Consider the following 144,179-nt stretch of genomic DNA (forward strand, 5'->3'; position numbering starts at 1 on the left):
TTAGGTTTTGGGATTGTTAAAAATTGAATTAAACAACTATGAACATATTAATCGGGCGGGAAATTAAATTTGATTTAAAAAAATACCATCGTTATCTTTTGTAATAATAATAATTGTGGAATTAAATAAATGTTATCGCGTATATTTTAACATTTTTATTATAATTTCCTGACGCTTCAAACACTTTGCAGTGTAATAGTCTCAAGTAGTTGCTTAATTAAATTTATTTAGGTATTAATAAAAAACCTTTGAAATTTAAAAAATAAAGTAACAACAGTTACTTTACAGGGCCAACCACAAAAACCCGGCGGGCTGATGAGGCCCGCGGACCGCAGGTTGAGTACAACTGCTCCAGGGGGTGGAACGTATATACAATTTTGAAAATGTTCAGTTAATTGAAATTATATGCCTACTGCTGGACTCCTCCTCTCCTTTTGGCGGAGAAGGTTTGGAGCTTATTCCACCACGCTGCTCCGATGTGGGTTGGTGGAATACACATGTGGCAGAATTTCAGTGAAATTAGAAACAAGCAGGAGATGGATTATAAACGCAAATTAAGCACATGAAATTTCAATGGTGCTGGCCCGGGCTTGAACCTACGATCATCGGTTAAGATTGACGCGTTCTAGCCAATGGGTCATCTCGGCTCAATCATAGACTAAATCAGTAAATATGCCATAATAAGATATTGAGTTGACCATTGAATAATATTTGTTGGATAGAAGGCGGGCCTAGTTAAGTGGTAGCTTTAAGAACCTATTCAATATTCATCCAAATACTAATTCAAATGTAATTTTTAAAGAATGAGTTTGATGGCTATAATACGGTTTATTAATTATAAATAGGTATCGGTTGCTCTATTATAACTAGTTTATGAGAAAATCCAACAGTAGGCCTTAAAAATATATTTAAGTACTATTGTTTTTGTTATTAATTTTTTATATAATTTAAATATTACTAAATTCATAGACAAGAGTAATTCGTTTCTCGATCGACAACACATCGAATCATTGACACTTTGACAGCACGTTAAAACTTGAAATGTCAATGACGTCACACAGGCGACATTCTCATTCTCATTATTTTTATTTCGCAATTTCCAGAATATCCTTATATATTTTTCGTATTTAGATTTAAATAAGTTTTTATTAAAGACAGTGAAATGGACAATCAATACTATTATAAGTTAATGGCCAGTTATCTGTCAAAACGAAACTGTGATGAGTCTTTTATGAGGTATTTTTTTGGCAAAAATGCAACAAAGAAAACGCCCGAAGAGCTGGAACGGGCAGATGAAAGAAAACGTAGGTTACAACGAGAAAGATCTCGAAGATATCGTGCTCTAAAGAACGCAAGGCGACAACATGAAGGCGTCCGAGACAATGCGGACAACGAGCCAGCGCGTAGTAAGTCCCGAGGAGTATCCATTGACGAGGAATTTAGCGACGGTGACGAACCTCCGACGCTTTGTAATTTTACCTACGATGACAAATGGCGGGAACCTGTCTCCTCCGACTGCGCATCCGATGATAATTCGGCGCATAGTGCAGCTGAATTAAAAGAGGCAGCACTCTCAGGAAATATATCCCTTAATTTAAAAGAGTTCCTTAGCTCTCCTAACATGGAGCTAGACTACCCTACAGTGCACAGTCTTATGTTCCACTGGTTACAAACGTAGCACTACTTTTGGCACCATCCATATCAGCCGTGACAAAATTTCGGCCCATATCATTCTTCTTGGATACAATGCAAGTTCTGGCAGTCCCATATTAATAAAAATTAAAAAAATAGTCTTAACTAGATTACTATAAAAATTGAGATCATAGTCGACACATATCGAGGGTTGCTGCTTCTGTACAATAATGTAACACATCAGTTAAGGAAACCGTCCGCCAGTAGTTTAAAGAATATTTTATGTAATTTAATTGTTTAATGTTACAGGCTTTTGTGATTTCTTGTAAAGTATTGAATGCTATTAACATAAAATTCTTTTATATGATAAAATGATTTAGGTCATAGAAACCTGATCAAAAACAAATGAATGGCTAGATATACAGTCACCTCTTAATAACTCAATATTTTATAGTTCATAGTAAATTGGATATATTGTATACCATTGTTGTGTTAAATAGAATATAATATGTATCTTGCCGAGTCACCAGAAAACTTATTTGTTACAAATGATATAATTTACTGAACTTTTAGCACCCAGTGCAAAATAAAAAAATGAAAATATTGCTTATAATATTAATGAGCTCTTGTCACAAAGCTCCATATTTTGAGCTTACTATGTTTTAGAAATTAAGCTCTTCACTCGACACTAGTTGATAATATTCCACTAGACAATAAGTTGTTGTTAAGTTGCCATATCCTAATGTTTAGATACTCAATTATATTACATATTATATATGCATATAGAGAAGCATAGATTATATATACCTATAGTTTGTGATACAATGAATTTACATTTTGTGCGAAATCTACAATATTAGCCATGTTAAGATTTAGTGTTAAGAAGATAAGATAAAGGCAACTTCAACTTCCGGACTGCTTGCATCACTGATGTGCTGCATGCATAACTCGTCTCACTGCCTGTTTAAATTATTAGTACATTCCTTGTTTTTAAACATTGTATTGTTATCATATTCAAAATTAGTTTTTAGCAATGAAATGTATTTCTTTGGAATATATACCAAGTTATTTAAATTAGTTGATATATTATGTGACTATTTTGGAGAGTAAGATTCTGTTGCATTTAATTAATAATACTCAAATACTTTGCTCTCTTACATTGGTGATACTGAAAATACAAGGCTTAAAATGTTTAATTTTATAAATATTATTATAGATATTAGTTCCATTGGCATTTATGAAATACTCTAATAGTAATCAACAACTTTGTAATTATAGTGATGTGTATGAAATGCACGGAATTATGACTGATATTAATATCTTGTGTGAGATTTTATTGGAAGGATATTCATTGTAATAGTACCTTATGATGTTAAATAGTATATATAAATTATAGTTTTTTACCAATAGCTACTTATTCCATATTAAAATTTATCATAAAAACTGCTTAAATTAGAATCATTCTTTGAAATATTTTTATTCCATAAATTATATAATCAATTGCAATTTTTTTTTCCTTCCATTATAATTTGCCTTCAAACGAGAATGTAATAATAGTGTGAGTGCCTGTTTGTAGGTATACATCTGCCATATGAGTTAGGGTAGAATTAGTTATAAGACTTTTAAGTACTGAATAACAATGTAGTTGGCGCTATTAGTTGTAATATAAGATCCTCGATTATTCAGACATTTCTGGTGCTTTATTAAAACCGTAGTAGTGAGTTAGTGAAGTATACTATTTTTCTGGAGCAAATATAGACGACACATACAAGATATGAGTTTGTGACACAAGTTTTTTAGTTTCAGATTCTGCTCTAATCACTAATTGGTTTTTTGTTTCCAGTAACAAGAAATGTATACTACAGTTTTAAGGTATTTATATTTGTGTAACAAAATATATGACAATATTTTAATTTAGTCGATACCATATAAATATTGATAAATTATGCAACATTAATAATAAACATTGGTAATACAGTACGCAAAGAAAGATGATTTTTAACAGAAAATTTATAGCTAGTTTACTGCTTAATTTTGACTCAAAATAACAATTAGTTTTATATTTGTCATTTTTATATTTTTTTGTTAATAAATCGACAATGTTAAATAATCTCGTTTAGATCTGCTCATAGCCAGCGATGCCTTCAATGAATGTCATTGTATTTCGCATACTTATTTAGATATTATGTAGGTAGGTACTGTAAAGTAGTGCCATATTAAAGAGCTTCCTATTTTTAAATAATCTTTTATTGTATATTGCCTTAAACTGCAACCCGACCCAGAATTTACGAATTAAAAAACTATTGTGCAATTCTATTGCCGAACTAAAATATCTGGTAGACAAATTGTCTGTACAAAATGTTTTATACAAATATATTTAAGTATTAAATTATCAATAATATGTCCTTTGTTTCTTATAATTATATAATCTCTAGGTACCTCAATACAAATTATATAAGACATTTATGGACGAATAGGGTTAATCAATATTTACTTTGGAATTTATTGTATACTAGCTTTGCACGGGTAGATAAGAAGAAAAATCTATTTTGGATAGGGTTTGTTTACAATCCGTTCTTAGTGAGCGTCTACGTCGGGGAAGGAGTAACTGTGATAAAAATTCCAAGTGAATTGGGCGCATAGTTTAGATCTCGTGATGAGTGATGTTTCACTTATATATGTAGTCGCTAATATGTTGTTTTGATACTAGGTAACCTTTAATTTTTCAGGTCTATTTAAAGTTTAAAAGCACATTACTTTTAAATTACTAAATATAATCATCATTAAAACCGTGAACACGGACACAGAAATATAATTCTTGCCTTTTTGTTACTATGCTCTAATGATTCATATTATACTGTATAATTATACATATCCGATATAGGCATGCTACTTACTAAAAATGTTGCCGTCGACATTTTTTGAAAACCCGCTTCGTCTATCATCCCACGGAGACTTGTGGTCAATGTTAAATATTCAATGTCACCTACCCACATTGGAAATGTAGTCAATAACGATTTATTTACTTAATCTATTAGCACACATGTGCTTATGCGCCGATGCTCTTCATTTGTATGTTCATAGTACATGTTATAATGAAAAAAATAACGCTAAATTTCTAGTATCGTTTATTAAAAATAAAACTTTACTTAGTTTGTGATGTAAAATAAAAATAATAATAATGATAATAAATAATTTATTAAAATAACAATATTTATACAGTAATACTTGCCTAAATATATTCACAGCCGATAATAATGAAACAGCCACTTAAAACAAATCCAGAATAAACTGATACAAGATTTTGAAATTAGGCTGAATATATAAACAACGAAATTTAACCCAAGTAAAAACAAAGTAGTCACTGCTCGTAGACGTGGAATGTCTTCTCTCGTTTTAAGGTTTGGAGCTTATGCTATTAAGCTGCTCCAGCGCGGGTTGGTGGATTCCCATCTAACAGAATTTCATCCGATACAACGTAGGTTTCCTTATGGAAACCGTAAGGAATACGGTGTTTTCATTTACCGCTGAACACGAGATTTACTAAGACAAATTAGGCACATGAACACTCAGTGAGGCTTGTCAGGTTTGAACTCACAACCATCGGTTAAGAACCGCATGCTCAGATAGAGACTAGATTAGTCTTCAAAGTAGTAGACAAAATTTTTGTACACCTAATGTAACATGTAAATGTTAATACTGTTCATTATTTTATAAACGTTTGTAGAGAAATATCTATATAATATTACGTAATATGAATATTAAACCTACGAAAAACACAATTTCCAAAACGCTGGTGGTATCTAGTTTACTTAGCCTACTTATAATAACCATAACATTAGTTACAACTAAACACATATTTTGATGGCTCAACGATAAACTTTATACGACTTCGAATTCATGAATTATGTCTAATCCGTTCCCAATAGTCTTAATACAAACAAGTTTATACAAACTCGAATGTTTTCGCTAGTTATTTATTTTTAATAAATGTTATAAAGAAAATAAATTATTAACTAAAATTAAATTGCAGTATGCATTATGTACCTTGAAGTGTGATAAAAGTATATAATAAATACAGGGTTTGTAGAGTGACGGCAGTTTATTACCGTTTCAAATGGAATAACTGTCAATATTGTATTTTATAATTAGCTAATTAAAGCAACGTACTCAACTTGGCAGACATTACCACTTGGATATGCGTTCGGTCGAGTGGAAACCCCCACTTGCGGGCATTGAAGCGGTTTCTTATATTTTTTTCTAATTGTAAAAGTACGGAATGCGTGCCGTATGCGGTTCGGCGCGGGTGAGCCTTGGAGCGCAGAGCTCTGAGTCGCGTCGCCGCGGCCGCGAGAGCCCGAAGCGCGTGGGCGCCGTCGACGCCCGCGCCGCGATGACCGTCATCAAGAGTGCCTTACACTTCATACTGTCTCGTTGATTTTTGCTATCATGAAATCTTGTACAATGTATAAAATTACTTATGTGGCTCGAAAGAAAAAGGTAAATATCATGATTAATTAATTATTGCAAATCATCCACAATTCTTTTTTACAATTGCTCCTTCAATGTTGGGTTTTGATTAAGAGTATTCCTAACAGTAGTAGCGAGGGGAAACTTTACACTTCCTGATAACTTATCACATTTTCCATCATAATCATCAGCATTTAATGAATATATCATGGCACCTCTCAATTTGTTTTCTGTGATATATTTTGCTTTTGCTACAACACTATCGGCATTCTCATAAGATACCCATTCTGATTTTTTATGTAAATATGGTACCTTGGCCTCTGTTTCTTCATTTATAACAATATCATGAAATTTGCTCAAAAACATACATATGTCGGGGTAATTAACAAATCCTAAATTTCCAAGTGTACCAAAGCCAGAAGCAGGGCTGCCAACTTTAGCATTATTAGCATTTACTAATGCAAATGAGTGGCCATAAGTAGGTATTCCAACAACAATTTTACTTGGATCCAATCCCTTGTCTTTGTACATTTGTACCGTGTAGTTAATATTGAGTGTAGCCAAATACAGTTGCTCCTCTGGTCTAGCATAAAGTGGGGAATTGAGCCCCGTAAAAGGAGTAAACTTTGTGTAAGTGTGAAAGTCATATGTCATTATGTTTGCATAGTCCACATACATGTTGATTTGATCCACATCATAAGCTACATCAACAATGATCTGAGGAGCGGCCACAGCAACGGTAAGCAAATAGTTTCTTTTCTCTCTAATGTACTCTGTCCTGATTTCCCTTAACAGTTGGGAAAAGTGTTGTCGTTGCCTTTTTCTTAAATTGTTTTGATATCCCTTCACTGCTGGAAATTCCCAATCTAAATCAATCCCATCTAGTGAATGATTTCTCAATATACTTTTAATAGATTTGATAAAAACTTTTCGAGAAGCATGGTTTATAACCATATTAGAAAAACCATCATTATTACCCGCACCTCCTACTGACAACAGAACTTTTAAGTTAGGATTGTATGTTTTCAACTTGACAATATCTGGTAAAACATCTAGTTGGGAATCTTCAAGATAAATTTTGTTGTTTCTTATCTGTGCAAATGCTATATTTATATGTGTGCAGAGGTGAGGGTGAATATTGGATGGTGTTAGCTGAGTAACATTTGTTGGGTTTGGTGTGTTATAGTAACATGAGACTACATTACCCTCATTTTCAAAAATTGAACTACTTCTGTTTTCGATTATCTTCCAAAACGATAACTGTTTGCCTGCCTGGCTGCTTAAAATACAGACTAGTAAAACAGCAAAAGATAATCCCAGTATAAAAATCAGCCAAAGAATAATTTTGTCGCATTTTCCACTTCTTGACCTTCTGACCGTGTTTGGAGTAATGTTTCTCTGAATAGGAACTATACATTTTCCTGTTTTGGCCTTTTTAAAAACCATAACGCAAGCCTGTGTTTGTTATTTCTATTTAACTCTTCATATATTCTTACGCGATTTTGATGGAACAAAAACGAGTGCCTACAATCCTGAGTTTATGTTAATCACTAACACAATATTTAACTCTTCTTTATTAAAATTAACAATTATTTACGCACAGATTATATTAGATTGTGTTATGTAAATATTTACACAAATCACTGTTTATAGGTTTAAGAAAATCTAAACAATAGATCAAACACCAACGTCAAAAGCGAAAAATTAAAGTAAACAAGTACAAGGTCACAACACAACAGTCATTTTATATTCCGTTCCAGTCATAAGTGTATTAGAAATATCAGATCTTAAACATGTTTGGTTTCAATTGTTTTGACAAATTGTTTTAGTCATTTTTAAATAATATAAAAACAAATGTAGTAAAAATTTGTATTTCTTATATAATTCAGTTAATAATGACATATAGTAATAACAGCAAACTGCAGAAGATGAAAATAATAATTACTACATCCAATGAAATAATCATTGGGTGCATTAATTATAATTTTGTTAAATAATGAATATACTTCTTAATTACTTAAATATAGTTTCTTTTGTCTTAGCAAGCTACTTACCATTATTAATAATTGAAAATGTTAATATTTTAAAGTAATATGCACATTTTTAAATCATAGTTATTTTAATTTAATTTTTTATAATTTATTTAGTCTTTCATATGATACAGAACGAATTCTTTAAATGCATATATTATCCACAGACCACAAGCTGTCATTTTGACGTAGATCTTTTTATTTGACAATTACGGTTTCATACTAAATCATGTCGTTTGTAGATTTTTTTTATTAAATTGCAACATGTGATCGCTTGTACGTAAATATTCGATATAATGAGCTTTAAATGGTTTATATCTTAAGAAAAATATTCCGAGATATGGCTAGCGTGTCCATGAATCCCTACGAAGAACAGCTGTATACTGTGTTTAAAACCTTCGACGTAGATAACGAGGAAGCCTTAGACAGATCATCAGTACTTCAGCTTTGTGACACGTTGCAGCTAGAAGACCGTGGCGCAGCCCTCGTCGATACGCTTTTCGAAAGGCAGAGCGACCGCGTCACGTTCGCACAATTCCGCAACGGACTTCTCTCTGTGCTTGGCAGTGAAACTGTATCGCATCCTGAACATTCTAAGAGTAAGGAGTGTAACAGTGTCGTACAGCCCAATGCCTCTTCATCGCCTCATAGCGACGACGACTCTTCGGGTAGAGAAGTAGCGCCTAAATTTATATTCGGTTCTAAGAAGTACGGACGTCGGTCACGACCTCAACGTACAGCTTCTGAAGAATCTCCACGCCATCGTGTCGCATCTGAATCGAGGCTTGATTGTGCAAGATCACGACAACGCATGAGGTGCAAACGTAGTGCCTCTGCGATGGAGAGTCGTGATGACTCTGCAGTTGATGATGATAGTGCAGATTTAGATCACGACCGACGGGTAAATCGCGACCGAGCACTTGCACTTTGCCGAGGGCTTCACATGCATGGGGTTGATCATTGTCTCGTTGACCGTATATTTGAAGCTTCAGCAGCAGAGGAGATAACAGTAGGGGAATTTTTCGATCAACTTAATTCTTCTCTTACTACCTCAATCGCCGCTTCGCTCGACGGAATAACAACAAATGATAATCCAACTTTTAAAACGGATGTAGTTTCAAGTGACACAGTTGTGGAGGCTTGGGAACGTGCTGGAGTTGAGAGACCAAAACGTTTACTTATTGAATTAGGTTTTACAACCAGTGCGCTTCGCCCGTTTGAACTTGAACGAGTTCTAGACGAGGAATTACGGGCATTAGCTACACCTACCGATGCTGCAACCGATGCTCGCTCTCTGCTGCTCCTTGCTGCACATGCACTCACGCGTATGCGTTTGGATTCAGCTTGGAGGCTCCTGGACGTTGCCCGAGCTGAACGTGATAAACTTCGCGATGACCTCGCTGAAGCTAATGGAAGAGCAAGAATGTTAGCTCAAGATGTCGATGAGAATCACGCACGGATAGAAGCTGAACTGAAAGCAAGTCTACGGCAGGTGGAAGCGCGCCACGCTGAGGCTGTCCGAGTTGCGGCTGCTGAAACTGCCGCTGAGAGAGACCGTGCTGCCGCAGCTCATATAGCCCTTGAGGAAGAGGCAAATCGTCGTGCAGAAACAGAAGCAAAGATGCGAGCTGAAATAGCATGCCTTCGTGAACGTATTGATGAAGTTCAGGTATGTAGCAAAACATAAAAAAATGTATATAAAAAAACCACTACAACACCTCTTTATAATTTTTAGACTTTAAATTATATCACAAATATTACTATTTTATCACAAACCTGTATTAATTCATGCAATAATTTTCGTTGTATTTCAATTTTTATTTGAAATGCAATGAAGTTTTAATAAAGGTATTATGTTAAATATATGAAAAATAACTTATTACTTTAATCTGTTTGATTTTTTTACATAAATATATATTAAATAGTCAATACATTTTACTTTTACCCATATAGGAACGTCTGAGAGCAGCCGAGGCGCGTGCAATACAAGCTGAGCGCGAACAGGCCAAGTCACAGGAAGTGGCACGTGAAGCTGAAGAACGGGGGATGAGACTCGTTGAGCGGGAACGTGAAGCCGCCGGCGAACTGAACGCCCGACTGCACGATCTCCGCGCCGAAAACCAACGACTGCGCGACCGCAACGACGAGTTGTGTTCCGCGCTCGAAGCCAGCGCGCGGTGCGCGGCCGTAGACGCGCACATCGCGCCCTCGTGGAGCGACGAGGTGGCCATGAACGTACCGGCTAAATTCGAGGTTTTTATTTTAGAATTTACTTACAATGATTACGTTTAATCAATGATTACGTAATTTTTTTTAATTAATTTCCACCAATTGGCATTTTGCAGGATTGTAATCTTTCGCTACTACCGACTGAAAGTAAATCGATAGATTCCAGAGAGATATTTGCGAAATTTAAAGTTCTATTAAAAACTATTGAGAACCTGCCGACGAACATTCAAGACGGTTGTCCGCTATGTAGATCTGTGAGTGAAACAATTTCAACTATGCAAAGAATTGTGCAGGAACAGAGTGAAGAAATATTAAGGACGTCGTCGAACGTCTGCTGCAAGACCGATGTTGCCTTACAGACTGAGTCCAATGTAAATAATGCCGAAGATATAGAATCACTAAAAAAAGACCTAACAGACATGAAACAAAAATATGAGACCGAAAAGCAGAACTCGTCCACTGTGATAAAGTAATCTATCTTTAAGTTATAGCTTATTTTAAATCAATCAGTATGATTGTCCTGGTGTGTAGATGTCATTTAGCTATCACGAATGTGTATATTTACAGGGAATTGGAATCGAGCTTAGAACAGATGAAAGTAGAGTATGACAAGTGCGAGGATTACTGGACGTGCAAGCTGGAGGACGAGCGCGAGGCGTTCGCCGAGGAGCAGCGCGCCGGCGACGAGCGCCTCGCCGACCTCGTCAGCAAGATCGCTGACTACGAGCGGCAGTTCGCGCCCGTCGCCGCCCACCCACATGCGTTGCCCACCATCGACGAGAAGGGTAGTCTCGAGCTGCAGTTCACTGATCTCGAGGAGGAGTTCGCCAAGTATAGAAAAGAGAAAGAAATTGAAATAACTAACAAGGTATATTTATTGAGTTCAAATGTTGAAAAATAATGTCCAATCTCCTCAAAACTGTCACAAATTTAAAAATAATATTCAATTATTTGTCAAATCCTACTAGGTGGAAGAAATAAAACGATTAAAGGCGAAAATGGAAGAGTTGGAGCGACGACAGCCGCCTGCCGACGGCGCGAGTCGCGGCGAGAGACGCGCGCGCGAGCCGCCGCCCGAGCGCCCGCTCGTCCTGCACTGCGCGGACTCGCACGACCTCGCGGTACGTACAGCTTCCATTTTAACTCTAAGGATTCCAGTAGGCGAGTGATAGATTTTGCTGTCAGTTTTAATACAGTCTTTACTATCATTGACGAATAACCGTGTGTTGAATATACGAAGATTTAATGAAAATGACTGATGTTTCTATGTTTTTGATCATAAATAATAATTTTTGAGAGAATTAATCTACTGATTGATTTCGTCCACGGTGATCATTCTCAAGTTTCTCAAGTCGTAAGTTTGGGCGCAAACACAGGTTCACTCTCATAATCCGATGGGCCTTCAAATTTGACAAGTCGGAAGTGTGTACACTCCCGGGCCTGGGAAAGCTTTTCTGGGCGCGTCTTTGACCGTCGATTAATCGGAAGGAGGGAAAGCCGGTCCAACCCCGGCAGTCCCTCGTAGCCGTGACGTGTGCGCAGTCGTGCGCGCGCTGGCGGGCGGGCGCGGCGGCGGGCGCGCGCGAGTCGGGCGCGCTGCGGGCGCGCGCGGCCCGCGCCGAGCGCGCGGCGCAGCGCCTGCACGCGCGCCTGGCCGCCGCCGACCTGCTCGTCAAGGACCTGTACATCGAGAACTGCCGCCTGGCGCACTTGCCGCGCCTGCCCTGACGGCGCCGCCCGCAGCTCCGCCCGCCGCCGGCGACGGTCGCGCTCCGCCCGCGACGGACGTTCGCCCGGAACGGATCGGAGTTATCTTTTCTGACGACGTCGAGCGGTATCCTCGCCGTCGTTCAGTCGTTCATTTGTTTCATATTTTTATATGTTTGATTTAGCGACGAAATTATGTATCCGTTTTGCGAATTTATGTAAACAAAATTTCTCGACACTACACACGACGTAGGTTAATACTGATGTTATACCCGGTTGCGAATATATTGCAAAAAAAGTAAATGTTCTAAATACGTTTATATAATGTTCAGTATACACACCAATAATATATTCATTATTATCTGTATTCTATTGAACGCGTTTCTGGGGAATACGGGCTGAATCGAGGCAGTGCAGAGATGCAAGTGACTTTATTGTGAATTTACTACACACATACACAATAATTGCCTGCATCCATTCGATTTTATTCTCGATATTCGGGTTCCGGGTAAATATCATGTAGTAAAAGGTAAGTCTAAATTGAATGCGGGTTCGATAGTTGTATACCTGCGTATACAAGTCTGATTGCAGTCTGTTTCAATAGTTGTGCACCTTCACACATTCACACGTAACTCGTCTCGACGCTGAACGCGTTTTCGTAAATCGATATGTAAACAAATAAACATTCGTCGAGTAATATTAACGTAGTTATTAGATCGTAACATTTGTATGAACGATTAGATAAACGCGTACGTTCGGTCCAATATTAAAATGTATTTAGTAAAAGTAAATGTATCACTAAAAAAAAATATTTAATAGTTTTAGGCTCACAGGAAATTCTGACGATGGAATAGTTTCGCAGTCTATAAACGTGTTAACACTATTCATTGAAGCCCTTTGCCTCGAACCAAAGAGACAATAGAAGTGGCATGCCTAAAATTAAAAAAAATTGTATATTGAATTTATATGTGCTTATTATACTTTTGTTACTTGAAATTATAAATAATATATATTTTGTACATTCAAAATACTTTACGTTTCGACAATAGATGCCATTTCTAGTGTTCTCAATGTCGTGAGCATCCAATATGTCGAACAGTATTTTTGTCAACATATTTTGGATATAATCCGTAAACATAATAAGTGCCTTTTATTGATATATAACACATACATATGTACATTAATTAAATATATTGTTAAAGTATATAAGATAAAGTTGTTTGCAAGAAAGAACTGTTGCTCTAAATCGTTATATATTATTTTTTTGTGTGTATTCTAAAGTGAGGGTGAGTCTCGTGTTCCCTTTACACTGTTACATATAAATGTCTAACATAATGAACTGATGCATTATTTTGTGATATCGTACCTGGATTTTTTTTCATATAAAAACAAAAAAAAAACTTAAATCAAATTTACTACTCTTATATAATAATCATTAAAACTAAAATGTTTTAAGTTTGTTTTATTATTGTTATTATGTAGATTCACAAGATACGTTATTATATTGTATAGATATACAAGTACTCTATAGTCTATTCCAACGACAAGAGGAGTAATGACAAATAAACTTTAAAAGCGAATTGATGCGATATGATTGGTCGAGATTTTTAATCTATGATATTCTCTATGGACTCAAGAAAAAATACCGTTTTGAATGTTGTAATTAGAACTATGGAGATTAAATTATAGTGTTGTATTATAAATATTATAAATTAATCAAGAATATGTATTTGTTTAATTTTGTATTGCATAATACAGCAGAGCTTTTAGCAAATCGCATGGAATATGAAAATCTATGGTTTGTTTATCTTTACTCCTATGATTGGTATAGATTGTGTGTACCAATACAGTACTATGGCCTGTAGGATTATCACTAGCGAATTGCTTCCACATAGCCTTCTACTATTTAGCTTTCGTTTACATATCAGTAAGTACTTGTAGCTAGGTAATTGTAAGATTATAGTGCTGAAGATTCGCTGCCCTCAGTGTAATAATACGTTAGAAAAGGATGCAACATATGACGTGCTTTGTTGCTCTAATAATTTAAGAAACGTAATTGAAACGTTAAACGCTCTGAAGAACTATGCGATAACCATACAAAACACCTACTTATAATTTATTATGAAAAAAATATCCGACCAAAATAACCTATTAATAAACGGCGCCCCCTAGCGTCATAACGTCATATTACAGCGGGCATCGAGTCTTTAATACTACAGTAGTAACTTGGTGATAAATAGAAAATTCAGTTGATTGCTCCTATGTTTTAGTTCGAGGTTAATACACGCTCATATTTAATATGTATTTAACGATACCTATGTAACTAGTCGACGGTATGTTATTATAGTGAAGCCCTATTTCTTGTGATGTTTTTTTTTTATTTCTATTACAATTTGTATTTATTAGCCGTAAGAAAATTTGTATAACGTGAATTATCGATTCCAAATGTCTTATTATCTAGGTTCGATTGTGATTTAAAATGTAAAATTGTTTATAAGTATCGAAACAACAAAATCGATTCGAGCTCCGAATAGCAGCTTCGTTATAAACCGATCAATGTTAAATGAAAATATTGTTAAATTCTTCTGAATTGTACGATTCGTTTTTTCTTTAACCCCGAAATAAAGTTCCTTGTATTATTTGAATTGATCTATAGCTAGTTTTTGAATAAATCTAGCTGAATTGTCAATTTTTTTACTCTTACGTAATATAACAATTGTATATTAAATCGGCCTAAGTTGCTACCTATGAAATAGGTACGTCATAGTTTTTAAGTTGAAGTGATCACGTGTTGTGAAGCGTACACTGGATGTACGCTTGTTTATAACTATTATTTGTTAATGAGAAATGGATAGAATCGTCTCGCATTGATGATGTACACGATCGTAATTTACTTAGGAAAAGGGATTTTACTTAATACGTAATAAAATAAAATATATCAATGTCACTTTAGCTAAAGTTTTACCAAATAACTAGTGACGTATTTCTCGAACTTCACCTTTTGTATTGTTGATTTCTAGTGAATCTTATATTAAGATTGGTCCAAATTAATTATTTACGAATTTAATTAATACGGATACAGCCAGCAATATCGTACGTACTAAAAACACAGTAATTACTAACCAAATTCGAGTTGCATTTATATTTATAGCTTTTCGCATATCGCACTTTTCTCATAGCCTAGATCGAAATTCAACTACAGTAATTATTGATAATTTAAGGAAAATATGTATGAATTTGCATATATTAAACATTTTTTTTATTGGTAACGCAATGAGCAAAAAAAAAAAAAAATAGATAAGTGTAAAAAAATAGAGAAGAAATAGGCACTGAACTGTTTTGTCTTTGCCAATTTATATAGACAAAACAAAAAGCTGAAACTTAATTTCTCAATTTCAGTTTAATTTATAACTTTTATTTATGCTCATATATTGTAATGTAGTAATAAGCTTGAAATTTTAATTCTTACGATTTATCCTATAAAAAAAATCGATTACTTTAACGGTTTGGAGTTTGAAATGGTTTGTTTAGTCGTGAGAGTATTTATTATTATTGCTTTTACATACATATGTATATTAATATATACATTTATATGCAGAGATGATTTTATCCATATCTCCAACAAATGTAAGACATTGACCGTCACATAGCTGATAACAATGATATATAACTAATTACTCTGTTAATAAACTATTAAAATATATTAAGAAGAAGGAATTAATTGACTTAAGAACTCTTTATAAATTTCGTTGACTTCACCTTTCGGATGTGATTTATTATTCCGTGGACAATGTTATGTTTGCTCGTAGTTGTGCGGTTTTGTATTTAGCGATTAAGTTAAATTTGGTATTCAAAGTGTATCATTCTATTTAACAAGCCGTGTACGCTAATAGTCAAATACACTCGATTTTCAATTGAAAACATTCCTGGTGGTTTGTTGAAATAATTGATTTTTGAACGTTTTGTACGAGTTTTTTTAGTCTGTCATCGATTAAATTTCTTTCGACAATTCACCCGATGACTTCTGATCGTCTCGGATCTGACGCGTGTGGATAATGTATATCCATCGAATTAATAAAATGTTGATTGATTTATTTGACTGACTTTTATTTTATACCTTATCTGTAGATGTTGATGATGTGCTTAGGGGAATTTACCAGTTCTTGAAAATGGTACCTCTAAGCTTAAAGTAAGGTTTAATAATCTGATTTATTACTGAGCGCTCATTGGTATAATGGCCTTGTGGTAAGAACGCGTGAATCTTAACCGATGATCGTGGGTTCAAACCCGGGCAAGCACCACTGAATTTTCATGTGCTTAATTTGTGTTTATAATTCATCTCGTGCTTAACGGTGAAGGAAAACATCGTGAGGAAACCTGCATGTGTCTAATTTCATTGAAATTCTGCCACATGTGTATTCTACCAACCCGCATTGGAGTACTGTACTGCTCATTGGTCGCCTATTACGTCATGGCTTGTCATCGACCAATGACTATTCAGATTAAAGTCAAATTTGACTTTGATCATTTTAGGAACGAGCTTTAATAAAGAAAAAAAGACTTCACATTAAAACCATTCACTGATAATAATATTTTATTTTTTCAAAATAATAATATATTCTGACTGTACAAACAATATTATTTTACTCCGTTACAGTTAAATTAACAGATACAGTTACACAGTAATAATTATACTTACAATACACAATATTCTACACATAATCACGCCTACCATGTGAAAAAATAAAACATTGAAGCATGTTTAAAATTGTATTAGGGTTGGTAAGAAATAATTATGTGTTAGTATAAAATGTTAATTATTCCTAAACGCAAAATCATATACAAATTAAACAATAAAAGTTTAACAGGAAATAAAGCTAAGTTTTCACATAACGGAGGTATTTTATATATAGTAATTTTGTTATTGATCGGCTGGATGGCCCACTAGACAGTTCATACTATTACAAATAATTTTTAAGTTTAATCTATCTATCTTTACATGCGGTCGAAGTATCTACGAGTGCGCCGCCGAGTGCCGACTATTAGCGCTGATTTTTTGAATTGAACAAGATTTTCTCGCGGCAAAACCCTCGCTTCTCATTTCCGCCGCTGCCCGTCGTCGGGAGTCGGCTTGCCGCCCCCCCTCGCGGTGATAGAATCTTCAAAAGCGCACGCGCTACTGTGAAATAAAACATTTCAGTGCAGCACGGCTCCCTCCCCCCGCGCGCGCTAGAGGTACATGCCGTTGACGAGGTAGTCGGCGTCGAGCGCGAGGCGCGGGTGCGCGCGGCGCCGGCGGCGGGCGGCGCGCGCGCGGCACGCCAGCATGCCGCCCAGCGCCGCCGTCATCAGCGAGCCTGCAGGGCGGGGCGTTACGTAAGGTGATGCGATCGGAGACTGGGCCAATAGGTGCTTCATCTGAATCTCACCGAGTACGAGCAGAAATACTGCAGCCGGAGGGTGCTCGCTGAGGCCGTCGTGCTCGTCGAGCGGCCAGCGCTCGCGCGCCTCGAGCGCTGCGACTGCGGCGTCGTGCGGTACTGCGCCGGCATGTGCGCCCTTGTCGGCCTTACTCGACTCCGGCGGCTGCGATCGTACAAAATTTGTTATTTATGTCATAATTAAAAATGTAACTCTCATTCCAATATGTCGCTTTGCATTCTATACTTAAAAAAATAAGGCTTACATTATCTTTTAAAACCTTTTTCTTGGTGGTATTCTCGGCACTGGGTGGCTTCTTCTCCTCTCTGAGGTCGATACTGTCGTCGACGAGCGGAACGACAGGTGGTCGTGGCGGAGGGGGAGGCTCCGTTTGGAAATCGATGGGCTGGTTTTGGTTTATTAGATCAAAACCTTTTTTGGGGCTGTCGCGAAGGGTCTGCCGCTGGCTTGAATATATCATCGGCATTTCTGGCATCGTCTTCGGAGGCAAGTACACTGGAATCTCCTGAAACAAAAGAATCACGTTGATTCTATTCATATAATACAAGGTGTTACAAATCATCTCAAAATTAGAAGGCGCGGCCTAAAGTGTCTTGCGAGACACATTGGCAACTTTTTAATTTGTGGCTGCCACTGAGAATCTCATGTCAGAAAAAGAAACTAATTCTGACCGGTTCTGGTCGTGGCGGTACAGGCCAGGCACGGCGCGGTTCTGTGTCAGGCCAGTCGAGACGTCCGTATGCACCCCAGCCGCGGTCTCCTTCCATGCCGTCTACACCTACGCAGTACAGGCTAAATTCTATATACACAGCTAAATAGGTATGGAAATTGTATTGAAAGCAGTTTTATGCATTTTTTATTATAAAGTGTCATACGGTCAAAAATGGAAACAGAACGGGACCAGAATTTGAAAAATGCTCACCGGTCTGCGGCGCTTGCCAGGCGCGGCGTGGCCAGGGCGCGTTAGGCGCAGGAGGCTCGAATGCGTTCTCCTGCAGCAGCCCGCCTTTATGGCTGAAAATATGCGACCCTCCCATGCTACTGGCGCTTCCTGTTTTGCCAAATAATATTAATACGGAAGTAAAAATAGACTGCTTATGTAATATTATTCTATTTTATAAGATATTAGAATTAGGTAATGTATTCCAATCCACATGACTTGGTCAAAGTGAAATAATCTCATGTCGTATCTACGTTTTGACACGTATTTACGACTTACCGAGGAGACTAGGACCCCAGGATTTTAGGAAGATGGCGGGTGCTCAGTGGATGCGACTAGCACAGGACCGGGAGAACTGGCGCGCCTGTGAGGAGGCCTATGTCCAGCAGTGGATTAATGTGGGCTGAATATGATGATTCCAATCCAGTTCACATTTTTCTTATATTCCGTTCGTATAGATACGTTTTTCAAATTATTTTCTTGTTCATCGACTGTTGTATAGGTACTATGTATATATAATATTTTCTGCATATATACTTTAACCATACCTGAATTGTACCGGTGTTGTGGTTGCGCCTGCGTGAGACGGTGCGGCCAGATGTCGGGCCCTTCAACCATCGCATCGTTGTTGTTCACCACTGCACTTCTACCGTCTTCAGCGCTGTCTAGTACTTGAACCTATACACAGACACAAGTGGTGAGAATGAGAAAATGATACTTTAATTTTCATGACAAGAGATTATAACTCCTCAGAATTTACTCAATATCATGCGATATTATTGAGCTTCTATGGAGAATTTTATGAAGCTATAATGCCTCTATGAACAGGTTTGCGAATTAAGGCTTCATAAAATTCTGCATAAAAGCTCAATAATATCGCGGAATAATTCGCAAAGTATGAGAGTATTTTATCCGCAAAGAGGCAGTAAAATATATATTTCAATTAACTTCTTAAGAAGAAATGAGTTTCAAACTAAATGATACGCGGGACGTTAAATTGCACTTCGTTTACATTTTTCTAAAAATAACATTCAACTCTTCATTCAATCTAATTAATTTGTTTTTAAGACTTGATGTATTGTTTATTTGATACATCTTTCTTAAACACCGAACGTCATATCATGTCGAGGGCCAAAAGGTTACCATCGGCAGTGCAAAGACAATATCTTGTAAGACAGATGGTGAAAGGAATGTAATTTGACATTAACCTGTGTGAGTGGGAGAGAAGGTACCGGCGGGCGAGTAGCGAGGCTGGCTCGTGGGGGCGGCGGCGCGGGCGGCGCGGCGGGCGCGGGGGAGGCGGGGCAGCCCAGCTCGGGCGCCTCGTCGCTGCCGTCCGCGCACTGCGGGACGCCGTCGCACGCGTTGTACACCGCGATACACTCGCCGCCGCGACGGCATTCGAACTGGTATCGGCTGCAACGCCCTGCTTCACACATCACCATGCCCTAATGAGAATCATTCACTCGTTCATGCCCTCGACTCTTCATCGCTAGTTATTGATTTCTAATGCAAGAGCAAGGAAAATAGGGTTGTGTTTATGGACAGAAGTTTCCTTTCAGCCGAAACTTGGCACAGTATTATATTTTGAAGGTTTTATACAGAGGCTTTTGTATAGTCTCCCAAAAACCCGTTATACGAATGCATCTCTGAGACATACCATGCTAACAATAGATAGATATTTAATAATTAAAGAGATAGTAGTTGTGCACTAACTTATAAAACATAACTTTAGCCATTTCATTGTATATTTTGTTAATTTGCTGAGTACGCGTCCAGACATAGCAGAGGATTGGTGTAAGGCTCTCGAGTCTAGAGTGAGGTCGAAGTACAGAATTAATAAAATAATTGTATATGTTCCTTTACCCGATGTTGTATCATAAGAATTAGGTAATGTTCTGAGAGACCTATCGGTGTCATGAGTGAGCCCGCTGCTCGATCTCTATTAACATTATATATAATTTTGTGTTTGTGAAAAAAGACTATTTCATCATGAAACCGGTATTTATTAAAGTAAAAAAAATTATAACATGATTGTTAATGTAAAAAAAATTTATATAATTCCAGCATTCGTAAATCTCATATTCAGTTTTGTACTAAGCCGGAGCTAAAAAAATTGTGGCTCTTTTAGAAAGTACAAATGTCACATTGTTTACTAAATTCCTAACCCACGCGTTGTAAATGAAGATTGTTCCTATAGATAACTGGAAACTAAAGTGAGAGCATTTATATGAGCTGAACAGCAAGAAATCGATAATAGACAGATAAAGGCACTTGTGATTATTGCATAAAAAATAGAAGACAAAATTTGGTTTTCATTTGAGCGATAGTTTATGATTGTTTGTTTAAAGACAAGGTACACGTTGTAACAGTAACAGTAACAGCCTGTTAATGTCCCACTGCTGGGCTAAGGCCTCCTCTCCCTTTTAAGAAGAAGATTTGGAGCTTATTCCACCACGCTGCTCTAATGCGGGTTGGTAGAATACACACGTGGCATAATTTCAATGAAGGTTTCCTCACGATGTTTTCCTTCACAGTCAAGCATGAGATGAATTATAATCACAAATTAAGCACATGAAAATTCAATGGTGCTTGCCCGGGTTTGAACCCACGATCGTCGGTTAAAATTCACCACTAGGCTATCTCGGCTTATAGTACACGTTGCGTATAATCAAAACTTCACCGTAATTGTTGTCAAGAGTGAGTCAACACAGGTCGAGAGCGGAGTGCACTGACACCGCGAATCGCTCCACTTGACTCATCTCCACCGGTACCTCATCGTGAACTCATTCATTGTACTGCGCTGTTCACGCGGGCACCGATGACTTGTAAACTTGTTCGTTAATTATTACCTCGGTAAGTTCGGTAACAGTTTTGTTGTCGCTTTATAAACTCTTATATTGTTTATTGAACATAAATCTGTACTCATGGTCTAGCGTTAAGTTATATAACAGGAAAGTAGAAGATTTTTCTTTCATAAATTTACTTATTTGGATATCACAAAAAACTACGAATTTACAATTCCTTAAGGTTACGGTTGTCTCGACCCAGAAGTAGCAATAAGAAACGCTAAAGAAACTGCCAATAAAATTCAATCTTCGTTTGTATAATATCCATCAATAACCATTAATTACCTGCCCTGTTCTATCATGTTATGTCTAGGGGTTAGCTTGCATCAGTTTGTAAGTACGAGCCTTGACATATTATTTTTAGGACTATTTCTTTATTCTTGTGGCTACCTTATAAAGCAGATACTGGAATCCTGGCTGAAAAATCAGCTCGGGTCGGCGAATACAACGTTATGTAATTTTTTTGTTACGAAATTTCAGTAGCAGTTCGGAGTTTGAAGTTGGCAGTGACATTTTCGGGCTTCAAATAAAGTCTTTGCTCTGCGTCTGTTTTCTCTTAGGATGTATTGGATTGCCGACCGTCAGACGTGACATATAATATACCAGCCAAGGTATTCCCTCATAATATTAGGTCCTTACATATGAAATTAGCGTTTTGTACGAGAGGTATAAAGTCATTTTTTTTTTTTGTAAAATATATTTTATTAATCAAAGTATGCTCCGTTGTTATCTTTGCACTTTTGCCATCTCATAGGTAGTTCATTGATCTCTTTACTAAAAAAATACCATGGGGGCGAGAATCAATAAACTCTTTGAAGGCGGTTTGGACTGCCGCATCGGAGTTGATTTTTTTTCCTTGTAAGAAGTTGCCCAAATTCTGGAAAAAATCCGGGGAAGGTCCGGGGAGTACGGTGGATGTCGCAGACGTTCCAATTGTAGCTCATCTAACTTAGTGGTTGTTTGTTGTGCAGTGTGTGGTCTTGCGTTGTCGTGAAGCAGTAGTGGCCTTGAGCGATTGAACAATCTCGGTTGTTTAGCAGCTAGTTCTTCTTTCATGGTTTGCAGTTGCTGATAATAGATATCTGTCGTAATCGTTTGGCCAGATTTTAGAAAGCTGTCCACCGGCGCTAGTCCACCAAACACTCACAAGTAACTTTTTAACGTCGAAATCAAAAACGTACCGTGCTCTCTTTTGCGACACCAGCGCCGTACACATCATTAATCCTTCGAGCTGTTTCTGCAGCACTGGTGCCACGGTAGAACTCGTATACGTAAATATACCGATATTTCTTTGTTCAGCAGTGGGACATCTACAGTAACAGTACAGTAACAGCCTGTGGATGTCCCACTGCTGGGCTAAGGCCTTCTCACCCTTTTTCGAGGAGAAGATTTTGGAGCTTATAGTGGGAAGCATTTATTTTTATTAGGTAACAGTAATGTCAATTCACGCGTTCTAACAACTAAGACATCTCGGCTTGTGATCATCTTAACCGATGATCGTGGGTTCAAACCCGGGCAAGCACCACTGAATTTTCATGTGCTTAATTCATCTCGTGCTTGAAGGAAAACATCGTAAGGAAACCTGCATGTGTCTGATTTAATTGCTATTCTGCCACATGTGTATTCTACCAACCCGCATTGGAACAGCGTGGTGGATAAGCACCAAATCTTCCCCTCAAAAGGGAGAGGAGCCCTTAGCGCAGCAGTGAGATATTAACAGGCTGTTACTGTATTGTCAATATGTAATCTGTGAGTGTAATTGTTAAAAATGAGAATAAATTAAATCTAAACAAATCACTCAGTGTACTCCTGTGAAACGTGAAGTATGTTTAAATACAAAGTTGTGGCTTGTGCCTATTGAAGCGATGAGCTAGTATCATAATAAAAGACTTACTCGGTAAAGGCTGTGGTGGGGGCGGCTCTTGGGGCTGTTGTGGAGGCTCTGGGGGCAGGCGTGGTGGTTCTGTACTGCGCGTGGTCTGTGTCGTGCTTGTTGTAGTGGTCGTTGGATGTCTGAAATAGATATATATTAGATAAATAGATATATTAATTTAGATTATACTAATAAGAATAAACTTTGTATTAACAACGCTAGACAGTAAAACAGAATACTAGATAAACGTATACAGTGGCTACAATTCTTAAACCTCAGTGCCTTCAGGTGTACCACAAGTTTCACATCTTAGCCCGATCCTTTTTAAATGTGTTTATTAACGACGTAACTAAATGTTTTTCTTCTTCTAAATATTTCTTATACGCAGATGGCCTAAAAATAATGAAGCCCATCTATAACAATACAGATGTAACTGATTTACAGGAAGATAAAGATAGATTTACCAACTGGTGTAGTATAAATAAATTGTCACTCAATATCAAAAAGTGAGTTGAGTGTCACTACGTCCAGTTTACTCGAAATTAAACACATAAACCAAACAAATATTTCATAGATTCTATCCAGATTGAACAATTAAATAACGTACGCGATCTTGGAATTATACTAGAATCTAAACTACGATATGATGTGCATATCTTGAATAGTGTTTCAAAAGGATTTAAATTGTTAGGATTCGTCTTAAGAAATGCCAAAGATTTTAAGAAGCCGTCCACCAAAATTACATTATTTAACACGCTTGTCCGTCCTATCCTTGAATACAACAGCATAATCTGGAACCCACATTATAATGTATACATTAAAAGATGCTTTCTAGCATCCAAAAACGTTTTCTCTACCACCTGTCATACAATGAATATAACATTAAAAGTATTCCTACGTACTGCGATAGGCTTCAGCACTATAAGATGACCTCCCTAAACTCCAGAAAAAAAATAACTGCTGACACTATGCTGCTTTGCCAAGGATCTGCAGGCTATATAATGCGCTTTCTATATTTTATATAATTGTTTCTTAATACATAATGTTTTGTTTTTTTTTTTGTTTAAAAGTTTTATTTTTAAGTTTAATTATTACTCGTTATTTTTAATTTTAATTTTTGTAGCTATTTTTATATAACACTTAACTCACATTTGCACAATTTCGTCTTAGTTTAACCATTGTTTACCTTTTTTATAGTTCCTAAGTTTTATTGAGTTCCACTGTAACATTTAGCTTATAATTTTTTTAATTTCTGTTTGGTCATTATTTATGTGTTTGTTATGGTCACCTTTAATTGAAGGAGCACACATATTTTAAAATATTATTCCATGATGTAATGTACTCGTAAGTGTGTATCCTTTGTTGGAGATCCTTAATAAATAAATAAATACTTTGACTGTGAAATTATTTTAACATGGCATACTTTAAGGACTTTATTAAGTCATTATTATTTTGATTGACCACGTTGACCGACCACGACCACATTGATTGATTACGTCGTAGCTTAGTTTATATGATAATTTACTGAATTTACCCTTTTTTGAGACAGAATATAATTATTTATAAATTTGCATTATATCGTAATTCCTGAAAGATTATCACCAAGTAAAGTAGTACAACGCGCTTGTATGGCAGTAACTATAGTGTATAAAAGAAACAGCTTGTAGCCATAGCATATCCAAAGACCTCTGACGATATAACCATATATTTGTCTTAGATGTCAGAATTCAGAACTCGTGGAGAAGAAAATGAAACATATAATGACGAGCCGGTTGGCGTGGTTGGTGGATGCTTGCCTTTCACGCCGAAGGTTGTGGGTTCGATTCCCACCCAGGACAGATATTTGTGTGCATGAACATGTCTGTCTGAGTCTGAGTCTGGGTGTAATTATCTATATAAGTATGTATTTACAAAAGAAAAATAGTATATGTAGTATATCAGTTGTCTGGTTTCCATAGTACAAGCTCTGTACAAGCTTAATTTGGGATCAGATGGCCGTGTGTGAAAAATATCCCAGTATATTATTATTATATAAATAGTTATGGCCAAATTTTCACTGTATACCTATTTGTTTGTAATTCTATATAAGAATAAATGTGCTCACGGCTTTGTCCGCATAGAATTTTGAAATACAGCCTTACTGAAATCTTATTATTAAACCAAATATAGCCTGTGTCCCTTCTGGATGAAGTAATTTTCTATTGGCGAATGGATTACTAGAATCGGTTCAGAATTTATCGATTACAAACACAACTATTTCCTCTTAATAATATAAGCATATATATAGATTATATCCATTATAATTGAGAAGAATTAAAAATGAAAAAAGTGTAAACTTCATTTTTTTAAAAATTGTCATATTTTTTATTATTATTTTGCAAAGAAGGAATCAATTATTAGTAGTTGGAAATCTGTTACTTTTTTCTCATGACTTGCATAAGAATACTCTATTCGATGTATGCTACAATGTTTATATTCATTAAAACAAAAAACCTGAGGCTAGCGAGCTCTCGTTCGTGGTGCTCGAGGCGCTCCTGGTCCTGCAATTCAGCCAGGCGGCGACTCAGCGCCAGCACGCCACTGCTGAAGTTGCCATGAGCCGTGAATTTGCAACGGAAGTCCTCTGGCGGTCCACAGTTAAATAGATAGCAACTGCCCGGGCTCTGCGAACCGATAAATAAACGAACTACAACATTTATAATTTTATCCCTCTATATATATTTACCATAATTCACATGTTACCACTTTCAATCGCAATAACCAATACTATATGACACAATATTCTCTTGTACTCGCTTTATGACGCATGATATTTCATGTTATTGTACTTGTACCTGTGTATGACGTGTAAGTATGTCACGAGTAGGTATTCTATCTAAATACTACTACAAACTATTAATATTGCCCTTTTGCGGTACTCAAAAATGTAATTAGATTGGATATTTGTAATAACCTTTTCTTCAAAGACGAACACGTCACAGGCGTCAGTTTCACAGCAGAGCCGCAGGCATTCCCGGCGCGCGCCCACGTCCAACTCGGAGAGGTAACGCGCGCCCATCTCGCGGGACTCCTCTGTGCGGATGATCTTGTCCCGCTGAACATCGAATCGTGCCGCACATGCCGCCGGATCCAGCTCGTGCGCGTCCACCGCCAATGCCGCTGCCGTCAGCAACGTCCACAATACCTCCGCATACATTGCCCGCAGCCACGAATCTCGTTCACTTCACGAAACGCTCGTGTTCGCAAGCGTGATAATGCATCTGAATAACTTGATTTGGAACGTTTTCCTAGAATATAACAGATAACATGTCTGGCACACGACGGGTGCGATCGATATTGGCGCGCATGCGCTGTGCTGAGCTTGCAGTAAAAAGACACTCGACACAAGAACAGACGAGAGAGCGTACTTTTCTGTTTCCATGTAACGGTTGGGTCGAGGGGAATAGGCAACATAATATCAATAACACGCATCTGCAATATGTTACCCAAAGTTCAAATGTTTTAAAGGCTTATTGCCCTCAATTTAATATTGTTAAATTGTTGAGGAGTTGAACTTTTGAACAATTGTAGCCATTAAGAAATTAGTTTATTAGAATTTCGTCATTCTTATAATAAATAATAACAACTAAAACTAACAACTTTTTCTTACTGGATAAAGTTTTTTGTCATAAAATAAGCGTTTCCTCATGATACAAATTTTATTACTAAAAGTTAAAATATTTTTTAACACACTTAGTGCGAAAAGTATCTCTTGAAACGCGCAGGTCGCGAAGCGCGGCGTGTCGGACGCGACGCGCCGGCAGTGTGGCCGCGACGCCGGCCGCAACGCGTATCGCCCGCTCCTCGCTCACCATGTCGCTGTTCTTCAAGTTCCGGAGCGGCGTGAGTACCTTGCACGCGTACTGCTAGCACCTAGCATCTGCACCGTCACTGCTCGCCTCGTGTAGCACGCTGTACACTCCGGCCACTCTATCTCGAAGCCGCTCGCTTTCACGCCCTATTATGTTTCCTCTCTTATCTGCTTACGATGTCCTTCGGATTCTTGTTATTTAATTTATTTGATGAATACAGTTGCTATGTACATATTCATGGTTTCACATATTTGTATATGTTTAAATTTGCGAAATATTGACAAAATTCTAATTTATCGTTAGATTAACTTATCTATCCCTTAATAGAGTTTATATTTGTCTTCACATTTCATTATATCTGTAATAAAAATACCAACCGTAAAAAAAATTAAATAAAAAATCATTTTGCACCATGACGAAATATTTGTATTATTATCAGAAATACTAAATTAGAACATTTTTTATTTAAATCTGCAAACACTAACTTAACGATTAGTACCCAAGTCAGTTTTAGGTATAATAATTTGACCCTACAGGAGTATAGTTAAGAACGTTGTTTAATTGAGTGAGTTAGTGAGAGGTCATTGTATGGAGCGGAGGTCTGAGGCCGACGCGACGGCGGCGACGCCTCAAGCCGCCGCCTCAATGGACCACAAACAAAAGCTTAGCGTCTCACCGCGTCGTCCGCCTCCACTCTTATCATATCATAGTCTTAACTCATTTTTGTTTATATTTTAAACTCGATTTCGTTCGCTTGATTACGTAGCCTTGCTTTTAATTAAAAAAATCCCCGTTACGACAATGATGAACATAATTATTTCGGTAAGATGTAAACAACAACAGGAGTTTTTACTCAAGCTCTTCTCAGGTGCGAATTTTAGAGTGGTAGTTTTTTTTGACAATGAATAAGGGCATCTTATGATTTATTTTTTTGGCTTTGACGACGTACCTACTAAATTACTTTATGTAAATTGGGACTACGTTCGTTACATAATAATTGGATATGTGAAAAAAAAAATTGTGGTTGGCACTTTTGCTGACATAGAAAGCTATTTCTGTGGTAGGAATTCGTAAATGCCCGCCTGGGTAGGTACCATCCACTCATCATATATTCTGCTAGCAAGCAGCAATACTTACTATTGTGTTCCGTTTTAAAGTATCAGTGAGCCAGTGTAACTATAGGCACAAGGGACATAACAGTTATATTCCAAGCCCTCAACGGGCGCATTGGTGATGTGAGAAATGGTTAATATTTCTTATAGCGCTAATGTCTATAGGCGGTGGTGACCACTTGCCAGTCTCAGCTAAACAAAATATTACATTAAATATAAAATATAGAAAAAATATGGATGCGAATATATATATATATACCTAAGTAGATCCGTACTAAACGAGCGTTTTGCGAAATATTTGAAGGTGGCGATCATACCGTTTTTCTTGACATTCTTAACTATAACAAATTATTATATCTCATTTTTATTCATAGAATAGGAAGGCGGACGAGCATATGAGCCACCTGATAGTAAGTGGTCACCAAACGCCCTTAGACACTGGCCTTGTAAGAAATGTCAACCATCGCTTACATCACCAATGCGCCACCAACCTTGGGAACTAAGATGTTATGTCTCTTGTGCCTGTAATTACACTGGCTCACTCACCCTTCAAACCGGAACACAACAATACCAAGTATTGCTGTTTTGCGGTAGAATATCTGATGAGTGGGTGGTACCTACCCAGACGAGCTCGCACAAAGCTCTACCACCAGTATATATTTTATAGAAGACAATTGTGAAGCCTGTAAAAAAATACCGGTAAACACCACACCGTGACAGTTAAATGAAATAAAACGTTATTGGAATTAGTCAAACGTGACTCGTTTAAAACGCATAACGCATAAATATTTGAAAACCTATATTATTATTTTTGTCAATCGATCCATTCCTTATAGAAATAATTAAGGCCATATAAGTTATGAGCCTTGGAAATACCTAAAGCGATAATTCGGTAGTCTAGACCACTTTTGGACTTCGGCATGCTGATAGCCTTCGGCCGGTGACCGACGAGAGTCATATAATAGTAACACGCTTTAATTACCCATCTCTCTAAAGAACTAACTCAGGGATGTTAGGTACCTCACGAAGTGGAGGGTAGTGAAAATTCAGACTGCTATTCTATTAATTAAATATTTTTATCTTTTGAAGGCCATGGCGTATTTTACTACTCGCCTCGTCTGTGCGCTGCCTTAGAAACTGAAACGTTATAATATTTTTTTTTTTATAGAATAGGAAGGTGGACGAGCATATGGGCCACCTGATGGTAAGTGGTCACCAAACGCCCTTAGACATTGGCATTGTAAGGAATGTCAACCATCGCTTATATCCAATGCGCCACCAACCTTGGGAACTAAGATGTTATGTCCCTTGTGCCTGTAATTACACTGGCTCACTCACCCTTCAAACCGGAACACAACAATACCAAGTATTGCTGTTTTGCGGTAGAATATCTGATGAGTGGGTGGTACCTACCCAGACGAGCTCGCACAAAGCTCTACCACCAGTATATATTTTATAGAAGACAATTGTGAAGCCTGTAAAAAAATACCGGTAAACACCACACCGTGACAGTTAAATGAAATAAAACGTTATTGGAATTAGTCAAACGTGACTCGTTTAAAACGCATAACGCATAAATATTTGAAAACCTATATTATTATTTTTGTCAATCGATCCATTCCTTATAGAAATAATTAAGGCCATATAAGTTATGAGCCTTGGAAATACCTAAAGCGATAATTCGGTAGTCTAGACCACTTTTGGACTTCGGCATGCTGATAGCCTTCGGCCGGTGACCGACGAGAGTCATATAATAGTAACACGCTTTAATTACCCATCTCTCTAAAGAACTAACTCAGGGATGTTAGGTACCTCACGAAGTGGAGGGTAGTGAAAATTCAGACTGCTATTCTATTAATTAAATATTTTTATCTTTTGAAGGCCATGGCGTATTTTACTACTCGCCTCGTCTGTGCGCTGCCTTAGAAACTGAAACGTTATAATATTTTTTTTTTTATAGAATAGGAAGGTGGACGAGCATATGGGCCACCTGATGGTAAGTGGTCACCAAACGCCCTTAGACATTGGCATTGTAAGGAATGTCAACCATCGCTTATATCCAATGCGCCACCAACCTTGGGAACTAAGATTTTATGTCCCTTGTGCCTGTAATTACACTAGCTCACTCACCCTTCAAACCGGAACACAACAATATCAAGTATTGCTGTTTCGCGGTAGAATATCTGATGAGTGGGTGGTACCTACCCAGACGAGCTTGCACAAAGCCCTACCACCACTCATCCATAATCACTGTTCAAATTTCGTTACGCTGACCCTATTATTAGACGTAAGGTCAGTACGAATTTTTTTTTCCAAGATATATATTAAATTTGCAAAAAAACTCTATTATGACTATTTATTTGAATTTTCGTTTTGGCTTATTTAATTCTACCTAAACATTTTTTTTTTTATATTTTAGTTTCAAAATCATAGGGACCGCTGGTCGCTTAGCTCGCCAGTGAACAAGACTAAAAGCTGCACTTATACCAACAATTTAAATACATTCTTACGCATTGTACAATAATATTGTTGATCTAGATTTAATTGAATTATTGGGACCATCCGTCGCTTGCAAACTTTTGATAACCTTGTACAATCTCAATTTATCTTAAATGCATGAAATGCATCATATACTTATAAAACGATATAGGTATCAAAAACATTATTCCCCAAGCATCACTAGGTACTAAAAATAAAGGATAGCCTGAAAGTGATAATAATTAACTCAAAACGTTAAGAATTTTTGAAAATTAATTTTATTTCTCAGTTAGACGTTTATCAACAAATTGTCCTAATTTTAAGGAAACGATAGCCTTTGTTGTTGTGTGGCTATGTTCATTGAAAATAATCTTATCAGCTCATTGAATCTCCTTATGTTTTAATTGTATTTAATATTTATGTAAGTATCAAAAAAACATCGTTTATTTATTTAAAACTGAGGATCATTACTGTCTAACATCCATTCGGACATTAACCCCAGTATAGTTCAGCTAAATATGAACTCAGACAACAATCGGATATTTTATGAAGCCTGAAGCGCCATCCTCTAGTCAACCACCACCCGGGCACTCACCTGCGAGCGTGGGGTGCCCGGGCCGGCTGCCGTCCATCGCGCTAGCCCCCGACCCGGCACTAGTGCGCGTTCATGCTGCGCGGATCGCCGCCTACGTCCCGCACTTCGCCGCGTTAACTGTCGTAAACTCGTTGTGCGCCAGTCTTGATCCGCGCGTTGTTCGTTACGTACATATTATAGTGATTATATTGTATCAAGTATGCTAACAGTGTACGGCGGAATTTTGCGAGTTTTGAATTAGTATCCAGAGGAGCGAAGCCGGCCTCTCAAGCGACTATAGTCTTCCCGAGGGACACTAACTTCCGACACGATCTCGGTATGTTTTGATATTTCACTGTCTTATTCTTCTCTTCTGATGATCGCATGACGTAGGTTCACTTAACGGTCCCGTCTTTGCTACCGACCGCTGAATGCGAGAGCTTTGGTTACAAAATACATAATTACCACAATTATTTTACGTTTAATTCAGATCAAATAAAATCTAGCATTAAACTTACACAAACTACAAAAAAGAAAGAATTGTAGATTGCTTATACTTAACAATTTATTATATTTTTTATCACGGGACGTAGGTACAGCTTATCTTATTAACGGTAATTTGACACAGCTAGCCTAATTACTGATATAACACAGCCGGCCGCTTGCGTTTTCTTTAACGAAAATTAATGAAGTAATGATTGATGAGGAGATAAACTTCCGTGGGTATGAAATTCTGATGAATATTATTCGAACGCTAATGATTACCAAGACATCGCGACATATTATTTTTTAGCTTGTTAATCAGCCACTGCTGCAACCTGCAACAGATAAGAACACAGCTTTCATAACTATGTTATTATAAACAAAAAGACATTACGTTACTATTCGAAAATTATTAACGAACATGTCACAAAATAATAAACTAATAGAAATAATGTATGCTAGCTTGGGAACAATTTTTGTATGAAAATTTTAAAAATAAAAATAGTAAATTTAAATTATGTTTAAGCATTGGAAATAATATTATCTAGTGGTTCGATATTAATCTAAACAGACGTAACACAAACTATTTGTTGTTATTTGCAGATCAGTGATTTAGTAAAATTAAAATTATATAAACATTTTAGAAAACTTTATAATTCGAGCGTTGGATATATTTCCATTACCTACACAAGTTAAATTAAATTTGTCGATGGATTGTAAAGATCGTAATGTTGGTATTATGTTTTATTTATCTACACAAACATTCGATTAGATAATCTTTAGGGCATCTTCAAAGCATTTATTATTATTTTGCATTTCAGTGCCTGCTAAGACCAATTTTCATGTATGTTGCGTATTTATAATAATAAATAATAGATTACACAAAATGTGCTCTTAATATTAATTTAGTTTATTTAAATTCATTACTTAATAAATTAAAATTTTATGTTTTTAATTTACAATATTCGCAATATTATCTTAATAAAGTAGAGTAATAACGCATAGCATAGGGCTTCGGCCAACGCGGACGTAGTCACGCGCCACATATAATACCTACATAGAGTCAGAGCCATTCTCATATGATATTGCATAATAATAATTACTGGAATACTTGCAACGATGAACCAGCGAACCAGAGCACAGTGACTTTATTAACTCAACCATCGTTAGGTTTGTTTCATCGAAACTACATTTTTATATTACTTTATTTATGTTTTCAAACGTATATATTTGTTTTTTTATTCTCTTGTAGGAGTGAGTCATGGTATTTGCTTCGTACGCTGCGGTACTAGGAATGATAGAATATTATATCATTCAGAGGAAACATCAACACTTTATTTTATTTTTTTTTCAATATAAAATACTTATAAATATATCGATGAAACGGCCTTACTATTTAGAATTTTGATATAGATGCGTGATGCTGTAGTCGCGTCTCTATTTCGGGATATGACGCGTATCCGTTAATTATATTATAACCAACGCGTTCTAGCGCCGACATATCGCCATTGTGGAGCAGCGAGGTAGGAGTATGGTTGGAGTCGGAGCTGCTGAGGATTACCGTCATCGGTTGGGTTCCATCGTCAGTTACGTGGACGTGAACACTATCTTTGTGACCTTTGTTAACCTCTTGACAAATCTCACGCAGGAAATTCACATTGACTCATTTACCGATACCAGTGAAAGTTTGTCAAACTACCGATCTAAATTATAAAATTATGTTAATATTGCTTGAAAAACTTGACCCAAGCTTGTTTTAATAATCTATTTATTGCATATGCGTGGACTCGTTTAGTCAATATATAAAACGTAAGTTTTTTTTTTTGTTAAAGGTGAAGTTTCATAGTTTACTTTAAGACCCGACTATAGACATAATACTCATATTAGAAAAATCACTCTGTTACAAAATTGTTCGTGCTTTGTGCCAGCGTACCAAGTATAATTACAAGGCTTATCGGTCGGTGGCGTTCCTCTTAAACTATACAGTGTTTTTCCTTTTATTATGCATACCTAATTTATCGTATTAATTATAATATTTAAATGGATGTAATTTTTAAGAATCAACTACGCTTTTGTCGATGACGTTATATTTCGAATCAAGAAAAACCGGTTTTTGGTCCTATTAACGATAAAACTAACGTTACTTAGCCGTTTGATTGTAAGGGAAAGCATATATTTATATGTTTTTATTACTCGGTAGAAAACTACGAAATGCTGTTTAATTTTAAAACAGTATATGAATGTCTTACCCCCCTACTGCGCTCGCCAACACGCCTGCCCAGCGCGGCGAGTATGGGCAAACCCCTCCATTAATGGCAGATGCGCCCAAAAAAAGGCCCCCAGTTACCGGCAAGCCCGCTAGGCCCGACCAAGGTAGCGGTCGCGGTATCGGCAGGGCAGGGGGTGCTAAGAATCACCGGTTCACGGCAGGCTACCGTATAAAACGACTGAAAATGGCAACGTATAATGGACGCTCGATGAGGCTGGACCATCACCTCGCCGAATTAGAAGTAGAGTTAAGTCATATAAACTGGCATATACTGGGGTTATCTGAAGTCCGAAGACAGGGGGAGGACACGATAACTCTAGAGTCCGGTAACTTACTCTACTTCCGCGGAGGTGATAACCTCTCCCAGGGTGGTGTCGGTTTTCTAGTCAAAAAGGATCTCATTAGCAGCATTGTGGAAATCAGTAGTGTGTCGAACCGGGTAGCGTACCTTGTCCTAAAACTTTCCGACAGGTACTCCCTGAAGGCCGTACAGGTATATGCGCCAACTTCGACATACTCTGATGATATGGTCGAAGCGATGTACGAGGACATCGCAAAGGCCCTCAACGACACCTCGAAGGCCCACTACAATGTTGTTATGGGAGACTTTAATGCTAAAGTGGGAGTACAAGATAGCGGTGAATCGAAAGTCGGACCTTACGGCTTGGGCTGCAGAAATCACAGGGGGCAAATGCTGGTAAACTTTCTCGAAGCACAGGGGCTTTTTTTGATGAATTCTTTCTTTCAAAAGAAGCCTCAGAGGAGGTGGACCTGGCGAAGCCCCGATAACGTGACAAGGAACGAGATAGACTTTATCATTTCGAATAAAAGGCACATATTTAGAGATGTTTCAGTGATCAACAGGTTTAATACCGGAAGTGATCACCGCTTGGTTCGAGGCACTCTAAATATCAACTTAAAAGCCGAAAGATCGAGAATGATGAGGTCTACTCTCCGACCTACCATGCTCCAAGCTGCTCAAGGCTCCGAAAAGTTCCAAATGGAACTTCAAAATCAATTCACCGCGTTGGAAACCATAAGCAGCATTGATGAGAGAACCGACACGCTGGTCAAAATACTGCAAAACACATCCCGCAAGTGTTTTCCGCCACAGAGAAGAGACAACGCACCAAAACTCTCTGCTGAGACACTCGAGCTCATGAGAAAACGACGAGAACTACCATCGTTTTTGTCAGATAAGGCCTTAAACCGAACAATAAAAACGCTGACGCGACGCGATCTCCGACGCTCCAATACCCGTGCCATCAAGGCTGCGATTGAGCAAAATCGGGGATCGAAAGTGTTCGCTCGCAAGTTTGGGAGGCCGCGTCTGACAAAACTTAAAACTGAAAATGGTGGGGTCGTTACCTCTAGGCCTGAGATTATCGGAGAAGTAGAGAGGTTTTATGGGCAGTTGTTCTCTTCAAGATCGGATAAACCCGTGGGAATCAGTATTGATGACCAGCGCGCCCCTCTTATGCGCCATTACTCCGAGGAGCTCCCGGTCGTTGACCAAGGAGAGATTAGGGCGGCTCTAGAACAGCTTAAAAACAACAAAGCTCCGGGAGATGACGGAATCACAACAGAGTTGCTTAAGGCAGGCGGGACTCCGGTCCTGAAAGAGCTAGCAAGCCTCTTTAATTCCGTCATCCAACATGGCAAGACCCCGGAAACGTGGAGCGGGAGTGAGGTGGTACTGTTTTTCAAGAAAGGTGATAAAACCCTCTTGAAAAACTACAGACCAATCTCCCTCCTGAGTCACGTGTATAAGCTGTTCTCTAGAGTCGTCACGAACCGTCTCGCCAGACGACTTGACGAGTTCCAGCCCCCAGAGCAAGCCGGCTTTCGATCAGGCTACAGCACCGTGGACCACATCCATACTGTTCGGCAGATTGTGCAGAAGACCGAAGAGTACAATCAGCCGCTGTGTATGGCATATGTGGACTACGAGAAAGCCTTCGACTCCATCGAAACCTGGGCAGTGCTCGACTCATTGCAGAGATGTCATATCGATTGGAGATATATCGAGGTACTGAGATGTCTGTACAACGCCGCTACAATGACTGTCCACATCCAGGACTGTAAGACGAAGGCGATCCAACTGCGCAGAGGGGTGAGACAGGGGGATGTAATATCCCCGAAACTGTTCACCAACGCGTTGGAAGACGTTTTCAAAACGCTGGATTGGACTAGGTATGGAGTCAATGTAAACGGCGAGTACATCTCACACCTTCGATTTGCCGACGATATCGTCATCATAGCAGAGTCGCTGGAACAACTCACCGAAATGCTGCGTAGCCTAGGCGAGTCTTCCCGGCGTGTCGGTCTCGGTATGAACTTGGACAAGACCAAGGTCATGTTCAATAGGCATGTCGTGCCGGGACCGATATACGTCGAGGGGAAACCTCTCGAAGTTGTTAGTGAATATACCTACCTAGGACAGGTAATACAAGTCGGTAGGAACAACTTCGAGAAGGAAGCCGATCGAAGAATTCGCTTGGGATGGGCAGCATTTGGCAACCTTCGTCAAGTCCTCAAGTCGTCTATACCGCAATGTTTGAAGACGAAAGTCTTCAACCAATGCGTCTTACCTGCCATGACATACGGTGCCGAAACGTGGACACTAACTGCGGGACTAGTCCACAAATTCAAAGTCGCTCAGCGTGCTATGGAGCGAGCTATGCTCGGAGTATCTTTGAAGGATAAGATCAGAAATGAGATTATCCGGAAAAGAACCGGAGTCACCGACATAGCTTGCAAAATTAGCAGGCTGAAGTGGCAGTGGGCTGGTCACGTATGTCGTAGGACCGATGGCCGTTGGAGCAGACGAGTCCTAGAGTGGAGACCGCGAATCGGCAAGCGCAGCGTAGGGCGCCCTCCAGCCAGGTGGACCGACGACCTTAAGAAGGTGGCGGGCACCAACTGGATGCGGAAGGCGGAGGACAGGGAGCTTTGGCGCACCTTGGGAGAGGCCTATGTTCAGCAGTGGACAACGATTGGCTGTTGATTGATTGATTGATATGAATGTAAGGTGTTCAGTGCAAGTAGCGAGCACTCATGTGTTGTGGTGGGTTCTAGCGACGCGCTCCGCCGCGCTTTGTACGCTGCGGTACAATTGCACAATGCTTAACATCTTTAAAAAATGCTCCTTCACATTTTACTTAATATAAATGATCGTCTTTATCTTACGTAAAAGAACCATAGAAACCGTCCTTGAACTGTTCCCCGAAGAAGTAAACTCCTGGTACATTAATTAGATGGTGTATTGTACTTGAAATAAATCAAAACAACGATATTCGGTCGTCGAACTACAAAACTTTTAGTTATTTTACGTTACGAAATGGTTAATTTTTGTCGATATACCTACAACTATGACTCTCTGTTTGTGTGTGTGACTGACACTTATGTTTAGACTTGAACGCTTTTATAAATATTGTTATTTTTTAGATTTTTTTGTTGGTGGAATCCTGCCTTCCACGTGTAAACTCCAATCATGGTAGAGATTTTAAAAACGAACATATTTAGTATATCTCAAAAAAATAATAAAGTTTCTTCTTTAAACACAAACGAATCCATATCATAAGATTCGATATTCATCACCGTGCTAAGTCTGTACAAATTATCATTATAATAAATTATCATTACAAGGTGCCGTCGCAGACTCGCGGCGTGGCGGCGCGGTCGATAGTCGCCCGCCGCGCCGCCCGACTCTTGTTCTCTGCTCTGTGGCAGATGGTGATCTCGTGTGCGAATGCTACTCATAAATTATTGTTTACTAACTGAATCCCTCTGATATCAGGTGTAATAAAAACTTTTATTCATACCATATTTCCCGTTTACATTTCTTAGTTATATTGTTTTAATTTAGGTTATGTTCTTAAGATTAACGGCGTCGTTTGGCTATTTCGCTAGCTAGAGCACACAAGCCACCAAAATTTAATATGTCACCCACGCGCTCTCATACATCTCGAATACGCAATCCACGACATTATGTCTAAGCTGATTGTACATATAAACACCGATCGGCAATAATGTATTTTAATATTTTGTTTTTTTTTTTTGTTAATTATTTTATTAGGATTTTAAACTATTATAACTTGATACTTAATATTTTACTAAATTTAAAAGATGTTCCTCACTCTCTCAATAGTTTTTACTAGTAACTCACTCAATAGTTCACTTATGTATAAAACGATTATTTACGATTTGTTCATTTGCAGCGATAGAATACATTCGATCCCGTCAATAATTGTCATAGACTGTAAATATATTTATGGTGCATGACTATTATTGTGTTAAAAAACGATACATTTACGGTATTATATGTAAGAATTCATAAATAAAATAATTAAATACGAATACGCAGTTTATATATGTTTTTAATCACGCATTTTAAAGTTCAACTTTTACGCAATCCGCAACAGTTTCTAGGCAACTGTCAAAATGTGAATAACTGGTTAGACAAGATATAGCAGGGCTGCCAACCTCTTAGAAGCATCCTCCCCTAGCACTATCTCAAATTCCCCTCGTATCCCCCTGACCGATGATTTGAAACAAATACAAAATACATTTATAATATGCTGTTAAAAAAATCAAGCAGCAGTAGTAAACTGGAAATTAACCGTATGAAGGAAACTGAAGATTCAATCCCCAGAGAGAATTTCTTTAAAAAAATTTTCCCCCTGAAAAAGCCTCTAAAAATATTGTACCTGAAAATATCCCATTTCAAATACTAAATTCAAATATTTAATAATAAAAAATAACAAAATACATATAAAGTTTTACTATACTTTCCTTGAAGTTATAAGGACAGATCTTCGAAATTCAGCCAGCCAATTGCTATGAAAATACGTAAAGCTTATTATAAAGTTGACTTATTCTTGGAATTGGCGATTTAGCACCCATAACTGCTTAACGCCTTGGAACATTTGAAAGCGATTTAACAGCAAACTTCGCATACACTTCGTAAGAATGTTTCTTTTAATTATGCACGCTGATAAATAAAATTATTACAAAACAGTCACAAGCGTTTCTACTGATAAAATAAAAATTCAAGTGAGCTGCCCATAATTATCGGTAAGTTTTTAACCAGAACCCACAAGTAAATTAGTTAAAACGATATTCAATCAAATCGAATTATTTTTCTAGTAACATTAATCTTGTTAATTAGGAACATACAAAATATTATTACACAGATCAATACAATAAAAACTATAAAGCGCAATCACACTTAAATCAATTTTTAAGATTATAGATCCCAATATTCTATAGTAATTGCAGCACTCATCTTAGAAGAAATTTCAAAATAATAACAATTAGTTTTATTCATTTATAGTTTTGTGTGTAATTCCGTTATGCTATTACGTCATTTCGTCGTTATCGTTTTGTTTTCATTAGAATAATATGTGAGAATACGCGCTCAACGTTGTACGAGGAATGGGACAGTGATAAAATGGTTGAGACGAAAACTGACAACATTGTAGACATTTGAGTGCCACCTGATTTAAACGCCTCGAGAAAACCAGTACAAACAAAGACAAATTGTATGTATATTTTTAGTATTTTTTTTATAGAATAGGAAGGCGGACGAGCATATGGGCCACCTGATGGTAAGTGGTCACCAACGCCCATAGACATTGGCATTGTAAGAAATGTTATTCCTTCGCTTACATCACCAATGCGCCACCAACCTTGGAAACTAAGATTTTATGTCCCTTGTAAACCGGAACACAACAATACTAAGTACTGCTGTTTTGCGGTAGAATATCTGATGAGTGGGTGGTACCTACCCAGACGAGCTTGCACAAAGCTCTACCACCAGTGAAATTATTTTAGTTGGTTGTTCTTTCATTAATTTATAGTTGGCCGATGTCGACCAAGACGGTTATTCTCAACGTAGACTATCCAACTACGCAGGACATATTGTGCATGAATGCGAAGACTACAATATGCCCTCGCTCGCATAGTCCAACTCGACACTATAGGAGAGAGATCAGTAAGGCGCTGGATGTCGTGTTTTCGGCACGAGAATGTTTTACATTTCTATCTTACGAAATCCTGGTTTATTACTCAGTTGTAAAGTAACTACGTAACTAAATTATGTTTATATTATTTTATTGTCAATATTATGCCGATTGTAAAGTGTCTGTAAATTATTACTAATGTTTGTACATTACCCTTATACATAATTTATTGCAGATATGTTAATTTATCTTATCTTTGTATGTGTAAACTCTATTTCATCGTCATCACTTATTATGTAACTAGAATAATTGAGTTCACACGGCATTATATTGCACGATTTTGCAGTCTTATCGAAAAGTAGTAAGGGCGCATATATTGTGAGCTAGTATCGGCCCTCGTGTGAGGAATGAGATTTTAGATACCCTAAGTCCTTATCTGTAGCCCTGACAACATGTATGCAAAATTTCATAATGATCGATTGAGTAGGTAAGACGTGAAAGACTCATTCATCGTCAGCAACTTCATAAAATTGTAACGTATTCAACTGAATACGGTATATAGTAGACTATGCGTTATTGCGAACTCGCAATACCGCATAGTCTACTCAGATTCTTATTAGATGATTGCTGCATGAAAATTATAGCTAAAGATTGTCCTTAACATAAATAAAATTCACCATATAAACATCCCATCCAGTTGATATATTTGAAATCAAATACAGTAATTAATTTTCAATGGATTGCCGCGTGAACCCTCAGTGTTACACCGCCCGATATATTTTCTGAGTTTTCTCATCTGACATAAATTAACCGATCTGTTGGAAACAACAATCTGCTTTATAAACTTAGCTTAGGACGGCACAGTTCGATATTATCTTCACGTGCTGATTAAGTAAAGTCAATATAAATACTCATGTTAATCATAAAGTAATATATATGTACGAAACACTGACTGACTGAAAACTGACTGACATATCAGATCATTATCATGAATAGCCCGAACTACTGCAGGCAAACATCATGAAAATTTGCATACAGGTTTCTTTGACTCAGTAGGTTGGCACTAAGGAAGGATTTTTGATTAGATTACGTGGATATAACGTCGTGCTTTTAAGTGATTTAAATTCGCAATATAATGTTAAGACCATTTGACGCCAGAGGGCCACCTGATGATAAGTGGTCACAAATGCCCATAGACATTGGCATTGTAAGAAATGTTAACCATCGCTTAAATCGCCAATACGCCACCAACCTTGGGAACTAAGATGTTATGTCCCCCGGAATACAACAATACCAAGTACTGCTGTTTTGCGGTAGAATATCTCATGAGTGGGTGGTACCTTTTTTTTTACAAAATTACAAATTTGTATCAATAACGTACACTTAGTTCCTGCACGAGATCCAACAAGCATTCAATCCACGCACTTTTGTCAAACATACATTCAGAAACAGAGTAATAGGCTTTACTAATAAGATTATTATAACTAATTGAAGCCTGTTTTGTGGCAACTCAAGTATAGACTGCGGAATTTCAGCCCTAAAAACGATTTATTACTTTATTAAGACGGAAGCATGTTATATGGGAAAAACAATAACTACTAAGTTCCTTGGCGATTATTATTAGATTACATTTAGAGCCATCAATAGCTTTGTATTAAACATAATTGGTCATCAACATAATAATGATTGTGTTCAATTTTCTCAACAAAAGCGTCTACAGTTTGTTTATGTTCAAACATATTGTCGACATGTAACTAATACGCAAAACTAAATGTAACACGTGAACGTGACTAGCGCGTTGTTGAGTTCTATATCCAAATAGTTATTTTTAGACACAAGAGGCAATCATGCCTCCCGTGTGAAAGCGATGTTGGCCGTGAGTAAAGAAATATTAAAAAGCATTCAGCTCCATTCGCCGGTGAAACCTTCAAAAGCTTAACACTTAATGTTTAAACATTATCTTCTTGTTGATAGATATAAATGTATATTTGTCTTCTATGCGTTCCTAAACCATCCGTTCGATTGTGATGAAATTTTGATGAATTTTTCTGTGAACAAGATTTTTCTTCGCATAATTGTCCTTCATTAATGACGTTTAATGTAAACTCTACATGCGGGAAGCCAGGACGGATAGGTATTTTTTTTTTTTTTTATAGAATAGGAAGGCGGACGAGCATATGGGCCACCTGATGGTAAGTGGTCACCAACGCTCTTAGACATTAGCATTGTAAGAAATGTCAACCATCGCTTACATATCCAATGCGCCACCAACCTTGGGAACTAAGATTTTATGTCCCTTGTGCCTGTAATTACACTGGCTCACTCACCCTTCAAACCGGAACACAACAATATCAAGTATTGCTGTTTTGCGGTAGAATATCTGATGAGTGGGTGGTACCTACCCAGACGAGCTTGCACAAAGCCCTACCACCAGTAAAGTAGGCATTATATATAAATGGTACTTGGTGGTAAGGCTTTGTGCAAGCCTGTTTAGGTAGGTATATTCTACCGCCAAACAACAATACTTAGGCGTGTTTTGTCTGATTTTAAGGATAAGTGAGCTAATGTAACTACAGCCACAAGAGGCATAACATCATAGTTCCCAAGGTGGCGCAGTGGCGATCTAACGCTTACAACGCCAGTGTCTATGATGGTGGTGCTATCAGGTTGCCCATTTTCTCGTCCGCCTACCTACTTTCTATTAAAAAATTAAAACATCTGTTTGAAATGATAGACTGGTTGACCAATTATCGTAATTGGCAAATATATGTATAATATGTATGTATTTTTTATGGTCAATTATTGTATGCTATCCATTTGTTGTAAATCGCCGCTAGATGGCGTACATCAACTACTTAACAGTTCAATCAATCGCAATTAATATTGTTATATTTATTCAGGCAGGACATGGGACTTTGCTAGGATACTATAGAAACGGTGCATTCCAATATGTTCTCGAAAGTTACATGTTGTTGACATTTACCTACTGTCCACAAATTGCACAATTTATTGTAAACAATACAATAAATTGTGCAATTTGTTTTTTACTATTTTATAAGATGTCTGACGATGTATCTGTTTATTTATTTTTTATGAACAGACTAAAACGAAAATGATAATAATAAAATTTTATGTTTTTTAATTTTAACCAACACAGTCCATATTTAAAACGTTACATTCTATTTATTTTTCAACTACAACCTGGTCGTGTTGTCGCTCGTTGCAGATTTATAATCTGTTATTGATTTAGTATCGGCAGTTGATCTCTATGAACAGACTTAAATATTTTTTTCCTAATAAGAAATTCTCATTAGAGATCTTCTATTTATCACGTGAAGCTCAAAAGGAAGGGGAGTTTAGCGTGTAGGCTATATTGAGATTCTGAGACATATAATATTGAGAGACGGATCCAGGTATGAGGCTAGCCAATACTCAAAGACCGAAGGAATAATATATATTTATTTACGACACGTCACAATTGTTTGAGTACCCTGTACTGACTGATTGATTAATGTATTATAATAATCTAATAATAAATTATTAAATAAGACGGCACTGGAGGTTGTTCAGTCACATCACGAATTATCACAAGAGAGGGGTATACTGAAATATCACGTGTATTTATTTTTTCGTTGAACGTTTGATTTCTAAACAGAAAAGCGGCGCGACCTTGTTATAAGTTACCCCACCACTTATCACCATACTTTAAAAAGTTACTAAAAACATGACGTGAATACCAGCTCAGAATTTGGAAGTTGACAGTTTCATTTCCGTGTCTTAAAGCAAGTCTAGTTGATCCTGCGTCTGGCCTTTTTCCGGTCATATCGGGTTGCGGTCCCACCATGCTATGAAAGTGAAGGGCATAGAGTGCACCTGTGTTTGCACTATAATATCTCAAGGTATTTGTCTAGACTTTGATTAATAGCCGAAAGTTAATAAGGTATATATTATATTCTCATATTACTTTCATTATTTAAATATTCACGTAACTGTACAAACGCAATCGTTTAGATATTTTTGAAAATTATTTTTTAAAAAGAAATATCTCATAATTTTTATATGTATTCTGGTTTGTCCATGTATAAATTATAACCGTGTCATGTATTATCTATTTCTTTGATTAATAGAACGTAGACTCTGTTTTAATCGGTACGATTGAACTTAGGAAAGAAGTTAATGCTTAATCGAAATGTTTGTTTTGAGTACCACAAATTCTTACTACTTTATATTGTCGATGGTCCAGTGATTAGAACACGTGAGGCCCAAGAACCCGATCGAATCGTCCTCGTGCGTAAATACCTAATTTTGTAAAATATAATTTTGCATCTTAAGTATTTGTAATATTAGTCTCGTGCTTGGAGATCAAAGAAAACATCATAATTAAACCAGAAATACCCGATTATTTTGTTTTCCAGCACAAATAAATAACAAGTGGTAGAATAAGCTCCAAAACCTTCTCAAAAGGAGAGGCCTTAGCCCAACCGTGAGTCATTTACAGGCCGATACTTTATATTAATAAACTAAAGTGGCTTGTGGAATGCAATAAATGATTGAGTATTGATTAAATATCTTTTCCAGCCCAATGATTGAGAACTTAAGCGTTTTTTAATTGTTATGATTGATCGAGGTTCAATACGAACATCAATCAATTAAATGAATACCGAACAATCAAAACAATAAAAAAAGGTAAATGAAAATGTCTTATTTTTAATGTGAACACATATATTTCCAATACATTAAAATTCGTACCTACAACGTCTTTGCAAAGTAATAAAAAATGTGTACTTATGAGGTTATTGGCCTACGGCTGAGTTCGGTTCTTAAACTCTGTCTAGTCAAATATTACGACGAAGTTTAGTCACCTTAGGGAAGGCAGAAGTGAGAGAGAAATACCTTTGTTCTGAATAAAGGCACTTGTCACCCTACACTTTGCTTTCATCGTTTTCATCTCACGGCGCCGTTAAGCTTCTCGCTGTTAGCCAATTGTCATATCTTAAGCGTAAGTTAGCAAACTTTGTTACAAAAACTTATAACGCGTAACTCACACGCTCTTTTAAAATTCATTTAAAGTTAATTTGTTAACGGAATCTGTCGACATTGATCTCACATTTCAAACAAGCTTATTACGTTACTGTGATATTATTCTTAAATTTATTTACATAATCCTACTAATATTATATAGATGTGAAGGTTTGTATGTTTATTACTGGACGGATATAGCAAACCCCTCACACGCAAGTGGAAGCTATTATTATATATTCATAATTTTGTTTAATACTTAAGTACAGCTAAATCAGCTTGGATAGGTTTTTGAGTTAGTAGTAGTCCACCGTCAGCAGATACATAAACAAAGAAATATTTTTTATTTTCATTTCTTAGCCATCTTCATCCTCGCCATCATCTCTGATAAATCCTTTATATTAATGATTATTCATTCTTTTGTCTAAATTAGTGTCAAAAGCTTCGTCTCAACCCTGAAATTAATTTCTCTCTTCATTAACAAATCGACAAACATTTCTTCATTCCTTTGGTTATAGCACTAATTTTTTTCCCTGCTAATGCTAATGTCATATTAATTGTGACATTTAACGAAGTATGTTTAACTATCCCCCATATAGTAATTAAAAAAAATAAAATAAACAAAACAGCATGATACTACTAATGCTGCTGACGCATGTAAGAAATCGCAGCACGTGGTAGCTAGCGTAAACTAGTTACTTCCGAATTTATTCATTGTGTGTATTACGCTACTTCAAAAACAAAGACGGCTCCAAGCTGATTTATCTGGTGTTCTGGAGGTTGTCTGGAAGAGATCACTGCTTAACGATAAGATTGTCTTAATGTGCATCTTAAATAATGTTATATTATTTACACTGTAAAATTTATATTTTTGTTATGTACTAATAAATAAAATTATAACTATTTGAAATAAACCATCAAATGTTTTGATGTGTAATTCAGTTTTACATGTTCCAGTAAATATTATTATAGATTCTGTGTGAGAACGGCTAAACGAGGGGCGGCTGTTTCTCGAAGCTGACGTATAAAGCTGCACTCAGCAACGAGCGTGCCCTTTGCCCTTGCCTTCAAGTGCTACTTGTGTTATATCCTCGCTTTACTTCGGCCGTAGTTAAGGCGACATGCTGCGATGCCCTCTTATCACTCACCCGTTTAAAGTAATATTTTATAAGATACAGTCCGAAACAAACTCGCGTTGCGTTACAGATGCAAGTCAACGATTGAAACTTGACAATTCGTCGATATGAGGTCTGAGGCTTGTAGAGACTAATCCCAATGAGTGTTTTGATTGTAGAGTGTAACGGTGGGGGAGGGGCAGAGTGAGTACGGGGTCACGGTTCATAGGAAGCACGCTCGGCTGTGTCCGATAGTTATCTTACATCCACTTTACTAGCGTCCGAGAGGGTTAATGGTTGCTAAGCCTTTGTTTTTCATTACGATAACAATTTGTTCTTCCGCTACTAAGTCAGCTTATTATAGGTATCATATAATATTTATACATATTTGCATTTTTAATCGGAATATGTCATATAGGTTAGGTTAGTAGTATGATGTTTTATAATGTGAAAGAGGCTTACGAAATTTCCACCACAAAAAAAAATATCGAACTAATCATATTCGTTGATTTTATTTTTTAGTAAATGTTAATATTCTATTATATTTTCAACATACAGGAAAGTATTAACTTTATTTATAATGTCAAATTTAATATATGTACTTATTTACATTTATAATTTTTTATATTTATATGTTTTATAGTTATATTAAAAAAATACCTGTATGTTTGTCATTGAGGCCTGTCTATATCAAGGCAAGCGTATCGAGGTAACCGCTATACAATGAGAGTTTTATAACATTACTCTCGGTCAACTACCTAAGATATTGAATAGGGATGAGCTTAATATTGAGTAATTGCTCGGTAATCGGCAGGTACCGAATAATCGTATTCGGTAAAATGTCGAATAGTTCAAATGAAACAGATGAATCAAAGTTTCTCTGATCTGATACAATAATCTAATTATAATTCATCTCGTGCTTGACGGTGTAGAAAACATCGTGAGAAACCTACATAAATGCCTAATTTCAGTGAAATTCTGCTACATGTGTATTCGAGAAACCCACATTGCAGCAGCGTGTTGGATTAAGCTCCAAACCTTCTCCTCAATAAGGAAAGGAGGCCTCAGTCCAGCAGTAAGACATTCACAGACTGTTACTATACTATACTGCTACGTATATACAATACGACCGGGCAGGGTCGTTCAAATAGAAAATGTGTAGAATTGAGATCGCATGTCAAGAGGGGTGTGTAAGGGAGGCGTGGAATCTGAAATTTTGTTAGCTTTAGGCGCGCTCTTGAGTAGGTGCTACTCTGTTCATACACAGTTCACTTAGTCTTATTTAGAGTATTAAAATGATTTCTTCCACTAATAAAAATGAAGTAATAACAGGCTGATGAGTGAAGAATCGTGTGAAGTGCTCAATAAGTTAAAATTACTCAACACCATTTTTACCAGTAAGTGATTTTTTATTAAGTACGTACGATGTTTTACGTAGAATGGTGATCTATTTTTAATTTGTAGTTTGTAGCTAAGAAACAGTATACAAGTAATATAATAAAAATAGTGAAAATAAGCCGCTTTGAGTAAGTTGAATGAAATATTATTATAATAAATGATTGTAAATGACTACAATATATTAGCCGAGATGGCCCAGTGATAAGAACGCGTGAATCTTAACCGATGATCGTGAGTTTCAACCCGGGCAAAATTTGTAATTATAATTCATGTCGTGCTTTACAATGAAGGAAAACATGGTGAGAAAACCTGCATGTGTCTAATTTTACTGAAATTCTGCCACATGTGTATTCCACCAACCCGCATTGGAGCAGCGTGGTGGAATAAGCTCCAAACCTTCTCCACAAAAAGGGAGAGGAGGCCCAGCAGTGGGGCATTCACAGGCTGTTACGGTAAATGACTGGTATTAAATAGTCAGCCATAGAGTTGAAAACGTACTAAACCTTTCCTTCTTGCGTTAATTTTTATCATAGCAAATGAAGATGGTTACATTTTTTAAAACACTTGTACGATACTCATGTTGTTGAGAGCTGGTACGAGCTCAGTAAGTGGTCGTTAGTGTAGGCCGCTACGTAACGTGGAGCCGCTTCCGCCGGGCTTACACCGCTCCCTATTTCATATAAACTTATAATTGTATAGTCCGGGTGTACGCTCGAGAGCTCGTGGTAGCCCGTAGGCTGTATACATGAAAGTAATAACTCGTGTTTATTTTCATTTCCATACTTTCTTAGATTATTTTTATATTTTATCAGCGGATCGAACGATAAGCCTCAGTTTTCTGACAAAAAATAGTTATAGCATATATTTTTTATAATCATTTTCTTTGTGGTAGGGATTTGTGCAAGCCAGTCTGGGAAGGTAACACTCAATCATCAGATATTCCAACGCTAAATAGCAATACATAGTATTGTTGTGTCCCCATGGACACAACAATTTGGCTCATTCACCCATGTGAATGAGCCAATGTCACAGGCACAAGGGACATAACATAAAAGCTCATGGATTAGCTTTTTGTCAGCGAGTCCATCATGAAAATAATGCGTTGAGGTCCTGTTGTTTTTTTTATGTATTTTGTATTTTTTTCTGTATTTTTTTTTGTTGTATTTATGTTAATGAAGAAAGCATAGGTCAATAAAATTATTATTTTTTTACTTTATGTTGACGCGTTACTTTGTGAATGAGTACACTTGTAATCGATGTACATATCAGAAGTTGATTTTTTCTCTTTGGATGTTATATATGCCACCATTTAATATGTATATTGTTAGTGTTTTTATTAAATAAATAAATAAATAAACATCTTACTCTTAGTTCCCGAGATTGGTGGCGCATTAGCGATGTAAGGAACAGTTAATATATCTTACATCGCTAATGTCTATGGGCGCCCACTTACCACCAAATAACCCCATTGCCCGTCCGTATATACATATATGTATGTTTTTATTTTTTTGCAATGGTTGAAAAAAAAGTGTTTTTCTTTTGCCAAGTCTGAGGTGTTTCTTTCCGAACAGGTGGTCCTTTTTTGACACTGAATAACTATTTTATTATGCTTGACTAGCAATGTAATCATGTTAATACATTATTAACATTTTATTGATTCATATAAAGTTAATTGCAATCGGCTAGACAAAGAAATATTGTAATTATGTTCCTTTTATAAAAAAAAATTAATGCAATGAAAACAATAAAATTCTTTAGCTTATATTAATAAAAGTCAACTTATAGTTTTAAAGTATAATGCTGTTTTCCATAAAAGTCCGCTTTATTTACAAATTCAAATTTCTGGCATCCGGCCCCATTCAACATATTTTATATTATCCGACTGCGTTCGGACTATTAAGAATTTACAGATTTCCATACATATTGTTGCATTACAATATATGACAATAATTCTCTATTATTCTAGAACGTAAACTGTCTACAGAATACTAATGTTGAAATGAGGAGCTAACTTAGACATTACATTCAAATATTGACGCATGTGCTGCTAGAATCCGAAATAAAAAAAAGATGTAGAAAAGTAGCTCAATAATTATAACCAATATTATTATTATATATTGTACATAAATATCTTAGCTTGGAAATATTTAAAAAATAGTAGTTTGTTTTAAATTATATTGAAATGGTATGTATTTTATCAGTTTAGAACGCTGTTTATAGAACCATGAAGAATAAATAAATTTGTTATGACATTTGAATAATAAGATAAGAAGATAAGAATCAATACTAATTATAAGTTAGTAATATATTTATAACATTGCAGAGCCGCAACAGCGGCGGCGGCAGCGGCATGGAGTGCGGCGTTGCGGCGGCGACGGGCGCGTTCCCGGCGCGGGCGCATCCCCCGCACCCGCCTCACGCCGCTCACCCGGCGCTCTCGCCCACCGAGCGCTCGCCTGCTAAAGCCGGACTACACGTCAACTTTAGTGATAAGGGCGAGGTACTTTATATTTATCATTTCCTATTATCATTAGTTAAGTAACCCGAGTCACGTACTTACATATTTTTATTTCAACAGGTCGTAAATTCCAAACTTGAGAAAATAGTACATCTTCCTTATATTTAGTTGTATATAGATTTCAGTACATTTATAATTGCGGTACACATACAATTTTATTGACGATTTATATGGGACATACTAAATAAATGACATAACTTAACCATACTTGTCTCAGTAAAATGCAATAATAATTTTATATTCAACCCTATTTTTTTAAAGAGCAAATTTAAACAAATAAAATAATCAGTAAGTTACCAATCAGAAATGATAAAAACAATTAATTATGACATATATAAATAAATAAATAAATATATTTACTGATTGTACATAACGCTCAACCATAACAAACCCATAACATGAATATCATTAATTTTGAAATGTTACAGTTTGTAGCACAAATTGTTCAGAACAATGAAAATATCAATCCTCACAATGAGACACAGATAATTAATTTAATTACAAAACTTGATATTTTTTAAACCATCTCTTTAATGTATAGCTGATGTAAAAAGACTCATTGATACGATTCCGAATAATAAACTTTATATTGTTACATGAGATATTATGTTATAATTATGGTAATCTGTTCCTTTCAGATTGTCTGTCTGGGCTGCTTTCAATTTTTCTCTTGTATTGTACACGTCCTCGTCACATTCACTTCATTTGCCATATATTCTACACCTTAGTTCACCAAACTTCAAACCAGACTTGACAAAAGATGTGATGACACATAATTACAGTTCTATATTTTATAATTTGTGCTCGCAAGTAAACCGTGAGACCTTTCGCCATTTAATCCACTCGAAAGTCTGCTGTATGATGTATAACATCAATTATCACAGGTTAGGACTTAATGCATGCGTAACTAAACTTTCGAAGTGCGCAACAAGAATTTGAACAACAAAATGACTTGTCATCAAAACCCTTACTAATTTAAGCGAGGCGTGTGCTTTCCGAAAACTTAAGGATCTATCATCGAGAATGCTTATTATGATGGTAGAAAGTTTAATTTGTTGATCTGTTTACTCAAGTTTAGAATATATTCTAGCGGTAATATGTACATGTCGTTGTGCTGTATCGTTGCGAAGATTTACAGGAATTGCACAGAAAAATTTAGCGATACATTTGATATAAATGACGTATATAATATACGTATATAATAAGAGTCACTTTGCTTTCATTGAAGTGTACTTTTATTTCCTACGAGTAATTGAAGACGTTATTCTCACTGTAATAAGTGTGCATAATAACTTCCTGCTTCTTTTTGCTTTTAAAAAATATGTTTTCTTTTCATCTCTGCAGCAACCTTAATTAAATAAAGTCATTAAAATTTTCTCATATTTAGGCAGATATGTAGATTTCCTTTTTTATCACTAGTTATTATTATTGGTTCATAATAAATGACTAATGTTATTCTAAATGCAATATTTAAATAGACATTTATATATATAAATAACAGATTATATCATTACCGTTCGAATCATAGAATTCCGGTTCGCATTTAGAATTACGATATTAACGTTTTCTTTAAAGCAACTATTATGCGGAACAGGTACAGTATTATAATGTTTATGAACGAATGAATGAATGTCAGCCTGAGCTAGAATTCAGTATGTTTACCAAAAAATACCTAATAATATATATTTAAAAAAAAGCCGAGATGGCCCAGTGGTTAGAACGCGTGAATCTTAACCGATGATCGTGGGTTCAAACCCGGGCAGGCACCACTGAATATTCATGTGCTTAATTTGTGTTTATAATTCATCTCGTGCTTGACGGTGAAGCTAAACATCGTGAGGAAATTTGTGATTTATGTCGTGCTTTACGGTGAAGGAAAACATCGTGAGGAAACCCTGAATGTGTCTAATTTCATTAAAATTATGCCACATATGTATTCTACCAACCCGCATTGGAGCAGCATGGTGGAATAAGCTCCAAGCCTTCTCCTCAAAAGGGTGAGGAGGCCTTAGCCCAGCAGTGGGATATTCACGGGCTGTTACCATATCTTTAAAAACACGTATGGCGTGTAGAGAATTTCCATATACTATATCAAATTATATGAATAAAACATAAAAAATAAAACACCTGAGAATGTCAAAGGTGTTTTTTTTACAATTAAAATTAATGTTATAATTATTATATATTTTTTGTAATTATATAATATTTTTTCTTTTTTTGAAATTTTTATTTATTGATTCATAGTTTAATCATACTACAATTTATTAGTTTATGTAATATCATACATAGTTAATGTGTAAATTCAGTTAAAATATTATTTTTACAGTTAATATATATTATTTTTATTACACTATTATACACGTTATATTAGTTAGATTTCGTTTTTGTTTTTCGACAATAGAAAAATTCGGTCAAAACACATTATTATATTAAGAAATAAACAACATTAAACTATATGAGTTCATATTTACTAGGACAAGGTAGAGAAAGCTATGCCATGAGTGTTTGATAGTTACGGAAATTGTAAGGTTTATATAATATCATAAATGCCTGATTGTCATAATATCAAAATACAGTCCAAAATCGCCACGGCCAATAGTAATAACTCATAAATATAAGAAGAATAAGATGGAAAAGTACAATAAATGTTTCATAGAACGTGTAAACATTTATATTAAGAACGCGATCGATATTAAATTAAAATCAGGTGACAAATTAAAATCTATATTTAACTCGTTAGCATCAATGATAAATTATTATCTGTAGCAGTCTTTGCAATAAGTCAGTTTCTGTAATAATGTTACTTTTTTTTCAGGTTAAAGAGAGGCGTGAAAAATTCCTAACAGCCAAATATGGGAGCCACCAGATGGCGCTGATCCGCAAACGTCTCGCCGTCGAGATGTGGCTGTATGACGAGCTGCAAAAACTCTATGAAACCCCGGTCAGTGTTTTCAGTGTGTCTCTGACATGACGCGTAAGCCTTTCATTTAAATAGTAGTGGCAGGGAACTAAATAAATAAGGTCCTCCAGACCGATTTCGGTCACAGCGGCCAATCTCAAGAGAGATTAGCCAACTGCGCAGAACATATTATAGTGCACAAGTGTGTGCACAAACCCAGCTGCACTCTCTATTCCCTAACTCTCATAATCGGCATAGATGGGACGGCAATCCGACTCGACCGGAAAGAATTCAAGCGTAGGACCAACTGCTTTACGTGCTTTTCGAGCCACGCGAGTGTAACAAATTACCAACTTCCAGACTCTGGGCTGCTACTGAAAATTTTCGACAGAAAAACCCAATAACTTTTTATTGGCTTGACCTGGAATTTGAACCCAGAACCTCCGGGTCTACGGCCTTATATCTAGCCAACTAGGCAGCCACTAACTACAGGAAACTAACCTACCAGCTAAGGCATAAGAGGAGTCAGCAAACCTAGGAAGTTGGCAACAAACAATCGGCTAACAGTCGGTCATATCCTTTCCACGAAGCGTTTAATACACTACACCGACACAATAAATGGTATAAGGGCAAGCCCATGAAATGTGACGTAATAATAACGACTTACTTTTGTACCTACTCAACTGACAAGGCACTTTTGCTTGCAGGAGACGACGCCAGCTGGGGCCTCGCAGGAGGTAGAGGTGGACATCGACGAACTGCTGGATATGGACAACGATGATCTGCGCCGGCGGCACCTCACGGTAATTAAGTAATCCCCCCTTACATATATAAATGGGCTTGTTGTGCAACTTATTCGAGTCACGACCATAACGTAAAACCATAACCAATAATAGCACGTTACGTTTTATGCATTATATCATTATTAAGAAAGCTGTGGTCCCTACGGTCCCTATGTTGTGTTAAGTTTTCTAACGTATAATATATTTTGTTCTGATCGCTTATTTATCAAATATATATTTGATAAATATGTCTTCCTTTTGAACTCAGTCTTGTACAGCGATACAGCTTAATTAAAAGAGTTTTAATGTAAACGTTAGAGTTTTTAACAATAAAATAATAAACGAATGGGGGTTCTGTGGACCTTTTCTGATTACCTTACTTTGCAATGAATTACTGATAACAAAACAGAATGATCAGTAATTTCTTAAAACTAGTTATAACCGTAACAATTGAGCAAGTAGATATTTAATTTCAGGTAGACTAACACCAAACTTTTTTTATCAATATTAATATCGTTAAAATATTTGTTTTATCTTATAACAATTACAATTATATCAAAATAGGAATTGCTTTTTGTTATTTGATTATCAGTAATTTACATTTATTCTACAAGATTATATGCAGATATCAGTGACGTCATAAACACCTCATTCTTTTTACTTTTTTATCAAATTCACCATAACAGAATTTAAACGTAAAAGCTGAGATGGCCCAGTGGTTAAAACGCGTGAATCTTAACCGATGATCGTGGGTTCAAACCCGGGCAAGCAGCACTGAATTTTCATATGCTTAATTTTGGTTTTGTGTTTATAATTCATCTTGTGCTTGACGGTGAAGGAAAACGTCGTAGGAAACCTTTCACATTTCACTGAAATTCTGCCACATGTGTATTCCACCAACCCGCATTGGAGCAGCGTGGTGGAATAAGCTCCAAACCTTCTCCTCAAAAAAGGAGAGGAGGCCTTAGCCCAGCAGTGGGACAGTCACAGGCTGATACTGTACTGTACTGTACTACTATAATGGTACATTCTTTGATGTCTGACGAATATCGGCGATGTCACATTACAATAAGTAGATATTAGATATTTGTACCTTGTACCAGTTGCCATAAATGAGACCAACATCGGTCACAAGCAAAAATAATACCTAAATTGAAAACAATAAGAGCTAGCCTTCTCTGCGAAAAAACTCGTGTTGTTTATTTTGGTATTTATATAAATGTAATAATTATCTGCTTGTTTATACACACTAAATTGTCTTTGAATAATTTACAGTGTTTTCGCATTCGCTGTTTCTATAGTATCAATAAAACTATAACACAAGTAGTTCAGTCACTACTTCGTTAAAAATTGTATATAATTGCATGTGAAACCGAAAAGGCTTGCTAGCTTGAAAGAGCTTAACTTAGAATTGTCGACAAAGGTTACCCATTAGCTGCACCGCCATCTTGAAAACATCCGGAATTTTTTCTTGATGATTTTCGACCTCAACTGTTTTTTTTTTAAATTAATTTAAACTTTTTACAGACATTATTAGCAGATGCGAAGAAACCACAAAAAGATGTTCATGTAAGTATATTGCCTCTTACAATTAAACATATTTTAAGTAAGTTAAAATAATTAAGTTCAATCAAAATATGAATATTATTAATAGATTAAAAAAAAAATTGTGCTTATCTATGTATGTCTTTTTCATATCAGAATTTTTAAAGTATAATTTTGTTTCAAAAATGAGTCATATATATAATATGCAATAGGTAGACATAGATGGACATTCATTATATCTGGTCAAAGGTAAGTATTATATTAATTTGTATCGATATTGAGATATGAATTTATCCTAGACACACAGAACAAAACACGTTGATCTTAAGATTTGGGTATAGGTCATTGACCCGGTTCGATTAGCGTTACCGATGAATATGCCCAGATCTTGCATCCCCTGTGCCCAGTGTTTGCGAAGTGTAACACAGGCCTGTTCAGCACAACTTCTCTCAACAACTCTCGTCTCGAACCGATTTATTAGGCAGCCAAGGGATCGCAATTTGATTAATTACGTTAAAATATTTAAAAAAAAATAGGAAATGTATATTGCAAAGGTAAGCCGAAAGCTGGTGGTCAATAAAAATATTGTGATAGAATGCATAGAACTGCGATAATTTATTTCTATTATTGTTAATTGTTTAAAAAAAAATAAGTTTTTTTTTAAATAATTAACAATAATAGAATAAATTAAGTTTTTTTTTTAAATTATGTTAATTAACATATACATATTTTATTTTATGTAAACGTACGCGATTAAAAAGGTTTTATTGCAACTTAAATAAGCACAATTTAAATATATCCACGTATTGACCGACTTACTGAATTTCACCCGTTCAAACCTTATCAGGAGAGGATTTCATTGCCCAGCAGTGGTGCTGTGTATAATAAAAAAAATAAGGCCATGAGCTTTTATGTAATACATGTAACTTATATTATAAAGTGACTTTGTTATGCTTTCACGTTTAAATACTCAATAATACATAGGTTATGTAACATCTGACCTCTCCTAACACACAAACGGATGGAATCTAGTTTATTAATAATAATTTATTGTTTTCAGAAATTCATCAACGAGCTCTTAGAAAAGGCTAAAACTCTTTAAGTGTAAGCGGAACCAAATCTCATAAGACGAAGAGGAGACGCGTCGCAGTTGACGGTGTGCAATGTTGTGTTGTGAGCGCCTGAGCCGTGATCGTGTGCTTGTAGCCTTGTACATACCGTAGCGTACGCGCCGCCCCAGCGGTAGCCGCTAGTCGCATTAGCAATAAGAATCGTAGGGTATAATTGATTAGGACGACATCGGTGTCTCGTAACGTATTTGTAATACATTTATGCTTTCACCTAACAAGGATAGACGGAAAATTGTAATGCAAAAAACATATCATCGTTTTATGAAAACCTTGAGGGCTCGCGGACGCGGTGCTTGCAGTCCGACATTCTATCTCTAATACGCAATTTTAAAATTTGTAGATAAAACAATGTTTTAAACCAATCATATTATTGTTTTATTTAGATTTTATTAATAAAAATATCGATGATGTTTCTTGCAATCTCAGAAATTGGCCTAATTCATTTAAAAATATTATTATTAGTAGTGAAATGTTTTATTACATAAATAGTATGTACCTATTGGCATATTCTGCTCATGGTATAAGTTATTACAGAAATTTTTTATAAAACAAAGCTTACCATTTCTTTATAGAACCAATTTTGTTTTGCAAAGGACTCGATGTGATGTTGCATATGTTGGTTTTATTAAATGAGTGATACAGTCACCGAAATATAAATCTTAAGTGTTTATGTAGTTACGTATTATATTTGCTCATAATCTTGATCCTAATAGGTACAAGCAATAAATGTTTTAAGAATTCAGTGAATTAATCCAAAATTAAAATATAATTATTTATAATTTAACCTGGTCTTATACAAAAAATATAATTGTCATTTGAATTTATATTTTCGACGTTTTGCTCTGTTGAAACTGAGCTCGTTAAGTTACTCGATTATTAGACAATATTGCAGTAAGTAACTAAGAAACGTTTTAACTTAATGTATACTCATAAGATTAGTATCGTTTGCGACTTAGAAACTAGTCTGGATATTACTGTCAAGTGATGAGAGACGTTTGTAATAAAGCAATTTATTAAACAAAATGGTTTTATTTCATCACAAGTTATGTTGTTACTATGGTTTAAAAAGTACAGAATAGTGAGAATGGAATACTGGACAGAACACCTCAGTCTAAAATCGCGGGTTTCCACCACCGCCCGGATATTTGCGCTGTAAGAAGTATTAATCATTACATTAATCGCTAATGCGCCACCAACCTCGGGAGCCAAAATTTTTGTACTTTGTGCCTGTACTTATATTGGCTTCAAGCCGGAACACAATACTAAATATTGCTGTTTGATGGTAGACTATCTGATTAAAGGGCGGTACCTATGTCACGGTAGCATGCGCAAGCATCCCGTTAAGACCTCGTTAAGACGGGAAAGGAGTTCTCGAGGGATCGCTGGTTTTTTAGAGGGTATTCCGATGTTCGGGGTGCCCTCGGTGAGCCCCACATACTCACCCACTGTTCCCGTGGGGGAACGCGTTTCCATCGTTAAAAAATAAGATTGTACCTATACAGATTTGCACAAAGCCCTACCACCAAGTAAAACTAATAAGGTGATTTTTGCTTAATTCGTAGCCGTGCGAGATTGCGATGGGTGGCTGGTAATTAATTAAGCTCGACATTACTTAAGTATTCCAATAATTGGAAGATGCATTATACTAAATTAAGGGAAAAAAGAAAAAATGTATTAAAATGATTTTATATTATAAAAAGTATACTAATTAACGTTTTTCTTTTACAACTATTTAGGAAATACAAATAACACCATATTATTCTCATGACACTTTCAGAGGTAATCATTTAAAGCTAATATTTAACAAACAATTTTCAAATCATTCCATATCACATTTAAAGGCGGAGGGACTTGATATTTTTTCTAGCTCGCTTATCGAACGGATCCACTCGGCGGAAACAAATAGGAAGAAATGCATTCAGCCGTCAAGAGTGGTCCATTGTTGTGTCCATAGGCTCCAGCGCAAACAAAGGCGCAGAAAGCACGTCGGCACGCGGGGGAGGCGGTGTAGACAGTGGCTGCAACGAGCGGCGAAGCTCCAAATAGCGGCGCTTGAATGCCAACCCGCATCCGCGAGACCGACGAAACTCCAACACCGAATGTGCTTCGCTATCCTCCTGGCACACACGCAAAGCCCACGCACGCATACGTACTTCGTCCCCGCAGTCAATAGCCAGCTGGAAACAAAGCAAGTGAAATGGATTTAGTGAGCGTTTCCTATTAACATAACTCACGAAGGAGTAACTCATAACTACTATACTGTGGCCACTCACGATGCGTGGATGTATACGGCGCCAAACGTAGCGCTTCTCGTCCAGAAGGTCGGTGAGCGCTTTCAGCGCCGCCGTGTCATCACAGCGCATCCAGACGCGCGTCATGCGCCGCACCAGTCGCTGCAGCAAGCCGGGCTGCGTGCCCTGCGTGCCGTCAGGCGGGGTGGACAGCAGCAAGTCGTCTGTGTGTGCGGGCTGCGAGTAGCTGAGCAGTTCGTCCATATCCGCTGCACTCAGCACAGGCGCGTCTTGGTCCCCCGCACCCGTCTCGGCAGCCATTAGAGGCTGCGAGCTCCATACTCGCTTGGTTCCTTCTGCATTCAATACATATTATTGATTTCGTACCACATTAAGATATTTATTAAGTAGTAATTATAAACAAATAAAATAAGAACAGAACTAGTTAAGCAAATGGGTGATTTATTTTCAATATCTAAATTCCACACACATTCAGTGTTGTACTTACCTTCGCCTATATATAAGCTATTCGAAATTATATATAATGTGTGATTTTAGACTACTGATAATAATGTTTAATACATTTAGTTACAAAAATGCAGTTTGGTGTGATTCAATTATGTTTGCAGGTGTGATAATCTGTGAAGAAACTTCAAATACCTATTCAGGAACAGCTGATAAATGTCTCACTGCTGGAAAAAGGCTTCCTTTCCTGTTAAGGAAAAGGTTTGGAGCTTATTGCACCACACTGCTAGGTTGTTGTAGTATGGTTTACACACTAAATGCGATAAGTTTCAGTTAAAAATAATGTATTTTTAAAATAAAATATATTTCCTAAGAATCCAAAGTATTTTATGATAAATTACAAATATGCATTATGTTTATTTCGTGAAGTACACACATTACACAGGAAAAATTTATTTTCTAAATATACATTTGACAATACAATAAAACTATTAAAAAAAGCAACAAAGTTTGTCGTTGAGAGGAATCATTTTCTTCAGTCGATATTTGCCTCGACGCAGTGCTTTGGTAATCTAGCTTTATGAGCTCACAGACACGTCATTGAGCTAAATCGCCAAAGAACCGAGACGGGCGTCTGAGCGAAAGTCGTCGCGCCGCACGCCCGTGTTGAGGCACGAGGCGTCTCTGAGACCCACTCCACTCAGAGTCACCTAGTACCTGACACGACCGCGCGGACAATCTTCTCTCTTCTGGTAAAAGTTCCTCCTGTCCGACGATCACGAGCGAATCGACTAGAAAGGTAACTTACCGCGGGGCTGCGCGAGGTCGATGTCACTCTGCGTGAGCCAGCGATGCTCGAGCAGCGCCTCGAGCGCAGGGCGCCGTGCGGCGTCGGGTCGCAGCGCGCGCCGCAGGAGCGCCAGAGCACCGGGTCTCAATTTACGCCAGACACCGCCGGGTACCGTCGTGTGTGCTCGCTCTGCCTCCACCCATGCATTCCACATCGCATAACGCGGATCCTCCAAACTAGCTCGCTCCCACGGCAACTCTGTAACAACACGGATGGGTTGAGATTATTTTGCTAATTGAGAAGAGCCGTATGCATCCTCTTCTTGAAAAAAAGCTCAAGGATCACCGACGGTCGGAGCGCGCGCAGGCGTCCGACATCTCGTAGCTGGTGGCGCGACTCGTAACTTCGGTACCATAACTTTAGGGCACGACGAAACTCCTACAGCTAGGATACCAAAGAGACGAGCCGCGCCGTCGGCAACGCGACGTGCGTGTTAGTGTTCTACCTGGACACATGCTGTGAAACAAACACTGAGAGACTGTGAACTACAGCTATAACTGAGTCAGCTTTCTTTTTCGAAACCAGTTTGAAATTGAATAATTAAAAAATTGCAAATATTTCACAGTCACAGAAAAACAATCACAAATAGCAGGCAATAAAAATACAACTATAATAAGGGCACTTAATTAGAACACAAGAAAGAAAGTAAAAATGATTGCTATCGAAAATCGAAAGTATTAATTCATTAGTCATGTGTAGGGCTACTAATCTTCCAATTGTGATCTGACACAGAAATATGCAGTTGAATGAAACTTTTTAAATTTTATTTTGTAAAAATGTTCCCAGCATGTAACTTCGAAGTTACATTTTGAGTTTATATATTATTAATAATATAGAAGTTCGTCTTTACCATTTTGAAAGTCAGAAGCCCTAGTCATGGAGGCATGCAAGAGATACAGCGGTACTGTACACGAGCACGTGCAACTGAAGTTTAGAGCACACGAAGCACTGACCACCGGCGAGCATGGCGAGCAGCACGAGCGCCGCGGCCCACAGGTCGGCGGGCGGCGCGCGGTAGGGTTGCTGCTCGGCGCGCAGCACCTCGGGTGCGGCGTACGGCACCGTGCCGCACACGCGCGCTAGCAGCCGCTCGCGAGACCCATGCCTGCCGAGATACTAACTTTTTTAATGAATATTATATAATGATGTAAATTGAATGTTAAAAACGAATCGAAAACGAAAGCTAGCAGGCTTGATAACATTTTCGTAACTTTTATTCTCTGAATCGAAGAAGACGGTCTAGCAAATGGACTACCTGATAGTAAGTGGTCACCATTTGCCCATAGACAAGTCCTGTAAAAAAAGTAAACCACTTCGTCCATGCGGCGCCGACCACGTGATAGATGATGATGTCCTGTTTGCCTGGAATTACTTTACGCATTTACCATTTAAGCCGGAATACAGGATAAAGTGTTTGGCAGTAGAATAACTGAAAATATTATCACATTTTACGACCATAACGTACCTCACCTGAAGAGAGTTGCCATTCCGAAATCGGATATTTTAAGATTGTCATCGTTATCGAGCAGGAGATTCTCAGGCTTAATATCGCGATGAGCGACTCCTCGCGAGTGCAGATAATGCAGGCCCGCGGCTAGCTGGCGCCAGTAACGACGCGCGTCTTGAGGCGGCATGCCGGCGTCGGGTTCGATGCGATCGAACAACTCGCCGCCCTGCGCGTACTCCAGGAACAAATAGTGCAACTGGTTATGGCGGCGCTCGCCCAGACAGCGCAACACGTGCGGGTGACGCAGCGCGCGGTGCAGCGCCGCCTCGCGCGTGCCTTCTTCCCCAGCGCGCACAGCCTTCAGTGCGACGCATGCGCCCGAACGCGAATGCACCAGCAGTCGAACCCTTTACGACAAATAAGCTTATCGAACACTATTTTCCTTATTGAAATATTTTTATCGTTGTTAGTCACACTAAGTTAACTATATTTCTTTAAATGAGGGCTACACTTGATGGAACAAAAAGAAAGATCTAACTAATCATTATCTAAAATTTAAACAAGATTACTTTGGTATTTTTTATGTATATTACATAAATGACAACTTGAAAATCTAAAGTAATTGCACGATAGTTCTTCAGCATTTTATTTAGTAATGTGTAAAATATTTAAGTTTTATTAATGAAAGTTGTTTAAATTAATATTAGGTATGAGTATTTTTAATTAGAACCTGTACTGAAGTAATTAAATGTTTTACTTTTATGACAGTGATACTCTTTATTGCCCAGACTAGTTGATGCAGCAGTAAATAAGATAATTTAAAGTAGTAATTTGCATTAAACGGTAATAATCTAGAAAAGCAATATTTTTAACTAATTTATAATGTTATTAAGTCAAGTGATTCGAATCTATCATCATCTATCTTATGGATATTAATAAGGTAAAAAAATTAAACAAAAACATTAGTCATAGTACCTCCAAAAATATTAGCATTAAAATATTTAAAAAAAACCATGTTTTTAAATTTAATTGTTCATTTAGTAGCATGCACTTTTTATCTACTCAAACCAAAGAAATATTTCTTTAAGTCTACATGTAGTCCGTGCAATAATAATAATAATAAAAACTAAAATTCGCGTAATGAAATTATATAAATATAAGATGTTCTATAAGAGACTTTGTCACGTCTTAAAGGTTTCATGTTATTATAATGCGCTATTATGCAAAGATATAAGCCGAAAATACAGAGATGTAGTAGAAAAACAAGGTGGCGGCGACGGCGGCGGCGGCGGCGACGGCACTGACCGCGCGGGGTGGATAAACTTTCAAGGATGCGCCGCGCTCGCCGCCGCTAATACAATCGCTTTTTTCATCCGAATTGCACTCTCAATCTAGTTCCGCCTTAGACCGGAGCAATCGACTGCCGCCGGCGACCACCTCAAGCTTTCAATACTGTTTGAACCCATTTATGCACATGCTGGGCTCAAATTCAACTTCATGTCTAATATGTGAATTACCACCAATATGTTTACTTTTTCATCCAAATCAGTAATCATATAAAATATTGTTATGTAATCACTAGCTTTACATTATCAAATTTATAAAAAGTCATCATACCTAATTCAGAATGGTAATGATCAGTGCATCCACAAGTAGTGTGATTAAATAATCTATTAATTTTTAAGGAAGTTTTAATTTAGAATTGAAAATTAAATTTAATTTTGGCAAAACAAACAACATTGCAAATATTTGAATGGTCATAATATTTGATATGCATATTTTTGATTATATTTAGAAGGATCTATTATGTCACAAATCTCTGATTATGTCACAAGATCTGTTTTTTCTTCTTTTTCTGTTGTCTTTCTTATATGTGCAACCCACTCGAGGTATATGTATTCTAATATCTACTACAATTTGAAGAAGTAATTTACCAATAGCAGAACTCAGTTATTATCCATATTAAGTGTTCTACAGCATAAGCAAATTTCATTTGAAAACCAAATGATTATAATTTAACATCATCATCCAAATTAATTTACTTTAAGCGTTAGTATTTTTTAACTTGACAATAAGTGTAATACTTTTATATTGAATAAAGGAATTTGATTTTCATTCTAAAAACAAATAATTTTTCAGATTTGGCATTTCACAAACAAATAATAAACTTATTTATAATGAAAATATGTATATCCCTAATTTATAATTAGTAATAAGCATAAGACATAGCACTACTTGCTTAATACTCAGAATATTTTTCAATCGAATTTAATTTTGAATTTAGGTAAATAAAAATTCAAAATAAACTCAGTAATAAATAAGTTTATTTTGTTCATATGATTTAAAACATACAAATCCATAGATTTATTATGGTTATTAAAACATAAGGTTTTTGTTCGAGTTTTCATTGTTTTATAAAGCTGCTTTGCTAATTGTTAGTTAACCGATTTTATTTTTTACTCCACACTAATGTTGGCCCTAAATCATAGATTGGTATATTGCATAAATCAAGAAATTAGGTGCTTAATAATAATGTAACTTACTCTCCATATGCACCCTCGCCGAGAACTTGCGCGACCAGCCAACCCTCAACGAATTCACCACCGGCAGCCATGGCTCCGCTGAGCCTGTAACATCACGCACTATCAGCACACGAGACATCCAACACGGCGGTGACGCACCAAAAGCCATTCGGCACGACCACGCTGCCCTTCGCCGATATCTATTCTATTTTGTCTAACTAGTGACGAAAATCGTAGCAAGTATGTAGAAATGATTAAGGTGTGATGTTCTCGTCGCATAATAATTAAATGTTGTAGATTGTAATCTTAATTAATCCCCAAAATTATTCTAAATGGCGGAAGGCACGTGGAGTTTAGCGAACAAAGCCTATGCCGAACACAGCCGTCGCCCCGTCGACTACCTCGCCCGATAACGGTAATCGCTTACACCGTAGAAAAATAAAAATATATATTTATTAAAGACAATGAAAACTACTTACTAAATTTCTCAAACAATTTGAAAAGATATATTAAGTAACTAACCTTTTCAACGACTTCTACACCATTTTGCCATTTTTCTTTTTCCTTCCCTCTACAATTCGTTCACCAATCGCCAACCAACCCGACCGCGCCATCGTTTCGTACGAGCTCAATCGGCTTTTTTTCGAATGAAAAGATCAATGGCTACTAACGTTCGGAAATTTCAAATATTTTTAACGTTGATAATAAAAATTATTTAGAAACATATTTTATTAAAGTTTCTTATTCGAAATACTGATTTAAATTAAACGTATACTATCAGTTTTATTACATGTATAATATACATTTTAAGCTATTAATTATAAATAAAAGATAAATTTATCTCAATGTAACAATAAATTACATAATTATATTATATTATTGATTTTAAGATTGAAATTATAAATTTATTAAACGGCAGCTACTCTTTAATTTTTTTGCAAATATTTTAATAATTTATGAGTGTACATACTAAATGTTGCTAACATTTGATAATTTCAAATAATTAACTTGTTTATGAAGTCAATAAATCTTTTGCCCATGTGAGAACTTTGAACCTTTAATAATATTGCAATATTTGCTAAAATTTTACGATTCATAAAAAAGATTATATTTCATCATAATAGCAACATGCATTAGAAATTTTTGAAGTTTTCAAACATAATACTTACGTCATTGCAATTTTATGTGTTTACGTATCTGTATGACAGTTGACCAAGGCGGAATTAAACCACTTTTACATATTAATTCAACTATAATACATTTTTTACCAAAAAATGGTAAAGTATAAAATCGATACATAATTATTTGTAAAAATAATAATTAAACTACTAATCTTTTTTTTATTTGCTTACAGGCTGGATATTCTGAAGATCAACTAGCAGGTGAGTCATGCAAACAATCCTAAGCTTTTGTATTCCAAATAGTACCATAACTTATATTTTATACATTTTAACGGTTAAGAAAAGCTTTATCTCCAAAAGAACAGCGACACAGTGTCGTATGACTCACGTCAATCAACGTTCTCACTAAAAGCGTCGGCTTTTGCAAGCGCCCTAGTTTCCTTATATGGTGTGTATTTTAAAACATTTCTGTTCGACCGAGGCTATTCGGTGCGTTTTACACAGTTTGCTTACTTACTCTCTCCGTGCAACATGTTCATGTACGAGCCTCCTACTAAGCTTAATCTTACTTCAGTGGAAGGTATGAAAAATATAATTTTATTGTAAAACTTAAATTTCTTAAATTTATAGATGTCGTTATATTTTAGAGTTTCAGGAGGCATTTCAACTGTTTGACTCCCGTGGGGATGGCAAAATCCATGTGGCTCAAATAGGAGATGCTCTTCGTGCCCTGGGGCAAAATCCGACTGAGTCTGATGTCAAGAAGTGCACACTGCATCTGAAGCCTGATGAGAGAATATCTTTTGAGGTCTTCTTGCCCATTTACCAAGTATGTAATTTTATTCAATTTATATTATATTCCCTTTTTGTTACATATTGCACTCAAATTTGGAAAATAATCATTATGATAATAAGAGATAAATGACATTGCGACTAATGGTAACTATGTACAATAAAATTTCATATATCTAAGGAAAACAGTTGATATTTGTTATTAAATTCATTGTTCAAATTGCTTGAAATGTTAATATTTTTTTATATTAATATTGTTATTGATATTTTAACATTGTCAAGTATTTTTTTAACAATAATATAGTTTCATATAAACTTGTAATACGATATCTTTAACCAGATGGTGTACATATTTTTAAAATTACTTAACATTTTGTAATCTACTTAATTATTGTTAATTAGTTTTTCAATTACTTAAATTTGTTCTAAATTATTGCTACGGTGCTAATGAATGAAACATTTTGGTCTTACCATTACAATTGATAATACAGGTTAATGTTAATGTTTTTTTGTTAATAGCATTATTAAAGCATTGAAACCTGTCAAATGCAAAACAATTTAATTATAAATTAATAACTAATCGTCCGGTTTTGTATGTATTCTTATCTTAAAAAGAACAATGTATGTTGGATATAATTTTCCATTCTTATAATTATCTGTTCTTAGTGAGCGTCTATGTTGGGGAAGGAGTAACTGTGAAGGAGTAACAAATTTCAAATCCATCGGGCAAAAAGTTTAGGAGATCTCATGAAGAGTGTTTATTTTGCTTATATATATCTATATATATATCTATATATATATATATATATAGATATATATATAGATATATATATCCTTTTGTAGATTAGTAAAACCTGTACACTGGTGGTAGGGCTTTGTGCAAGCTCGTCTGGGTAGGTACCACCCACTCATCAGATATTCTACCGCAAAACAGCAATACTTGATATTGTTGTGTTCCGGTTTGAAGGGTGAGTGAGCCAGTGTAATTACAGGCACAAGGGACATAAAATCTTAGTTCCCAAGGTTGGTGGCGCATTGGATATGTAAGCGATGGTTGACATTTCTTACAATGCCAATGTCTAAGAGCGTTGGTGACTACTTACCATCAGGTGGCCCATATGCTCGTCCGCCTTCCTTTTCTATAAAAAAAAAAAAAACCAAGATTTGTATAATTAAATCAATTTGTGACAGAAAACTCATAAATATACTACTTAATGGTAAATACTGACTGCTAATATATGTCAGTATATTAAAAACAGATAAGCGAAATATAAAAAAAAACTTGATAAGATATTTATGTGTGTAATGATACTGACTCACCCCATTCTAATTGGAAAACTCATACCAAAAAGGAAACCCTGCATGTGTCTATTTTCACCAAAATTCTGCCACATGTGTATTCCACCAACCCGCATTGGAGTAGCTCCAAACCTTCTCAAAAAAGGGAGAGGAGGCCTTAGCCCAGCAGTGGGACATTTACAGGCTGTTACTTGTGCCTGTAGTTACACTGACTCACTCGTCATTCATACTAGACATAACATTACTATGTATTGCCATTTGGAGGTAGAATATCTAAAAAAGTATTGAAAATAAAATTTAAAATAACATTTTTTTTGCAGGCTATTTCCAAGGCTAGGAGTGGTGACACTGCAAATGATTTTATTGAGGGTCTGCGCCATTTTGACAAGGATGGTAACGGTTTCATTTCATCTGCCGAGCTGCGCCACCTATTATCCACTCTTGGAGAGAAGTTGAGTGATGATGAGGTAAATATTTCATACATAATCATATAAGTGATAATTATTTACTTTAACTTTGCTAAATAAATATTGAATTAATATAGATTTTATCAATTAAAAAAATATATAATCACAAGAAAAGATTATTTATTGTAATTTTGCTTAATAGATATACATAGATTAAAAAAAAAAAATTTATTTGATGCTTATGAGTTATTGTATCTAAATTAATTGAATAATATATATATGATATAAACAATAGATTGAAATAATTGTCATTGTAGGTGGAGCAACTGCTGCAAGGACAAGAGGACTCCCAGGGGAACATCAACTATGAAAACTTTGTGCATCTTATAATGCAAGGTTGAGTGTTCTCACTTGGATTGAGCGTTATGTAATGTTTTGCACTTAGTCAGAAAAATTGTTAACAATCACGTATCACTGCTTTGCATTCCAAATTACTTAAATTTTGTTTTTGTGATATGATTTAATAATTATTCATACAATTTTTAATATACCCACCACATTCTTAAAATACTTTATAACTTTTTTTTTTAATTCTCTTGTTTCGTTATAGAATTCTGAGTTATATTTGTACTCAGGAACTTTCGGCTTTTTTTTTATAGAAAGGAAGGCTGACGAGCATATGGGCCACCTGATGGTAAGTGATCACCAAAGCCCATAGACATTGGCATTGTAAGAAATTTTAACCATCGCTTACATCACCAATGCTCCACCAACCTTGGAAACTAAGATGTTATGTCCCTTGTGCCTGTAATTACACTGGCTCACTCACCCTTTACACCGGAACACAACAGTACCAAGTACTGCTGTTATGCGGTAGAATATCTGATGAGTGGGTGGTACCTACCCAGACGAGCTTGCACAAAGCTCTACCACCAGTAAAATGACTCATCAGAAAGTTGGTTAAAAATTAATTAAGAAATTCCATATTCAAAGATATTGCCCAAAGGAAGTTTATATAAATGTGGTAATTATTAAAAGTTGTGTTTTTGTCTGATTGGTCGAACAATTTTAATTTTTGTTACCTCCCTCATCATGAAGTTGACTAAGTGCGAAAATATCTTTTGCTCTTGCATTTTACATATGATAAATAACAAATGTATTAGATATTATGATTATCTTCTGATTTCCTTGTTTTATATTTAAGTGCAAATTCCAAGATTTTAACATATTTTAAGAGATATATAGTAATTTAGTTATGTATGGTAATGTACAAAGACATGATTTAATATAACTGTAATAAAATAATCTTTGTAATGATATGTTTTTTATTTATTGTTTTTTAACGCGCAATCTTCAGTATTTTAAATAAATAATTTAACTAACTATAATTCTACAAAAACAAAATTTTGCAGACATTTAATGATAACACAGGTTTGCGATGAATAAGTTTTTTTATAATAATTGCAGTTCAACCGCATTGGTGTTAAGCTATATGTTGCAAATATTAACTTTACTGTATCACGTCACATTTTTTTGCACTTAAGTTGAACAATTATAGCTATTTTTGCTTGACCAATGAGACAGGATATAATTTTAAAAACCGCGCCAATATAGCTTATCCCTATGTTTCGTCTGTAACAAAGCCAGTACCACATGAACCCGAATTACCCATACCAGTACCTATTAACACTAAGAACTTTAAAATGCTCTTATTTACAAAATTCAGAACAAAGTGATCTTCCAAGTGGTGGTGAAATTTTTAACCCTACAAATGAGCCCCGCCCTTTAAACGAGAACTGAATGATTTAATACGAGACCTTGGGTTGTCAAAAGATGCTGCTGAACGTCTCGGACCTCGTCTAAAAGAAAACAATTTATTAGATGCTCAGACGACATTTACATCAATAGCTGTTGCTCATTTAGTGTCTTAAAGAAACTTACGAATACTTGAAAAGTGTTTTGGGAAAAATAAACCGAATACAAATTGATAATTTGCGGTGACTTGAAAATCATTTACATGCTTCTTGGGCAGCAGCAAGGTTATTTTTCCAAAATACAAAATTCCCTTGTTATATTTGTGAATGGGATAGCAGAGCAAGAAAATTACATTGAGAAAAATCGGACTGGCATATTAGAACAAAATTAGAAGTCGGAGTAAAAAATGTCATTATCTCGAATTTTATAGGCCCCGATAAAGTTCTGCTTCCACCACTTCATATTAAACTTGGTTTGATGAAACAATTTGTGAAAGCATTCCAACAACCACGAGATGGAAATATTTTTAAGTGTATTTGCTCTTGTTTTCCTAGTTTATCTGATGCTAAGATGAAAGAGGGAATACTTACGGGACCTGATATCAGGAAACTAGAATTTGAAAACTTCATGACAGTCTAGAAAATTTTTTTTGGAATGGTTTTAAGAACGAGCCGGTTGGCGTGGTTGGTAGAACACTTGCCTTTCACGCCGAAGGTTGTGGGTTCGATTCCCACTCAGGACAGACATTTGTGAGCATGAACATGTCTGTTTGTCCTGAGTCTGGGTGTAATTATCTATATAGGTATGTATTTACAAAAGAAAAGTAGTACATGTAGTATATCAGTTGTCTGGTTTCCATAGCACAAGCTTTGTACAAGCTTAATTTGGGATCAGATGGCCGTCTGTGAAAAATGTCCCAGGATATTATTATTATTATTATTATAATGTCATTTCCAAGTTTTTAATTAATATAAAAGATCCTGATTATAAAAATATTGTCCAGAATATGTTAAATGCCTTCAAAAACTTAGGCCGTAACATGAGTTTAAAAATTCATTTTTTGAAATCACACATTGATTGTTTCCCTAAAAATCTGGGCGACTACAGCGAGGAACACGGTGAGCGGTTCAACTCGTTCAATCAAGTTCAAATCGTTTCAATCAAGATGTTAAAGATATGGAAAGAAGGTATACAGGTCGTGCCGGCGAGTCCCACATACCCCCCCACCTCATGTGGGGGAAACACATAAATGTGTTTTTCCAGCGAATAAAAAAAAGGTATACAGGTCGTTGTGATGTTACTATGATGGCAGACTATTGTTGGATGTTGTATAGAGATAAAGCAAAATCTCAGAAAAGAAAATCAACAAAATATAGATTTAAAAAAAAAACAACGTTTTTATTGATTATTCTGTTTAAATGTACTATAGTTATTTAATTTAATAGCTATAGACATAATAAAACTTATTAAAAAATTGCATTTTAATGATTTTCATTCATTTTACCAAATGGTTGCTCCATACATTTTTAATCAAAAAATTACATCATCTGAGTCTTATAAATTTAACGTGGCATATATCATATGACTACTGTTTTATATTACTTTTAGAATATTTATAAGAAATAATAACAGTTTTTGAAAAAAACTTTTGGAAAAATTAATTTCGCAGACGTGTGTAATTTATATTATTTTATTTCCACCCATTTATTTGAAATGTCTTCCATCCTTACAAATATAATAGTAGTTATTTTATCTCCAGAGGCGATTGAAAGCAAAAGTATTTTTGAATAAAGTAAAAGATGTATATATTTTACGTAATATAATATTTAAAATATAATTAGATGATTTTATTTGCATAGAGTACTGATTATATGAAAATGGACTAAATTATTTATTTTTACCAATATAATTTCCCATTCGTAATTAAGGAATCAACATTTTCAGTATTTAGGGGGTCGTGAAATGCAATAGTTCAAATTCAGTTCAATGTAATCCAATTTTAATTTAAACGAAACGAGAAACATCTACACATATAATTAATCTGTAACTGATCGCTGTCTGTACATGGAAGATATATGAGGAAAACTATTACCGGGGCCTTTATCAACGCAATAGAACCCAAAACAATGATTGTTAGAATTTTTGTCTGTTTGTTTGTGCACGCTAATCTTCAAAAAGGCTTAACGGATTTGAGTGCGATTTTCACTATTGTATTGAGGCTAAATTCACTTAAAATGTAGTATTTGTTTTATTTCAATCGGTGCATTGCTATGGAGATAAAAATGCTAAGTATAAAATAATTGTTCAGTTGAATTGGCTGAAACTTTAGCTACCTATAGTTTAAAAAATATAATGATAGATTAAGTATAAAGATAATAATAGTCTGTTAAATGATAATGATTGAAAGAATCAAAATAAAGTTAAAAAATGAAAAGTTTCAGAGATTTAGATATTTCTAATGTAAGTTGAGCTCAGATCTATATGATCAATCATATTAGACAGGGTTCAGGTTAAGCTTGACATCGTCGTTTAAAGGTGCCCGCGTGTAGATATATGTCTATCTGTTAAGGTTGACTTAATATGACCTTTTGTATCGTAATCGAACTTGTACTATAATATTGGATTATTTGCAGTCATTTTTATAAACATGTCATTAATTCTTATGAAAGATATCGAGATAAAACCATAGACATTTTTGTACTTTTTTATAGTTTGACATTATTTTGACAAGTAGTTAAGTAAGTTACTTGAAAATACTCATACATAAATAAGTTTATAGGTTAGGTAGGTATTTCGTTTCGTTGCCGCATATATTTTTTTTCATGGTTTTGTTATATTTATACGTAGTTGGTTAGTTTCACAAGTGAAGTAAAGCCTTACAGTAACAGCCTGTTAATGTCCCACTGCTGGGCTAAGGCCTCCTCTCCCTTTTTGAGGAGAAGGTTTAGAGCTTATTCCACCACGCTGCTCAATGCGGGTTGGTAGAATACATATGTGACATAATTTCAATGAAATGAGACACATGCAGGTTTCCTCACGATGTTTTCCTTCACCGTCAGGCACGAGATGAATTATAATCACAAATTAACACATGAAAATTCAGCGGTGCTTGCCCTGGTTTGAACCCAATATCATCGGTTAAGATTCACGCGTTCTAGTCACTAGGCCATCTCGGCCTATCATCAATTCCCTATTATCTGGGCAAAAATGAACCAGTTAGTCGGTTAGATGATAATAAGTACTTATTAAAAAATACGTTTTAGTTTTAAAAGGACACAATACCCTGTGTAGATATCGTTTGCAGTCACAATAAATAAAGCACAGGGAAAGACTTTCAAGTATGTCGGAATAGATATAAGGGAAATGTTTTTCATGGCTAATTTTATGTTGCCTATAATAAATACTAATGTCAAACGAAAATAAAACTAAAAAACTCGGCACAGTTAGTTAGAAAAATAATTAAAAAGAGAAGTTGGTTGCTGGATTTGAAGGCGGACGTCTATGGTCTCCCTGCCGGTAGCGCATCGCTTTGTTCACGCGACAGCCACAGAGGTGCGGAAAACTCATTAGATTACTCGAGCAGTAATCTGCTGAGGTTAAGTCTAATAGGCCGCTCCTAGCTTCGGTCAATTGGGCGCGCGCGACGCTCCCGTTCAGTCGTAAACGTATTGTCCTGCGCGAAGTTCTATACAGTGCAGCGAGCATGGGTGAGCTCTGGCTACGAGCGTGGACTTTGCGGTTCGTAGCGCTGACGACGCTGCTGCATTTTGTGTACGGCTCGCTGCTACCGCTCGAGACGGAGCGCCTACGCGCGAGTGTGGGTGGTTATGCTGTGATGAATTGTCATCTCGATTTTCCATTCGGCAACGAAATACCATATCATCTACAATGGGATAAAGATGTAAGTGGCAAGAGTTATGTGTCATAATATGCTATATCTCAAAAATGGTTAATATTTTTTACATTGCCAATGTCTATGGGCAGTGGTGACCATTTACCATCAGGTTGCCCGACCTATAACATAAAAAAAGTGGCAAGAGCTATCTGTCTAATATGAATGCGCCATAGCAATCGGGTTCGTAGTTTTTGCTTAGATTTGATAATTCTCTTTAGTATGATTTATTTAAAAATATACAAAATGTTTTACTTTACTTTTTCATTTACTTTGTGGTAGTACCTTCATTTTATTGCACGCCAAGCACCATTATCCCTAGTTCTTTTTGAATACGTTTCTTAATGACTAAACTACCGTTCCTGATTAAGAAGTTAAAATTAAAAACGTGTGAAATGATTAGTTCATTAATTTAATTTGATGGACTTTAATAAATGGAGCTACTCTTGCCTGAAAATACTTCGTACAACGATTTTTTTACTCTGTAAACATATAAACGTACTATGTACAACATACGTATAAACAAATAGTACTTTATTCATTTTAATGTTGCATATTTTTATGAAATTCAATGTAACTGTCAACGTAATTGTTAAGAAAATCTTCGGTGCGAACGCATCTTTTTATAGGTTTTTATTTAACTTCAACTATTTGTTTGTCAAATCGGGCACCTGAATTTTAAATTAGGATAGAGCTGAACGTTTGCGAATGGGTACTTTTGATGTTGATAACTATTTATTTGATATAGATTCTAAGTATGGTGGTTTCCAAATGATCGCCATTCATTTTTTTTTTTTTATATTTGTTCTTTTTTTAAACGTTTTATGTACTAATATGTACTCTAATTCTCCTCGTGCGAAGCGGGGACGGGTATATTATTATTATTATTTACTTCAAATGTTAGAGCTCAAATTTTGTCATCATGAAATATGCTTTTTAATTTAAATACATAACGTATGATTAGTTAATAACGTAATAGGATACCTTATGTCGACCATTTAAGTTATTATGTCTTGTAAAGATAATACCAAATATTTTCTATTTTAAGACTTAAAGTCGGAAGCGACTTAAGTGGTGATGCATCTTGTGTAATCATGAGTAAATATGACCATTTTTATTATCGCTATGAAACTAATGATCATGTTGTACGCAGGTGTCACACATTAGATACCCTTAGATCATCGTTCGTAGTAGGTAATACAAGCCAGCAGATTATCCTGTGATTAGCAGCTCGAGTGACACGTCCGATATAAATCTGGACACGGCTAGATTAGATGCTTCTCGTAAAAAATATGCAGTTTTAAAAAATATATATTTATATTACGAATAAATAAAACCATAAATGTATAACTTTTACATAGATTTATTTAAGTATTCTCTTACCTCGCTCTTTTTCATTATATATCGAATTTGTTTTTTAAATTTAGAATATTTAATAATAATTTTATTTAACATGTTAACGTACGAAACATTTTATAAATTGTGCATTTATAATTTATGGCTCAGGTTATGGCCATAGAACTATCCGCACATTCGTAATAGTGTCGGTATGTAGCGCAGGCCGCATCAGACAATCGTTATTGTTATTCACTAGTCATAATGGAGCAGCATAAATAGACGAAGGTCTCTATCTTCGCGACCGCAATGTGGTTATTATTGCAGGTCTCATCTTTCGATAGAATTTTGAAATAATTATAAGGAATAGTATATTATATGAATGACAAATGTTGTCAATTTGTTCTTTTTTGAACAACAATGAATATATGCTTAAACTAAAAAAAATATAAATATTTTTAATAATTAGCGTTGGTGGCTTATAACGCTGTAATGTAATTTATTGCTATGTTCACAACGCCCAGTCAATTACTTTTTAATCGTATTACAATAGATGCCGTGCCTTGCTTTGGGTGACATTTACAGGTGAATTTTATTGTTTATTATTGAGAAGGACGTAGAATTATCATAAATAAATATCTAACACATTTAGAATATACAAAAACCAATGTAGCCTCCGCATATTACTAAAACACAAATAGAAGCAGACGTAGACTGTAATTATAACTACGCAATTAAGCAACCAAGAATGTATACCGTAATGTCTAAACAGAAAAATATATAAAGTAACATTACATTAGAAAAAAAAACATTCTGTCAATGGATTTTGTAGTAACATAAAAATTCTACAATAACTTCTTATTTTCTGTTATTCTTCGAAATACATGTGATCATCGTGGAAATAGTATAGAAATAATAAAAACATCATAATCGATTTACAATTGGCATTATCGTGTAACATTAACATATACATATAGGCGAATTGAGTAAAACAGTTCTATTCTGTTATAACTCACTTCGTATCTTGATACGCAATTTTGATGCGAATATCCTTTGAATGTTATAATTATTAAAGTCAATTTCGCATATCACTAACATTTCACGATCGTGTTTTGCGGTGTTTCGAATTTACCTTTGATAGGTGCTCGCAGACAGACCGAATTGTTCACTGGGTGGTGGTAGGGATTTGTGCAAGCCTATGTAGGCAGGTACCATCCACCCATCACATATTCTATCGCCAAACATTACTTAGTTTTGTTCCAGTTTGAAGGGTGATTGAGCCAGCGTAATTCCTGTAATTATATATTATGTTTTTATATGAATTTCTTTGAATATTTAAATGAATTTCTTTGAATGAAATCAAAAAGAAGAGTTTCAATTAGGAGAAAAATTCAATTAGGCAAAAAATATAAATCTAAGTAGTTTTTATTATAATAAACTACGAACATCATTGTGTTTTTCAAATACCACTAAATAATATTTAAATCAAGGTTTTAGAATACATAAATATATATAAGAGTATGTAACACTTTGTAAATCTTTACAGTCGGGCGAAAGCTTTCCCTCCAATTGGTAACGAACCGAACGAAGATTGAGTTCTTTATATTTTATATAAATATATATATAAAAAGTCCTTGCAAATGAATGGTCAAGAGCGTGCTGCGTGACCACACCCGGTTCCGCTTGCTATTGTCATGTAATACCCATGTTAGTAGGTACATACTGCACGAGATAAAGTATCGGGCGATTTTATAATTTTAAGATTTTAATTAACCTAATAAAATTACTTACGTAATTATCCCACCTGTTAATATAAAAAAGTATATACAAGTACTTACATTACTTATATGTACTTAATTTTAATTCAGTTAAATATGCTGTTAGCATTTGAAATACCATTTCGTTGAATAGTTATAATTTGTATATTTAGTTTTTAAAAATTGGATCTGTGATACATAGAACAGAAAAAAGGTTAACTATATTATTAGTAATTATCGTCACTATATGACTTTCGTCTTTAACAATTCACTAGTTAAGTGTTAATTATGACAGTTATTCGGCATAGTCCCTACTCACACGTAGCATTGTGGCGTTCTGTCTAATCTAATCAAATATTACAAAGCCGAAACCATAAATAATTTACTACTTTTTAATCCAAATTTGTTGGAATGACAATTTCTAGTACAGTTATCAAAACGCATAAAAAAACTTTATTAATTGCGATATTTTTTCCTTGTAATTAATTACTGAGACATGTTGCGCATTGTTTCCGTAGTCTTGTTGAAATTATTAGGTTAGAATCTAAAAAATATCTAAAACCAGAAATCTCTATAAAAATATGTCAGAGACGTAAGAAGTTGTCTTGTTATTGTCGCGTATACAATATAAATTAGTATCTAGGCTATGTTTCGTACAATTTGTATGATTTCCTAACATTAAAAGTGATTTGACATGAACTGACCCAAATTATCATAAGTGTAAAAACATGTTTAAAAGAACACGCGTGTAGGAGTTGATTGTTGATCGCCTAGCCTTAGGAGATGCCGCCTGCATGCGACGCTCATCGCTTCGCATTAGGTGATTACGTAGTTCACGGCTCCCAGGCGACTAGCGCGGGCGGTGCGCGCGGTGCGGGCCGCACGGGCGGCGCGGGCGGTTGTCGGCGGAGAGGTGCGGGCGGGCGCAATTATCTACTTGAGCGCTGCTGACCACAGGTCGAGCTGCTGAGATAGGTACTCGATGAGACCCTCGTCAATCGTCTCTTGCGCAGTTATGCGCCCCACATGACTGCCTCCATTATTTCTGACTTCATTAGCAAGTCTTCTACGTGTTGAGAATGTCGCCAGCGTTATATTGAAATTTCCTTTCGTTGTGGATTTCATCTTCGCTTCTGTTAATTGTAAACTTTACTGGGCATAATGCGTAATGAAGTTACATTATTCACGCTCAATCCGTTTGTATATAATTTGAGTTTAAGGTGAAGATTAGTGTCTTGTTAGGCGAGCGAATGCGCTTGTGGCAGCGGGAAGTGACAGGAAACGAAGTAATTTAAATGACCTACTACTAGGTATAAAGTGAGCAAAGCGACGCTTACCAAATTACATCTTATTAAATAAGCATAAAAATTCCCAGCTGTCCAAGCCAAAACCTCACCTACTTAATAGAGTACCACTTTTACATTGAGTAAATTTTTAATTTTGAATAAGTGCAATAGAGCTTATTCAATTAGTTATTCTTAGAGACGAATTTCTAACTCTTAAAACACTACGCTTGGATTCGCGTGGCGTGCCTTCAGCGCCAGCAACGTTTAGGCGTAGTTTTGTATAAAGATGGTAAACATAGTTATCGATGGATCGATGGATTCAAATACGCAAATTTTTAATCAAAGATTTATTACTAATTATCAACAGTCTTTTTATTCTTCAATCTCATTACTTAATACTCTGGAGATTCGTTCGCTCGTTTTTTTCGTAAATATTTATTTATTTATTAACGATCTCCAACAAAGGATACACACTTACGAGTACATTAATTACATCGTGGAATAATGTCTTACAATACGTGTGCTCCTTCAATTAAAGGCTACCACAAGTGACACAGAAATGTTATATAGTGGTACTCAATAAATAAAAACAGGAAGTACAAGAAAGTTAACAATGATTAAATGAAGACTATGCTGTGCAAATAAGAGTTGAGTTCATATTACAAAACAAAATATAAAATGTATTTAAATAGTAATCAAAAATAAAAATTAAAATAACGAAAATAATAATAAAAAAACATTAAATAGAACTATGTATTGAGAAACAATTTTTTGAGATATTTTTTAAACTTGGATAATTCTGAGGTACATTTATATAAGACAGTGTACTGCAGATCCTTGACAAAGCAGCATAGCAAGTCCAAGATTTGAATTGGATGTAGAAATATAAAAGTGGTTGAAAACGTTTCTACGAGGTAAGCGAGAAGGTACATTAAGATTAATTTGTTGAAGCAAGTCGCTACAATCAAATGTTCCATTCATTATTTTATACAACATAAGCATGTCAGTTATTTTCCACTGGAGCTTAGGGAGATCATCTTATAGTGCTGAAGCCTATGAAAAATTCCAATTATTTGATTCTTTTTGAAACATATTCGAGATTTGCACATCATATCGTAGTTTGGAGTGTAGTATAATTCAAAGATCACGTATGTTTTTAAATTGTTCAATCTGGATAGAATCTATGAAATATTTTTGGCTTGAGTGTTTTATTTCGAGTAAATTGGATGTAGTGACACTTTTTGATATTGAGTTTAATTTTTACATATAATACATATTAGGTAGATAAAACGGTATTGCGCTTGATTACAATAATAACAAGTACAACTTGGTAGGTAGGTAGGCACCACCCACTCATAAGATATCCTGCCGCTAAACAGCAATACTTAGTGTTGTTGTGTTTCGGTTTAAAGGGTGAGTAAGCCAGTGTAACTATAGATACCAGAGACAAGATGTTAATCTTAGTTCCCAAGGTCAGTGGCGCAGTGGCGATGTAGGGAATGGTTAATATTTATTTCATCGCAAATGGGCGGTGATGAAAACTCAACATCAGGTTACTCATTTGCCCCTTCTGTTTACTAAATTCAGGTATATATACAGCAGGTATATTTTGTGTATAATCAAAATCAGGTATACCTGCTGAATATGCTTTTGTAAGCATCTGTACAAAACCCACCGAACGAGAATTGAAACTCTCATGTTGAATACCATATTATTAATTAAAATGTCGTTATTCATGAATACTACACATGATATAATGCGCACCGGTTTTATTTATATACTACAGTGCCCGCGGTTTCACCTGAGTATAACTTAAAAAAATCTCTAAGAGCAGACTTATAATATTTCAGTATATACAACATTTTTATTTAGATACAGTAGTAGATAAATAGGGAAATATATAATTAGAATCATACACATGAGAAAAACATCATTCCCTTATATCTATTATGACACACTTGAATGTCTTTCCCTGTGCTCGACTTATTTTGATTGCAAACGATACTTTCACAGGAAATTGAGTGTTTTTAAAACTAAAACGTAACAAATAATAAGTAATTATTATCAGCTAACCGACTAACTGGTTCATTTTTCGCCCGGAGAATCGGAATTGCGATTCAAAGGGGGAATGCACGTGGTCACGACTTGTACTATTTTTAACAATTTTTAATTTTTATTTGTATATATGTTTAAGGCTTTACTTCAACATGACAATACCATGAAAAAATATATATGCGGCAACGAAACGAAACAGGTAGATACCTAACCTATAAACCTTAACTTGCAAACTTATTTGCAAACCGAAAATAAATACGTATGTATGAGTATTTTCAAACAACTTACTCAATACCCCGTTTTAATAATAAGTTAAAACTATAAAAAGTACTAAAAACTGTCTATGGTCTTATCTCGAGATCTTTCATAAGAATTAATATTTTATAAAAAGAGTTTGCAAGTAATCCATTAATTTAGAACAAATTTGATTACCATACAAAAAGTTTCAACCTTAAAAGATAGCCATATCTTTTATATACGCATGGGCGAGTTAACCGACATATACCAGCATAAGCGTGACCCTATTTAATATGATTGATCATATAGATCTATAGAGTTCAACTTACATTGGAAGAACAGTCATTTTATAGCAATGGTATCGAATAAATGTTCGACGTGATTCTTTAAATCAACATAACTTTATTATTTATAAACCGATTGAAATGAAACCAACTCTAAATTTTAAGCGAAGTTAGCCACAATACATTAGTGAAAACCGCACCCAAATCCGTTAAGACGTTTCTAAGATTAACGTGCACAAACGCAGAAACAAACAGATAAACAGACAAAAATTCTAACAATCATTGTTTTAAGATTTATTGCGTTGATAAGGGCCCCCGGTAATAGTTTTATACAGGATAAATAAAGCTTGTTATGAGGACAAATAAAGCTTGTAAAATATGAGCTTTAAATTTCAAATGAAATAACGTAATCAATTTTGTTGTTAAATTTATTTTGTTGTATTTATAGGTAAAAAATTATTATCAGGACACGTTATACTGTCAGTTTAAATACATATTGAACCAATGGCGATTCTCTGTCTAATACTGATACCTGAACAAATATTTGCCCTTAGGGCGAAACTATCTTCTCTTGGTACAGCGGCGAAGGAGAGCCGCAAGTGGCAGACCGGTGGGGAGGACGAGTGCGGCGCGTGGGCGGGCACGGGCTCGGCGGTGGCTCCGTCAACGTGAGCGCGGTGCGCGAGACCGACGCCGGCCTTTACCATTGCCGCGTCACCTTCCCTAATCGCACTCCACCCGCGCGCAACAATGGGACGTTCTATTACTTAGATGTCGACGGTATGCGATTTTTAATGCCCACATCTTTACGAACTATACACAGTTTAAAAAATAAATATCATTTTTTTACAGGTGGTAATTTAATCGTTACACCGCCAATGAATGTAACGGTTCTCGAAGGAAAGCGTGCTGAGCTTGAATGCCTTCCCAAGAGTCCTGAATGGGTTGTGCAGTGGTATCGTGAGGGAATGCCTATTGAGGCTTTGCCAGAGCTGGCGTTGCGTTCGGAGTTAGCGATTAATGGCAGCTTAATTTTGCGGCATACGATCAGCACCGACCTGGGCGAGTACGAATGTCGTATCAGTGCGCCTGATGGTCAAATGCAGAGTGCTAGTGGATTTTTGGACGTTCAGTGTTAGTTGGTTTATTCAATTGTCTCTAATAAGTACAAATTTGTTTCAATATGTACGTATCATATTCATTCAATAATATTGTTTACAGATAAAGCAAAAATTGTTTACTCACCAAAGGAAAGGTTTCTACCATATGGAAAATCAGCTAGTCTTGACTGCCACTTCAGCGCTAATCCCCCTTTGACGAATCTGCGCTGGGAAAAGGATGGATTTTTATTTGACCCTTACAATGTACTCGACGTTTTTTATAGCAGAAATGGAAGTCTTCTTTTTAATCGCGTGAGTTATATAGATGCATTATTAACTACAAGTATCAAGATTAATTGTTTTTAAAATATAGTGTTTTTCGTCGCACAGGTTGACGAATCTCACGAAGGGCTATATTCGTGTACGCCGTACAACTCATTGGGTTCCGAGGGTTCGTCGGCTGGCGTTCGTGTGCGCGTGCAACGGCCTCCGGCTCTAGCAGCGCGTCCGCAGCCCTTGTATCTCGTAAGACTCGGTGCTACGGTGAATCTGCCTTGCACTGTAGCTACAGAGCCTTATTATGCATTGCCATCCATCCGTTGGGCAAAGGTCTCGATCGTTAAGATATTTTATTGTTGTTAAACGAATAGTTTTGAGCAAAGTTATTATCACGTTTTTATTTATAATATTTCAGAAAGATGGCAGTGAACTACCTGAAGGACGATACTCATTAATGGAAGGAAATCTTACTATTAATGACGTGCAAGAAGAGGATCGTGGTGTGTACATATGTACGGTGAGCAATGAGGCGGACGAGCTCACCGTGGAGACTGAGCTGCTCATTGAGAACGTGCCGCCTCGCGCTCCTTACAATCTCACCGCTCGGGCTTCCTTTGAATCTATTCATCTCTCTTGGGTGCCTGGTTTGTATTACCTTCTGTGTTTTTTTGCAGATGATGTCAATCATCCGATTTATTTATCGCATTTCTGTCTTGGAACATTATATAAAATTAAAATAATTTACAGTAAAATAATTCTTAATATGAAATAAATAAAATTTTAGTCAAATTAACATCCTAATAATTGTATAGGTGGAGCTACAAGGTGGAGCCTGCATCTCTATCCATGTTATTTGTTCCTAACAATTTATATACCTGTGTGTATGGGTACCTTCATGTAAAATTTCATTACCCTTGCTAAAGTGGTTTAGTCATGATGATGTAACAAACGGGCAGTAAATTTAATATAAAATTTCAATTTATTTTATTCAAGTAGGCTCTTATAGTTACAATTATTTTAAAGGCGATAATAATAATTGGCCCAATTATTCTCACAGATTGCCTTTCGAATTTAAAAAGTGACGATTTCAATTAATTGTATTTGGCAAATAAAAAAAAATATTTGTCTTTGCAATAGAAGAGAAGACAAAAAATGTTTTTTTCTATACCAATCGGTACGCGGATTGGCAAATGGGCCGCTCAAGGTAAGTGGTCACCGTCCATAGACATTGAAGCCGTAAGAAATGTTAACCATTCCTTACTAACCAATGAGCCAACCAGTTACCAGCCTTGGTAACTAAGTTCCTCGTACCTGTACTCTCACTCAATTTCAAAAACACACCACGATACTATTTGCGTAATTGTCTTATCGTGTTATATTTTTATATTTGGGGCTTCTTTACTGTCTCAGTTTTTTTGTGACAGTTATCTTCCTCGAAGTGTATAATTAATCTAATTCGTTATTTATTTAAGAAATTTAATTTGCAAAGTCATTTATTATACGCAGGTCACAACGGTGTCGATGTGGAGTATAATGTATGGTACCGCGAGCGTTCAGAAAGCGAGTGGCGAACTATGAAGATCCTGTCCCGCGGCGTCACCGACGCTACGCTGGTGGGGCTGCGATCCGCAACCGATTACGAGCTCCGTGTTCTGTCACAGGACTATATCGGCGACGGGCTTTTTAGCAAGCCGATTTTCGTACGAACGCTAGGTAAAATGAATGGCGTATATTTAGCTAGCCGCTTTAATAGGCGAGTTTCATAATCGTGAAATCATAATTAAAAATGATACATTATCTCTTCATATAGATCCAGAACTACGGGAGGATGAAAGTGAAACCATGTTTGCCGTGGCGGTGACAGAAAGCGCGACGAGTACGGGCGTATTTATTGGAACCAGTGGGGCAGTGGCTGGCGAAGGAGGTCCGGGTGAGCTGGCCGTAAATGTACGTCTCATCGAGGAAGGTGTCCTCGTGCGTTGGAGTCGTGAGCCTAGTGAAAGCGCGCGTTGTACGCTGCGCTGGTACGATGCTGGCGAACCCGTGCATCGTCTCCTCGCCACTGTTAGCACGCTACAGGATTATGTTCTCGGTCAGTTATCTGAATATTTGTAGATATTTGTTCTTTTCTTATCGTAACCACGCACCCATTAATTAATAAATTTACGTTTAAGCAGTCATACTATAATAATAGATAACTAGGGTGATAACATCCATAAGGCTGACTGCTTTTGTGACACTTGTATATTCATTCTGTTTTTTTTTTTAAATATAATGATAGAACCGCTAGTGTCCATTTCAAATAACCGCTTAAATTATTTTATAATCGTTTACAGTAAGCGAAGTGGAGGAAGGTGCCAGCTACTGGGCTCGCGTGCAATGCGCGAATGCGCAGGGCGGTGCTGCCCTGCACGTGCCGGAGTACGCCCGGCTGCGTGGCGTAGCGGTAGGGTCGGCGGCAGCGGCGCTGCTGTTAGCTGCGCTTGCCGCCGCGCTGTGCCTGGCGCGCCGCCGTCTGCGTCCTCACTCACTCGACAAGCGGACGCGCTGACAGTAGCTGCCGGATACTAGTTCGAAAGTTGACTTTTCAGTGTTAGCTTAAGTATGTAATATAATTCTAAGGCGTTTTTTCTATTAGATCTTATTAAACGAAACAAAATAGACTATGACGTACCTTAGTATATATATTTTTTAATTTTAATGATTTATTTACAATTTTTTTTTTGTATTGTTTACATTTTAAATTAGAAACAAAAACATTGTGTATTTCTTTAGGATAATCAGGTCACCGAAATGAAGCAAGTTCTAGATTATACTGCTTAGTGCGCTAATGTAGTATGTGTATGTATGTATCCCTATTTGAGTAAAAAAGAATATAACTAACTGCTTCAACGTTAAAGAAGCTTGCTCGCTATTTTTCTCAGGTGCTGCTTATCCAAAAGCAAGCTTACCATGTATCTGAAATTACCGCAGAAATTACATGTTCATTGTTAGTAAAGTTGGTGCCGATATCAGTAATGTTATCAGTTCGTGCAGCATTACTTCAGGTTTTCCAGTTTGAAACATAAGCCGTCGACTTAGATGAAAAAATGCTTCTGTACTTAAATCGCTGCTTACTTCGAAATTATACATGAGTGTAATAATACAATTCAATTTTCTTTACCTACTTGAAACTCGTGCAGGGATTGATACGGCTGGTACATGTACCAGGCTCACATAGCCTTATTGTGCTAAAGCTTAAGTACTCACTTATCGTCCAGACGATTGTCGTACAGAAGCAAGAAGCTACTGAGGATCAATAGTCCTTTTTTCAGGATCTTACAAATTCTTTAAATAATTTTACAAAAGTCTATTATACCAAGAATGCTTGGGCCGTATCTGCAGTCAACCAGCTTGATAAATATATTTATTCTTTAAAACTTAATTTATATTATTAAGTTATCATATCTATAGCTTAACATGAGCCATGTTAAGCTATAGCAATAATATTATATATTTTGCGGTCCCAATTGTTTTGCTATATAAATAAGTAGATTGGTACTCACTCCCCTATCTACTAATAATAAAATAAAAACATTCTAATTATATTCGATATTATTAATAATTGTCATTTGTGAATATAATTTATACTTAGGTAGATTATATAAATGAAAATAACAGTGTTTCAAATAAATAAAATCTTTAAATAATGTGTGTTATTAAAAAATAAACTTTCTTAAGTAAATACTGTATAATTTATTAACTTGTCATTACGCTAGTACGTAATATATAACAGTTTATATAATTAAAAAATTTGGTTCCGGAACTGTATATTGAGTTTCATTTGTTTTTACTTTGCTATTAGATAAAATGATCAATGCGACTCGCAAGATTTTAGCCGATTTTTAACGTACTTAAGTTTTGATGTGTATACATCTTAGTGCTCAGTACACGGTAGAGGCTAACTGAGATCTCGAGCGTCAGATGACGTCAGGGTAAGATTTCGAGCGTCAGATGACGTCGGCGTAATATTTGTTATTGTAAACACGTTAACGCGTGCGATCGGTACATGAGCTCACATGTATACACATCAATTCTCGTGAGTAACTTGGGACTCAAATAATTTTTTTTATGTTCACCGATAATATCTACAACTTTAAAGATACGTACATAAAGTATTTGTATTTCCTTATCGCTAATATAGTGATGTCTTCCAGATAACCTTTGGGTATAATAATAATAATAATAATAATATCCTGGGACATTTTTCACACACGGCCATCTGATCCCAAATTAAGCTTGTACAAAGCAGTGCTATGGAAACCAGACAACTGATATACTACATATAGTACTTTTCTTTTTGTAAATACATACTTATATAGATAATTACACCCAGACTAAGGACAAACAGACATGTTCATGCACACAAATGTCTGTCCTGGGTGGGAATCGAACCCACAACCTTCGGCGTGAAAGGCAAGTGCTCTACCAACCACGCCAACCGGCTCGTCAAGACTTAAGTTAAAGTTAAGTCAAGTTAAGTTTCGTCAGGTATAAGACTTAAGTTTGAATAAAGCGGTGGGGTGTACAAATATTTATATCAATTATTAGGTTCTTATATATGAAATTGGCGTTTTGTACGGGAGGAATATAAAGTCAATATTTTTTTTGTAAAAAATATTTAATTAATCAAAGTATGCACCGTGTTATCTATGCACTTTTGCCATCTCATAGGTCATTGATCCCTTTACTAAAAAAGCCATGGGGACGAGAATCAATAAACTCTTTGAAGGCGGTTTGGACTGCCGCATCGGAGTTGAGTTTTCCTTGTAAGAAGTTGTCCAAATTCCGGAAAAAATGGTAATCTGTTGGAGCAAGGTCCGGGGACTACGGTGGATGTCGCAGAAATTCTAATTGTAGCTCATCTAACTTAGTGGTTGTTTGTTGTTCAGTGTGTGGTCTTGCATTGTCGTGAAGCAGCAGTGGCCTAGGGCGATTGACCAATGTCGGTTGTTTAGCAGCTAGTTCTTTCTTCATAGTTTGCAGTTGCTGACAAAAGATATCTGTCGTAATCGGCCAGATTTTAGGAAGCTGTAGTGAACGACACCGGTGCTAGTCCACCAAACACTCACAAGTAACTTTTTCTGGGTCAATTTTCGTTTAGGGCAGGATTTGGCTGGCTCCCCGGGGTTCAGCCATTGCGACGAGCGCTTCCGATTATCGTACAGTATCCACTTTTCATCACAAGTAATAATTAGATTTAAAATCCGTTCATTATTGTGTCGGTTGAGCAAAGTAACGCAGCAGTCGACGCTTGTTTTCAAGTTCGATTCACTCAATTCATGAGGTACCCATCGTTCAAGTTTTTTTACTTTCCCGATTTGCTTCAAGTGGATTAATACAGTTTTATCACTTACCCCGAATTCTGTACCTATCTCTGAAGTGCTTTGTGACGGATCCGCTTCCACAATAGTTTAATTCTTTATTTTCCACTTTGTTCTCCGGCCGTCCACGGGGTTGGTTCTAAAGGTCGAAATTTCCAGAAAGAGCTTCGAGCTGTTTCTGCAGCACTGGTGCCACGGTAGAACTCGTAAATATACCGATATTTCATGTTTTCCATTGTGCGGTAATAAGCGACGCTAAAGAAAAAAATAATGAGGAAAAAACAAATGAAACTGTTTTCAAAATTTATATGTACCAGCTAAATGAATTTATAAATTTCAATTTGGAATTCTTAACCAAAGAGGAGATATTTCAGATCAAAGTGGTCAGTACGACAAAACGCTAATTTCATATGTAAGGACCTAATATTAAAAAAACAGTATTATATTGATAAATTATACATACGCTATTTATATTCCCTTGTAGCTTCCCTGGTGGACCCATATAATTTTCTTTTCGTATAAATTATAGTAGTCATGTAAATGTAAAATGAAAGGTTTTTATAGATTTGGAGCAATTTAGTAATCCGATCCGATCAAAATAATTTATTTATTTATTTAATCTAAGAAAGACAATCAGCTACGACATATACAAAAATTATTATCACATTAAAAAAATCATATACCAATCAAGTCTTCACAAATAACTAAAAATCAAAAATACGTATAAAAGTGATTGGGTTTTTCCGTTGAAAAATTCTCAATAGCAGTCTGGGAGTCTGAAAATCGGCAATGTCTCTCTCCGTTCGTGTCGGCCCGTTCGTTGCCGCCGTAGCAGATCATCAGAGCCAGAAAAATGAGGAGTGCATCTGTGTTTGCGCACACAGATGCACTCCTAGTTTTAGCTAACAAACGAAATGCAATGAAGTCGATTGACAATTGTACCGTTTACTTATAACATCACTAGTGAAATTGTTATATCACGGCTTTGAATTGTCAAAGCCGTGATATAACTTACTTGCGATATATCTATACAAATAAAACTGAAGTTAGTATCTTTGATTTCCAAACAAATACCTATTTTTAAGTTAATATGGCTGTTTGCGAGTTACTAAAACAGTTTATTTTTTATTTTTATCTGTCTGTATATCTGTTTCTTTGTTCAGGGTAATCTTCAAAACGTCTAATAATTACAAATGTCAATAACTAAATAAGTCCGTATTTTTAATTTATGTTCTGATTGTTGTATTCTGTTTGTGTAATAATAAAAAAAATTATTTAAATGTCGCATCCGGTCAATCGTACGGACACTCAATGGAACGAAAGGTGCAACAATGCCTGTGAACTTGACTCTGGTGTGGTTCGGCAGAACTTCATAAGCTTTCGACAGAATCGTGATGGTATCGCTCGGGTCCAGGCAAAACACTCTCTGTAAGGCATCGGTCGAGTGAGGTCACGGACCTGTCTTACCGTTCCATAAAGTACTTGTGTGTGATATTAATTGTGAAGTGTAATAAAGTGTGATTATATCAAGTTAAAGTTGATCATTTCACGATAACCCACCCACTGCACGCCCACATGATGTTCGACGATAACGATCGAAGACCTGATGCCCCTCCGACATATATATATACAAATAAAGAAAATGAAAGTGTGATTTTAAAACATATGCCTCTATTTAAGTTTATAAACTTAAATTTTTATTTATATTTGGCTTCTTTTAGATTACCGTTTCTACTATATAATTTTAATATTTTATATATAATGATGCATAATTCAAATATGGATTATATACGTTTAAATATTGAAGAAAGATCGTAAAGCAAATTACTTTCTGGCAAAATTAAAGCTGCGGGTTTGACTAGTGCATACATATAAAAAAATCACAATAATGATGACTTGAAATAAATAGACGCGCTATTTATTCGACCACATATCTTATATAGTTTCTGCAATACGTAACGGTGTGTCGTTCAGTTTGATGTACGAGTACGAGTGACGTACTCGTGTACGTAAGTTAATATTTTAATAAAAAACAAGATAAAATTTTCGCTTCGACTTATCATAACTGATTGCTGGCTCGGTGAGCATTGAGCACCATGTGGCTGTTGGTTATAGTACCAGTTCTACTGATACTTATATCGATAGAACTTTACTATCGATTCGGAAGAACTGGGAGACTTATTAGGAAGATACCTGGACCGAAGCCATGGCCTTTAGTTGGAAATATGCTCAATTACTTTCGAACACCAGGTATGATTTGAAAAGTTATTTTATTAATTGTTTATATGCCTTTGATTTTATTTGATTTGCCTTTTGTGATTATAATTCATCTCGTGCTTTACGGTGAAGGAAAACATCGTGAGGAAACCTGCATGTGTCTAATTTCACTGAAATTCTGCCACATGTGAATTCTACCAACCCGCATTGGAGCAGCGTGGTGGAATAAGCTCCAAACCTTCTCATCAAAAAGAGGAGAGGAGGCCTTTAGCCCAGCAGTGGGACATTCACAGGCTGTTACGGTTACGGTATGCCTTTGATTTGTATTGTTGAATAAATGCTGTGTGAAAAAAATAAACCATATGAAATAAAATATATTTCTATTGATCAAAATGTGTTAAAATTATAAAGTAAGTTAATATGTTATATTTATAGTTAAGTTATATTTTTAATATTAACAATTTACAGCAAGGGAAAAAAATATTCTCAATACTGATCCATCGATACTTAGATTTTTTTTACTTACACAAATGTACATATGTTTGAGAAATACTTATATAAACAAATTTTTGTTCAAAACAACTATTCACCTCTAAATAGAGTTACGATATATACAACGTGATAAAAAAACAGATATTGATATTTTTAGTACTTCATTTATTTAATTATTTTATTAATTCCAACAAAAGTATTAACGAAATGTTAATACTTTTGTTGTAATTAAGTTGTCGTTGTTAATTTTTTGTTTTGTTATATCTCCTATTTTTATTATATATATATTATGTATTTATTTATGTATGTCAGTAGATGGCCCTGCGGTAAGAACGCGTGAATCTTAACCGATGATCGTGGGTTCAAACCCGGGCAAGCACCACTGAATTTTCATGTGCTTAATTTGTGATTATAATTCATCTCGTGCTTTACGGTGAAGGAAAACATCGTGAGGAAACCTGCATGTGTCTAATTTCACTGAAATTCTGCCACATGTGAATTCTACCAACCCGCATTGGAGCAGCGTGGTGGAATAAGCTCCAAACCTTCTCCTCAAAAAGAGGAGAGGAGGCCTTTAGCCCAGCAGTGGGACATTCACAGGCTGTTACGGTTACGGTTATGTATGTATTTATTATAGTATATATATATATATACTTTATATTATATACAATAGTAGTGTAGTATATATATGTATGTATGTATTATGTATGTAGTAGTGTATGTAGTATATAGGTAAACTGGCTTGTACCCTTCCCATTTATAAATATTATGATCCTCTGCTCAAAGGTTGCCTGGAAGAGATCGCTGCTTAGCGATAAGGCCGCCTGTTGCACCTCACCTTTGTTTTGTTTGTTTAAAAATTGTTATTTTTAGTTTTAAGTTTGGGTGCAATAAAGTGTCAATAAACATTTATTTTTATTATTGGCATCCATAGATCTCTCAATAAACACAGCACTTTTAATATTGTATGTATGTGTGTACACACACATACTAAAATATCACAAACATATTTGGTAACGTAAAATTTTTAATTAAAAAAAATTAAATTCTATAATCTGTCCTTGACTATATACGTGACTTATCGATGTACTAGTTTGATAAAAATATTTATTCTTTAAAACTTAATTTTTATTATTAAGTTACCAATACATGAGCCATGTTAAGCTATAGCAATAATATTATATATTTTGCGGTCCCAATTGTTTTGCTATATAAATAAGTAGATTGGTACTCCCCCTATCTACATATAATAAAATAAAAACCTGCTAATTATATAGCTCTTAATATACATATATATAAACACAGCACTTTTAATATTGTTAGTATGTGTATACACACACATACTAACATATCACAAGCATATTAGGTAACGTAAAATTTTTAATTAAAAAAAATTAAATTCTATAATCTGTCCTTGACTATATACGTGACTTATCGATATAATTGATATTATGTATGATATATGTATATGTATGATATAATATGTATTTTAAAATAAGTTAATTGATAACTGTTAGTGCAGGCTTATCTGTATGCACGTTCTATTGTTCTGCCCAACGAAATCAGCTTAAAAAGAGTGAGTACAATTATAGATAGGCAAGATAAAAATGGTCGCAATGTGAATAATGTCAAATGTATTTTATAGTGTTTGTAAACACACAATTATAAACGTCTGTATAAAAGCAAAGATAGTAAATCCACTTAATGGTTTTCTGCCAGATTTTTGTGCCGAACCATTAAGTAAAGTACATACACACTTAGTAGCTGAAATATATATTTAGATCATCATGCAGCAGCAATTGTCTAGTCTTATCAACAAATAACCCATTTAAATCAAACTGCTGTAAACGTTCTAGTTTACCATTAATACTAGAGATAAAAAACGAATTACAAAGTACATACGAGAAATATAATGGACGAGTAAATACCAATAATGCTAGCTTATTAACTTCTGGCAGGAAAACATTTAAGTGGGTTAAGCGGATTTAGTATTTTTTTTATAAAGACGTTAGATTGTGTTTTTTTAAAAGCCTTCCGATAAATAATTATACTTATTATTTTTGTGATTTAAATTAAAGGGCGTGCGAGATAAAGTAATAAAAAAAAATTATAGTCATTAGTCTTTGTAATACAAGTCCCACCAACAACAGCCCCAAACCTTTATTGATTGTCAACTAGCCGCTTGCAAACAAATCCTTGCAATGCCCAAGTCTGTGGCTACTTACCTAATAGCATAAAAATGAATACCATGATTAAGTGTACTTTCCGATCAGATGATTTTGTTTCAAAGTGAACGCTGCGCAAACTATTACCAATACACGAAAATATAATATTGTGACGTCAGTAACCATAAACGAATTAACTTTAGTTTTTTTTTGTTTGTTGTATTACTGCAAGTTGTTTCTTGTTGTTAAGTTTGAAGTGTTTTTCATTAATCCCTCGACTTTTTCATTGACTGACTTGTTGGTCGAGTGGCTTGATGTAAGTTAATGGTTGAGTTATTGGGTTTTTCTGTCAGAATTCTCAGTAGCAGCCCGGAGTCTGGAAGTTGGAAGTGTGTACACTCCCGTGCCTCGGAAAGCACGAAAAAGCCGTTGGTCCTGCGCCTGAACTCTTTCCAGTTGTGTCGGATTGCCGTCCCATCTAATTATTCTCATAATTAGATGGGACGGCAACGGGTTAGGGAATAGAGAGTGCACCTGTGTTTGCGCACACACTTGTGCATATAATGCGTAGTTGGTTAATCTCTCTTTTTTACACTTTAAATTAAACTTCAGTAGTTTAAGAAATAATACGAGCAATTCTTGTATATAATTGTGTAAATGTATTTTGACTCATTTTTTGTATTCAGATAAGGTTTTGCTTTTTAAGATTATCTATGTATATCTACTTTTCTAAAAAAAATACGCAATTTTTCGATAAACGAGAAATGAAAAAATCTTAGTGATATTACGACTATTAAAGTAACTTTATTGTGTTGTTCATAGAAATATATACATATATATTAATATTTATAAATGTTAAAGAATAAGAAGTATTGTTTATGAATTGTCAGCGTCCATAATAAAGGATAATGATGTGGTAAAACAAAACATAAAGTCTCAGATTTCTTTAAATACTAATGTTTTTATTGTTTCAGAGAAACTGTTTATTTATCAGCGCGATATAAATAAACAGTATGGACATATTAATCAGATACATTTCCCATTAAGTATACGCATGGTGAATATAAGCAATCCAGACGATGTTGAGGTAATAAGCTTATTTATTAAATAAAAACGTAATTAATGTACCGAGATTAAAATAAAATTGTGGGTACAAAAAAAAAATGGATTCAAATTCGGTGCGGTAAAGGAAAATATCTTTAGGACCTTCTTGTATCATTGCACGAATATAAAATGCAAATGTTAATCAGAATCAGAATCAGAGGAAATAATTAGCGAGCATTAATATTTAAGGGCATTTAGACAAGGGCAACTATAAACCAATTCAAAATAGTAATACGCTTATTATGTTGTGTTGTAATGTACAACGTCTTAAGGATTTTACGAAAGCAATTTAGTTATATGTACGGCATATAATAGTTTAATTTATTAAACTGTTTAATGTTTTAGCTTTATTGGTGTTAGGGTTTTGTGCAAGCCCTTCTAGGTACCACTAGGCAGCAGTGGGACAATTACATACTCTAATTTACTTATTTTATAGATAATTATGATTATGATTGGATTTTTTAGAAAGTATTGTCTGGATCTGAAAACAATTATAAAGAACATCCATATATTTACCTTATATACTGGCTTCGGGAGGGGCTGTTAGTCAGTAATGGTATGTTATATAAATAATAACTATAAATAACTTACGTTAAAATTAAATAACCAAGGTCACGTGTAATTTCCGAGATTAAATTATATTACATAGAACTTCGAATTTTTAGGCATAAAATGGTTTCAAAGAAGAAAAATGCTAACAAAAGCATTCCATTTTAACATTCTACAAAAGTATTTCGTTACGTTTAAAGAGGAAGCAGAATATTTTCAGAATATTGTGCAGGAAGAGGTTTGGAAGCAAAGAACGGATTTATATCCATTAATGAGTTCTACGACGTTACGTATCATGTGTGGTAAGATTAAATTTAATGTCCATATTTTAGGATAACACAATATTTTTTGAATCTTAAATACTTCTTTATCATCACCTAGCAAGAGCTTAATGAAAGAAGGGTTTTGGTTTAGTAGAGGTATTGTCCCTAGTGATTACTGGCGATCAAGACTTTATTTTATTCATGACCTATGTAAATTAATACTAGTAATTGAATTCAACTTGTAATGTCTACGTAACACAAATGATAGTTTTTCATATTAAGACTTACCAATATGGAGCTTTGCTTCTGGCGGCAAATACAGCTGTCGAGTAACTCATAAGAAGATGCTCCAATAATAACAACATTAGCCGACAAAGCCTGCAACTGAGCTCTAAATCAAATCAAAATATATTTTATTCAAATATCCTTTAATAAGCACTTTTGAATGGTTCTGGATGTAGATTCTACTGAGAAGAACCGGCGAGACACTGTAGTAACTCTTTTTCAACATTTCAAATACAGTTATGTCAATTAAATACAATTAAAATTGTATATATCCTGCCTCAAAGTCAATATATACTGCTCTTCGATTTTTGCAATCTATACAACCTTATGTATAGCAAAGAGTCCACAAGCTATTATACATTATCTTTGTATTAGTATTAGTAGGAATAGTTTTATCTTTAAAGTTATACGTAAATATATAAATGAATCGACTGTGTAAAAATCAATCTAATATTCTTTCGAATTGTGTTTCATGACAAAGTTTTTGTTACTGAATTTATTATTAACGTTTTTAATTCCGAAAAAAATTACAAGAATAAATTATGTTATTACTATTATTTTATTTATTTACGTAGTGTCGCCAAATGTCATACAGTAATAATTACAAATTAAAAGTTTACAAACTATTAAGGTCTAAGTTTTACCCTTAGACCTTAATAGGTCTAAGGGTAAAAGTTGCTATATTTATAGGTAACGACTTGAAAAATGCATCTAAAATGATAATGAAAGAAAATTAATTATTATAACACTTGAACACAACATAATTTCGTATTTAGTTGAAATACGAGTAAATCTTGTATCTATCAAGTTTTATTTGTCTCAAAAAAAAAAACATGGTTACAGTAAAATATATTCATTAATTTTCAGAAACGGCAATGGGGTCGACACATGGAGATATGGAATCGTTAACGAGCAAATATTTAACATCGTTGGCAGACGTCGGTGATTGTTTCACGCGAAGATTAAGTGCACCATGGTTGCATTCAGAGTCTATGTACCAGCTTACTGGCCTTGCAAAAAAACAAAATATTGCTTTAAAATATTTACACGGTTTAACTAATAGTGTTGTAAGAAGTAGAAGAAGCTTTTTGGCTGAAAGTAGCTTCAACCAATTCGATAATGATGCCGAATACGATACTAAAGAGAAGTTAGCAATGTTGGATTTGCTTCTAAAAAATGAAAAGTCTGGTCTCATTGACCACGAGGGCATTAGAGAAGAAGTAGACACATTTATGTTCGCGGTAAGAATTAAATAATATGTAGAGCTATTGTGTGAGAACAAACTTGAACTCAACGTAAAATATGATTATAAATTTTAGAAAGGAGACTTTAATGATTATAACATTTAAAGGATATATGAAACAAAACAGCGTATCACCGCAATAGTCTAGTCACCGAGTAGATTCCGACTTACAAAAGGTCTAGGAGTGATCTCATTTGGTAGAATAGTATAGTTTACTGTTTGGATTCCGAATTGTCGAACGCTGTTTTGGTAAAATTTTATCACAAACTAGTTTATCGTCAATCTACATAAAAAATAGTTATAAAAAATAGCAAGTCGGCTCTCGAAAGATATACGAAGTGATTTACTTAATTTATTATTTATATAAATGAAGATAATATCTTAAATAATATTAAAGGAGCAATTCTGGCATGTTTATAAATTGATTTCGTGTATCTCGGAAATTCCTATAATAATAATAGCTCAAAATTTATATTTAGATAAGTTTTTGCTTTTTGATTTTATTATATAAAAGCATAATATTATTAAGATGACAATAACATACAAAGCGTATAAATTCTGTAACAGATTTTATAAATAGCTTTATATAATAATAAATGTTTTTAGGATTATAAATAAGGATATAAAGCCCTCCAAATCGATTTCGGTCACTCAATAGAGCCAACTGCGCAGGATATATTATAGTGCACAAGTGTGTGCGCAAACACAGATTCACCCTCTATTCCCTAACTCTCATAATCCGATGGGACGACCATCCGACACGACCGGAAAGAGTTCAGGAAAGATCACAATTTTAATTATTATTCGATAATTCAACTTTATTTGTAAATGGGCGTATATTACGAATAAAATATATTTTAATTTCATTAATTGATTCCATAATTAAAATCATGACATGAACTTATGTTGATATTTCACACTAATTTATTTATTTTTATTATTAAGGGTCACGACACAACCGCCACAGCTATGACTTTCATGCTAATGATGTTAGCCAATGAACCAGAAATACAGGTAAGTTAAATATTTAATGGATGTTGAATATATCATGTTAAAATAGAACTGGTTTATACGTCGTGATAATACGTATTTTTTGTAGGATAAAATTTTTGCGGAGATTCGTCAAATTCTAGGTGAATCTGATAGAGCGGTGACAACAGAGGATTTGAACCAAATGAAATATCTAGAATGCTGTATCAAGGAATCGTTGAGGCTGTACCCGAGCGCACCTCTAATCGCTAGACACTTGAGAAAAGAAACAGTATTAGGTAATGGTCGAATACTCTTAAAATCTACAAAGGTATAATACAAAGATAAACCAAAGGAACGGAAAATACCTCTAAGATTGATTATTCGAGAAAAAAATGGATGACTAATAAAATATTTTATTTTAGGGGGATATACAGTACCTGCGAATACCACTTGCTTAATCTTCATATACGATTTGCACCGCCGCGCTGATTTGTACCCGGATCCCGAGCGTTTCATTCCTGAAAGATTTCTTCCGGAGAACAGTGTTAAGAGACATCCGTTTGCCTATATACCCTTCAGCGCTGGACCCCGGAATTGTATAGGTATTTAAAAACGTCCTAAGTGCTGCTAACACAACAATACTGTATTGCTCTCATTGTATGTATTTTGTCTTGTTTATTTAATTATACACTATTAATGTATTATTTATGACAGAGTTATCCGGCAAACGTAGCCTTGTGTCGCTTTGTCAAATCTCTGCAAAGATATTAAGATGAAAGCTAGACAATTTACTACTTTTAATTATTTGACATATTCCTAACAAATACATTATAACAATAGTAAAATGGCAATCCTGTGGGCAAAATTCCATACGAAACCCATCGATGTATTAAATTTAAATCTAAATTATGTAAGTTGTCTATTAATTGATAAATATTATGAGAAATTTTGTATAGTTTTTAGATAAAACATTCAGAAAATAATAATTTCTGCTTTTGTAGTTTTCAGTGCAATTTTTTTCAGACTCGACGACTTTTAATTCTTAACCTGCCTTTACCATCAGTAAATATGTTATATAACAACGAAGATATATATATATCTTCGTTGTTATATAACATAAAGCCGTGAAAAGGAATATTGTTATATATAATTTGATATAACAAATAATATAACTGCCTCGTTGGTCTAGTGGCTTGATATAAGGCCGCAGACCCGGAGTTCAATTCCTAGGTCGGGCCAATAAAAAAGTTATTGGGTTTTTCTGTTAGAAAATTCTCAGTAGCAGCCCGGAGCCTGGAAGTTGGAAGTGTGTACACTCCCGTGCCTCGGAAAGCACGTGAAGCCGTTGGTCCTGCGCCTGAACTCTTTCCGGTCGTGTCGGATTGCCGTCCCTTCGGACTATGAGAGTTAGGGAATAGAGTGCACCTGTGTTTGTGCACACACTTGTGCACTATAATATCTCCTGCGTAGTTGGTTAATCTCACTTGAGATTGGCCGCCGTGGCCGAAATCGGTCTGGAGGACATTATTATTATTATTTATATAATTATCCGTGCAGTGACGGAGAAGAATACATTTCACTGCCCCTCTCTTTCCCATGGGTGTCGTAAGAGGCGACTAAGGAATATCTGAGCGACCATCTGCTCATCTGGTGGTAGGATACTAACATCCGCCTGGCTTGTTACCACCGTAAGCATGGTGAAAAACTCGTGAAGTGGCTTGCAGCCTAGTTTCGAGGTCAGCCAGCGTACAGCCAGTGCCCGAGCGAGTATTGCAGCGATGGGTGTTGGTCCAGTGGAGACGGCTGTTGAACCAATGCCGGGGGAAACTGTATTGACCTGCCGGACAGGGAGACCTGAAGAAACGGCTGTTCCGCGTGCCGCCCGTGGCATAGTACAGGGACCCGAGCGTGCCTAACCAGCTCGCGAGGCTGCCCCACCAAGCCACGCATAATCTCGGGTTGGACCGTCGTGCCGGATGGTGACCGGAAGGTGGGGTCCCGGCGGCCACTTCCGGGGGGGTTCGGAGGCCCTTCCGTCCGGCGGATCAGTATATTTTCCCTTTTGGCACAAAATTTGGGGAAACATGCCTCCATACTTTGCCCACCCCATCGTGGCAATACGTCGCTCGCTTCACGTCTCTTTTCCTTATTTTTCGAAATGGTAGCGCAACTAAGAAATAACGGTCGTTCAGCGGTGCACACCCCCACCATACCCACGCTGTTTGAGGTCGAGTTCTCTAACATCCGAGGACTCCACGCTAACCTCAACGCTGTCCACCACCATCTCGAAACAGCACGGCCAGCAATGTTGTTACTCACGGAGACGCAAATACTCCGCCCTGCCGACAATAGCTACCTTAACTATCCCGGCTACATGCTTGAAGAATCTTTCAAAGCGAAAGCCGGAGTATGCTTGTTCGTCAGGACGGATGTTTGTTGTCACCGATTGCGCTGCTTGGAGGACCCCTCTACGTGTGCCTCTACAGATCCCACAATGGTGACTTGGAGACAAGCCGATTATTTGACCATCTTAGTCGGGTGGCAGATGCTGCGCAAGAGCAGTTTCCTAACGCGGAATTGGTGTTTTTGGGGGGATTTTAATGCTCACCACGAATCATGGTTGAAATCCCTCAAAACTGAACATGCTGGAAGAACTGCTCATGCTTTTGCTCTCACACATGACTTGACCCAACTGGTTGATCAGCCCACCAGGATCCCAGACATTGATGGGCAAGCGCCTTCTCTACTGGATCTTCTGCTGACTTCTCACCCGGTGGAATATCAGGTTGTGATTCAAGCTCTACTTGGTTCTTCGGATCACGGCCTTATATCTACCAAAGTGCCGCAGGCCAAGCTGCCGCCATCAGCGGTATGCAAACGTCGCGTTTGGCACTATAAGTCGGCAGATTGGGACGGTATGCGCGATTACTATGCGTCAGTCCCTTGGAAGAAACGTTGCTTCAGTGGGAATGACCCGACAGCTAGTGCCGCTGCTGTTGCTGATGAGATCATGTTAGGAATGGAATACTACATTCCTAGCTCAGATCTCATCAGTAGGGGTACGCGTAACCGTTGGTTCACTCGTGAATGTGCCCACGCTGTATCATCTAAGCAGGCGGCATATCGCGCGTGGATCAACTGCTGCGTTAGCGGGGCATCTAACATTGACTAACTGAAAGCAAACTACAATAAAAATTCGAAGTCCTGTAGGAAGGCATACACGAGAGCGGATGCACAGCGCATTGTACAGATTGGTCATGACCTTATTTCGCATCCTAGGGGCTCCCGTAGCTTCTGGCGTCTGACCAAGTCTGTGCAAAACAATTTCTGCCAACCTTCGCTGCCACCGCTCAGAAATCCGGACGGATCGCTAGCTCAGTCCGCAGGAGAAAGCCGATCTCCTGGCTAAACTCTTTGCCGACAACTCCGTGATCGATGATTGTAGTGCGCTGCCACCAACAATACCTTCATTTGGCCACACGATGCCTGACATCAAAATCAGGCAACGTGATGTGCGTGCGGAGCTGCAATCACTTGATATACGGAAAGCTAGCGGTCCCGATAGAATACCAGCCATAGTGCTGAAGAAGTGCGCAGCGGAGCTGTCTCCTGTGTTAACCAAGTCCTGTAGGAAGGCATACACGAGAGCGGATGCACAGCGCATTGTACAGATTGGTCATGACCTTATTTCGCATCCTAGGGGCTCCAGTAGCTTCTGGCGTCTGACCAAGTCTGTGCATAACAATTTCTGCCAACCTTCGCTGCCACCGCTCAGAAATCCGGACGGATCGCTAGCTCAGTCCGCAGGAGAAAGCCGATCTCCTGGCTAAACTCTTTGCCGACAACTCCGTGATCGATGATTGTAGTGCGCTGCCACCAACAATACCTTCATGTAGCCACACGATGCCTGACATCAAAATCAGGCAACGTGATGTGCGTGCGGAGCTGCAATCACTTGATATACGGAAAGCTAGCGGTCCCGATGGAATACCAGCCATAGTGCTGAAGAAGTGCGCAGCGGAGCTGTCTCCTGTGTTAACGCGCCTGTTTCAACTTTCTCTCTCTTCGGGATGTGTGCCAGAGGCTTGGAGAAGAGCTAATGTGCAAGCGGTTCCCAAAAAAGGGGATCGGTCTGACCCGGCAAATTATCGACCAATAGCTATCACTATAGTACTTTGTAAGGTGATAGAACGGATTCTAAGCAACCAACTGATCCATTACCTAGAAGATCACTGTCTAATTAACGATCGTCAGTACGGGTTTCGACCAAAACGGTCCACAGGTGATCTTCTAGCGTACGTAACATACCTCTGGGGTGAAGCTATCGACAAGCATGGAGAATCGTTGGCTGTCAGCCTCGATATCTCCAAGGCTTTCGACAGGGTCTGGCACAGAAGTCTTCTCTCCAAGCTACCGGCATATGGTCTGCCTGCTCAGCTATGCACCTGGATTGCTAGCTTCCTACACAAGCGTAGCCTTCGTGTTTTAGTAGATGGTTGCGCTTCACAATTCTATGTAGTGAATGCTGGGGTCCCCCAGGGATCTGTGCTATCTCCTACACTCTTTCTTTTGCATATCAATGATATGCTCTCTCTTGGGAACATACATTGCTATGCAGATGATAGTACAGTGCATGGTGGATACCACAGACGCGCAGTGGCTGGGTGGGCGGAAACTGAGGAGAGGCGGGAGAATATTGTCATTGAACTCGATAGGACGTTAGAGCTAATCGCCAAATGGGGTTCTGATAAAGTTGAGTTTAATGCCAAGAAAACAAAGGTATGCGCTCTAACAGCGAAAAAGTCACCATTTTACCCTCTTCCTTCCCTCTGTGGCACTCCGCTGATGATACAAAGCAAAATCGCCATGCTGGGGATGGACGTTCGCTGCGACCTTAGTCCAAGGGATTACATCGAGGCTATTATAAAAACAGCTTCACGGAAACTCGGAGTTCTGAACAAGGTGCGGCGTTTTTTCACAACAACTGTGCCTGTTATACAACACAGGTACGGTCTTGCGTTGAATATTGCTCGCACCTTTGGGATGGCTCTGCTAAGTACCTACTGGAGGCCTTGGACCGGTTGCAGCGATGTGCAGTACGCATTATTGGCGACGTAAAGATCACAAACACCATTGAACCTTTACAATTGCGTCGCGAGATAGCAGCACTGAGCGCTTTCTATCGACTGTATCACGGCGAGAGCTCTGAGGAATTATTCTCTCTAATTCCTGCTTCCCCCTTCCTTCTTAAATCCACGCGAGCTGGTTCTCGATGTCACCACCTAACTGTGACATCAATTCCATCGCGCACAAAGAAATTTGGCAACTCCTTTCTTTGTCGCACTACCAAAAAAAATTGAATTCCTTACCGGCTCACGTGTTCCCTTCCTCTTACAACCCGGGTTCCTTCAAACGAGGCGTGAAGAGGCATCTTGCGGGTCGGCAAGGCGGTGACGGCTAGTACAGAACATTCTTGCCGACTGTACTGGCCGTCGTCGCGTTTGGACTCTACTACCACTTACCATCAGGTGGAGTAGAGTCATTTGAAATCCCGGCGCATATATAAAAAAAAAACTTGGAAAAAATGAGATGATACATGAAACAGAATAGATATATATTAAAATAAACAAATATCATTTCAGTATGGGCGTTAGCTCAATCAATAATATACTTTTATTATACTTTTAGGCCAGAAGTTTGCTATGATGGAGATGAAGACAGTAATGTGTGCATTACTCAGGAAGTTTCGCCTGGAACCAGTGACCAAACCTTCTGATCTCGTTTTCAAAACTGATCTTGTATTACGCACCACGCATCCGATATACGTTAAATTTTGTGCGAGATAAATTGAAAATATAAAACAAACTAGTTAAAATAAATATCTATTGAAATTTTTTCTGGTACTATATTTTGCTTTGTAAATTATTAAATTAAGAAAAACTAATATAATTCATAGGTCTTTTAACATTTTTCTTACAGCTCTATTTTCTTAAAAACTGCAACTTAATAAATAGATTACTTATTACTTATACGATGGTTTTTAAATGGCGTCTAAACTAAATAAGAATATAGGCAGAAGAGTCGTATTATGCGTTTTAAAAATCATATCTATGACGGTTAAATTTTATTAAAAATGATTGAAATTTAAATTGGTTATTTTCTGTGAATCTCTTACTCCCCGTTTCCCTATCTATATATAAAATTAATACAGTTAAACATAATATCTTCCTAATAAGTAAGGTGTTGACATTTACTGGTGGGCTTTGTGCAAGCTCGTCTAGTTAATTACCACCCACTCATCAGATATTTTACGCAAAACAGCAGTACTTGGTATTGCCCTGTTCCAGTATGAAGGGTGAGTGAGCCATTGTAATTACAGGCACAAGGGACATAACATTTTAGTTCCCAAGGTTGGTAACTAAGATATTATATAAGCGATGGTTAACATTTCTTACAATGCCAATGTCTATGGGCGTTGGTGACCACTTAGCATCAGGTGGCCCATATGCTCGTCCGCCTACCTGTGCAATAAAAACAAGAATAAAAACGAAAAGTGCAGATATAAGTATCTATTATATCATAAAAAGATACGACCAAGTTTTGTTGTCCTCTAAATTTTGTCGCAGTAGGCCCGGGCGTAGTCGGCTTATATATGTATGTATACTGGAAATCCGCCTCTGCATGTACATCGAACTTATAACCATAAGGATAACCCTTATCGTCAATATAAACCTTATTCGGCATTAGACAATGATATTATACAAAAAAAGAAACAGGAACAATTAATTATTGCATTAAAAAAGTTTTGAAAAACAAAAAGTAAAAAAAAAGCTAGCGCCATCTCTTGCCGATCGTTCATACTACATCATCTTCACAGCTTTGTGTCCTTCATTACTTTTCTCAAGATAGCTAGATAATTTTTTATAATAAATTATAGATGGCGTTAAACTATGAAATAATAAGAGGACTTCTAAACTAAAAGTGTTTATATTAGAGGTATTAAATAAATATATACAGACTTACATTAAAAAATATACTGCAATGTGTAGATGAGGGTATGGAGTGACGACAATGCTAGCAGCAATTCTCCAATAAATCGCAATTCTTATATCTGGGGAAAAAATGTATCAGCCTCCCTGACAACGAGGGAGCCTGATGATAAGTGGCCACCTAACTAATATTATAAATCAGTTGGTGGCGCGTTGGCAAAGTGAGGAACTTATCATCAGGCCCATATGGCAGTCTGTATACCTATTTTATATGTGTCTGTTTATAGTTACTCTTGCTTACTCACCCTTCAAACCAGAACACAACAATACTAAGTATTATTGCTTGTATTCTATTTGGCGGTAGAATATGTGGTAAGGTAGGTAGGTACGACCAGTACCTACCCAGGACTTACATAAAGCCCTTCCACCAAGTAAATAATGAGATGTGAAGATCTCATCTCAATTAATTGAATCTTTCATGTTGTATTTCTTTTTGTTCTTAAACCTAGTATACACGGACATTATGTTAATTATTTGTATCCATCTAGAGCTGGGTTTTTATGGCCACAAGGGATATATTTAATTGTCTGGAGGCTGAAGGCAATAATATAGGATGTTTTATATATATATGTTTCATTACTTAATTAGTTGACAATATATGTACCTTCTGCATTTGCAACAGTAACTATTGAGCTTCTTCACGGTAGAATCTACATTTCCAACCGATCGTAGCTTACTATTTAATGTAATCCTGTAATATAACGAAACGAAATTGTTTATACAGCGTATTTGATAATATTTTATTTGATGATTGGGATGTGTAAAGATGTAACTTTTTTATATATTTATTTATATTCATAATTATAAAAGAATATGAGACGAATGGAAAAGAAAATGGAAAAGTTTCCATCGGGTGTGATAACAGTCAAGCGCTAGTCTATATAGTTAAAAAAAAAAATTAAAATGAACTGCCGTTATGTGAATTGGGCCAATGGGACGAGATGGTTTTTTTGTTACACTTTACGTATTAACAACTCAACCGATCATTATGAAATTTTGTATACACGTTGTCAGGTGTACAGGGGACATAGGGTACCTAACACCCTCCCCCACCTATAAGCGGGCGGGTGAAGTAGCGGGCGGAAACTAATAATATATTATGTTAAGTTGACAATTTTAGTTGTTATTTGAATGATTGATGGCTAAAACAAGTTTATTTTGAACGCTCTAACAGTAATGAGTTTGAGGGATTTTTCACTATCGCCCGTAGATAATGGAACCGTGTGAAATATTAACCCGTAATATTATGTTGAAAATATGTATGTATGGGATCTATCTACATTATCAATGCACCACTCAAATGTTACGTTCCTTGTGACTATAAAAACTGGTCACCAGATTTCATTGGTCACAAAAAATTAACATGAGATCTTCGCATCTCATTTTCATTAATTTAGTGGTAAGATTTTGTGCAAGCCCTTCTGGATACGTACCACCCATCAGATATTCTACCGTACAATAGCAATACTTCATATCCAGTGTACTGTACCCAGCTACAGGCACATTAAAACAGGTATAAGACTGCCAAATTGGCCATTTGATGATAAATCCCTCACATCGCCAATGCGCCACTTTTCAATTTTAATATGTTATGTGACCATTTATCACCACGTGGCCCAGAACACAACAATCCATCTGCTCATTCAGTTTTCAATCCGATTCTATCTGTTCTGTGGGCAGCCCCTTTTTTATCACGCAGTTGAAACCTATACAAAGGTACCCGGCTCTTTTGGTTCCTCGGTTATGTGGGATTCTTACCCCCTAATACTACTGCGATGGTCGTCCGGCACGGATCGGAGAGGCTTCGTGCTGTGCTTCACTCGTGGCTCGACGGATCTCTTCTTAGGAGGCGAAGGTAATCTCGCTCCCCGCACTCCTTGTTAGTGCTTACGGCAGTGCGAGGTCTTCACGGCTGCCTTCCTCCTCAGGGCCGTTTGAAATAGAACGTACCGCCCTCCATACCGATTCCCTTGCGGAGCATCACCAAAACGATTACTTACCGGGAGAGGTCGTTTCTGACCTCGCGAACCAGGATTTGCTTGGCCACACGTGTTCTAGCCACTGGGCGATCTTGACTTACCACTGCTGTTTAATCTTCTCCTTTTCTGTTAAGGATAACTATAAAAATTTATTTAAACAACTAGCTAACGCTCGCGGCTTCACCCGCGTGGGAGGAGGTGCATGTGTTTGATATCCTATGTCATTTTCTTTACCCCTGACAACATGTATGTAAATTTCATGATGATTAGTTGATTAGATATGAAGTGAAAGCGTAACAAACAAATTAACAAAATCATATTCTCATTCATAATATTAGTAAGGAATTATATTATTTAATTAAAATTTTAGGTAATAGTCAATATATTTTATGAGTTGGGAAAATGTGAACTCTGACATTTAATATTAAACTAAGAATAGTAAAACACGGTGGAAAGGTATCGGTCGCTGATATAGATGTAGTACATAGGTATAACTGTTTGCTAGAGAAATCGATAAAATCCAGGCACCGATGCAACACCCAATTGTGTGCATCTCGTCCCTCAAACATCCGCTGTCTCTTTTATAAACGAACCTATGGAATAGGACCGTGCGAGGAAGATAGATGTACTCGTAATTTCAATTAACAAGAAAGTAATAGCAATATATCAAGTGCATCGAAATCAAAACGAATTCGAAGTTCTCTCGCTACAATCTCGCTACGATGTAGAAGCGATATGGCATCGTCATCGGTTCCGCCGTTCGGCAGCGTGCCGGTAGTACGAACAAAGAAAACCGCTACGAGATTCCAGAGTGACATCGAGGCTGTATCGTTGAGATATTGGTATTATATCAAGAACAGATTCGTTTTCAGCTGCAAATTACGTTCGAAATTCATTTATCCCTACTTTTGTAACTCATTCGAAAATGAATATTTCGCTGTTAACTGTTTTCAATTATTCGTTTGCACATACACTTAAGCTTCAAAAGAAGTTTTCGTTAAAGAAACAATTTATGCCAAAAAATATGGGTTACTGATTAATTGTTCTGTCACGTATGCCATTGATTATGCAAAATATGTTTACCTTGAACTTGTAACCTTGGGCTGGCAAGGTCGATAAAGGACAGGGGGAAATTGAACAATGTTCTAGAGCTTTATAGCGTGTTAATGCAAACTTGCATTAAATATTTTCTTAATGCTAACCTATAGAATAATAGTAAAACATACAAATTATAAATGTGTAAAACGCTAGAATAATATAAGATTTTATTAATAAGTTATTAATTTTAAATAATTTACATTATCAATTTTTATTATTTTAGTCAAATTTAAAATAGTCCCTCCCGATTCCCAACGCAAAGCTGCCCATAATGCAGGCTGCATTTCCACGCTGTATGGCAATGGACAACCTTTGTGCCAAGTGGGACCCGGAGCGACTGTCAAATCCCCTCTCTCTAAGTTAGAATTATACTAAATTATTCCAATTTCAAAGGGAATTCAAGAAAGTCTGACTTTTACATTCAAGTTTGTTTTTTCATTAGGAATACTACCAGTATCATGCTAAGAAATTTCTTCATCAGTTTATCGATGCAATCTAAAGCCACTCTGGTAGCCACGCGTAATGAAATTTTTCGTTTTTATGTTCTTTGCCAATAAATAACTGTTGGCACAAGTTATCGGTCTCCGTTTATTAGTATTAGACGCTTATTATTACCGTATTTTAGTAATTTCAAAGTAAGCATAATAATATAATTTAAGCGTTATATATATATATATATGAGCGTTAACTATTTGTTTAAATAAATTGTTATAGTTAGCAAATTCGATTTTTGTTTATGCAAATCTGTAAATAGTTATCCTTTATTTAAATAAGTATTCATATAAGGAAAATAATTATTTAAACAAATCAGCTATCTGATTGATTAGCTGTTTACTAATTGTTATTTTATGGTAATTAAAAAAGTATTAATAATATCAATGAGTAATACTTGCTAATGTAATGATGATACAAATTTATTATTACATATTGTAGTTTTAACATTCTTATAATTAATTATTATGTTTTACAAACGTAACTCGCTTTATTTTAATGTTTTTATAAAATGAAAAATAATTAATCCAATATGAACTTTCTCGTAGTAATGGCTGTTAAATGTCGAAGTTAACTTAAATTCAGAATATACCTGCGTAGATTCGCTTAGGGCGCATGCGCGGCCTTTATCGATCCCCCGGAAACGGTCACAGAAGCCCATTTCGCTGGTGAATCTGAACCGGTGAGTACATATCTAGGAAAATAGTGTCCAGACCAAAAGATAGTCAGTCAAAACCAAGTGCATGTACCTTGCCGTGGCGTTGATCATAATAATAGCAAGTTTGGTCAGGCTGCAAGTAAGTCGGATTTTGATTATTATGAAATGGACGCTTTTTTCTATTCCTCCACCACAATTTCTGCTCTGTGTAAGTAAATGTTAAATGTTACTATCTTCTTTATAGTTTATATTTTGCATTGTAACTTTTTATTTATATGCTATTTATTTTTGTTTCGTCATCACCGGCAAAGGTGACCCTTGGCACGCGTCGCCCATCCACGTCACGGCTATGACGCATTCACCCTGCCTTTTTGATGGTGTAAGACTTTTTATTTCTATGTTACTTGGCTATACTTCTTTATATAGTTTTATTTTATGTGGGTGTGTTTGTCGTGCCTTGTGATTTTTTAGTCTGTAATATACATATATTAATTTGCTTGTATATAACCCGCTCGCTGGTGTCTTAATCTGCTCTGTAATAATTTACTTTATGGAAAAATTGTTATTTTTGGTATGAGAATGGTGATGCAACAAGTAGAGTCTGCGCAGTACAGACTTTTGGCGCTAACTACCACTGTCTTTAATTTGATAAAAATAGCTGTATAAAGTTATGTCGTGTGATAAAAAAGTTGAAACTGTTTATTTTCTCAAAAAATTACATAAAAAGAACACTTTTTTATATGAGTCGTTTCGAGTTTGCGTCGAGTTGCATTCGATGATGTTGCGATAAATCGTGGGTGCAAGACCTGCGCGTTGCATCCCCGGAGTATTGACGTTGTTGTATTTAGATTTGACCTTTGCCTAGGTCTTTCCGAAGACAAAGAAAATGAAATATTTTATGTCATCCTCAGTTATTTGTTTTGCGAATGATTATTCAAAACGAATTACTGCTGCACTTTAATTAAAGATATAACAACTTGATTTTTTTAAATTATTTATAATAATCAAGTCAATATACAATTTTAATTTTTAAATTAAAATGTTCGTGATGTAAATTAAGGCTCGCTTTACCAATTTAATACTCGACGCATCAGGTATTGATTTATGAGTTGCCCCTAAACCTCCCTTTCGAGATGATTCTAGGGGAGGAGTAGGGTGAGCTACCCCCATTCTAGATAATTCGTAGGTTGACCGGCGCAGCTGCGCGCGATGCACTATTGCACAATTTATTGATTTATGGACGGCCATTGCTATTCGTGTTGTGTAATCGAACCAAGTATTTTATTTGTATCTTATTAATAAATAACGCCTTAAATCCCCCAAATTAATTTTAAATAATGCTAAGTGTTTCGCGATTTTTATTTTAATGCAATACCAATGCACCACCAAGCGGCGTCGTGTTCGAAGTGTACAAAAGTATTGTCAAATGTATTGTAATTGTATGGTAAAATATTCGAAATATTCTTGATTTGTAAAATAAATAAATTATAAATATTTTTTTTGTATTCTTAAACGATGTAACAAAGCAATGATTTTTTAAATAATTTCAAAGCAAACGTTATTAAAATAAATTTTTCGAAACAGATTAATTGCTTGTAAATGAAAATTCCTAATATAAAAAGTAAAAATAATAAAATAACAATAGTCAAATAAATATAAACAAAAAGGTGGATTATAAAAAAGTAGATGGGAATATCTATTAGTATGTATCGTTGACAGCGAAGGCGCTGCGCGGGCGGAGGACGCGCCGCTGTCCGCCCACTACCGGCGCCCGCGCAGGTGCCCGCCCCGCGTACCCCCGTCAGAGAATAATTAAACACAGAGCTTTTTTAATTAAATCAATATCACTAAAATTTTACGTATAAGATAGTACCAATTCTATCACAAATCTTGACATAAATATTAGTCAATAGCAAATTTCTTAAACATCTTAGTTATTTTGGTCTGTTTGATGAGCAATAACCGTTACTTCTTACTCACTTAGCCTTTATAAGGCTGTCTTCGCGACAGTCGATACTCTAAAATTAATTAGAATTCTAATTAATATTTTAATTTTAATTTATACTTAATTACATAGTGATTAATAATAAAAAATATTACATATTGAGACCGGTGTTGATTTGGTGTATTAACGTATATTTTCTTAATACAAAAAATATATATATTTCTAAATTATATACGATATCGTTCTTATAATTTGACACAAATAAAGCCGAATTTTAATGAAAAGAAACAACAATAATTAATTGGAATATTTGTATAATATCATCTACTCTATGATCATAGAAAGTTTGAATGAACGCTAGTGAATGGAAATACTTTGCGATCATTTAGCTCGAACCGCACAAACCGGTCTTTTATCGCACTCGAGTCTCATTCAAGAGAATTACATTACCGATACTTGTTTTACGTTTTTAGAGATTTGATGTTGCTTAGTATTTAGAGTGCGAGTACATTTTTACAATTTAAAAGAAAACATAGCATATAATTATTGTTATAGGCATGTACTCACTAAAACTATTTACAGGATATTTTGTTACTATAAAAAAATGGAATATAAAATAATATAGGATATATTCTAAGATAAAGGCATTGTTTTCCTTCCGTTAATATTGATAGGCCTTAGGATGTTTTATTATTCTTTGATAATTTAATTCTCACGATTAAAAAGTATTGATAAGTATTAATAAAAATTTAGGACGATAGAAAAACGTAGTTGATTTTTAACGCAAGAGAAAATAAATTATTGGCCTACATATTTATTATTGTTGAAATATGTACTAATTTTTTGGTGTTTTGTCTTGTTAGAATCTACATTCCGAACCGGTTGACTGCTTGTTTGCTTAATTAAGCGATTGTTTAATTCTTTGAATGATTGATTCATTGCCTGATTGATTTATTTATATGATTGTATGACTGAAGGGTATTTAGTTGTTTTTTGACTTGATTGTTTGAGCGTTTGATTGATTGATTCATAGATTGTTTGGTTGTTTGTTAGTTTGATTGTTTGAATATTTGACTGTTTGAAAGTTTGTTTGTTTGACGGTTTGACTGCTTGACTGTTGTTGGTTGGTTGGTTAGTTGGTTGCTTGATTGGTTGACTGTTCGACTGTTTGGTTGTTCGACTGTTTGATTTTTTTGATGGTTTGATTGATATATTGATTGTTTGATTGATTGGTTGTTTGACTATTTGATGGTTTGATAGATTGATTGATTGATTGATAGATTGATTGGTTGTTCGGCTGTTTGATAGTTCTGTTGTTTGTTGATTGATTGTTTGACTTTTTGACTGTTTGACAATTTGGTTATTTGACTGTTTGGCTACTTGACTGTTTGTTTGCTTGATTGTTTGATTGTTCAATTGCTTGACTGTTTGATTGGTTGACTATTTGACTGTTTGGTTGTTTGATTGATTGATAGATTGACTGTTTGGTTGTTTGATTGATTGACTGTTTGGTTGTTTGGTTGCTTGATTATTTGACTGTTTGATTGTTTGGTTATTTGATTGCTTCATTGATTGATTGTTTTTCGGTTCGATTGTTTTGTTTTATTGTTTGCTTGATTAAAATACAAAGCAGCAGCTCGAAGTTAGGAGAACGACAGTGTTTCATACCGGTATGTTGGAATAAAACCCCTAAAAAAGATTTTTTTCTAAACATGATTTTTTTTTCGGTCATATCATCATTGGAGTATTCAGGGAATAGCAGATATTTGTGCTTATAACGTTTATTGATAAGATCATAAACGATATATAATCATTTTTTATTCAAATTACAATATATAAAACAACAATTACTCGAAAACAATTATAATGCTAATATAAACGGAATTGTTTCAAAGAAGCCGACAAGGAACGCCAAAATGTTAAATGCGATCTTTATCTTAACGCCTACGATCACTATACAATAGATTTGAGTGATTTTTTATATAAACAAAAACATCTCGTAATAATGTTATGTCATGTTAAGTTGTATGGCTTGATTGATTTGCATCTTCGCTCATAAAATGACAAGCATATATAAAAAAAAAACAATCGGCTATGTTTCTGTAGTAACAATGATTAATTGTAAATTTTTCATTTTTTACATTCATTGATCTTATAATTACTTTATTATGAATAATGATAATAGTTTATTTATAATCACTTAAATGCTAGAAAATAAGTTTAATACAGGCTTTGTAATAATATTAAGCTGGCTATCAATACAGACATTAGCATTTTTCATTTTTACACATTAAACTGCGATGTTTAGTTTGACAAAATTATTACATATATTTTACTTTTAGATACGCAATGGGCCCCAAAGGAGCGGTAATTATGGGCTTAAGCATCGTCGGGGCGATGGCGTTTATCCCCCATGGTTCTATTGGGGGCGAGGTTTGTAAATTAATACAGATAAAAAATGTATACTATTATGTAATACGCTAGATAGCCCATCTTTTGAGAACGGTTTTATAATGAATTAAAATAAAAAATCTTCAAAAATTAAATGTCATGTCAAGTAAAAACACGGGATTGATAAGAATCAGTGATCTGATATCGAAGCCCAGTGGAGTAATTAAAAAATTAAGGAAGAGTACAAAAATCCTTAGCAATGGATGTGTTCACAGGACCGTGCCTTAACAGAAGCTTTACTTCGTGAAGTTGTCGAGCGTATGGGCAAGGACCTGAACGATGCCGCGTCAACTTACCTCGACTTTCCGTCGAACGAGAGGCACCTCGCGTTGATGTCCAGAGCCAACAAAGAGCTGGAGAACGAGCAGTTAGATTACGATTCTCTCATCGACGGCAACCCCAACCCCAGCCTGCGCGACCAAGAGTATTTGCAGCACAGGTAATTTTTAAAAGACTTATATTAAAACTTTTTATAGTTAACTTTTTTTATCGTGAATAATAGTCTCTAGTACTAGTTAGGTTTTGTCTTAAGATCTCGCCTTCAAACATCGAATTGATTTATAAGAAAAAAAACGCAATTTAAATTTATTAAATATTTCTCTTTTCAATTGTCATAGCATATGAAGCCATGAATCTTTCGGGTCCAATCGGATTACGAGAGTTATGAAATGACTATGTTTTATATTATATTCTTGTACGCTATATTATATTTCCTGCGCAGCTAGTCTCCATCGGCTACCGTGGTGAAAATCAGTCAGGGGGATATATTTCAAAAAGTTTAAATCAATAAATTTACTATATAAATAATCATATCTATTTATAGAGGAAACTGATTTTAAAATATTTTTTAGTTCATTATGGGGCCATCAGTACGTAACCGGTGGTGCGGGAGAGGGTGAACAGCGTCTACGTCCATCAGGTCTGGTTCCCAACCGCCAGATGATCAAGACCGACGCGGTCCTCCCAGCTTATTGCAACCCCCCTAACCCGTGTCCTGTTGGATATACCGGTAAGAAATTTGTATATATTATATATTGCATACTATTTTCTACGAGCAGCTTCGCTTGTGTGAGGGACTGAGATGTAACCCTGTCCTTTACTGGAATCCTGACAACGTTTATGTAAAATTTCATGACGATCGCTTGAGTTATTAAGACGAGAAAGCGTAACAAACAAATAAATAAAAAACTCACTTACTCAGTTTCAAAATTTGACCCAGCGATTCCTATTTACAGGTTAAATAAAAGCACTTAATCAATGATGCTCAGGAACTAGAACAGGAATAATTAAATTCTAATTAAGTTAAAATTAAGTTTCTAATGATTTTATAAGTATACACTCGTTTTAACTGTTAACATTTTTACTAATATTTCTAAATTAAAAATTAATTTTAGCTAACCTGCAATAATTATTTTATACCAAAGAAAGTGTTGAGTAAAATTTAATTATGTTTTAAAAAAGGTCTTGATTATTGAGTAAATTAAAAAAATACATATACAGTAACTTTGAATCGGCTTACCTGAATGTGCAATAAACATATAAGATACTGAACGGAACGCAAAAAGAATCATCGCAATCGGTTAATAAACAGAATATTGATACGCATATACATTAAATATATAAATTATTATATATTTAATAATTATATATTTAATTAATATATTATACAGAAGAATCGAGAATTGCCGTTGCAATCGGTTAAAAATAAAGAGATAATTTAAAATTAGAATGTCGTATATGTCGTGTCGCATACAAGTTTTGTAGTACAAATAGTATCCGTAAGGCAACACAGAAAAATTCTAATGATTATTTGTATATACAGAAGAACAAGGCTGCATTACGGACTTTGAGAACACTGCCGCCTTCAGCCGTGAGTACCAACTCTCACAGCGATGCATGTGTGACGGCGAGCACATGTTCAGTTGCCCGCCAGAGCCGCCCTCCGGATATGAGATGCGGTTCCCTGACCACCACAAGAACCTGGTGGCCAAGAAGTACAAGGACGACGTTAGTATTAATTAGTCATTTTACACAAGTAGTAAAAAGTTCTTTAAAGTTTTAGCTGTGGAACTCGTTTTGTCCATCACGATTTATCGATAAATTGCTTATGTATGAAATATATTGACGCCATTTTGTTTCGCACAATGCTTATAATATTAATTTGTTATATTTTGTTACTATTACGATACGAGAAAACTTTTTTTAATATAATCATATTGATATGTGAATTGCAGAATTAGTCATTGCAACATTTGAAAATTCTTGTCAAAATATGGGTTGGCTATACTTAAAAAAAAAGCAATGTCACTGGATAAATTTTCAAAGATTTAGATTTTTAATGTATCGATTAAAATTTTAGGTGGAAAACCCGTACCTACTGGGTGCACGTCTACCTATAGCAGCCAAAAAAGGATTCGACGTTCGCGTTTATTAATTTTTGTCTTACGGTAGTTCTACATCACAGTGTTAGATTATACTAAATGTCTTAAAGATGATAGGATATATATTTGTGTAAACTTTTTCCGATAACCATTGCAATCTCATTTTGGAACGGAATGGTCTTTGTTATTGTATGGGATGGTGTTTTTAAGATCCTAGCTAAGGCATCACTTTACGACTTTCACGGTTTACAAATTCATATGAATAACGTCGTATGTTTAAATTATTTTCGTTCCAGTTTATTATATGTTTATCATTAAATTTTACACACTTTCTTTTAATTTTTTAATAATATTTTCATATAATATATATTTACTTTAGGATAATTATTGCAGATATACTCTGTCTTGCATGTACATATGACACTATTAGACATTATGAGGTCCACAGAATCAAGATATAACTAGATGTATATATATTTAAATCGTTTTAAGATGTATATTGAAAACATATGTATGATGGAGTAACCTCTTTTAGTAATTGTACATATGAAAACGCACTGGGTTCATGGTTACCGCAATGTGTAGATGCTATGTGCTATAAGCATATTATTAGCAAGGTCATGATACTCGTTTAGAATATAACAATTTTAAATTATTGAATGGCGCATGATAATAAACAGTAATAACAATAATAATAAAGTAACTCGTAATTAATAAAATAAGAAATAAAATTATTATTATTAATAATAATAACGACAAGACCGCATACTTTCACTAGTAGGACATTCTAAATAAAAGTTATATTCACGCTACAAAATTAGTTATTTCTAAATTCGGTTAGATTTAGAGAAGTAAGAAAATCGTTTTTATAAAAAATATAAAATAAATAAAAAAAAACCCAAAAAATAAAAACAAATTAAAATAATAAAAATATAAAAAAAATTATATTATCAAAACACAACAAAAAAAAAAACGTAGTTAGTTTTATTCGATGCCTTTGATGCTGGGTCTGTGAGATTCTGTTTAAACGATTTTTTTCTAAATATTGTCGTAGAAAGTAAGCTATTCTCGCAGATTATGTGGTAATCATCCAAAAGTAGCTGTACTAGCTGGTTCATATTAGGTCGAGCCGACACATTAATCGGCCCGACAAATGTGTCGTATCTACATATATAGGCGTGTATATGTCAATAGTACTCTCCTCGTTAGTGGGTTCCGTTTAAACTATCGACCTACGTTTAACGGACTTTCTGCCACGTTTAATTTTCGATTTAGATATTATGACTATAATCATGGACTGCTTATGGCTTTCATCGACTTAGTTGGCACGACATCATCGGAACATCAAAAGCCGACCGAGAGTCAGCGACAAAACTGTAGGCTCGACTTTTTGTGAACCAGTTTTAAGGACAAAAAAGTAAATAAGGACTGAAAGGTTTTAAGGCAGCTTATTGTTAGAATATTTTTTTTTATATTTGAATATGTTTCAAGTATATATAACTCAGAAAGTAAATAAAAGCCATATTTCATTACATACTTATGTTATATATATTTATTTAACATAAGTTTAAATTTTAGTTTATTGTTATAATTTCAATATATGTATACATCTTATTAATACCTCTGATCCATAAAATGATCAATTATTTATATATATCTATTTTTTGTATTTGAATAATTTTATCAGAATTTTACAGACACATGTCAGCCAATAAATATCTTAAGTATTTGAAGCGTACGATGTTATTATTAGGTTAGTAGCTAGATACCGATTACTTAATTAAATACTTAGAAAATAACTTTAATAATAATAAGATATTCGTAAGAAATTAATTTATAAATATTATAATTCTTTAATGTCTCATTGTTGAAGATTTCTCATATTGTTGCAAAAATGACTACGCAAAATATAGCATTTCGTAGTCGATACAACATGGCGCTGAGGTCACACTGAATTCACATTTGTCATGTCATGTGTCAAGGCTTATCATTAAAATAAAAAGAAAGTGTTGCAGAAATACGAGAATAAAATCTAGCGGTTTTTTCTATAGCTTAATGATGGCAAGATCTTATAATTAAAAGTTCCAAAATTTAAAGTAGTAACTCAATTCTATAAGCCGAGATGGCCTAGTGGTTAGAACGCGTGCATCTTAACCGATGATCGTGGGTTCAAACCCGGGCAAGCACCACTGAATTTTCATGTGCTTAATTTCTGTTTATAATTCATCTCGTGCTTGACGGTGAAGGAAAACATCGTGAGGAAACCTGCATGTGTCTAATTTCATTGAAATTATGCCACATGTGTATTCTACCAACCCGCATTGGAGCAGCGTGGTGGAAAAAGCTCCAAACCTTTTCCTCAAAAGGGAGAGGAGGCCTTAGCCCAGCAGTGGGACATTAACAGGCTGTTACTACTCAACTCAAATCGGTATATACGATAACATTAACTTAATCATAGGCTACATAATACGTGACGCGGAAATAGTATTTTTAAATAGATAAATCGGTGCACAGCACAACGTTTCAAAAATAACAATAATTTTTTATGTCATAACATATATGTATTTTAAAAAAAAAAACAAATAATTTTGTGTGAAAACAGACTTTATAAAGTTTTTTTTTCTGGTTTATTATTATCTGTTATTACTTGGTGGTAGAACGTTGTGCAAGTTCGTCTGGGTAGGTACCACCCACTCATCAGATATTCTATCGTAAAACAGCAGTACTTAATATTGCTGTGTTCCGGTTTGAAGGGTGAGTGAGCCAGTGAAACTACAGGTACAAGGGATATAACATCTTAGTTCCCAAGGTCGGGGGCGTATTGGCTATTGAAGCTATGGTTAATATTTCTTACAATGCCGATGTATGCTATAATATATATATATATATATATTATAGCATACATCGGCATATATATATATATATATTATATGTATATTATATATATAATATATATATATTATATTATATGTGCATATATATATATAAATAATATTTTTTATATATATATATATATAAATATTATAATATTTAAATTTATATATATATATATATATATATAAATAATTATAATATATATAAACGTATATATATATTATAGCATACATCGGCATTGTAAGAAATATATATATATATACAAACGTATGTTTATGCCAAAGACAGCAGATTGGACGTTTATAATACGTTAAACAAACATCTTAGGTTTTAATACCAAATTCAGCAACACGTTATAAATATTTATCTCGTGCAACATGGAGTTGAGAGAAGTTTTCGGGAGATCGAACTAACAATTTTAGAAAATCAATATGGGACATTTAGGAATTTAATTACTTGGTACTTCATCGTGATATTTATATTAATTATAATTTTTATTATTAATTAAAAAAAGTAAAAAATACTAATTACGCCACAAAAAAACCTCATCATAGGCTTGTAAGATTTTGAAGACATTTAGCTAATAAATGGGTGTATTAAGAAACATTTTTGTGAAACTAAAGCATTTTTTTATTTAAAAAAAAACTCGGATGTTTTCAATGCAATTACAATCTTAATTTTTTCATTAATTTTGTTTTTTTTTTTAATACTACTTCTACTTAAATTAATATTACAACGTGGATACTATTATTAATAATTAAAAAAATATAGGTGTTATTTAACGTCTAGTTTTAAATTTTAACAAAGCCGCCAATATTTTTTAAATTAATCAAGATGTTTTAGTATCATAGATATGTCTTTTAATTCTACTTGTGACTAATATGACTTGTGCCAATAAAGAAATCAAGTTATAAACGGCAGCCGATTTCGTTCCATTTCACGCTATTTGCATCTTAGTTTAATTTCAATAATTAATTCTTTAATTATTTTGTTTATTTTAACTGTTTTTATCTTATTTACTAAACTAATACAAGCGGAAATTCATTTATTTACATAATATATGCAATAGCATTATTTCATTCAACATCGTTTTAGTAATCGTAAATATATATATATTCAATTTTTTTTGCTGGCCGTACCAATTTATGTACATTCCGCCGTTTATAAAACTTCTCGAATGGCATGCGTTATACTAAATTGATTGGTACCAACCAAAAAGATTATTTTAAAAAGATTATTCAAAAGATTATTCAAAAGTCTTCCTTAGCTTTTACAAAAAAAATAATACACTAAGTAAATAGTAATATACAATTAAGTATAAATCAGGTTAATATAGAATGGCAAGTATAGATAAGTCCTTTTAATAATAATTTATTTATTTTATTATTATTTACGTATATATTATTGTAATCATTTAAAAGCTTTTTGATTTAACTATCCTTATTTATAGTCTACATTTTTTTTTAATTATTTTTATACGATATACGAATACAGATTCGTAATTATTTATAATCTATTTCATTTGGTATTTTTTAAATATTAATTTATATTATATAAGGGACGGAAGCGATAAGGATGTTACCAAAAACAAAGGTTAAAAGTATTGTACATATATATAAAAAGGACGCAAAGGTGCCAGGGTAATGACCGTTTTCGTAGACAATCTTCTAAAAAACGTTAATATACCATATAGAAAAAAATAGGTTTACTAATAGATATGTTGAGTGTGGGTAGTAAGTTTATGTGATATTTGATCCTGTATAAGAGTAATTTAAGTTTTATAACTAATATTATATAAATAATAGCATAAAATGCTTATACAGCCGATAAGGTGAGGTCATGTCGATTCTAGTCAAATGGTAGTATGTACATATTTTTAGTCATATAGTTTTTAGGAATATAATATAACGCATAAACCTTTCTTGAATTTCCATAAAGTATATAGGAGTTCTTTTTTCTCTTATTAAATGTTTTCTTTTACTGTCAATAATCTCAAAAACTATTTGGGCCTATGCACCACTTGGTATTGCATTAAATGATTTACTTAGTATCTAGGACTGACGTGTCTCGTAAAAGGTCACATAATAAATGTCATAATGCTTTAATAAGCAATAATAGTTTGCAGGAAAAAAAATTGACTTGTTATTATGAAAATATGCCCGTTTTACGTTAATAATAGTTCGCGTCTTTTAAAAGGTTTCTTAAATTGAGTTCAAGAATTTCATTGTAGATATTTTATGCATTTTGGTAGCAATGCTAATAGTTTACCTTTTTTTATAAATTCTTGTATACCAAATATATATTAGTATAAAAAAATGCAAATTTAAAACAATATGAAGAAGAAATATAAAACAGTAAGATTTCTATCGGCAAAAATTAACAAAATCAATATTAAACATCATTATACTTTGAATGGAAATTTAAGAATTTTAATAGAATATTTGTATATTTTTACCTACTTATTTTATAAACGTTTGGTAGCGAAATTGATACACATGGATTTGTCTCTTTTTCTCATCTATAATTTAACGTCCGTAAGAAGAAAGCGTGAAACTTTTCTCATACCACATACTATGTAACTAAGCATATAATAATGCCCGATCGATGTCTCGAATCGATCGATCGAATTGTCTAACTGAAGGCTTAACAACCCTGAGAAATTATTTTTAAGATTGGCTAATCCTTATTTTATTTGATTGTCACTGTACAAACGTTTCAAATATATATTTTTTTTATTTAACATGTATATTAAAAAATAAAAATTATCTTGTGTTAAAATAGACTGTAATTTTTTTTTCTGGTAAGAATTAATGGCAAAGACAGCAGATTGCACGTTTAAAATACGTTAAACAAACATCTCAGGTTTTTATACCAAATCCAGTACCACGTTCTAAATATTTATCTCGCGCAACATGGAGTTGAGGGAACATTTCGAGAGACTAACAATTTTGGAAAATCATAATCATTTTTTTTTACTTGGTGGTAGGGCTTTGTGCAGGCCTGTTCGTGGGTACCACCCACTCATAAGATATTCTGCCGCTAAGCAGCAATGCTTAGTATTGTTGCATTCCGGTTTGAAGGGTGAGTGAGCCAGTGAACCTACAGGCACAAGGGACATAATATCTTCGTTTCCAAGGTTGGTGGCGCATTGCGATGTAAGGGATGATTAATATTTCTTACATCTCCAATGTCTAGTTGACGTTAAATGGTTAAAGATAATTCGGTCGGACATTAACAGATAATTAAAATTTAAAATCATGTACACAATATAATGTCGTGAACAAAAGGAGTCAGCTCATAGCAGAGTCGAAACACAGCATTGGTTTTAAGCTGAGTTAGCTCGGCAATTACGCAAAATCAATTGATTATAAAAAAAAATACTGGCGACAAAATTATTATTTAAATTAAAAGTAAAATTATATTTAACATAGACAAAAAATCATATCTATGAAACGTTTATAAATAAGGGTTAGACGAATAAGATGTACATACGATAATGTGTCGCATTACTAACAAAAAGTCGTAAAAAATAATGCATAAGAAACTAGTTTGTACATACAGTTCTAAGAAAAAGTATTTTGTACGTAATGTAAAAGAAATATATTTTTATACTAATAAAATATGGCTATGCAAACGATCACTTCTGTAGTTTGTAAATATTACGATTCTTATATAATTATATTAACGGTTATAAAAAACTGTATCAATACAATAACTGCTTAGCGCTAGATTAATTAATAAAACTTTTTTAATTAAATGAAAAAAAAACATAAAAAAATTAAAAAAGATAAAAACATAAAAAATATATAGCTTTTAATCCATAACGTATAATTAATTTCTTGAATTCAATCAATTTTTCTTAATTTCGTTTTATTATCATCAATTTATAGCATCGTGATTATTCTATTCTTGTTAAAAACATTTATTTTTATATTCCAATAATAATATTTATCCAATAACATTAACCCTTCGACATACAATCGAATTGAAATAATCTAAATAAATAGGTTCTTAAGGTATTTTACGAGTAAAAAAATTGTACCATCGAAGAAGAAAAAATAGAGTAAAATATAATCAGAGTCACCTAGTTCCTAGATTGAAACTGATTAATATATTTGACGTTTTATAAAGAACAATAATTATAAGTGTCAATATGTCTTGCAAATCGATTAAATTTCTTTATTTAATTTAGCATTCATGTACATTAATATATAATACTAGTTATCCAAGGAATAAATTATGGTAAAAATAAGTACAGAAAAATTCATAATCTGAACCGTAAGTTTAAAGAAAAAATTAGAAGCCACCGAGCTCATTAATTCAATAACCACAGATACTACAAATATCTATCTATCTATTAACATTGAATTGTGATCTAGGCTGACGTTGGTGAATAATAAATTTCTGTTATGTAAAATTTCGTATGTAAATTGTCTACTTTGCAGAAAACCATAATGATGACCCCCGTAAAAAGAAAATATATATTATGGTTACTAGGTGGTAGGGCTTTGTGCACGCCCGTCTGGGTAGGTACCACCCACTCATCAGATATTCTGCCGCTAAGAAGCAATACTTAGTATTGTAGCGTTCCGGTTTGAACGGTGAGTGAGCCAGTGAAGCTACAGGCACAAAGGACAACGTATTCGTTCCCAAAGTTGGTGGCGCATTGGCGATTTAAGGAATGCTTAATATTTCTTGCATCGCCATTGTCTATGGGTGGTGGTGACCACTTAACATCAGGTGGCCCATTTGCCCGTCTGCCTACCTATATCATAAAAAATATATATATTATGTTTTCGCCTTATGCTCGAAATTCCACTATCGGAAAGTTTGAGGAAAACGTATTTGAAGATCCATGCTTCGAAGATTCTTTCTATATTAATTTCCAACGTTTCTTGTTTCTTTATTGATAACATTAAAAGTTTTTTAATAAAAACAAATCAAAAAAGAAAATCGGTTAACGAAATGAAAAATACCAATTACTGATAAGGTAAATATCAACAGATAAGCAATTTTCAACCCATGAATTTAAAAAACAGAAACAAATAACTTTTTGAAATTTTAATTTAGTACATTATTAAATTAAAAATATTTAGTATCTCCTTTTTATATGTAAATGCACTTACCTGTTCTCTTACAAAATTCTTTCACCCAAGGTTGTCTGTTAGAGATCGCTATAAGCGATAAGACCGCCTTTGCGCACCATTTTTTATTTTCTTTTCTTTGATTGTTTCCTACTTCTCTCATTTTATGTATATGTTGTGCAAAAAGTGTTAAATAAATAAATAAATAAATAATTTCTAAATAAATACATACGTCATTTTGCAATAACGGGAACGAATTCAACAAATAGCGATATTGTAATATGAGATGGACCGATGGAATAGTTAATAAGTGGGGTGAGCGTTTTGTGAAAATTCGCTATGCGTGCGGTCTCTATTCGCAGAAGATAAATGTAAGTCTACGATCAAGCATGATAATCGGACATAATTCGGCCAAAGCGAGCGCCGCTGTTTATCGAAATATGTACAGGAATATTGGTCAATCATCTGCTAACATATATCAGTATGTATAAATTTAATTTTGAATATAATATAAGTTTTTATTAATTTATAAAAAAATAACAATTGAAAGCTTCGTAATTTTTTACGAGATATTTTCGTAGATCGACCTTTGCTTTGACTATTTGTTGTATTATCTTTGATTTATCTGTTAAAGTATTTTATTGAGAATGATTAAATATTTTTACGAAAGGGCACACAATGTTAGATATCACATTTCGCAAGACGGTCGCGCGCGTTTTTAAATTCAAGCCTAAAATGAAATCGACATCGTAACCATAAGTAATATCTAAACACAAAACATCAAATCGTATCTGATGTTACTATAGTATATAATATATTAATGTAAATAAAATCTAAACGAAGGATCATAGAACGGCTTACTATACCTATAATAATTAAATTGTATATAATTAACCATTGTACCTCGATTAATAAAAGACAAAGATATTTCTCTTTATGGTCTCATTAGAAATGTTTTATTTTTTCGATTAATCTTTATAATTGTGAAGGTCACTTTATTTTACAGCGATTTTCTGTTATATAATTTTTGTTTCTTTATTTAAAAAATATTATCAGACGTATGAGAAGATTTATTTCATTAATTGAGGCGTTATGTAAATATTTAGTAAACTTTTAAAGCTCGAAAATATGAATGAAGTAAGGCTAGATTTTAAGAAAAATGAAGTAATTATTAAGAACACTTATTATATATAGGCGAACTAGTATTTAAAAAAAAAGTTATTATTGAAATGCATATTACGCGTAGAGAACATTACAAGTAACTTCTCCTTTCGAGAAGGAGAGGTTAGGTTAGATTGCTAGTATTAAAAGCTTAATCGACTTGGCTACTTCAATGCGGTGTTGTGGATGAAGTTAAATGGTACTATTATGGCCATGGTATATATAAAAAAATATTATTAACTGTGCATCAAATTAAAGGCTCATCTCAGCTGGAATTAGAATTTAGAAAAGCTCTGTAAGTAGAGCAATAAGCTATAACAGATTATATTTTTTCGTAAAAAAAAGGAAATAAATAAAAAAAAACATATACGTCTAAGATTAGCTTAAGATATCCTTATAAACCCTAAAGCTATAATACCAAAGAATTTTTAGTTACGAGGGTTGAACGATCAAAATTATATCTCTTATACGAACCACAATATTTTCATTAAAAATAAAATAGGCTCTAGAAATATTTATTTCAGTCGATCGTAAACACGCACAAACTGCTCTCGAGAAAAAGATAATAGATAATTTTAATTATTTAAAAATCGTATGACAGACGGCATACACGCTCATTTTTTTAATTTCAATATAATATCTCTATAATAAAGAATCTTTTTGATTTGACCTATTGCAAATTTTAACGACGGTGTTATAAGCTGTTAGTACTTCTATTTTTTCAGTGCTATTGGTAATAGGCAAAAATGGCTGACCAAGAGGTCCATTTGCTCAACTGCATTCCCAAAACGAATTAAAGTTGTACGAATAAAAAAAAATAGATATTAAGTTTTTTTGTTAACGTTACTTCAATTTGTTAGTAATCTTTATTCTGTTCTCAGTATTATATATAATTTCATGTAGGTTTCGCATGATAACGAAGACGAAATTAAAAGGCGTTTGTTTGTAGATTAATTGAAACTATTTTACCTATGGCCGTGTTTATTTTAAATTTTAAATCAGATAAGGGCTGTATTTTTGTCGAAATCATCTTTCATCCCTCGTCGTTATTGAATAATTTATGAATACCTATGTTTTTAAAAAAAATCATATACTCTCATAAATATAGTTTGTATTTAAAGAGCTGTGCAAAATTGTATATATAAGTTGAATATTTTGTGCAGAACAAAAAATGAATAAATAAAAAAAAATACAAAAAAAATAAAAAAAAAACAAAAAAAAGACACTACCAAGGACCAAATACAAACACGGTTTTACAAGCAAATCACTCAAAAGTGATAATGTGTTGTAAAACGGTTTGGTTCTGTAGTAACGACGAGATAAATAAAGGTGATATTTTTTAGTAAAAGTGTTTATTTTGTGTGTCCGGACCACGAAAACGGAATTGTAATGTAATTAAAATAAGTTTTGGATGGTAAATAAAATGCTGACAACTAAGATAGACCCTGTCATATACTCATACTAAAACCATTATATGTATAAAGGGAAACATATAATGCTGTCCCGGAGATTTATTTCATTATGCATTTTTCATATATATTCCACATATACATGGATTACTTTATATCAGACGCACATTGGACCATTTAAAAAAAATGTTATGTTGTTTGTATATTTTGCAACTATTTTGCGACCGCAATATAGACAGGGGTATATCAGTTGTCGGTTTTTATAAAAAATTAAAAAAAAAACACTCACAGAACTGCATATTAAATTTGTATAACATTGTATACATTAAGAAACTTGGTACATTGTGACAAATTGAAGAATGCAGCTCCGTGGTAGCGTTATTTTAAACTTAATGTTTATGTAATAATTATTATTTAAAATAGATGTAGGAAAATCGAATGGAAGGAATACAAAAACGTAGTGTGTACAGTATATCATAGTATAGATGATATGGAAAGTTTTGAATATTATTTCAATGTTCAAAGAGCATTTTTCGTTATTATTCTGAGGTATTTACACTCAAAGCGGCAAAGAATACGACCTGTTTTAAATAAGATACTGTCATGAAATCCAATTGTACATATAATGAAATTGGACTAATTATTTAACTGAATTAAATTGGACAACTATGATTTTATATGAAAACAATTGAGGAGGAAATAATTTTACCAAACACAACATCAATAAGTCTGCTTACGAGACATCTGATCGAATATTCGAAATTTGTTTATAAGCTATTGATCGACAAACGATTCATAGATCTTAATAACTTGAAATTTATCAAAAGAATAGAGCCCCATATGTAAGGTGCCATTGTGGGATACTGGGAAGTAAGGCATGAACTATAACATCATAAAGTTGTAAGAAAAATTATTACATGTGTAATACGCTTGAGATACGAAGGAAAATTACCAGACACGCGGGCTTAGTTTTAGGTGTTTGGTTGTAATCCTACTTGTAAATGTGAAAGTTTGAATGTTGCCATAAAGCTGGACGGTTTTGGATAGATAGAGATAGATTAACCACTGAGTAACAACTGACACCTTCCTCAAAAACGGACGAAGCGGCGAGTGGAATCTACTGTGTAATATATTTATTTGAAATCTTAAGCAAATAAGTAACCAAGGTCATATAGATACTTGAAACGTCATAAAAATCGTAATATGGATATAATAAACAAAATATTTTGCTGTAATCATTAAATTCATATGACGTAGTTGTCCAATTGTTTACTTAAGTCTTAGCATAAGTTTTAATATACTGTTAATTTTGCTCTGTGTTTTTCGGATTTCGTTTTTGTTTGTAATCGAATTATAATTTAAATTGAGTGATAATTATATAAAATTGTAGAGTAGGCAGCTCTGTAGACAAACCTTTTTTAATATGGCGTTCGATCCATTTGACGTAAAATGATAGTCATAAAGTGATATGACATACAAGAATGTATAGAGTTTGAAATTGTGTGATATATATGTCAGTTATAATAGAGATTGCAATGGTAATCACTTAAAACTATTTCTATTCAAATAAATGTTATATTCGGTGTAATTTGGAGTTTTATTTTTACATCTCTTTTTTGAATATGTGCCTAGAAGTAACATGTTACTAGAAGGGTGTTGAGTATGAATGTTGACGGATATAGGGCACCGAGGGAGGTCGAAGAAAGTGTGGATGGATTGCGTAAGGAGATGACGAGTGACAGAAAGAAGTGGAAGGAAAATACATTTTGTGCCAACCTCACGCAGTGGGATAAGGGTAGGAAGAAGAAGCAGACTTATTAAAAAAAAAGTGACTGAATTGTGTTTAAAGAAAACTGCTAATGTTATTAAATTCGTGAATAAGTGTAAAGGACTGTTTCGTTGGTCTAGTGGCAAGATATAAGGCCGCTGACCCGTAGGTCCTGGGTTCAATTCCCAGGTCGAGCCAATAAAAAGTTAATGGGTTTTTATGTCAGAAAATTCTCAGTAGCAACCCGGAGTCTGAAAGTTGCAATTGTGTAGACTCCCGTGTCTCGGAAAGCACGTAAAGCCGTTGGTCCTGCGCCTGAATTCTTTCCGATCCTTTGCGCACACACTTATAATATGTCCTACGTCCTGAAGTCGGCTAATCTCTCTTGAGATTGGCCGCCGTAGCCGAAATCGGTCTGGAGGACCTTAAGTATAAATATTTTGTTAACAGTAAATATATATGAAATACTCTCTAATCTGTATATAATTCAATATCTGTTACTTACTAATTTTCATATATCTAACCATGAATATATCTAGTACAATATAGCCCGAACCGACTTTGTATGAGAAATAAGAATTTTATGTTTAAATAATAGCGCCACCTATCGGGTCAAATCTAACCCTTCTATGGATGTACTGACTAAAACGCATTAGAAAATATTTCATCAAAATCGGTAAAGCCGTTTAGGACTTCGGTGTTGTCACCGAGTCCTAAAGTCCTGTTTGTACTCACAAACAGAAGAATTATATACAGAGATATATAACAATAAATATTGGTAATTGGTATAAAAGAATAACTTTCCATACCCTTGGACGAATCACCATCAGTATTGGCCCATATATGTACATATTTTATAATGGAGAGGTTTCCATCCAATTCTCTTTGTTATAAGAAACAAGCAGATGCAGCAAGCAAGCAAATTAAGTGTTCAAGCGATGATCATGACGGCAGCCAGGTTTAGCTAGTTTAATTAAAGTAAGTAAGTGAGGTAAAAGGTCGTTTACGTAAGTACCAACTCCTTACCAGTGATTCTACAGCCAAACAGTAATACTTGAGAATATTTAATGGTGAGTGAGAGCACAAGCACCTCTTTATTTGTCTAGACCACAAATCCATAGTGATTTTGGTCCACCTTCCGTTTTCCGTCTGGCCAAGTTTCCAGCCCATCTCCACTTTAATCCTATAATACGCTTCTCAACATCTTCGACCTTCGATTTTCGTCGATATTTTGCGTTCGATACACGATCAACGAGAAAGATGCTTTGCACAGAACGCTCCATCACCCTTTGTGCCAGTGTTCATATGCGACAAGTAACCATTCAGGTGGCTCATTTCTAAGATTTGATGCCTTCTTAAATAAAATAACTTTGAAAAAAAATTATTCTACCGCTGAGCAGAAGTACTTAGCATTGTTGTGTTCCGGTTTGAAACTTAACATCTTGGGATGGGACATAACATCTTTGTTCCCAAGGTTGGTGTCGCATTGGCGGTGAAGCGATGGTTAATATTTCTTAAAGCACCAATATCTATTTGCGGTAGTGATTACTTACCATCACGTCCATTTGCCCGTCCACCTACTTCAGAAAACAGTCCGCCCGTATTTATTTAAAAAAACTTGTTGTTTTTCGTGTATGTCTTCAAGAAAAAAAAAATATAAAAGTGATATCGTGTGAATTTTTCACTTAGGAGCAAGAGCCTCCCCTCATGGAGAAGGCGTTGGCGTTGACACTTATAGCAAAACATCATCTAATACATGTAAGTTTTCTTATGATGTTTTACATCACTGCTGAGCAAAAAATGAATATTAAAAACAAATTAAGCATATGAGAAGTCAGTGTAGACCTGAATTTGAACTATAGACTAACTTGTTCCATTTAGAATAGAATAGAATTTGCTTTGTTGTACACAAAAAGATTTACAGAAACATAGAGTTACAAACACAAACAAAAAACTATTAATGTACAAAAGGCGGTCTTATCGCTAAAAGAGTGATCTCTGCCAGACAACCTTTGGGTGAAGGATATGTGATAAATAAAGTGGGTAGGGAGGTGAACAGATGAATTTTACTTTTTTTATTTACTGTGCCATCTAGGCCCTTAAAATTGCAGAATATATTATTACGTCACAACGTCATATAAAATAATAAAAATATATTTGATTAAATATGTAAAGGTTAAATTCTACAATTTCATTTGCCTTGTTGCATTTATTACGTCGCAGTTATTACTGTGAGTGGCTTCGCCCGCGTGTGTGGGGGTTAGAGGCGGAGGTGTTGTGGTGGTTGAGTAGCTAAACGTCTTAGCTAGATAGAAAGCATAACAAACAAACCAACTCACTTACGCATTTATAATTTTAGTAAGGATTATTATAAGTCGAGATGGTTCAAGAGCCATCAGGAGTTGGTACAGCTCAATTAGTTTTAATGTTGTTACAAAATAGTAATTACAATTTGTAATCACGGGCGAATCTAACAATAGCTTAATTAACTGTCCTTTAAAATTATGCACTTAAATGAAAACTAGTTAAGCATAAGGAAATCGTTTCATTAATTTAATTATTGTTATTTTTAAGCGAAATTTTATTTTACATATATATATATATATATATATATATATATGTAAAATAAAATATATATATATATATATATATATATATATATATATATATTCAATTTTCATGTGCTTAATTTGTGATTTTGCGAATTATTTATTATATATCGCAAAATCTTATTATTGTGGTTAGAACACATGAATGTTAACCGATGATCGTGGGTTCAAGCCCGTGAAAGCACCACTGAATTTTCATGTGCTTAATTTGTGATTGAAATTCATTTCGTGCTTTACGCTGAAGGAAAACATCGTTAGGAAACCTGCTTGTGTCTAATTTAACTGAAATTCTGCCACATGTGTATTCCACCAATTCGCACTGGAGCAGTGCTGTGGAATAAGCTCCAAACCCCCTCAAACAGGGAGAGGAGGCCTTTAGCCCAGCAGCGGGACATTCACAGGCTGTTACGGAGTAAGGATTTTTTTTTTTTAATAGAATAGGAAGGCGGACGAGCATATGGGCCACCTGATGGTAAGTGGTCACCAAACGCCTTTAAACATTGGCCTTGTAAGAAATGTTAACCATCGCTTACATCACCAATGCGCCACCAACCTTGGGAACTAAGATGTTATGTCCCTTGTGGCTGTAATTACACTGGCTCACTCACCCTTCAAACCGGAACACAACAATACCAAGTATTGCTGTTTTAAGTGGGTGGTACCTACCCAGACGAGCTTGCACAAAGCTCTACCACCAGTGGATAAGGAGTAAGGAACTTAAAGATAAAATTTAAAACTTCTTCAAACTTAGAGTTACAATGTCAGGTTTAGTATACCATTATCAATACTAAAAATACATTCACCTCATAATCCGTCCGTGATATATTTACAATGATACAGATCTAAGCTGTTTTAAATACAAATTAATTCTAGTTTCAATATTATCTGACCAGCATACAATTACAATCAATGACGTCATTCTCACATCTAACCGTTATGTCAATAATTACAACATAATACGAAAACGGCATACATACGAGGCAAGTTACGCATTTTTAAGACATTTATCCTCTTTTTCGATATAACATTTATACAAATATGTGCTGCTGGAAGTTGATATGACATCAATTCTCGCTGTACAGGGTTCGAATCGTTACCGCGCGTTGCTCAGGATTGATATTATATTAATAGTGATAAAATTTAAGTCGGTTGCCATCAAGAATTGCAATGGTGTTTATCAAATACTAATCTATTTATTAAATATACAATATATCTGATCTAGCTTTATGTATTAATCTCAAAATATATATACAAGAAAATTTCACTATTTTTCTTTGATTTAGAAATAGTAGGATATTTTTTAGACAATTGGGTCAAGTGCACTCTGTTAAGCACGCACAATTTTCTCTTATTTTGTAAATTACGCAAATATTTACAAAATAATTTTAATAAAAAAAAAAACACTGTAAGGTACATTGCGTTGAATAAATTATATTTGGAATAGTATAAAATCGACTGGATGCGGAAGGTGAGCTGTGGCGCACCTTGAGAGAGGCATGTGCCGGCACTGGACTACACTTTTTTTTTTCTTTGTCTTGTTTTTTTTTTTTAATTTATCCATGGAATTAAGGCAAATTCCACAATTTTAATTACAATAGATTATACGTTCTATATTTTTCGTGTCTATTTCAATATTTGAATAAAAATGTAATCGCCCACTAAGAGAAGAATACTTAGCACTGATTGCGTTGTAATATTTTTAATCATTTAGGAAAATTACCATGATATGCAAGGTGGCTGGCAGCGTTTGGAGATTGAGAGCTGAAGATCGAGCTCAGTGGCGTGCCAATGGAGAGACCTATGTCCAGCAGTGGACGAGAAAAGGATGATGATGACCATGCTCTAAGTTTCCACAGTGGTAGAGTTTAATAATGCATTTTTAATAACCTAATTTGACCTTTTATAGGTAACTATAATTTGACATCCTCATTAATATTATAAATGCGAAAGAGAGTTTGGTTTTTTTGTTACGCTTTCACGTCTAACTACTCAACCGAACATGAAATTGTATACACGTTGTTAGAGGTACAAAAAAAACACACTCAATACTCCTGCAATTCGCCTCCCTGAATACGGGTAAAGTCGCGCAGCAAAAATTAGTCATTATTTAATTATAAGACTTGCTGTATCATTATATTAATGTTAGTATATATAGTTATAAAATATGTAATGAAAAATAAAAATGACCTCGATCACTCACAAATTTTATTTCAAAATTATTAATACAGCCATAAAGAACATTATAAACACGTAATTTATTTTAATTTCATAATATATATATTTTTTACATACATTATCAATAATCAATTAACGGTTTTCATCAGATAATGTTGTTGAGTTTTTCGATTATAAAATCTTAATTCGATTTGAAATTACGTTAAATTCGAAATTTTACAAAAATGTTACATTGTATTGTGTTTCCATATGTGCGAAGCAACAAGACGCCATCAAGAACAAGAGAACAAAATGTTTTATTTCCGAAAATAACAAAACAATTTTGCGTTACAATAATTGTTGCAAAAAATTTAGATGTTCTTTAACCGTAATAACTATAAAAAACAGGTCATGAAGTCATACATGATCAAAATGCAAATGATTTCGAATCGGCAAGATGATTTTAATTTTTTTTTCCATTTTATTACATATTGTTTTATTTATATCTCTATATTAATTTTTCAAATTGTATTTGTTTTATAATAATTAATTAAAATTTAATCTGATAACGTTTATCACGCATTTAAATAAATATTATATGTAGTTTTATTATATGTCAAGAAAGAAAGATGAAATTACGTTCAATACAAAATGTTGTTTTACTAATATATATATAATTATACATCATACAAGTGAAATATGTATCATATTATTTCCATACAATAAATGTTGACTATTGTAATTTTTAATTATCATTATCAGATCTAAGAAGACAGTTCACAATCACTCACACACATGTAAATATCGGGATAAATATCTACTCAATTACATTTAGAAACGAAAACATATTTACCTCCACAAGGCTGATTCGAAGTAGGTTGATAGTATATCAAGAGCCTACACTCATAATATTGTTACAATCTACAACACAACAGTAATCCGAACATTTTCTGAAGGCAAAACACACTATAAGACTTACCACGACTTACTTAATACGACGCCTACGGTTTAGTTTAGACAATTTATTTATTACGTCATTTTTTTTTTTTTAACAAACGTCTGTTAAGTGCACAGTCATATATATATTTTTAAGTTTAATCTGATGTCTTCACTTAAATTTTTTTTTTATAATTTATATACTCTCATTTCAGTTCGTACTTTTTCGCTGTTTCGACCTTAGTAAAAGTAGGTGTTTGTGATATAACAAACATATCTAAGTACAAATAATTTTAATATACCGGTAAAAGAGTACTACCTGGTTTTCTGCATAGTATTATAAATACTCATTAAAATTTTATACAAATTCTTTAATTGTGACATGGAACGAATTCGAAAATTAAATTGAAATATTTAAAAATATTTAATAAAATATAATTTTAATTTCGAACACTAGTCTCAATTCTCGTGTTTTAAAAGAGGGCGACGGAGGTGAGAATGCACGGGCGTAGTTTGCTTAATGATATCTTTCGCAAGATATATTTTACACTTGTCAAACATAACATAAGACAATATATTATGGAAATTGTTATTTATAAACAAAATACGACTCGAGAGCAAATAGAGATCATAACATTTGAATTAACTTTAAGTCTGACAAATTACATTTGCTCTGTCAAGTGTTCATATTAGTATCTCGTTATTATTGTATCACGATGAAATAATACTTATCATTAGATTATATATAATATAAGCGTATTTTGGTATTAACTACGATATAATGATAATTAATAGTTATAATAAATAACATGAAACTGTTTCTTGCGTTCGTTTAATGCGTAACAACTAGAGTATTGCCTAAAACTAATATCACATTTATTCCGTACCAAACGTTCGGAAACGTTGAGTTTGATGTTAATTACAGAATAGCACTAGATTTTCAAATAATAAAACGCGATATTCACTGATTTTGCCGCGGCCACGTTTGAACTAAATACTTTTGAAACGACAGCAAGGTCACCAGTCGACAGTTTTCCAGCGGCCAACTAATCAGAAACACTAAAGACAATTAAAGCTCTTGCTTCACGACTTGCAGTCGAAGCCGCTCTATTACAAAGTTATTAGACGTTATATCTGCATCACATGACGTCATCTCTATTGACGTATGAGAGCACCGAGCACGCGTTCCGAATATGTTTAACAGTCCGCTCCATACTTGCCCCAATGTACGAGTGATAATCACTAATCAAAACATCAGGTAACAATGTCATTACAAGCCCGTTCACGTCACATTTTATTGCTTTTATTTATTCTCTCCTATTCCAACCTGTTGCTTGGTCAGCAAACGCCTCGGATGCTACTTGGATCAAGCTGGACGTATTGTCCGCCTCTGTAAGGAGGGTCTGTCACGAGTCTACATCAATTTACACCCACCGGAAGACACTTGCACTGTTTCACTTTTTGTAGGCGCTTGCGTCTAAAGGGGGGATTCTGTCCAGGGCAGCGGAGCGTAACAGTGATCCAGGTGAACTTTTTTGGCTTACAAAACGAACACGATTTAAACGCAGGTGGAGGCCGTTCGTCATTGCCTTCGCGACGTCGCGGTCCTTTCGGAATATAAAACGAGTTGCACTGTCCATAACAAAAATTGTTAATCACTGTCGCCTGTAAACATCCGGGCTCCCGAATTTTTTGTATTAACTGTTCGGTTTTGCACCAGTCTTCTTTCAAATATTCTTTTTTGGTAACGAGTAGAGCATTTTTCGAAGATTTAAGAATGTTTCGAAACGCCGCTCCCTTAGGTATTTCGGTCACATCCTCCTGTTCTGGTGCAGACACGACCATTGTCTCAGAACTGCCTTCACCAAGCTCATTTCTCTGAACGTACGATGTTGACGAAGCCGTCGCCTCCTCCGTCCGCCTTCGCGCTGCGAGTATTCTTTCAACTTGCTCAGTGTCGATAATATCTAAGATGGAATCAGTCGGCGTAAAAGGCCTTTTGCTTCCGACGCCAGCACTCACACCGCTAGCGGCCAAGAGCGCCGCTGCAACAAGCCAGATGCACGATTTCGAAAAGCTTTCCATCTGTAATAAAAACGCTTGTAAGTAAATGCAAATATAACTAGTGCCCATTTATTTAAAATATGTAGGCTTCGTTTGAGAGGAAGTCGTAGGTTTAACTCACGTTGTATCGAGAGATGAGAGGCAACATGTCGTAGGCAGTGCGTCGGTGTATTAATGGTCCGCAACTCGCGAGCAACGCGCTATGCGTGTGCGCAGGGCCGGCCGGCGAAGCGGTAATGAGCGTGAGCGCCCCTCAATGGACCACTACTCAATGAACGAGATGAGTCACGCACCGTGCCTCCACCACAGAACCGTTACTATCAGCGAGAATCACAGAACCGACAACTCGCACACGTGTTTCGTATTACTGTAGGGTTATTTGCCCATAAACAATGTGTTCTAATCCGATCAAGTCCGAGTCTTCTTTAATTGAAAAGATACTGACAACTGTCTATAGACAATGTATAATGTTTTTGACGGTTTTAACTGATAAGGTAAAGATTATCCATAAATAGGTGATTTAAAAAGAGGTAAAATGGGACTTTTTGTTGTGAAAAGTGTTCTAGGTTTGAGTAGAGATTAAAATATAAATTCAAAGTTAACATTTAAGAGCAACTTAACCTGTAGCGTTTATAATGCATTAACGGTTTACCTATGAGAAAAAATTATTTTCATTTGAACAAAAAAAAAATGGGAAAAATAATATTAGCAGTAATTAGTTTAAGAATAGTTCTGACTTTTATTTGATTTAATACTTATTTATGACTGGCCTTTTTGGCAAACCTGTTTTATTATTTCACTCATGGTGTATAGGGGTTTTCGTTCAATTATATAAGGAAGGAAAATTTACATTTTTTTTATTTTTATATATAGGTAGGCGGACAAGCATATAGGCCATGTGATGGTAAGTTATCACCAACGCCCATAGACAATGGTAAGAAATGTAAAACATCGCTTACATCGCCAATGCGTCACCGACCTTGGACCTTGGGAACTAAGTTGTTGTGTCCATTGTGCCTGTATTTACACAGGCTCACCGTACCCTTCAAAATGGAACACAATAATACCAAGTACTGCTGTTTTGGGACAGAATATCTGATGAGTGGGTACATACTCAGACGAGCTTGCGCAAAGCCCTACCAGCAGTGAAAATTATGTAGAGATTAAAAAAAAATGACAATTTAGTAAAAAGTGGATAAAATACCCTATGAACATATATTACTAGCGCCCGTGCCGGTGAAATTTATAATTAATTAACTTTTTTTGTTGAAATAATATCCTTTTATCCACGTACCCACACACAAAAAAATCATAATCGGTCCAGCGGTTTAGGAGGATTTATGTGACTGTGTATACACACGTATATATGTAACGATTTAAATATACGAGATGCGTATGTAAGTGATTAGTTTTGAATTATTTTACAAAAAATTGGTATTTAGATTTAAAAAAAAACCGTTGAAATAAATGATAAAACATTACATAAAATTCAATTATTGCAAAGTTAAATATAATCTCTATAAAATGAAGTCACCTTGACCGATTTCGGCTAAATTGTCCAATCTCAAAAACTAGCCAATCCACAAACAGGAATGTAACAATGCTGACTTCACGCTGCATCCCGATAGGCTACTCACTAACCGATAGGCTACTCACTAACCAATGAGGAATTTGAACATAATTTTAAATATAACTTTATTACCGTTGAAACATTTTGTTGCTTTCTATATACACTTAATTACACATCCGTGAAATGTTGACGAGTATACTATTTTGATTCGTGTATCTTTTAAATGTTATAATTACTATGGTCAATGTCGCATATCACTGTCTGAGATGTCATGACCGTTTTCTGCGGTGAATTTCGTGTTTGTTCTCACTGAATAGCCATACAGTATCAATAGCTACAAAACTACCAATTTCGAGCACCTCACATTCGTATACTATTATATTCAAAAATATTTTTAGTTCATAGTTTATTTAAATATATCTTATATATAATTACTATAATTTCTAACCATAATAATTAGTATCAATACTTATGTGTTCACAAATATCGTAATTTCGTTGCATTTCTTTTAGAATATGTTATAAAATATAATAAATATACAATGCAAACAGGATGCATATACTATGATTGTGTAATATATTTTTTTAATTGATGTTTTATATGTCTCACAGATGATTGACAATCATAGGCATGATATAAAAATTCCATTCACCCATAATCTGTGACAGGGAAGTCGGAGATATTTTCTCACCTATGGCTGGGCGCCGGCGCAAAAGCAATGTTTTGTTAAGGCGCCAGCGCAGATGGTGCCTTGCACCAAATCTCGAATCTACACGTTTCCGCCCATTTGTGCTTCCCACAATGCCCATAGAAACTATATATACGCATCCGGAGCCTTCTGCGAAGTGTAGGCGCTGTGTGGGTTCACACTATACACTCAATCGCGTTTTTAACAAACTATCGTTAAACCATTCATGATAAATTGCTTGAGATACGGCTGCTATGACAAAATTGTTACATTCTTACATGTAACAGAACCTTTATATTTCATCTCGCCGCCTTTATGTAATGTTTGAGTGACATACTCATAAATATGTAAACGGACGTGGAGGTTCTTTGTAAGTTATTCGTATGTAATTATTGTTTATTTGTTTAGTGGGTTTTTATAATTGCAATATTTTAATAATAAAATCAACGATGTTATAGAATTATAAATTACTAATTTCCGCCCGTGGCTTTGTTTGTGTTTGCGGTTGTTGGGTAGATGTTAAGTACCCTATGTACATATAAGTATATTTTAAAAAATACGATAAATATAAAAACTTCGTTCCAGTCAATTTTGTTATTATTTATATAATTATCTTATAATAAAGCAATTATTATTAATTAATTATAATTAATTGTATATATGCGTATAAATTTATTTAGTGTGTCTAGGAAACGGTTCTAACGATTTACCTTAGGTTTTGTTTTTTAAGTTTATCTATATAAGTTAGCTGTCTTTACTTAACAAAACGAAAACATTTTTATAATTAATTATATTAGAGTCAAGCAATGCTTTGTTGGCATAACATAATAATAGGATATACTTATCAATACTTATACGATTTCTGAGAACCAGTCTGCTATTATAATTTTAATAATAAGAAAATATACTTTTTCCACGAAAAATATTATATACTGAATATAAATTAAATTTACTAACTCTTTATTGGTGAAACAACTTAGATGGCAACATTTTTTTTTTTCGTATTATAATATTTTCGTATTATATAATGAGATTCATACAGATAAATATGGAATTAATTAATAACCTGTTTAAAATATTGCTTAGAATAAGCAAAAATATGACTAATTATATTTCTAATTCATATTTTTTTCACTTCAAATATGAGCACTGATAATACAATTTTCTGTTCCTGGAATTATATTTAATTTATAGTCTGTAAATTGATCTTCAATCAAACATAGAGAATTATTACGTAAGAATTCTAAAAGGCTATTATTTCAATTGAAATAAATAAAAAATAAATTTACACTACAAACGTATGTGACATACAAATGATAAAATTAACACAACACTGAACCATAGATTAAAGTAACAAGCTTTGTCGTTTAAATAGCGCAATGCAATTCACAGTCAGAGGACACACACTATAGAGAGGAAGTGCATAGAAATATTTAAGCGTTTATTTTTTATCCCGAGGCGCTTAGGTGACATTGGAATTTCATTCATCAGCCTCCATTCATGCGTTTTGTCCACCTTTAGTTAAAAAAAAAGTCGAAGGGACCCTCAGAGACGTGCCGTCTACTTCGCCCGCTGATATATAGATGTTCACGAATTCTTTTTTGATATTTTTGGGACAGTTATGTTGAAGATTTTTAATTATATATTAAAAATAAATTGGTTGTACAAAAGTGTAACTTTAAGGTATATAGTCTATAGTGTTGTATGTAGCTGGCACTAACTATGGGACTGTTTTTGATATTCGAATTTCGCTTTTATATTTGGTGAATAAATAGTACTTCCATAGACAATCTTAGAAACCATAGACAAGTATAGTCGGGTAAATATAATCATTGTTTGAAACGTATCGGTTTGTAATGTATATTATAAAAGAAAGCACAACCGCCGCGCCTATCCGCCTGAACGCGATAAAATCAAACTCTGCCGAATGTATTTTCATACAGACATACGTAAATAATTAAGATTTTGTCAAAAAAAAATCTTTAAAAAATTAATTAAATAATTTCATTTTTTAATATCAACATAAGAAACGACATCACCCGTATATAGTTTGTTTCGTGGCCCTGCATTACTAACGTATAATAAAATATCTTCAGAAAGTACACAGAGGCCGCCAGTTCTTAGAACAACCGTGTACAAAGTTTGTCGATTCATTTGACATTTTTAAACTCTACTCATATATTTATTTGGCCTATATGCCTACTCTTTATGTGATATGAAATAAATTTCTTAATTGAATGTTATTTTGTTTGTTTTATTTAAAACAAGCATTCATCTTCGACTTTGTCCTTCGTACAAAACTCACCTGGATGTACCTTTTTCACCATTTAAAGTAACAAACATGAATATACGGTTGTATTAGTTAGCCTTAAAATTATCGTGATATTATTATGCAATTCATCGCTGTTTATATACGCGCGTCGCTGCTTTCGTGGTCTTTGTTATATTATAACACTGCACGTTTTGAGGTCCAGGGCTCGAATACGGCAAGCTTGTAAAAGTCATTAGGTTTTATTGTCAATAAATTCTTAGTAGCGGCATGCACTTAGGAATTTGACGCCTGGGGGCGGATTCTACTAACAAACTGTCACTTTACAGAAAACAAATCGAAGCGTAATCGTTGCCTATCCTTAATTCAATTATCGCCTATTGGCATAATATTTCACAATTAAGTTTGGTTTTGATATAACGGTATATGTTAACATATCGTTCGGTTTCGATCCGAATAAATATGGAATATTCAAAGTTTGATTAGAATTGATTTAAAAACATATTGTAATCGTTATAGATTAGTAGAATTGGTCCCATGATCTCCCTCCGATCTTGCCAGATAGCCAGCTCATTGGTTTTTATTTATTATTTCAATTAAAAGTGCATCTGTGCACTATATCATCTCCTTTGCAAGTATTTGAGAATGGCCGCCTGGACCGTAAAGAGGACACAATTAATTTGACCAACATATGGGGGTATGAAGCCATATCGGACATTATTTTGAAAAAATATTTATGATCTGCTGTATCTATTATATAAGTATTTACTAAAATATAAGAAATTATCAGCTTATCTATAACGCGTTTGAATACTCGCATGTATAAATATCTTATACTTAATTAAATTATAAAAAATTAAGCCTTACGGACAAAAACATCGGAATGATAGCTAATTTTTACGTCGATGTTATAACTGTAAAATTATTGATACGATTATAAATACATATTTATTAAAATATTTTGGTATATATATATATATATACATTTAGGTACAAAATACCGAGAATTTTACACCGATGTAAATCTTAGTAATAACTAAACGATACTTCACGTGACTCGTACTATCGTTTATTTTTTCTATTTTCGGATTAAAAAGATGTGCAATAAATCATACACTTGCATTTCGAACGCTCTACAAGTCGTTTAATCAGCGTGGGCGCATTGTCATTCGTCAATTCGAATGTGAAGCGCGACTGGCAGGCGCCTGCGCAGCGGCGATATATTGTCGAGAGTAGGGTTACCATGCGATAAACACCGGACGTTAGATTTTGCATAATTTAGAAAGTATTTTGGTGATTATATATAATAAACATGGTTTCATTACACTTATAAAAAATAATGAATTGAATAAAACTAATTATTATTATAATAGTTAAATTAAAAAAATGACTTAAAAAACGTTCCGCTAAAAAAAATTACGAGTTTCTTGGATGTAAATGACGATAACGACTCTGAACTAAATTTTAATTATAATTGCATAATCATGATCTAATAATTTGATGAAAACAATTTAGTAATGCTTTAATGTAAATAATGCAGTTTAATTTTTATTATATAAAAAAAAACTACTCTTATGTAATATGGTAAGTTGATAGTATTGAGACGATAAATCTTAGCCCGACCAATATTTAATATTTATTTCGAGTCCTTCGTGATATAAGTACATGCCATCGGTATAATAATGATAACTAATAATTCAATTCAGGTGCGTTAATAGTAACACAGTTGTGAAAAACTTTTGTGAGCTGCGAACCTTTTTAAATACAAGGTCATAACGTCTGCAATTGAGGAAGAGGGGATATGTGATTCAATATTTGATAGGAACACCGTATGTGCTGAATAAATTGATAGTAAGCGCAGCGAAGTTGGACTTTTACGTCATTAATAATAAACATTGTTGAAAGGTGAATTGCTCATCACGTTCTCTTTTAATTTCCAGTAACATGAATGTCAACACATTTGAAAAAAAGACTAGTATAGTCTAGTATTATATAAGCATAGAACGGTAATTATTAAAGGAGTTCAGGGCAAATGTTTCATCTAAAGTACAAAATGTATTTAACGTGAAAAAAATATATATATCAATAGTATATAGCTGTGTATGTTGTTCCAATGCTGTAATTTCTGAAACGGAGTAAGATGAATCAGATTGGTAATTCTTTGCGATAAACCGCTAAATCAAGAAAGGTTTCAAGTTAGATAACTTCATGCTACGACTCGAAGGAGGGAATACGAAGAGCGGGAATGAAAAGAATGACAGGCGAGACGGGTGCGTGCGGTGACGACTGTTCGGCGATGTGTTTGAAATGAGCATGTATAATCGAAATTTAACGTGGGTCAATCCAAGGGGCACAGCCAGTAAAATGACGATGTTTTTACGGCCAGCGTCACGAGTATATTATATTTATCTATTTTATGTCTCTAAATATTGTAAAAGAATTTTGAATAAGCGGTTTAATTGTGTTATGAATTGTAATTTAACTGATTCGTTCCTGTATTGGAAAGCTTATAAGATCTAGATCTCGTGGCCAATAAGAAGTAATTGGTTTTATTTTCGTCAAAAAAATCTCACTAGCAATGTTTACTATTGTCAACTCCAAAAATCCTGTTCTGGTATGTGCCTAACTATACATTTATCCCTGCTTCTTTCTGGTTATGTGTGATTGCTCTCGTCGATAGGAGAGTAAACATGTACGCATGTATATGTGCACTCATATTATTATAGAATTTTGTATTATGATATCTTCTACGCAGTTGAAAAGTCTACGCGTGAAAAGCTAGCTATTAAATTTTTTTGCTATTATATTACGTATTACAGCTTCCAAACATGAAGCTAGTTGTAGTCAACCCGGGTTCCTTCAAACGAGGCGTGAAGAGGCATCTTGCGGGCCGGCAAGGCGAAGGCGGCTAGTGCAGAACGTTTTTCCCGTCTGTACTGGCCGTCGTCGTGTTTGGACTCTATTACCACTTACCATCAGGTGGAGTAGAGTCATTTGCCCTCCCGGCGAATATAAAAAAAGTCACAGTATTAAAAAAAATTTACATAGATTTTTGACTATTTCGTTTATTTTTTAACAGTTGTATAAATATGATGAAACTTGCTTAGCTGTTATGAAAGAAATATTTCAATGTCAAATTTTAGTACAACGAATCAAAATTGAATGTTCCTGAAGCAAAAAGGACGGAAAACAATTTCGTTCCTATCATGTAGATTGTAGGTATTGAATTCCATCGCCGGACCGAGATGGCCTAGTGGTTAGAACGCGTGAATCTTAACCGATGATCGTCGGTTCAAACCCGGGCAAACACCTTGAATATTTATGTGTTTAATTTGTATTTATAATTCATCTCGTGCTTGACGGTGAAGGAAAACATCGTAACGAAAACTTCATGTGTCACTTCACTTGCGTTCATGACTGAAGAGAAAGTTAAAAGTATTCTGATATATTCATGGACGACAACAAAGTAACTACTATAAGTAACAAAGTAACTACTATAAGATGCTCTTGAAATATTTCTGTACATATACATAGTGTATTAAATAAGTTTAATCGTCCCCAATCGCTTTGATCAGCGAAGTATCACGTCGGCCGGCGCCATTGGAGCGCCCGCATAATGCCTCTGTCAGAAAAAAAATCCGTCAAACTGGAGCCGAATCGATTAAGGATGTATTCCGTATATCATTCCGAGAAGTGAGAAGTATGCAATATAGGATTATTGTAATGAAAATCGAACCACGATGAACCAACTTTAAACTTTTGATGATGTAAGACTAACTCTGTATAAAATGGTAATTGAATAATTTAACTGCATTCGATTGTATTGATTATGCGTTAGACGCTTAAATAACGAATGTCATTGGTTAGAAAAATCGATTGTAAAAAGGTTTTTCTATCTAGTAACGAAACCTTGGAAATTGTTACGGATAAAGGTAACGTCAAATGCCAGGTAACTGCAGGCATTTAATGCGAGCAGACGTATAAATCAAATGGAAGTCCCTAACAACTTATGACATAAAATCCTTTATTATTCACACGAATCCGAATAAAAAAGACCCGACATTCAATAGCCAGGACCGAATAGCGCGTCGCGCCTCGAATTTCATTATAGGATTAACCGCGGTTTTAGTTTTTTTAAGAAACGAACAATTAAAGAAACGTGATGGGATTGACAAAAAAAAAATCCAAGTTTTTTTTTGCTTTATAATAAATTCGCGCTGCAACCGCTTAAACACTTCTAAGAAATGGCATAATTTATAAATTTATTTGTAGTTTTTGTAGACATTTAAAAGGTAGAGGGCACACGCATGAGACTTTATGCAGAAATGTTTTGCGGTTGTAGACGTTTAATCTTGTTTTTCCATTTAGACATGAATATATTTGTTGTGTACGTTTGTTTATGTACTAGTTTTTGGAATGGAGATATTTAACTGGTGTTTTTCTGGTAGAAAGAATGAAAGGCTGAAATTTCTAAAGTTCTCTGCTCAAAACCCCGGCCAGGACTGCCGGGGTTTTGTGTTAAATTGCTAGCCCCGGAAAGCATATAGAACCGTTTGTCCTTCTCCTGATCTCCGGTTGTGTTAGATTGTCGTCCCTTATACTGCACGACATGAATTATAACAACAATGAATAATATGTTTGCTATTTGAAAAAAGCAGCAATTCTTGCTGGAATTAGAAACCTTCAAGCTGTATCCACAAATTTATTACAATGTCTGTGGTCATTTGTACAATAAATATTCAATAACTATCGCGAACATTTACAGTTTTACATTTTAAGTGAATTCCTGTAATTAGGTGTAAAGGAACAAAAATGACATATATTTATTACTGATATTTTATTGAGTATTGGTACCTATTAAGCCTGATCAATTAGACAATCATCTATTATAATCTTAATTAACATTTTAATTTTTCTTTGAAATAATTAAATGACTTGATACTGGGCATTTTTTTTGGCTCAACATATATTTCTCATCAATCCGAACCGAATTATTGTCAAAATAATTATATTTTCTTTATTCATGTCACGTTCACGTTCACGTTATGTGATACACAATTATGTACTTTTTTATAACATTTCTTTGTCGTCTCGTTCCTATGGTAGGCTACTTAATGTTATAACAGCTCACTGATAAGCGTATATAACCTTAAATAAATGGATAAATACATCACTTATATTCATAAATATAATACACTTGGAATCGAATTCTCCACCCTGCAGCGGAAGTCAGGGACACTGCCAACTGCGCCAATAGACCAGTCAATAACGTCAAGTTATTAGGTGAAGCTTATTCTGTCTGAATTTTTACGGTGTGGATATAAATCGTGAATCAAAAGTAATGGCATATAAATTCGTGCGCCTATTAATTGATGCCTTTTCGAGTATCCGTTTAATTGGCGAATTGTTCACACGCTTCTAAAAATAAAATAAAGTCGATTGCAACAACTAAGCTGAATCGTTTC

At 35.0% G+C, this 144,179-nt stretch overlaps 11 protein-coding genes across 19 annotated transcripts; 7 read left to right on the top strand and 4 right to left on the bottom strand.

The window, feature by feature from the left end:
* The first annotated feature begins 1,044 nt into the window (after window positions 1-1,044).
* On the top strand, window positions 1,045-3,868 carry LOC126771368 (uncharacterized). Its single transcript, XM_050491225.1, has one exon. It carries the CDS (start codon window positions 1,163-1,165, stop codon window positions 1,676-1,678), a length of 516 nt encoding a protein of 171 aa, XP_050347182.1. The 5' UTR covers window positions 1,045-1,162; the 3' UTR covers window positions 1,679-3,868.
* A 945-nt stretch (window positions 3,869-4,813) lies between these two features.
* Window positions 4,814-7,823, bottom strand: LOC126771307 (chitinase-3-like protein 1). The gene has a single exon (XM_050491131.1). The coding sequence runs from the start codon at window positions 7,546-7,548 to the stop codon at window positions 6,181-6,183; it is 1,368 nt and encodes a 455-aa protein (XP_050347088.1). The 5' UTR covers window positions 7,549-7,823; the 3' UTR covers window positions 4,814-6,180.
* Window positions 7,824-8,335: 512 nt separating this feature from the next.
* Window positions 8,336-11,854, top strand: LOC126771240 (blastoderm-specific protein 25D). Its single transcript, XM_050491017.1, has 5 exons — window positions 8,336-9,801; window positions 10,086-10,385; window positions 10,478-10,830; window positions 10,929-11,229; window positions 11,330-11,854. Exons 1-5 carry the CDS (start codon window positions 8,440-8,442, stop codon window positions 11,528-11,530), a joined length of 2,517 nt encoding a protein of 838 aa, XP_050346974.1. The 5' UTR covers window positions 8,336-8,439; the 3' UTR covers window positions 11,531-11,854.
* A 4,982-nt stretch (window positions 11,855-16,836) lies between these two features.
* On the bottom strand, window positions 16,837-26,649 carry LOC126771275 (lysine-specific demethylase 6B). Of its 2 annotated transcripts, none has more exons than XM_050491072.1 (10): window positions 26,126-26,649; window positions 25,666-25,835; window positions 23,194-23,312; window positions 19,659-19,876; window positions 18,999-19,128; window positions 18,433-18,561; window positions 18,182-18,288; window positions 17,755-18,015; window positions 17,498-17,654; window positions 16,837-17,425 (listed from the first exon to the last, which is right to left on the bottom strand). In XM_050491072.1, the coding sequence occupies exons 1-10, from the start codon at window positions 26,366-26,368 to the stop codon at window positions 17,298-17,300; spliced, it is 1,662 nt and encodes a 553-aa protein (XP_050347029.1). In that variant the 5' UTR covers window positions 26,369-26,649; the 3' UTR covers window positions 16,837-17,297. The 2 variants fall into 2 exon arrangements, with proteins under 2 accessions (XP_050347029.1, XP_050347028.1); XM_050491071.1 differs by having other exon boundaries at window positions 19,659-19,879.
* A 286-nt stretch (window positions 26,650-26,935) lies between these two features.
* On the top strand, window positions 26,936-57,331 carry LOC126771369 (protein phosphatase 1 regulatory subunit 14B). 3 transcript variants are annotated; one of them, XM_050491227.1, is made up of 6 exons: window positions 26,936-27,054; window positions 49,758-49,934; window positions 52,768-52,893; window positions 53,559-53,654; window positions 55,161-55,202; window positions 56,239-57,331. In XM_050491227.1, the coding sequence occupies exons 1-6, from the start codon at window positions 27,025-27,027 to the stop codon at window positions 56,278-56,280; spliced, it is 513 nt and encodes a 170-aa protein (XP_050347184.1). In that variant the 5' UTR covers window positions 26,936-27,024; the 3' UTR covers window positions 56,281-57,331. The 3 variants fall into 3 exon arrangements, with proteins under 3 accessions (XP_050347184.1, XP_050347185.1, XP_050347186.1); XM_050491228.1 differs by lacking the exon at window positions 26,936-27,054 and adding an exon at window positions 31,346-31,524; XM_050491229.1 differs by lacking the exon at window positions 26,936-27,054 and adding an exon at window positions 39,461-39,482.
* Window positions 57,332-57,982: 651 nt separating this feature from the next.
* LOC126771304 (serine/threonine-protein kinase grp) lies at window positions 57,983-64,471 on the bottom strand. Its single transcript, XM_050491127.1, has 7 exons — window positions 64,346-64,471; window positions 63,845-63,928; window positions 61,325-61,708; window positions 60,808-60,959; window positions 59,813-60,052; window positions 58,582-58,895; window positions 57,983-58,485 (listed from the first exon to the last, which is right to left on the bottom strand). The coding sequence occupies exons 2-7, from the start codon at window positions 63,913-63,915 to the stop codon at window positions 58,234-58,236; spliced, it is 1,413 nt and encodes a 470-aa protein (XP_050347084.1). The 5' UTR covers window positions 63,916-63,928; window positions 64,346-64,471; the 3' UTR covers window positions 57,983-58,233.
* A 394-nt stretch (window positions 64,472-64,865) lies between these two features.
* LOC126771372 (myosin-2 essential light chain) lies at window positions 64,866-68,757 on the top strand. Of its 2 annotated transcripts, XM_050491234.1 has the most exons (5): window positions 64,866-65,100; window positions 65,178-65,205; window positions 65,592-65,773; window positions 67,356-67,502; window positions 67,760-68,757. In XM_050491234.1, the coding sequence occupies exons 1-5, from the start codon at window positions 65,098-65,100 to the stop codon at window positions 67,841-67,843; spliced, it is 444 nt and encodes a 147-aa protein (XP_050347191.1). In that variant the 5' UTR covers window positions 64,866-65,097; the 3' UTR covers window positions 67,844-68,757. The 2 variants fall into 2 exon arrangements, with proteins under 2 accessions (XP_050347191.1, XP_050347190.1); XM_050491233.1 differs by lacking the exons at window positions 64,866-65,100; window positions 65,178-65,205 and adding an exon at window positions 65,281-65,524.
* A 4,031-nt stretch (window positions 68,758-72,788) lies between these two features.
* LOC126771253 (protein borderless) lies at window positions 72,789-85,093 on the top strand. The gene is made up of 9 exons (XM_050491040.1): window positions 72,789-73,098; window positions 80,598-80,823; window positions 80,896-81,177; window positions 81,265-81,455; window positions 81,534-81,752; window positions 81,838-82,066; window positions 82,929-83,135; window positions 83,233-83,514; window positions 83,759-85,093. Exons 1-9 carry the CDS (start codon window positions 72,901-72,903, stop codon window positions 83,971-83,973), a joined length of 2,049 nt encoding a protein of 682 aa, XP_050346997.1. The 5' UTR covers window positions 72,789-72,900; the 3' UTR covers window positions 83,974-85,093.
* Window positions 85,094-88,771: 3,678 nt separating this feature from the next.
* LOC126771296 (cytochrome P450 4C1-like) lies at window positions 88,772-102,196 on the top strand. The gene is made up of 9 exons (XM_050491108.1): window positions 88,772-89,035; window positions 92,634-92,746; window positions 93,229-93,319; window positions 93,429-93,614; window positions 94,728-95,101; window positions 96,049-96,117; window positions 96,203-96,371; window positions 96,498-96,677; window positions 101,764-102,196. Exons 1-9 carry the CDS (start codon window positions 88,882-88,884, stop codon window positions 101,919-101,921), a joined length of 1,494 nt encoding a protein of 497 aa, XP_050347065.1. The 5' UTR covers window positions 88,772-88,881; the 3' UTR covers window positions 101,922-102,196.
* A 5,176-nt stretch (window positions 102,197-107,372) lies between these two features.
* LOC126771346 (neuroendocrine protein 7B2) lies at window positions 107,373-114,975 on the top strand. Of its 5 annotated transcripts, none has more exons than XM_050491199.1 (7): window positions 107,373-107,559; window positions 107,663-107,730; window positions 111,639-111,729; window positions 111,963-112,186; window positions 112,599-112,756; window positions 113,570-113,754; window positions 114,107-114,975. In XM_050491199.1, the coding sequence occupies exons 2-7, from the start codon at window positions 107,726-107,728 to the stop codon at window positions 114,179-114,181; spliced, it is 738 nt and encodes a 245-aa protein (XP_050347156.1). In that variant the 5' UTR covers window positions 107,373-107,559; window positions 107,663-107,725; the 3' UTR covers window positions 114,182-114,975. The 5 variants fall into 5 exon arrangements, with proteins under 5 accessions (XP_050347156.1, XP_050347157.1, XP_050347155.1 ...); XM_050491200.1 differs by having other exon boundaries at window positions 107,373-107,490; XM_050491198.1 differs by lacking the exon at window positions 107,663-107,730 and having other exon boundaries at window positions 107,373-107,563.
* Window positions 114,976-131,784: 16,809 nt separating this feature from the next.
* LOC126771357 (gremlin-1-like) lies at window positions 131,785-134,439 on the bottom strand. Its single transcript, XM_050491212.1, has 2 exons — window positions 134,309-134,439; window positions 131,785-134,208 (listed from the first exon to the last, which is right to left on the bottom strand). The coding sequence occupies exons 1-2, from the start codon at window positions 134,333-134,335 to the stop codon at window positions 133,543-133,545; spliced, it is 693 nt and encodes a 230-aa protein (XP_050347169.1). The 5' UTR covers window positions 134,336-134,439; the 3' UTR covers window positions 131,785-133,542.
* Between the last annotated feature and the right edge of the window lie 9,740 nt (window positions 134,440-144,179).

Source organism: Nymphalis io, chromosome 10 (assembly GCF_905147045.1).
Source record: "Nymphalis io chromosome 10, ilAglIoxx1.1, whole genome shotgun sequence".
Classification (NCBI taxonomy): Eukaryota; Metazoa; Arthropoda; class Insecta; order Lepidoptera; family Nymphalidae; genus Nymphalis; species Nymphalis io.

What these genes read in the sequence shown, in the direction of transcription:
- LOC126771368 (XM_050491225.1), top strand. Translation starts at nt 1,163, where the DNA reads ATGGACAATCAATACTATTATAAGTTAATGGCCAGTTATCTGTCAAAA.
- LOC126771307 (XM_050491131.1), bottom strand. Translation starts at nt 7,548, where the DNA reads ATGGTTTTTAAAAAGGCCAAAACAGGAAAATGTATAGTTCCTATTCAG.
- LOC126771240 (XM_050491017.1), top strand. Translation starts at nt 8,440, where the DNA reads ATGGTTTATATCTTAAGAAAAATATTCCGAGATATGGCTAGCGTGTCC. An exon ending in AACGTATTGATGAAGTTCAG is followed by an intron (nt 9,802 to 10,085) that starts GTATGTAGCAAA and finishes TTACCCATATAG; the next exon opens with GAACGTCTGAGAGCAGCCGA. An exon ending in AAATTGAAATAACTAACAAG is followed by an intron (nt 11,230 to 11,329) that starts GTATATTTATTG and finishes AAATCCTACTAG; the next exon opens with GTGGAAGAAATAAAACGATT.
- LOC126771275 (XM_050491071.1), bottom strand. Translation starts at nt 26,368, where the DNA reads ATGTATGCGGAGGTATTGTGGACGTTGCTGACGGCAGCGGCATTGGCG. An exon ending in CCCACCACAGCCTTTACCGA is followed by an intron (nt 19,880 to 23,193) that starts GTAAGTCTTTTA and finishes TGATGTGTGAAG; the next exon opens with CAGGGCGTTGCAGCCGATAC. An exon ending in AAAAGGTTTTAAAAGATAAT is followed by an intron (nt 17,655 to 17,754) that starts GTAAGCCTTATT and finishes GTACGATCGCAG; the next exon opens with CCGCCGGAGTCGAGTAAGGC.
- LOC126771369 (XM_050491227.1), top strand. Translation starts at nt 27,025, where the DNA reads ATGTCGCTGTTCTTCAAGTTCCGGAGCGGC. An exon ending in TCTTCAAGTTCCGGAGCGGC is followed by an intron (nt 27,055 to 49,757) that starts GTGAGTACCTTG and finishes ATAACATTGCAG; the next exon opens with AGCCGCAACAGCGGCGGCGG. An exon ending in TGCGCCGGCGGCACCTCACG is followed by an intron (nt 53,655 to 55,160) that starts GTAATTAAGTAA and finishes AACTTTTTACAG; the next exon opens with ACATTATTAGCAGATGCGAA.
- LOC126771304 (XM_050491127.1), bottom strand. Translation starts at nt 63,915, where the DNA reads ATGGCTGCCGGTGGTGAATTCGTTGAGGGTTGGCTGGTCGCGCAAGTT. An exon ending in GGCGAGGGTGCATATGGAGA is followed by an intron (nt 61,709 to 63,844) that starts GTAAGTTACATT and finishes TTTGTCGTAAAG; the next exon opens with GGTTCGACTGCTGGTGCATT. An exon ending in GCTCGCCATGCTCGCCGGTG is followed by an intron (nt 60,053 to 60,807) that starts GTCAGTGCTTCG and finishes GTGTTGTTACAG; the next exon opens with AGTTGCCGTGGGAGCGAGCT.
- LOC126771372 (XM_050491233.1), top strand. Translation starts at nt 65,476, where the DNA reads ATGTTCATGTACGAGCCTCCTACTAAGCTTAATCTTACTTCAGTGGAA. An exon ending in TAATCTTACTTCAGTGGAAG is followed by an intron (nt 65,525 to 65,591) that starts GTATGAAAAATA and finishes GTTATATTTTAG; the next exon opens with AGTTTCAGGAGGCATTTCAA. An exon ending in AGAAGTTGAGTGATGATGAG is followed by an intron (nt 67,503 to 67,759) that starts GTAAATATTTCA and finishes TTGTCATTGTAG; the next exon opens with GTGGAGCAACTGCTGCAAGG.
- LOC126771253 (XM_050491040.1), top strand. Translation starts at nt 72,901, where the DNA reads ATGGGTGAGCTCTGGCTACGAGCGTGGACTTTGCGGTTCGTAGCGCTG. An exon ending in ATCTACAATGGGATAAAGAT is followed by an intron (nt 73,099 to 80,597) that starts GTAAGTGGCAAG and finishes ATTTGCCCTTAG; the next exon opens with GGCGAAACTATCTTCTCTTG. An exon ending in TCATCTCTCTTGGGTGCCTG is followed by an intron (nt 82,067 to 82,928) that starts GTTTGTATTACC and finishes TATTATACGCAG; the next exon opens with GTCACAACGGTGTCGATGTG.
- LOC126771296 (XM_050491108.1), top strand. Translation starts at nt 88,882, where the DNA reads ATGTGGCTGTTGGTTATAGTACCAGTTCTACTGATACTTATATCGATA. An exon ending in GACGTTACGTATCATGTGTG is followed by an intron (nt 93,615 to 94,727) that starts GTAAGATTAAAT and finishes ATTAATTTTCAG; the next exon opens with AAACGGCAATGGGGTCGACA. An exon ending in CCAATGAACCAGAAATACAG is followed by an intron (nt 96,118 to 96,202) that starts GTAAGTTAAATA and finishes TATTTTTTGTAG; the next exon opens with GATAAAATTTTTGCGGAGAT.
- LOC126771346 (XM_050491198.1), top strand. Translation starts at nt 107,517, where the DNA reads ATGGACGCTTTTTTCTATTCCTCCACCACAATTTCTGCTCTGTGTAA. An exon ending in ACAATTTCTGCTCTGTGTAA is followed by an intron (nt 107,564 to 111,638) that starts GTAAATGTTAAA and finishes TTTTACTTTTAG; the next exon opens with ATACGCAATGGGCCCCAAAG. An exon ending in CAAGAGTATTTGCAGCACAG is followed by an intron (nt 112,187 to 112,598) that starts GTAATTTTTAAA and finishes AATATTTTTTAG; the next exon opens with TTCATTATGGGGCCATCAGT.
- LOC126771357 (XM_050491212.1), bottom strand. Translation starts at nt 134,335, where the DNA reads ATGTTGCCTCTCATCTCTCGATACAAC. An exon ending in CTCTCATCTCTCGATACAAC is followed by an intron (nt 134,209 to 134,308) that starts GTGAGTTAAACC and finishes TTTTTATTACAG; the next exon opens with ATGGAAAGCTTTTCGAAATC.